This window comes from Amblyomma americanum, unplaced genomic scaffold, assembly GCF_052857255.1.
Source record: "Amblyomma americanum isolate KBUSLIRL-KWMA unplaced genomic scaffold, ASM5285725v1 scaffold_30, whole genome shotgun sequence".
In the NCBI taxonomy this organism is placed as follows: domain Eukaryota; kingdom Metazoa; phylum Arthropoda; class Arachnida; order Ixodida; family Ixodidae; genus Amblyomma; species Amblyomma americanum.
In genome coordinates, this window is record NW_027526502.1 from 457,828 (window position 1) to 569,411 (window position 111,584).

At 45.7% G+C, this 111,584-nt stretch overlaps 5 protein-coding genes and 1 pseudogene across 8 annotated transcripts; 3 read left to right on the forward strand and 3 right to left on the reverse strand.

Moving 5' to 3' along the window:
* The first annotated feature begins 4,963 nt into the window (after positions 1–4,963).
* LOC144112028 (protein phosphatase 1L) lies at positions 4,964–61,859 on the forward strand. 4 transcript variants are annotated; one of them, XM_077645105.1, is made up of 6 exons: positions 4,964–5,406; positions 8,814–8,939; positions 24,719–24,911; positions 25,661–25,791; positions 51,463–51,864; positions 52,263–57,228. In XM_077645105.1, the coding sequence occupies exons 1-5, from the start codon at positions 5,101–5,103 to the stop codon at positions 51,835–51,837; spliced, it is 1,131 nt and encodes a 376-aa protein (XP_077501231.1). In that variant the 5' UTR covers positions 4,964–5,100; the 3' UTR covers positions 51,838–51,864; positions 52,263–57,228. The 4 variants fall into 4 exon arrangements, with proteins under 4 accessions (XP_077501231.1, XP_077501232.1, XP_077501230.1 ...); XM_077645106.1 differs by having other exon boundaries at positions 53,854–53,987; XM_077645104.1 differs by having other exon boundaries at positions 51,463–61,859.
* Positions 57,293–57,808, reverse strand: LOC144112037 (uncharacterized; the record flags this gene model as incomplete). The annotated part of the gene is made up of 1 exon (XM_077645114.1): positions 57,293–57,808. A coding segment is annotated over one exon (516 nt), but the record flags the coding sequence as incomplete, so codon positions are not given.
* Positions 58,492–59,352, reverse strand: LOC144112030 (uncharacterized; annotated as a pseudogene).
* A 4,300-nt stretch (positions 61,860–66,159) lies between the features above and the next one.
* On the reverse strand, positions 66,160–67,326 carry LOC144112031 (elongation factor 1-beta-like). The gene is made up of 2 exons (XM_077645108.1): positions 66,906–67,326; positions 66,160–66,494 (listed from the first exon to the last, which is right to left on the reverse strand). Exons 1-2 carry the CDS (start codon positions 67,233–67,235, stop codon positions 66,189–66,191), a joined length of 636 nt encoding a protein of 211 aa, XP_077501234.1. The 5' UTR covers positions 67,236–67,326; the 3' UTR covers positions 66,160–66,188.
* Positions 67,327–83,632: 16,306 nt separating this feature from the next.
* On the forward strand, positions 83,633–90,501 carry LOC144112044 (uncharacterized). The gene is made up of 7 exons (XM_077645119.1): positions 83,633–84,067; positions 84,821–84,984; positions 86,412–86,498; positions 86,583–86,660; positions 86,747–86,824; positions 86,942–87,083; positions 87,206–90,501. The coding sequence occupies exons 1-6, from the start codon at positions 83,766–83,768 to the stop codon at positions 86,968–86,970; spliced, it is 738 nt and encodes a 245-aa protein (XP_077501245.1). The 5' UTR covers positions 83,633–83,765; the 3' UTR covers positions 86,971–87,083; positions 87,206–90,501.
* Positions 90,502–92,833: 2,332 nt separating this feature from the next.
* On the forward strand, positions 92,834–101,804 carry LOC144112043 (SRA stem-loop-interacting RNA-binding protein, mitochondrial-like). The gene is made up of 4 exons (XM_077645118.1): positions 92,834–93,037; positions 93,631–93,689; positions 94,980–95,087; positions 101,709–101,804. Exons 1-4 carry the CDS (start codon positions 92,977–92,979, stop codon positions 101,736–101,738), a joined length of 258 nt encoding a protein of 85 aa, XP_077501244.1. The 5' UTR covers positions 92,834–92,976; the 3' UTR covers positions 101,739–101,804.
* Positions 101,805–111,584: the final 9,780 nt, after the last annotated feature.

Sequence of the window (111,584 nt, forward strand, 5' to 3'; positions counted from 1 at the left end):
GTTTGTCGCCAGCGGCATCTTTTTCAAGCTTCGCTGCCCGCTTACACAAAGCTCTGAATTCATCCCCCACCCCTGTCTTGCCAGTTCGACGCACCACCTTGCCGAGCGGGGTGCAATTGAAGAACCAAGAACCCTTGATGGGCACAAAAGAAAAATACTAGAAAGAGGAGAAAGAAATAAAGAGAAAAAGAAAAACGCTTTGTCCCCTGCCGCCCAGCGAGCTTGCGCGGGAGGCCAGCCCGGGGGAAAAAAGGAATAACGAGGGGAGGGAGGGCATCCGGGCCCTAAAAGCAACAATAACAGACTTTGGCGGAGTCCCGGAGCAGATAAGAATCATAGATGCATGTACTGCCCGTGCCGCCGGCCAAAACGAGCAAACAAATAAACAATAAATTCAGACAGGGCAGGAGACGTTCCAGGAGCGTCTTCGGTACGAATAGTGAAGGTGGAATCAGCGGCGCAGTTAGCTTAACTACACACACGTGCACTGTGCATGAAACACACACACAAAAGAAAAAGAAAAAAGGCGGCAAAACATACGAGTTCGCGAAAGTGTCCTGTGGGGGGGGGGGGGGGGGGGGGGGTAAAGGTGAATGGCAGGAGCATTTAATCAAGGGTTCTTGGTTCTTCAATTGCACCCCGCTCGACAAGGTGGTACGTCGAACTGGGAAGACAGGGGTGGGGGATGAATTAAGAGCTTCGTGTAAGCGGACGGGCAGCGACGCTTGAAAAAGATGCCGCTGACGACAAACGACCGAGGTTTGACGCGCCGGCACTCCTAAGGTCAGCACTGGCTCTGAAAGGGGCGATGGAGGTCAATAAACCCGGACTTTCATTAATGCCGTGAGGAATTGTTACAAATTTGTAAATAAAGTACGACTCCCGTTGATCTCTTTGTTGTGGAACCCACCCTGTAGGACTGTGAACTTAATTTCATCAAATGGGTCGTTCTTCTCATTAATATATGTGTTTTGACAAGGGGATGATGGGTAGGAATAAGATATTTACTTATGCAAGAGTGACTAGCTATGCGCAAAAATTTCCGTGTTTCAATTTTCAAAACTGCGAACATTGACCGCAGCGTCCCGGACAAATAATTCCAACTCCCGACCGCGTTTTTAAATTCATTCTAAACGGGCTACGTGTTTACTGGTACCTGCAGTGGTCGGCTGCGCAACTATATATATAAGCTATCGCGTGCAGCTGTCATATTATAAAAGAAAATCCGCACAAAACAAAATTTACGCAGCAACGGGCTGTGGCGAATGATTGCGCGCAATATTTTTTCGCGGGTTAGTGAAACGAGCAGTTTTGTTTTAAATCACGAGAGTTGTATCAAAAGCCTTTATATGTCGTCATTAATTACGATAGGTACGACGACACAGTTAATAGGAGTTTATATAGACTGTCGTCCTTCAAAGACCCAATGCTTTTCTCCTCCAAAACGTCGTGCAGAAAAAAACCGGACCGCCAAATTTTGACACGGTTGTACGAAATTTCTGCACTAACGAATGCTGTGAGTGTAGTCTCCTGCATGTAGAGAATGTAGAATACAAGGAAAAATTATATTATGCATGCTCTAGGTCAGGTTCATAGTCCTACAGCACTCGATTGTAAATGCAGGCACTCGACGGAGCGCTGATAGACGGGCGTGGTCACCTGTAGGCGCATTTGCGTGGCTTTGCATGGATAGTACGTGTTTAACCTCTCAGGTCTGCAAAAGCTGTATCGGGTCCGCCAGGCAGTGGCGATTATAATAAATGCACAACGAAGCGCGCCGTTCGAGCGCACTAAAATAATACACCAGCAGTTCAAGGATATCATATATAATAAAAATATAGAAACGCGCATGCAGTGTGTGAAAGCGCGGCGCATCAGGTGCGCTTTTTGAACCCGCGCGCGCTGTCAAAACCGTGGGGAATACCGAGAAAAATCTAGAGAAAATATCTCTCTTCCCAACCGGACATGACGTCATTAAAAACCACGTAACCATGACGTCACGTGACGTTTTAGGCGTGACGTCACATTTTGTTTGACCAATCAGCGTTTCCAGCCCACCTGCCCGCAAACGCTTGTTAGAGAGTAGCCACAAGTGCTTAGTGCTAGGTCGTAGGATGTTTACAGAAAGGCGCAAAGTCCTTCAATGGATGGATGGATACGGCTGAACCCTTTAAATCGGGCGGTGGCTCAAGCCACCTAGCTATGTCTTGTGAAATTTTACTCCTGTCTTGCTTTTAGTCACCAATCGATGCAAAAAGTAGCCAGTGCCTCTGGTGGCGTGTTTTTGTTTTACTTGATTTACAGTGGTTTTATTTAGGGCAAACAAGCTGGTTTTGTTAATGTAATATAAAACACAAAAACTTGACGAAACGTATCTCCAGTTTTTAACCCCATTTGCAGTATATTTACTCTTTTTCCCATCATCAAGTTCGCAATATCCGCTGCTAAAAACCGCCATTGTATGGTGACACACCGTCAGCGCCACGAATTTGTTTTTGCGAGCTAATTAAAATATTAAAAGCCACAGTATTCGCGGTACGACCGATGCTAATAGCGTCAACGTTTATAGATATATTTGAGGTTCGAAAGTCTCCCGCCGGAGCCGGGAGCGACTTGCCTCTAGGGAGTGTGACGGCGCTGCAGTCGACGCGTGCGCGGTCGTGGGCTTCGTGCGGTGCGGGCGACAGCGCTCATCTCGTTGTATATGGTGGTATAATATTTACTCTACGTCCAGTCTATTTTTTTCTTGAGATGTCATGCCATTCATGGCTTTCAGTAACGGCTAGCCGTTCTCCTTCGCAGTTCGATATCTATCAACGAAAAGTTTGAAAGGTGTAATGGACGACACTACCGCTCATGCATATGCAGCCTCTTCCTTGTGACCAGGAAGTGTTATTCTTAATGAACTTCCGAGCGTTTAAGGGGTGCGGCACTATTTTATCCTCTCCGATTGTCTGATATTCAACAAATATAACTGCCTGCTTCATGCACGGTTGCACCAGCAGCTGAGGATATGTAAGAATGGCCGCAATTTATTGCTCACTAGGGAAAAACAGGAAAACCCCTGCGCTGTCAGGCTGCTCGAGAAAACGCACATTATATGTGATTAAGTTTCAAACAATCACTTAGCGTAAAAGCGTAGACATCAATGGTGGCGTCGTGGAGATACACAAGGGGCACTGAAGAAAAAATCCGTTTTTACGCGATTTCCGATCAAACCTGCCTATACACCTGTCGTTTGCCTTCAAAAAGCGACGATCGCCGAAGAGGGTGGACGGAGTTTATAGCAGCACACAACCAGTATCTTCTAGGTCATGTTATATGAAAGGTGAGTCTCATAATTATTTGGAGAGCACGTATCTCGCAGCTATTACCGAAAACGGTGCTTCCCACCCTACGACTTCCTCAGAATTAGAAGATCTCGCAAGGTCAAATTACTTTATTGCCGCATTTAAAACCGGAGCCTGATCTTCTGCAAGTGCATTTTCTTATGAAACAGAATGAAGAGGCTGTTTACCTTCAGGACAATTGAGCATCAGTTTTCAATAAGCTGCTTGGAACGCTAGATGAGCCCAATTTGTTCATTTTTATTCGGTAACATACATGCATTTTTTTGCGGAAGTAAGATGAAAAAAAAAAGATACGTGCAAAGAGAGCGTCTCGGTCGCCCGGGCCCAGAGCGAGGCTGGAGCAGCATAACACCGCCAGGAAAGTAAAAAGATCGCTCGTAGGAGTGTACCTCTAAATATGTCCGCAGTATAAACTGGCAATAAATTCAAGTCCTTGCTTTCATTTTTAATAGCTTATCTCGTGCTTTTAATATTCTCAATAGTTTTCTTGGTGTCACTCATATTTGGTGATTGCTTTCCCTCATACGCGATCCTTCATTAGAAATTTTCGCATTAAAACGATGGTGCGTTGCCCAGTGCTGCAGTTAGAGTATATCATGAGTCAGTACATTGAGGAATGTTGCATCTTGAGCAGCAACGTAAACCAGAAGAACGGGGCGCTGAGCGCACTTAAAATTATTGGACGTCGCCGGGACACGTGTGCATGGAGCTACGGTGGCCTGACACGACAGATGACGAGAAAGTGCATTTCAAATTATAGCGCAACACGCCTAAATTAGCGCCATATGCACACTAGTTCGAGTGCACTCTTGTCGCAGATGTCGGCGCGGTGAACGCCGCATGCAGACGCATCGCTTTGCTGCGTGCTAGCAGGAGCGGGCGCGCAACATAGTGCTACCAAAAAAAAAAAAAAAACAAGCCAACCCGACTCAAACTTTTATCCACGCGATAAAACAAGCGTGCTTTATTGAAATATTTCCTAGTTGTCGAAGAGAGTCGCTGAACAAACATTCTTCCAGCGAACTCGGAAACCCCTGCGCAAGCGAAACGTTAGGTGCTAGCAGACGACGCTTGCTCCGACAGCTCAACCGTCGACCGCAGCGCCGCGGTGGCTGGAACCGCGGCGGGCCGGCTCCTCCCCGTGGACGGGCGCGCCGAGGAGTTTCGAAGCTAAAGTTGAATAACCAACAGGAAAAACATTGCACTGAAAATGTGTTTCGGGGCCCCTTTAAAGATCCTGTATGTTCCCAGTGCCGATTTCTAATGTACTGATCCGGAGTTCCCGGGTTCGAACGCGACCGCGGCGGCTGCGTTTTTATGGAGGAAAAACGCTAAGGCGCCCGTGTGCTGTGCGATGTCAGTGCACGTTAAAGATCCCCAGGTGGTCGAAATTATTCCGGAGCCCTCCACTACGGAACCTATTATCCTTTCTTCTTTCACTCCCTCCTTTATCCTTTCCCTTACGGCGCGGTTCAGGTGTCCAACGATATATGAGACAGATACTGTGCCATTTCCTTTCCCCCCAAAACCAATTATTATTATTATTTATTTCTAATGGCTCCCGATGCGCCACCCAGCCCCCTAGTGGACAAACATTAAGGTCACCGATCCGATCCAACCCAATCCACTCTTTGCTCGGCCGCTCGCTTTCTCGCCGCTGTTGTCGCATCGGGCATCGTAATGTTTCCATAGAGGAGCCCTGTATCTACGCTGTGTCGACGGGCAGTCCCTTGGTGACAGCGTAGGTGCGATGGAAGACGAGCTTGAGGACGAGCTCGTGCAGGAGATCTTCTGGGCGCACGTGAGTCTGGTTTCTCGCGCGGCCCGCGCCGACCTGCGGCCCATGGCGGATGCTGCCGCCTTCTACCTGCGCCTGTACGTGCTGCGGCCGGGCACGCTGGCCGTGTTCGTAGCCCTGCTGGCGGCGGTGCTGCTCTGCCAATCGACGACAGAGGCCTGGCTGCGGCTGCTGCTGCGACGCTGCGAGTTGCGGGGCGATGCCGTCAAGCAGATGCTGCGCCGCGGCCCGCCCGAGCGCCGCTCCTGGGAGGCCAAGGTCGGTGCTCCTTTGGCGGGCTTCACAAACGCAGTGCTGTCAACCTCGCAGGTATAATGCATCTCAGTGCATGCCATGTCAGAGAGTGGCTCCAGGTGGAAAGTATTTCGGGGAGAAAATATGCGGCTCGTGTCACGACACTGTAAGGTCTGTCAAGTTGTTTTGAAGAGCCAGTATTGTGTTTTTTGCAAAGCACTTGCGGAATGATATGGCAGTTTATGTACTACAAGCACCTTAATGATGTTTAAGGAGATCCTATCGTGGGGTTTTCTTGTAACAGTCCCTTCAACGGGTCTGCGGTCACTAATTGCCCTAACAGATTTATATCTCGCTGCCTGTAGGTCCCTTTCCAGGCTGTCGAGCATTGCTTTAGTTTTCTTTATATTAGTTTTCAGTCCCACTGTTCTGCTTTCAGTGGTATGGTCCTGAATCGCACACCAATACCTCCGCTGAATTAGCAGAGCAATAGCATCATAAAATCAAAGATTACTAAGACGCTCTCTGTTAGCCCCAGCTCTTCCTAATCTAACCCTCTGAATGCCTTGTGTGAACATGCAGTCAATAGCAGTGGAGAGATTGTTGTGTACCACTTTTCTGTGGAGGGCAATTGATGATTTGCAGTTCCTGTAGATATGTTCTCACAACAAACATACCCCAACATGGGCTGCTTATGCAATGCCTGCCTGTTTGCGGATGTTTTGACAGAATAAAATGCTTTTTCGCAATCTTTTAAGGCTGTGTACGGGGGACGGTTTTATTGTGCACATTTTTCTTGGGCCAGATTGATGTGTAAAGATGGTCTATCGTTGAGTTTCCCTTCCAAAAACCAGTTTACTCCCGTGGTTGATTGAAGTCCAGTGTTGCTGCAGTTCCATTACCTTAGTAAAAGTACCTTGCGAATAACCTAATTGGGCGAATTTTTCAAGTCTTTAAAGAGACGAGCAGCTAAATTTTAAGCACCAATTTTTTTCGGAGCAATGGAAGGCTTACTACAGTACTCAATTCTACAACAGTTTTGTTCGAAAAACCATAGGGAATTTCCACTGATATTTTTCTGTCGGTGGATGCGCCAACTTTTATGTATCCCGATGCTAAAAACCACGATCAGCAAGTGCAGTGGCTATTGCGCATTGCCGAAACTGATAAACTAAAAATTAATATCCCCCTAGCCACTAGGCATTAACTGAACTGACTACTCAATTTCAAACATCCAATTTTTTTCAGCAAGTGGGGGGATGCACGGTGACGGCAAGGTTCCACCACAAGATAGCACTTCAGTTTGTTTTATGAGATTTTCAGTGCCAAATTTAAATTATAATTTCTCGTTTATTCAACATTGCAGTGCTCAGTTCTTACAATGTGAGGCAAGATCTTTTCATTTCAGCCATAATCTTGTGACTCGTTTTGTTCAGTTGTCAGTCTCTTTAATGAGGCAGTTTTAGTATAGAGTAGCATTCATTTAAGCTTCCACGCCCAAAGCTGTTGCATCACAGTAACATACAGCCTGTCAGAGGTAGGTTTAGTTGATCGTGGCTGCTGCTTCAAACCAAGAAATACAAAGCGCTGTGGGCCATCTAGTGAAAGAAGGTAAAAACACTTCATCATCAATGTGAACGGAGCATCGCTTTTCAGCGCGGAGTGCACTAGAGAGAACGTAAATCATGAAATATGACTTAACCTGAGGGAAGAAAAAAAAACACACACTTAACAGCAAATCAGTAATATTTTACTGAGACATGGTCACGTAGTGAAATACAGCAATAGTGGCAATGTTCCACCTCAAGGGAGTGGTTTACTTTTCGAGGCTAGGGCAAGTTGCTTGAGGACGAAGTGTTACCAGTAAAAATTTGACACCACGGAAGACTTTTGCTATTGCTGCATGTAGGACAGGTAAACGATAAACATATTCTAATCCAATGTAAGACTCTCAGTGCACGATGCCACCGCAGGAATCCACGAAGCACTTGGGTATCGGAATAGCCCGGACATGCTCAATTTTCAAAAAGTAGATACAGGTAAGAGACGGCTAGAGGACTGGCGGAGAAGGTCAGGAGAGTAGTTTAGTAGGGGGACGAAAATTTGCAGTTCATCCGAAGATATTGAGCACGCTAGAATTAATGGCTAGGTGACACTTGTCGCCACCACAGTGCAAAAGGGAGGCTAATAATTATCTGTCTGTCTGTCTGTCTGTCTGTCTGTCTGTCTGTCTGTCTGTCTGTCTGTCTGTCTGTGATTTTCATAGCCAAATAAAATTGGAAATTCTCGTTTCTTCAACTGTCTGCGATATTCAACACGAAATGAAGTTCGGAATTCTCGTTTCTTCGATGTTGCTGCGCTCAGTTCTGACGTACATGGCGAGATCTTTTCGATTCTGACATAATCTCATGGAAAATTTTGTCCAGTTGTCAGTCCCCTTAACATCCCCTATGTGGTTGATTAATGAGGTATTGGCATTTTCCTGTGCTTCTGGTATGCTTGCAGTCGTGGCACATTGCATATGCAGGCTAGTAGCTTTTTCTAGCTCAGTGTCTCCATCATTCTTGAACAGATCTGCAGTTACTCGGTCCCATCACATTTCCTTTCTAAGGCTTTCCCTACTTCCTCCTTTGTTTCCCGTGAAACATTTATTTTCTCAGTTTCATTGCTTCCTTGATTAGCATTCTGATTGTTTCGGCTGCTGTATAAATCCGTGTATCATTTCTCAGCTAAGTCCTATCTGTGTTGCTAATACCAGTTCTCTCCTCTTCTTTCGGTGCACACATTTGATTTTGTCCATGCATAATTTCTTTTTAGGCTTCTACTATTCCTCTCGATATCCTACTTCGTTGTGTCACTTGGCCTGCATTTATTGATGACTGTTCTGCCAGTTACATGGGTCTTCTATGCTTTGGCATTTCCCAGTGAGATCCTTTGTCACCTAGAAGGGTTTGCTAGCATCCTCACCTCCGGCTTTTACTGCGCACTCTGATTATATCGGTAAGGTTGTTATTCATTGCCTGTTCACTAAGGCTGTCTTCCTCGCTTAAAGTGAAACAGTTCTTGAGTGAGATCCTGAGCTCCTGTACTTTTGCCCTCCTACCACTAACCCAAGCATGTGCTTTTTCTCGACTAGTTTTCCCCATTCCCTAGTGAAGTCTTGGCTAGTTCTACACCTCACCACCTTATAATCTCTGCACCCCAGTTTGCCTATTACTTCCACATCCTGCACAACACTGGAATAAACAGTATAAACTCTGTTTCATTTTGACTCTACACAGCGAAGCATTTGGTCCCAGAAAACGAAAAAAATATGTTAAAAAATGCAGACCCAGATACCACGTCTCTCCTTTGTGGACAAATCTTAGTGTTGATCTTCTTGAGAGTGCTGTACGCTGCATGTTAAAAAAGAAAACCTCTTGTGCTCACAGGCAGAGCACGTGGGGGTGTTTGCACTCCAAGGGCGCCGGCCCCGCATGGAGGACCGCTTCAGCATCCTCAGTGATCACCCACACAACCTCCATCTGTATGGGGTCTTCGATGGCCATGGTGGCGAGGTGAGCCCCACAGTGCATGGCGAGGCATCTTTCATTCTTTAAGGGAATAAAACAGTGCAAAAGAAAAACATACAAGTGCAAGGTTGAAGAGTGAACAAGTGCTTACCTTGCGCTCATCCTCCTTTTTGTTTGCATCAATTTTGTCCGGAATGAACCAGAACCAAACTCACCCAAATGTCCATTCTGCTGCAGTGAGGCACCACTCGGTCTGATGGGGAGGTCAGGCCAACCATTCATCTCCAGAGCTTGCATGCCAGAGTTGTAAGAGGATGATATGCAGAGGAATACATAGATCTGCCCGTGTGAAGCATTTGAAATTTTTAGCATGATAGCATTAAGGGTCCGGTGTCACAGAAAATCTGGCGGTGACGTGAGCGAAAAATCTGGGTTGTTCAAAAAGTCAGCTATGGCACACGTGAAACGACAGATTTGAAATGTGGTTCAACATTAGAAAACAGCAGATTATAAGGTCACAACATGGCTCAAACATTAATAGGTCATGTAAGTATGTAAAGTAAACTAATTTGCTGAAAAGGAAATTGGAGTAGTTAGTCTGAAGTCAAGCCCCTGAACCTTAGGTTGTCAGTTGGAGACTGTACTCATAGGCCACACTGACACGTTTGTACAGCTTGGTTAAAGTAAGGCTTTATATGTATGTCGTGTGGCCTTTCACATAATATAGAAACATTGTCCTCCGTGTCTGTGAGCGCAAAGGGAACTGCTGCCGGGACCCATTAACACTGTCGTGTCATGCCCTTAAGTGTCCCCCAAAATTTTTGAGCCAGGTACGCGTTTAATGGCTGCATGTTGTGTTGACATGGTTCTGTGGAGGGATATTTCTCTGCACTGGGTGCATCCTTGGGAAGCCTTTTTTTTTTTTGTAGCGATAGCTACACTACGCTATCTCTTCGTCCCTTCAGCGTGGCACCACTCGAGCTCCATGGCGGCGCCGTTGGTCACGTGGTTGGTCACATGGTGCGGCCGTTGGTCACGTGGGTTGGTGGCGGTGTTACGCGTCACCTAAACTGAGCTGCAACAGCTGTGCGCATGCGCCGGGTTAAGTGGGACGAAGATGAAGAAGGAACGCTCAGCGAAATGGAGCGGCGAAAGACTGACTTTGCAATTCAACTGAGTGAATGAGTTCCACTCAGCCCGATGTAGCTATCGCGTCACTTGATGTTTAACCAGAGCTAAACCACAGCCATTTTTTTTTCTTATGACGATGATCCCTAAAGAGAAACTGAGAACAAATTGAAGGTCCTTTGTATCAACAAAGTTATGTGTTATAGCGACAAAGATGCTACTCTTACTGTAAACAAAGCGTCTATAAATCACTACAAAATGTCAAAAAATGAAATAACATGTATCTGCACCACTGCTCTTTCTTGCAAGAAAACTGTGATGTGGTGATAGCTTTTAGTGTGCAGATCCCTGCAGCTAGGCCACATTGCCTCTTGCTTCCAGATGGTGGTTATGGAGTCCTTTTCAGGCTTAATGTAATAAATTTGATTTGAGGATCTAGGACAATTTTTAGTCAGATTTTCTCAGCACTAGTGCACCTTTTGCTGCTGGATGAACATCAGCGTAGCCTTGAAGAGCCAAACAATTATTTTTACGGCGAATACACATTAGATGAAGTTGTGCTCAGTGTCAGTTAATCCTATAACGCCAAGGCACTGGAAATGTTGGAAAAAAGTTGTGAACTTCCATGATTTAGTCACTATAAGGTCCCTTCATTACAGAGGTGCAAATATTTATCAAGGAAAAGCTGATTACAACATAATTAATGTTAGGTGACCTTAATCATTTCTGAAGGCGGAAGGTCGATAAAACTGCGCGCAAGTACCCAGGTGCATTCAATAAATTTGGAGAAAAATTCAAAACTTCTCTGTCCCCTGCCAATGCAGCATTACGACCACAAATTTCTGGCTGTTCTGCCATTAGTTTTAGCTTTTACACGCATTTATCTTTCAGCTAACCTCCTGTATCTCTGGAAGCTAACACATTTGCCTTGCATTGATGAACATGTTGGAGAAGACCATTACTTCAAATATACTAGCAATTGACGTACTGTTATGAGCAGAAATTAAAATTGTTCACATTTTTATGCTCTGTATCAAATTCGATACACTGGGCATTGCGAGGTTAAGCTTGTTAGTGCCATCACTGTGCACTCGTTAGTGTTCTGCCGCCTGTCGTCACATGGTCCAAACAGGCACACTATATGGACAGGGATGGGTACGTCAGAGCAGTTGCACACATTGCGCCATTAAAGGGGCACTAAGGATAACGACTTACACTCATTGTGACCTCTAAGCATGCGAAAGCCAAGGTGATGTCACGTTCCTGTGACAGACTTACCTTTTTTTTCTTCACATAAGCCACGTCATGCTCATATCACATTCTCTGTAAAGAACACGCAGTGCGCACTGGCTCAAGAGCTTTTCATTCTATCTGAAACTCTGTGCTATTACCTTAATGTGCATTTGACAGCCGTAGTGTCTTTGGTCACACTGCAGTCTTCGTCCCCATGCGAGAGAGTGCTGTTGTCGCAGGTCGAATGGGGGACAGCCTTGAAGTCCACCTAGGGATTCTATTACAAGTTATCATTGGCAATCAAAGGACTGTAGACAGCTAACTTGAATTGCATGTTTTGTTCTTTCAAGTGATGCGTTAGCCTTTAGAATACATGGATCGTCCCATGATATTTGCCTACAACGACTAAATAATTTGATTGGATTTCTTCTTGACGCTTTTTCAGTTTCTTCACTTCACTTCACTTTATTATTACTTTAAATGCCCCCGGGATTGGGTGTATTACATAAGGGGGCTGCGACATGTAGTTAGCTGTAGTGTATTCTATAACGATGGCTGTGATACGTAGTTGACTTTAGATCACATGATGCATGAAAAAAATGGAAATATAACTGTTATGTTGTTTGTTGTCATTCCAGCTCTTGAAGCAGGCTAGTTTGAATGTTGTAGTGAACTAGAACTGCATATGAGCATTTACATTGCCATTTTCTTCATTCCTCACCTGACCTAAAGATCAAGTACATGTCATAGCCATCGTTCAGTTGATGAAACCAGAAAAGCATAAGAGAAGAAATTTAATTATAAATTATATTTAGTAGTCGTAGGCCAATATAGTGGGGTGATCCATGTAATTAATGTCCAACGCAATCTTTTGAAGAAAACATGCAAGGAAAATTTGATGTCTTTAGTCCTTAATCCTTAAACTCTTTCCTTACCATGAAAAAAAAAATTACCGATTTTGAGTGTTTTAAAATAAAAATTTCTTCAAAGAGTGCTAAATGCACTGTACATTATAATCATATTGATTATACTTCTGAACGAAAAATACGCCAGAGGTGAATGTGCAAAACTTCGAAAATTTGTTGGTTAAATGTGCTGGTAACGCAAAGAAAGAATACAAGCAAAACAAAAATAAGCCGCTACATTGAGCCGTAAATCGATTATATTAAAATTAAAATATACTAAACATTTCACATGTGCTTAGCTGCCGTTCTTGTGATTTTCAGCTGCGTGTATAATATGTACACTGCACTTTCTGTGGCCTTTCAAGTTATGGAATATGACTGCTGCACCGCTAGAGAAAGCAGTCGGGCGAGGACATGAAGTGGAGGTATACATACGGGATGTGCTGCACATTAAATGTGTTCAGAGCTCTGCTCTTGTTTTTTTATAGCAGAGCTTGCAGCTCCTCTTTTTCTCGAGATTTTTTTTTTTTTTTTTTGCGGTGGGTAGCGAATAAATTCTTTGGGTGAAAACGGGGGACGGGCTTTCCTTGACATCATCATAATAAAAAATGTACTGGCGCATTGGGTAAAACATCTTGGCGGTATGTTGCAAAGACCCTAATGTACCAAATAAAATCACTCTCATCATTTACAGATCAAGTGCACTGCATAAAATACAATATGAACGGTAAAACGAAATTTATCAGCATGCACAGATGTCCCAGGCCTCTGAGACGAAGTCTTGCAATCGAAACTGACCGCAGTGACCAATCATTATTTAACTGCCACAGGGAGCATCTTGCTCACCATCCAGTGGGCAGGTTGTGATGATGCCTCAAGGTGGCCCACATTCCTCCGAGTTTTCTCTCTGGGGACCACCTGCCAGAACCACGGCCGTGATTTTTCACTCACAACGCTGACACCGGATTTTTGGGGAATGGGGCCTTTAACGCTATTACATTAAAAGTCTGCAGAGACACTTAAGTCTGCTTACTTGTGCGAAGGCGAAAGCCCACCCACTCCGTAAATGCAGTCTCCACGTGCTGCAGCGTGATGTAACCCGATGCCATGCAGCTGGCAATTCTACCTCTGCATGGCTCTACATGGCCGCCGCTGCTGCACCCCTTCTGATCTGTGCACTAACTTTGCAAAGGCAGTCGACGCTGTAACGCGCTCCACCTTAAAGGGACACTGAGGAAAACCCTATCAATTTTTTTTTTTGTTAACAAAATCTGGTAGTTCGGCATTTCATGGCTTTGTTGCCGCTTTTCCGGGAGCGAAAGATACATTTATTTTAAAGAAATTTGGATTCGAAGTTGAAAAAGTTTTTCCTGCCGCTCCGATTCAAACTCAAGAACTCTTATGACGTCACGGAGAACTTTTATGACATCACAGCACGGAGTGACGTGAAGCGTGACGTAAACGGAGGCTCCGTGATTTCTGGCGGCTAGCAGTGCAGTCTAGCAGCTGCCGAAATGAAAGCCACCGCCGCTGCACGTTGAAGGGATCTATCGGGGGTCGCTACCGTCGCTTCGTTTACGTTTGCACCGGCGTCTTGCCAGCGTTATGATGGATCCCGTTCCCGAACCCGGCGACGTAGTTCTCGCAAAAACTCCGGCCTGCATTTCAGCAATCTCAGCCTCATAGAGTGTGCGATGCTTTTGAGAGAGCAAGGTTAGGTTAGGCGCCAGCGGGTCGTTTTTCCCTTCCTCAGTGAGCAGCCGTTGCAAGCAAAATATCATAACCCCAGTGCGGAGAGTCGCGAGGGGCCAGCACAAGGTCGGCGCCTTGAGCCCATCGGAGGCTGGCCGGGGCTTTGGGGCCGACGGATTGTAATTTCTTGAACGGCGCGGTTGCACGGCGCAGCAGGCGGCGTCGAGGTCTTCCACGGTTGCAAGGGCCAAGTTATTTATTGATTTTCCACAAAAAACGGATGGGTGCTCAAGGGCGGTCGCATTTAAAGTCGGCGGCTTGAAACTAAAGACGGCGCACGACGCTTCAACGGCTTCCGCTAGATCCAACGGGTCCACTGGATCGGGCTCTCTCACCCACTTGCATGTACCTTCAGATATGTACTGTGAATGGATTAATTTAGCCAAGCTCGAAAAGAACAGGTTTGCCCAACTGCCGAAGCTATTGAATTACGTCACAACGCGCACCTCGCCGCTGAGCCGAATCAGTCTGGCCGAGCCGGCGGTGGCTGGCGCACTCGGCGCGAAATAGAGACACGCTCCAAGTCTCCCCACCAGTGCGGTCAGAGTGCGCCGAAGCCGGCGAACGCGTCGGCGGTCAAGCACAGTTGGAATATAGAGGGTCGCGCTTTGGCTGGCGTGACGTCGCCGTGCAGCGCGCGCACGTTACGCCAGAGCTTAAACGCGCCTTAACAGAGCCTACGCAACCGCTAACCAACGTATTCGGTGGTGGCATCTATGGGAGCCACTGAAGCCCCCCGCCCACTCGCTGAATAAAAAGAAGAAACCATGCGCCGAGGTTCGGAATCGAACCAGGGCCTTTGGCTTTTGAGGCGAAGACGCTACCACTCCGCCACAACGGCTCAAGTTACAACCATCAATAAAGGCGCATCTAGTGAATGCACTCTTCTGATGCAGAAATCTCCGCGCTTTCGCTATGTATACCCTGGCCTAACAGAGCTAGGCCATCAGCAATTTTTCTGAACTGCCTTGTACCTTGTCTCCCATCCCTAATAAACGATTTCCGTTAAGTAGTTTGAAGTTGACTGGCACAGCCGGGAATGTTTCGCTGGGTGAGCGTGCGAATACACAAGTGCTGCCTTGTACGATCACCGACCATCGTGCCATCATAGTTTTTCATCGACCGTGGCGATCATCTGACAAGCCTTAACAGGCTCATTCAAAGGTTAACTAGCACTTGAAGCGGCACTTGGAGTTCCTCTGCTGTTCGGCGCTTGTAAATCGAGGCGCGTCAAAAACAAAGCCACGGGGCACGCAAAGCTCATAGACGCGAAGCGCCATAACAAATCTAAACTCTCCTGGCCGCCTGTGGCGCCATCAAGCATCGGTTTTCTTTGCTTCCAACATTCAGGTTGTCTTTTGTCTGCCTTCCTTGTGTGATAAAAGCGCACTATTGGTTTTAAAATAAAACTTACATCAAAACCGCGCAACCTACCTTGGTCAGCCTCACAGATTCGTGCCCCACGTAGGAAGGAAAATTCCTCCAAGGTGGCGTCTCTTGTCGTATGGCGTCACCACGCTTGTACTTGTGAGATCGGCGTGTGGTGGCGATACCTGCATTTTGGTTCTTGCTATTTTCTACCTTACAAGAGCTTTGTTTTCAGTAAGAGCGGCGTTTTTGTGATCAGGAGCTGGTATTCTATCGATACAAGCCAACTTCAATTTCTTCTCAGTGTCCCTTTAAGGGTATGATGCGATAGCAAATGCAGAATTGGTGTTTCTCTGCTTAAAGGTCAACTCCAGCGCTCTTTTTTTACCATTTTGAGGTAATGGCCACATCACATTCTTTAAAGCCCCTCTCTCCGCTACATAGAACAGTTTTTCAAGATTCCAAGTAGAAGTATTTTAAAACAGCAGAAACTAGGAAACCGAAACTGGTTTTTGGCAAAACTATGTCATCATAAGAATGGTGAGTTGGGCGAGTTGGTTGTAGTTCATTTTGGCGGTAAATTCAGCGCGGAGGGACGAAAGACACAGGAAGGGGGACAAAGCAAGCACTGTCTTGCAACTAAATTGTATTATGAAGGAATGCAAATATATACACACAGATAAACGGCATAGGTGCGAAAGGCACGCAGTGCACAGACAGCGTAGAGGGCATTGTCAACTCCAACGTGCAAAAAATACAAGTACATTTGCACCACAGATCAATACGCGACACATCATGAGGCATCTAAAAATCCTATCTCTTTTTCATACAACGTGACAAAAGGAGTGCCAATACAAACATCTTTCTTTTCCCGATAATATACCCCTCCATTATCTCTCCAGTGCGCTGATCACGATGCCGGTATATCTTTCACGATGGTGGTATCTTTGAAAAAAGCTTTGCACGTCTTTTTATTCTTCTTGGTGCACTCTGCACAGTGTTGAGCGATGCATGACTGAACGGTGTCTGAAGAAAGGTTACATTCCATGAGCAGAACGTTCATGCAGTGCCCCGTTTGGCCAGTATGCACTTGTTTGCATGAAAGCGGTACCTCATACATGACGTCGCAAACCGAGTCCAAAAATAGGGAGTAGTGGCGCACTGTGCACACGAACGGGCTGACGTTATGCCGCCGTTCTAGTCTACTTTTTGACATGGTACAAAGGCGTTGCACTTTAAACGGTGCTGTGCAGACGACATCCGCTCCAAACCTTCTTCCAACATTTCTGAGGTTGTGCGACATGCGATGGACATACGGAATTGCCGCGGTTTTCTTCTTTTCTCTTTGTTCTCCCTCCTCACCGTTCCTAGTGTTCCCGGAACGACCAGCCTTTACCTTGGAATGGAGCTTCTCACATGCTCTTGAAATGACCGAGTCTGGAAACCCTGCAACTGCAAGCCTTTGTACTTGAAAGAACACACCTTCCAGGATGCCATGCACACAGGACTTCCTAAGTGCGGAGCGTAAACACGAGAGACCGATACTAATTTTAACCAACTTGGAGTGTCCCGACGAAAAGTTCAAAATCGGCTTTTCGGACCTAGGTTTGTTCACCCAACACACCTGCCCCTCCTTGAACCGGAGCCTGAGGTCGCAAAATTGGAGCTCGTCGTTCACAGGGACTTCTAATGTGAACTTTAGGCCCATGGCATTCTCTTTAATATCCTTCAAGACATCGACAGTACGCCTCGCCTGTCTGTCCTTTTCAACCAGTACAAGGTAATCGTCCACATACCTCCAAATCTGTAATGCCAGACCATTAAGGTTACAGGATATGGCCTCACCCACTTTCCCAAGGAAAATGTTGCTGAGGACCAGAGCTACACGGGAGCCAATGCATACACCCTGTTTCTGTAGGAAGAATTTTTCTCGATCACAAACGTCGTATTTAGGTAGAAAGAAAGCAGCTCCAGAAAACTCTCACCCGAAATCCCACTTCTACCTATTAATTGCACTTTGTCATTCTGTTTTGTGATGCACACTTTCACTGCAACCATGAGTTTGTCATGGGGAAGGGTGTAGTATAAATCCTCAACATCGCTACTAAACCCAAAACACGTTCCTGGGTAGCTATCCAGAAAGTGCTGCACCGTAGTTCTAGTAGTGACAACTTAGTCTTTTTAACACCCGAGGCGAGCTTCGCAAGGTTCATCCTGGGTAACAGTTCCACTGCACTGCCCTTTACTTTATCACACTTGACTGTAACCTGCTTAAAATTCTTATCAACGGCGACCCGTGCCTTCTCCAAGTATGCATTCTCTGGCATAGGCTACTATTTTCTAGAAACTTTGCCGTAGCACGCAGGCTTTTAGAATTCCACGGCCTACCTACAGTTCTTGTCAACGCGTCGATGCACTCCACAACACAACGATGTCGGTCTTCCTTGGCTACGTAGCTAGTGATGCTCTTCACCAGGGTCAACTTCTTGGCCGGCTACGTGGGAGGCTTCAAGCAAAACTTTTTAACACTTCTTTTTGGGCGAGTTGGTGCATACTTGAATTGAAGAAAATAGCGCCAGAGCATGCAAACCACGAAAAGACAAGGATGAGACACAGACGAGAGTTGTGAGTTAGCGCTTTGTGTCTCGTCCTTGTCTTTTCGTGGTTTGCATGCTCTGGCGCTATTTTCTTCAATTCAAGCAAAACTTTGGGCCCAATTTCAGCACGCCAATATGCCGCTGTGGAATCTGGGCATCGCCTAGCACCAGAATGTCCAGACTGGATTTCACCTTCGTCTTCTTCTTGGTTAGGTGAGGACGCCCAAATAAACTCGGTAGTCTGGTCCGCTGTAACTGCCCACTCCCTGAAACGTGTGGCTTGACGACGCTTGTCTCTGTTCGTGTTGCAGGCAACACGGAGGCATCCTTGAGAAATCTTGCGTGACGCCACAACTCGGAACGAAGCATGCGGTGCATCCTCCTCGAGTGCCCTGCTGACGGAAGCAAAGGCCCACACAAAATTTGAAGTTCGGAGGGGCAGGTGGCGGTCTTGATATGCCAAGATGTCATGCGTGCCCTGCACACGCATAGCACGTACAGTGAGGCCAACATGGCCGGAGTACAGCGGACCAGACTACCGAGTTTATTTGGGCGTCAGTGCGTCCTCACCTACCCGAGAAGAAGACGAAGGTGAAATCTAGTCCGGACGTTCTGGTGCTAGGTGATGCCCAGGTTCCACAGCGGCATATTGACTTGCTGAAATTGGGCCCAAAGTTCTGCCTGGAGCCTCCGATGTCGCCGCCCGAGAAGTTGACCCTGGTGAAGAGCATCACTATCCGCGTAGCCAAGGAAGACTGACATTGTTGTGCTGTGGAGTGCATCATCGCGTTGACACAAGAACTGTAGGTACGACCTGTAGGTACGAACTGTAGGTAGAACTGCGTGCTACGACCGAGTATTAGTGCGGCTGTCGAACAACTTTGCGATAGCTAAAATTGCGCTCTTCAGATACTTTGGAATTTTCGCAGAGGCTGATTTCAAAACCCATTGACAGTGCTCAGCAAATCCACGAGAGTGTCGGAGACCGACTTTGGATCTCCATTCTGTTGCCAGATGACACGGCTGCTGCTCAGAAGTGCCGGGATGGGACAGTTTTAGTCCAAGAAAGAAACGCTACTTCGGCAGCGAGGACCGATGTTTTCAGTCAGAAAGCTAGCGAAGAGTCATCATAATCATCAGCCTTGCTACACCCACTACAGGGCAAAGGCCTCTCCCATGTCTCTCCAATTAACCCTGTCCTTTGCCAGCTGCATCCACCCTTTGCCTGCAAACTTCTTAATCTCATCCGCCCACCTAACTATCTGCCGGCCCCTGCTACGCTTACTTTCTCTTGGAATCCACTCCGTTACCCTTAAGGACCAGTGGTTATCTTGCCTTCACATTACATGCCCTGCCCAAGCCCATTTCTTCCTCTTGATTTCGACTAGGATGTCATTAACCCACGTTTGTTCCCTCACCCACTCTGCCCGCTTCCGGTCTCTTAACGTTACACGTATCATTTTTGTTTTCATGGCTCGCTGCACTTAACTTAAGCTGTCCTTAACTTAAGCTTAACTTAAAAGTGCAAATCTGCTAGCCATAAAGATAAAGGCTGGAGGCACTAATGCTAGGAATAAGGAAAGGTGCAAACCGGTGCTTTTAAGCCCAGAAGAGCATGCGCTTTCTGAGAAAAAGGTGGATTCCTGCAGCCGAGTGGTATCTAGGAAAAAAGCGCTCAAGGTTTCAATGACCAGGGAAAAGTTGTCCTTAGGTTATTTGAGGGAGGTCATCACGGGAATTTAGTGAAGGCCAAAATTAATGGGATCGAAGAGCAAACTGAGTTGCAACATCCCCGTTGAAAACAAAACCGAGCGACCTGCTTCGTTAGTGAGCACTGACAACGTGAACAAAGGCAGAGCGGGCAACTCTAGCCCTGATGCAGAGGCTGCTTTGAAAAGTGAGGCTGATGCTTTCTCTCAGGAAGTGAGCTCTTAGGACAGACAACGCAGTGATGGAATCAAAGGAGACCCTCCTTCGATGCCACTAGCGAACAATAATAGTGAAGTATTGGAGACAACACTTTGCTGCAAAGAGAGTGACTGCGAGTCACCTGAGTGCACCGCTGAAACCCCAGGCCAGAACGCAACGTTAGCCAAAGAGTGGTTCAGGTAAAGTTTCGGGGTTACGGTCCTAAGGTCGGATAGCAAGCCACAGGAGAGCAAGTTGTTAGGCTCAATAGAAAGAAAAGTAAAGTGCAGTTGGAACAGTTAGGTGCTACGACATGCAGTGACTTACTGAAAGTGTGAGCTGATGGTTCGAATGCAAGTGGGAAATGCGGCTCGGTGCTGAGTCAAAGAGCAGATGTGAAGGGTGAGGGCATAGCGAGAAAGGGAGGTGCCGCGCAGGACAGATCAGCCAGGGAAGTTTCCGGAAGGCGGCCGCGAGCAAGGAGAGCCAAGCCAAGCGGCAGTCTCCAGAGAAAGGACAAAGTACGGGCCCAGAACACTGTAAGGATGAAGCCCGGTCACGAGTGTAATTGTCCGAGACTGTCACCACTGCACTCCAGGTGCGATAGGCACTGCATGAAAACTAGGCTGACTAGACGGGTTCAGACTCACAATGGGCCACAGAAAAGCACGCACTGCTACCACCCGAAAGAATGCAGCAGAATGTGCTCCAGTCAGAAAAGGAAGCAAAGGGTATTCAGGAGTCGAGAGAGGAGTTTCTTTCATACTCGATTGTCCCCTCCCCCCTCGCATTCAAATTTTCTAGCGCTGCTCGAGTGTTGGGGACCGGCGGCTGGGGTGTGGGACTAATCATTGTCACATGACGTCTGAAGCTCGCAGGTGTCAATGCACACTTAAGCCCTTCAGCTTTGGACAGTTCATGGCTGCTGAAGCCACCCTCAGTCCGCGACCGTGCACGGCGCGGCTAAAGAACAGACAACCTCTTCCAAAAACTCCTGCACTCCTGGAACCTCGCTTTGCAACAAGATTCTATTGAGGTGTGTTTCAAAAAGGGGAGTCTCAATGGTAACGCCGATGCCTTTAGTCGGAGCTCTTAACTTGAGAATCAGCCTGAAAGCTGCTGCTTGCGGATGTTTTTCTTCCTAATCTACGATTTTGAACATATTGTTTTTGTGTAGTGTTTCGAAGTGAGACGAGTTTTCTAGCTCAATGTGTCAATTTGTGAGCGCTTTCTAAGTTCTGCTGGGCTGCTCTAAGGGACTAAATGGCTGTATAAGAGGGAAAGAGCCTGGCATGGCTTAATGGAGATTGTGTCACGCTTGCTGACTGAGCGGTTGAGCTTTCGGCGTACTTATAACGCTAGCAGAAAACGAGTTACTTCGAAGTCACTTTGCAGTGTCCTTTGCGGACTTGAACATGCGAAGGAAGCCTTCGCGGTGCACTGGGCTCAAGAAGCGCCGAGAAACAACCGACTTCAGTTAAGAGCATCCTCTAGCGGCATCCCTCCGGACAGTGGATGCAGTCCCCTGCCCATCAGGATCTCCTTCTGCCACCGAGGCAGTCTGTTGCGTTTCGCCTAAATCGTGTGAGAAAACTGGCGAGGATGCAGGGGACTTTCCCACAGGCTGCCGTTGTGTTCGTGAAGGCGACGCGGGGTCATCCCCCCCCCTATTCCCGGCTTATTCATGGCAGCGGCGATAGTGTCTGCACTGAAAACCGCCAGTGCACAGCTGCCATGGCCAGCCGTAATTGACCGTCCTGAAAGGATCCAGAGGTCAGCGGGGTCCAGCCATCATGTTTGACAGCAGCATTCGTCTTAAAGGAGAGGTCGCCAGCTAGCCATTTCCCTACCCCCTGTGGCCTCTTATGCATAACCCTGGCCATGCACTGATGAGGAACATGTGCGACAACCTGTGATCCGTGGGAGCGCCACTCGCAGACATTCCGGTGTCGGTACGACGTAGATGGCATCCTCCTCTCAAGCTGAACACGTGACAGGGGCGTGTTCCCTAAGGAGAGAGTGCATGATGAGTGCCGCAGTGAATGTTTCAGGACACTCCATCCTTGTCATACACGGCCTCAATTTAGGGATTTCAGGGAAGGTAACCAAGTGCGGCCAGGTAGCTTTTCTCATCGAGACTCTTTTACTGAGAAGCACTACCAGTTGTATGTGTACAAAATGTTAATAGTTGTATAAAGTTTTCCTTGCCTTCCCCCTAGCCCAGTCTCCAATCTTCCTCGTCCCCTCTCCAATCCGACCATGCTACCTGAGTCGCAACTCGCATTAGTGAAAGAGTTAAGGGGGCTAAATGTCTTGACAGGTTAACTTGTGATTTGAGTTTAAGTACAAAGTGTGCAAGCATTCCTCAGCAAATATTGGGCATGCGCCATTCTGTGTGACAGACAAGGAGTTGTCACTGAAAAGGCTCCAGCCCACAACACCTTAGTTTTAACTGCAGGTGCTGTGTGAGGTCATAAAATATTTCTCTCTCATTGTGCCGAATGCACTTCTTGTTAACTGCTTTCCACTTATCTTTGTTGTTTCTGATTTACCCACAGCACCTCTAGGCACTCACTCAAACCTGTCTATTTTGGGCAGCAGCTTTACAAGGTCCATGTGAAGCTCACCTTGCACGGAGCTCACTGAATCTTGGAAGAGCGTGCTTGACTTTGTATCTCTGAATTATATAGGTTGTCGCGCTTCATGCTGATCTTGCTGTGTCCACCGCGTGCACCACACACTTGAAATCCACTGTGTGAACCTTGGAAAGTGTGCATGTTGATGTTCTGAATCCTGCCACAGCTGCTGCCAGAGGTTGGCAGCACATGCGAACAAGCAGATGGTGGAGTAGCATAAGCCATAACTGTTTTAACCCCTAATAAGAGCCCTTGTTTGTCCAGTGCAAACACTGTAGTCCTGAGGGTTAATAGTTTTTAACAGAGGCACACATGTAGCTGGTGATCACCTATAGAAACAGCAGAGCCCACAAGGCTTGCTTGATGCTATCCAAAGGAAACTGCGTACTGCGTACTAGTGTAATTGTTACCGATTTAATCAGATAAAAGAACGCGTGGAAGCATTTGAACTCATTGAAAGCACTGTGCGTCACCAGTCTCATCAGATGGCTCGAGGACTATAGATAGTTCTAAGGCCCATTCAGCCCACCTGAGTGAACGGAGAGGAGCTTCTTCTCCTTCAGGTTGGCAAAATAGCTGGAATGATACCATGAAAGTAGTACGTTACTGGCTGCCCCAGTCTCTTGGTGCTTGTATGTTTTACAAATGATCTCGTCTCTGGTTCATCAAAAATATTGTTGTTCTCACCCAGTTTCAAGACAGTGGCTTGCAACTGTTCTGGAACTGGGGGAGGGTATAGAATGGGCGAGTCCCACAGGAGGAAGGGTTCAGAGTTGGTGTTTGTTCACAGACACACATTCATACGTACACACAAAAGACAAAGGAACAGTCACTGTTGTTTGACTTAGCTGAACTCTTCAGTCTCGAGAACTCCCATATGGCACGGTGAGTGGGTCAGTCAAACACGGCTAAGATAATCAGCGCCCGCATTATCGGTTGCTTTTAAGTAATCGGTGGTGTAAATGTACTCTTGCAAAAATAGACTCCAGCGCAAAACTCTGTTGTTTATATGTCTAGCAGATTGCACGTACTGAAGTGGCTGGTGGTCGCACTGAATGACAAACGGTTTCGCGTACATATAAATATGGAACTTCTGCACCGCCCACACTCAATCTCAATGATAGAATAACGTGTTTCTCTGGACAGTAGATTGTGACTAGCGTAGGCAACGGGGTGCAGGACGTTGTCGCTACTAGTCTGCAAGAGTACTGTGCCAAGGCTTGTTGTTGAGGCATCTGTACGAAGAATGAATATCTTCGATAGGTTCAGTGCTTGCAGTATGGGCGTATCACACAGTCGCCTCTTGAGAATGCTAAATGCGTTTTCGTGCACCGGTCCCCATGCGATAACATTAGGTTGTCTTTTCTTGGTGAGATCAGTCAAGGGCTTAGTAATTTCAGCGTAGTGCGGAACAAACTTCCGGTAATAGCCGGTTATTCCCAGGAAAGAATGCAGAGCTGTCTTGTTCGTTGGTTGGTTGGCGCCTAAAATTTTTTCTAGGGTCTTCAAGAGGGGTTCCACTTTCCCGTTTTCTATACGGTGGCCTAAAAAACAGGCGGTGCGCTCTATTTCGCACTTGCTCGGCTTAATGGTCAGTCTCTAACTGCTCTTGCCACGTGTCTGTGGCGATGACGACATCATCAAGCTCACACAATCCACTGTGGTGATCAAGTGACTTTGGCACTTGGCTACAGTATTGAATCCTGGCGGTGGCAGCCATATTTCTGTGGAGGTAAAATCGCCCTTTATTGTTCCTTAAGGGCCCCTAGTGGGGAGCATGTACTACATAAGGGTGGGGAGTATGTGAATCCTATAGCAATGAAAAGGGCAAGCACAAATTTTGAGAGGGCATTGCAAAAGAGTGAAGCGAACATATGTGTGTACACTGTGGCCATCCAGCAATACAAGTAAGAGCAAAAATGCCTTGCTGCCGTGCAATGGCGGTGCACGTTCAAAACCTCATATGGTCAAAACTAATCCGGAGACTGCCACTGCTGCATTCTTGAAAGCCCACGTGGAGTTTCTGGATGTTGCACATCACGTGTAGTGATCCTCAGGTGCTGTTGGAGGTGATGCAGCCTGTCTCTTGTTATCTCTCTCTGTGCCCCTGTCCCATGGCAGAACTGGCACAGCAGCCTCTGTGGTCTTATTTCCATGACCTTGCAGCAGTCCAGATTACTGCAGTACAAAGCATACTAGTGCTCAGCCAATGGCTCTCAGGCAAGGGAGTGTAGCCATTGGTACCACCAGGAGAGTGCGCCCACACTGAGGCTGCTGTGCATGTCATGTGGCTGCAGGTGGCTTCAGATTACGCTCAGCAGCACCTGTTTGCATCCCTGATGCCGAAGCTAGTGGCAGCGGCCAAGCGGCGGAGGCCAGACGAGCCAGTGGAGCAGCTGCTGGCCGAATTCACGCAGCTGCTCACGGACGCTATCCTGCAGCTGGACGCTGACCTGTTGGCCATCCTCAAGGAGCGCCATGACCTCTCCGGTAAGATGCTCTTTGCTCCGGCAGGCATGCTGAGGCTGGCCAAACACGGTGGTACAGTATGCATGACATTATGGAAGGATAAAACAAACAAAAAAGTGCACTTTTGCATTGTGATTGCTCAAAGCAGAGGTGGTCAGCCATCTTGTCCACCTCACTTGTGGCATTTGGTAAAACCCACTTGGAGAATTTCGCACAATGCCCAAGCTTAGAATCATCCGAATGTGATTGGTCCCCACGATAGACAATAGAGAACAAAGCAAAGAGGTCATCTTTGCACTGTTTTCTTGACTCTCTAGACTTGAACTTCGGATTATTTGGCCAGATATTGCAATTTCGCCATGGGCGGATTTATGAAAGTCTGTGGGCTATTGTATGGCTGCTGAATATTCAGAAATTCTCTAATATGAATGTGAACCGAAAACAAACATTTAATTCGTATCCACAGTTTCAAATATTCACACAACCCTACCGTTTCCTGTTTGTTTCAGCCAGTGCGTTTGAGAGTTTCACTCTAACAGGAATCGTCTTTTCTTGACCTGTACCTCTTAATTCCTCTTACAGAGTAATAATTTAATGGCAGTTGTGGTGGACCCATCCAACAGATCTTGGGTCACTTGACCGGGGTGCACAGTCTCCTTGATTGTAGTTGACAAGTCCACTGCCAGCTTGGTGGGTTGTCATGCAAGCCTTGGTCTGCTGCCTTTCATAGTGTGGATGATGGCGATTTGCATTCCTGTGGTGGGGTGCAGGGTCAACCCTGCTGGTGGCACTGGTGTATGGCAGCCGCCTGGTGGTGGCCAACGTTGGTGACTCGCGTGGTGTGCTGGCCGACCTCCGGGGACAGGCCCTGCCCCTTTCTTTTGATCACAAGCCCCAGCAGGTAGGCATCCTGCGCCTGACGAAGGCAGTCTGCTTTAGCTTGCCATGTCAGGCAGTGTTTCTGAAGACCTTCCTTGTAACTTTGATCGGCATGCACACATGTGAGAGCTCTAATGTTTGTGTTTTCTACCTTGTCTTTAAGTGATATCATTAGAGTTGTCGTCACACCAAAACAGAACACTGCTGATGTCTAGGACCAAATTTGCTGATTTGACCTTGTGACATCACAAGCTGCCCTGATGGGCCACCCTGATTAGTCAAGGCAGGTCGTGTGACCATATGATGTCATCACAGCCTGCCCACCACGGCAGGTGGCAATTAAATTGATTGGTCAAAAGACCTGAGCAGCCTAGTTTCCGGACAGCAACATAGATAACAAATTGAAATAAAAAAGCTGGAAAAAAATTTAATATAAGCAAATGTCCGCACTGTCAAACCATAGCAGACACGTGCTACTGCAGCTAGCAGTCCAAATATGACAGTTGATGGACCGACAGTTGAAAAGAAACTGACACATACTTGCAACAGAAGTTGCGACAAACGTGAAATCTGATGCTATCGCATTCCACTACTAAGGAGATGTAAGCATCCCCATAGTATTTTTTTCTTTTGCTCTCTGTTTCTTTATTAGTCTCAACCAGACAAGTGTTTATCCAGCTCTCTACTTCGTCCTCTCCCGAACACAATCCGTATGTTTCCCTCCCATACTCCTTTTCTTTTTGAGCAGTCCACACCGTGTGCCTTATCCCTTTTCTGGCTTGAAAGTGCCAGGTGCTGCTCAGTGCTTCTCTCTCTTGTCTGTCCCATCCTACATTAGCGTTTACCATCAAGCTCAGCTTCGCACCTGAGTGCATATAGGCTTTTTCAGAGCTGTTGCCGTGGGTGGTCCCAGGAACATTCCATGACTACAGCGCAACGAACAGGACATAGAAGAAGGACACAGACAGGGACACAACGCATCGCTGACTCACAACTGAAATCTTTATTAGCTGCCAGCCGGAATAAGTACCCGAATGGCAGCCAGAAATGGAAAGCAATGCACACAAGTCACAAATATAAAAAAAACTCAAAACAAAGCACACGCGTGTCAACATTCGCAGTCGAGGTATCGCTTTTTTTTTTTTCTGACAGCGATAGATACGGAGGGTGCGCTTATACATTCTTCTGGGAGCCTTGCTATCATGTGTGCTTCTATAATTTCTCTTGTCATCGAGTCACGGTTCCTACCTATCACAATGCAATCCTTGTACAATGGCTTGCAGGCATCGATGTCGTCATCGTCATCATCATCATCACTTTTGCATGACACATGACACTGATGTGTTGTTCGTTCATTCAGACCAGCGCACTAGAGAAGTAGCTGAAGCTTTCATATTATCAGAAAAAGTAAAGGGTGTGTGAGTACGCATCTATCGCATTATCTCTTCAGGAAATCAATATGCTACAAAGTGGGTAGCGGTTCTGCGGATGCACACATGGTTTTAAAGTAGTTTTACCGTTTACCACCACTAGGAGTTCGTTGACATTGCGCATGTGTGCTGCTTTTTTGTGTGTGTATATATGACGTGTTTCTTCCCAATAAAAAGTTGTACCATATTTACGCAATTGTAAGTTGATCCCCCTAAATCACATTGCCAAAAAATAAAAAAAAAACTTCCGAGGTCGTTTAAGCTTGACCTTGAATAGTTGAATAGCATTATCCAGCGGCCGCCCTTTATCGCCAGCCACTATCGGCTGCTGAGCACGGGCATGCATGTGGGCAATCCAAAACGAAAATGCATTAGTCACTGGGCTACTCGTCCTCACTAGCACTGCTGTCGTGATCGCTGCTGTGGTCCCACAGTGCGTCATTCTAACGTCGTCGTCCAGCGAAATCCCGCACTTCGAAAACAGCCATATCACGACATCGCATGGAACAGCTGAAATGTTTCCTCGCTGCAGCTGCCACACCTGTATCACCCGTTGCGAACATCAAGCTTGTGACCCAGCGCGCAGCTGTTCGTTTCTTCGGCACAAGAAATGGCAGCCATCTTGGATGTAGTCGTGAACGAGCGCAGCCAGCACCAAGAGCAATGCGACGGAGCCACGCAGCAAAAATGCAACCATGCTGTAGCATGCCTGATATCTCGTTTGTCTCGCCTTTACTTATAGTGCGACATTTTCGTTTCGATTGTAAGTTGACCCCTCCCTCCACTTCGGAATTTCGAATTTAAAAGATAGGTCGACTTACAATCGTGTAACTACGGTAAGTTCAGCACTGGTTTGTATGTCTCGTCTTCTTGGTCTGTGTGTGTTTGCGCTGTTGAGCCACCATTATGCATTAACACCAACTAGCCCAATCTGCAGTTCTTCTACAATGATGTCTCATCTGCATTGAATATTTGTGACGGCAAAAGCTGTCACCAATCTCTGGCCACTCTTTGAACAGCCACTTCTTTGTCAGCGCTGCTGGTCACCTCGCTTTCACCCAAGAGGGCCTTTCCGACGATGCTGTAACGACTCTTAAAAACGCTGCTGCCAACCAGTGCCACCAGTGAAGCTCTCTTCTCTGAAGGCTACAGCAAGCCATTTCGCTTTCTCCATGAGCATTGGGCCGTCAGCAGGGATGTTTCTGGCACGTGTCTCTAAAAACCAGGCGTATAAAGCTTTATCGACCTTGTCGTAGGTCGGAGCACACATACAACACGCCCCGGGGGGACTGGATTGCGCTGCCTTCAGCTTCACGTTGGCTTTGTTCTTCAGGATTGTACTCAGCGTGTTGCGAGGAATTCCGAACGCGCTGGCGACCAACGACTTTTTCTCGTCATCCTCCACCCGTTGAATGATGTCCACCTTTGTTGTCAAATCCAAATTCTTGCATTTTTTCGCATTCCTGGCTCTCAAACACGAGACCAAAGCAAAAACACACGGCACTGCACAAGTCGCAAGCAAACTCTCATTGGCCTCGCGAACAAAGCGAAAAGAATGACCACCGGACTGTGCCACGCCAGTCACATGCCCAAGCAGCACCAACAGCAGTGACAGTCAAAATGGCCAAAACGTTGGTGACAGCTAGCTGACGTCGCTTTTTTTGGCTACGCCAGCAGAGTCTGCCAACCTGCATGCAGAAATCGGGCGACTGCGGGCCTGCAGCCAGCACGATTTCCCTCTTCCCAGCCCCTTAAATCCCCCTATGGCCATTCCCATTTCCGTTCACACCCCACAAAGTTCTCATCATGAGACACCTACTTGTACAGCTCCGCACGAAGGTGTCCAAGGCCAGCGCCGTGCACAAGATGAGATTTAGGGAAGATCGTGAACTCTATTAGGAGAAGCCCACTTCCAGGGTGGGGCATATTGGGAGAAGCGCGCTTACGGGGGTGCGGCGTGGCATGGAGTTCAATGTCTTAAATATGGGATGCACGGTAGTTCGATAAACGCAAACAGATTTGCTATACTTTTGCATAGGATTGCCAAGGGGATTTTGCAACTGTTCGACATAGGCAATAATTCATTATATATCCAGGCTCGATATATCTGGGATCGACTGTACATCAATTTGTAGCATATTGGTTATACTTTATATAAAATATAGATATACATAACCTTAGCAAATACAAGTGGCAGAAATACCTTATTCTTGAAGACATATGAGTTTAATTATGTTTCTCCGACACAAACTGCTTTTGTATTGCGGATGTATTGTATCTTTTTATCATCGTCTATTTTCCTGCTTCTATTATGTGAACTTGTGTACACCCGATTATATTGGACCCTTTTGAGCTGTTGACACGATTTTTTTTTTTTCCTGCTAGATATGTTTCTTTCATTTTCTGTGCGTTGAATTGTTATCTTCATATGTATAAATAGTCTGCGACGAGTTAACACAGATACATGTTCATTTCTCACATCAAAACTATTTCAGATATAGCACCTGTCTTACTGCACATTCCATTGCATACTTTTTTTTTCGCTGGTTCTAAGTCCTGCATATATATATATATATATATATATTTGTGTGTGTGTGTGTGTGTGTGTGTGTGTGTGTGTGTGTGTGTGTGTATATGTAATAACGTGACAGTCTGTTGGCCTTGTCAATTAGGGGTGGGAGCCTCGTCAAGCTACTGAGTTTGTGGCTTTTTGCTCCTACCCTAGCATTTTTTTCTCTTCTTCAGGACAAAAAATGCTGAATAAAGTTGATTGATTGATTGATTGACTTCTGAACGAAAAATACGCCAGAGGTGAATGTGCAAAACTTCGAAAATTTGTTGGTTAAATGTGCTGGTAACGCAAAAAAGAATACAAGCAAAACAAAAATAAGCCGCTACACTGAGCTGCAAGTTGATTACATTAAAATTAAAATATACTAAGCATTGCACATGTGCTTAGCCGCCATGTGATTTTCAGCTGCGTATATAATATGTACGCTGCACTTTCCATGGCCTTTCAAGTTATGGAATATGACTGCTGCGCCACTAGAAAAAGCGGTCGTACAAGGACATGAAGTGGAGGTATACGTACGGGATGTGCTGCACATTAAATGTGTTCAGAGCTCTGCTGTTTTTTTTTTTATAGCAGAGCTTGCAGCTCCTCCTTTTCTCGGGTTTTTTTTTTCTTTTTTCCGGTGGGTAGCGAATAAATTTTGTGGGTGAAAAGGGGGATGGGGCTTCCTTGACATCATCATCATAATAAAAATGTGCTGGTGCATTGGGCAAAACATCTTGGCAGTATATTACAAAGACCTTAAAGCAACAAATAAAACCACTCTCATCATTTACAGATCAAGTGCACCGCATAAAATACAATGTGAACAGTAAAACGAAGTGTGTCAGCATGCAGCGATGTCCCGGGTCTCTGAGACGAAGTCTTGCAATCGAAACTGAAATCCGACCATTCCATGTAGTTGTCTTAGGCCCGTTTCACATGCTGCGTATTTTGCCGCACCGACACTGCGAATTCGGTGCCGCCGCTGACACCGCAATGCGATTGCCGCTCAGTCCTTTCACATGCAACACAGAACCTGCGAATTCGTTCGGTTGTGACAACAGGGTTGCTAGATGGGTGCTTATCCAACCTGTGAATAAATGCGGGAGTAATGTAACATGGAATGTGTTTATGTTGTTGTAGTCATGCGCACTTTTAGATACAAGGTAACATTTCGTATCTTTTTATCAAACAGTTACGAATTATTCGAAGAGTACACGATGGCCAAAGCTAAGCCTGGCCAAAGCCAAGCCTGACAGAGAGCCAAGCAGTGGATGCTCCCTATTGGTCAGTCGCAAAGCTTACACACCGATGCTGCGAATGAATTTCAACCGGGCGGAAATCGTTCGCAAGCCGTCCGCGGCAAGAGCGGAGCATGTGGAATGGGCCTTACTCACCTCTGCTGCTGTGAAAAAAAATTGAGCATATGAATCGACAAAAGTGGTCAGTGTAGCCTCTCGTCATTGAGGAGCGCAAGGCAAAGCAGACACATGATCGCCAACCGCCAGACTGTATCCGGTCAGTTTCATTTTTCACGTCACCTCCTTTCTTCAGAACATGAAAAAACAAAAATGAAACCAGAGAGATGGTATTATAGAAGCAAACTAGATGGCACAGCTTGTCTGGGAACGCCAGTCTGATATTTTGGCGGCATGTTCAAAACGTCATTCATATATGACCGATGGCCTGTGGCACAGTAGCGAAAAAGTTAAATGACACCGAGGCTGCGGAAGACAGACGACTTCATTTCACGCAAAGCATTCATTTTCATCTGGACTCAAACTCCCCCCTCGCATCATATTCATAGCTGTATTATATTTCTGCAAATACTGTACTTCCACAAGACTTAGACATTTTTAGACAAAATTGAAAGCATGATAACATAAAATATGATTACGGAAAGTAAATTATCAGCACATAACGGAATGATTAGAGCAGGATGGAAATTATTTATACTCCGTTTCACACATCAGGTGCAATGCTGTCAAAGCTAGTGCTCTTGTTTGCGCAGCCTGCATCTGCTACCAAAAAGTAATGCGTTCCTTGTGGTGAGCGAACATAGTAAATGCTTTGCCTGCAGGCTTATTACACAACATATTTGTCATGAGCTTGATTATATGCACTGTTATTGCTGACGACAAGCTGTCGCTTTCTCATGCCTTAGACCACTCGGCCACAGAACAAGCACGGGGTAACACACCTCCCTTTATTTTCCCGTGCGGACTACTTCCGTACCTTTCACAGCGCTGCACCGGATGTATGAACCTGAGTATAGAAGTGTCTCCTTTTTTGAACCAACGCTCTTTGTTTAGTAAGCAGCCGAAATACGAGACAGCATCTATCCTCTGAGCCATGCTGCTGCCAATAACTCACACAGTACTAAAGACACTGATATAATAAAGATCTTTAGCAAATTCACTATAGAGGGTTTCTACTATATGTTTAAAACTACCTTAGTGCTCTCAACTGTAGCTTTAATAAAACTTATGCATATCAGTCAATGTCATGGTCATTAGTGCCATTGCATGCCGCCTAGTGATGCGGCAGTCATCGTGTGCCTGATGAGTGCTGCATAGAGTTAGTGTACTGACTATATTTCAGATGCTTGATATCAGGGTTTGGATGTGTCTACCATGGGAAAGCGAGATTACCTTATCGAAAAAATTTAGGTTTTAAATTGTTCCGCTCTGTCTTTCAGTGCCACAGCCGGGCATTCGTCAAATAAATTTTAGTTGATGAAAGTTTGTCGATTGGTTTGATTTTATGGGGTTTAACATCCCAAAGCAACTCAGGCTATGTGGGATGCCGTAGTGGAGGGCTCAGAATTTCGAAAGCCTGGGGGTCTTAAACATGTACTGACTTAGGAGCAATGCAAAGGGGGAAAGCAGCTGGTGTGGAGCAGGTAACAGTAGTTCAAGGAGAGAGGGGAGATTATGCTAGAAAAACTAGCCTTCCTGTATACGCAATGCCTTATGACCTCAACCATACCAGAAGCTTGGAAGAATGCCAACATTATCTTAATTCATAAGAAGGGAGACGCCAAGGACTTGAAAAATTAGACCAATCAACTTACTGTCTGTTGCCTACAAGATATTTACTAAGGTAATTGCTAATATAATCACATCAACCTTAGACTTCAATCAACCAAATGATCAGGCAGGCTTTCGTAAAAGATACTCGACAATAGTCCATATTCACACTATCAATCACATGATAGAAAAATGTGCAGAATATAACCAACCGCTATATATGTAGCATTCGTTGTTCACGAGAAAGCATTTGACTTAGTGGAAACCTCAGCGGTCATGCAGGCATTGCAGAATCAGGGTGTAGAAGAATCTTATTTGAAAACACTAAAAGATATCTGTAACTGCTGCACAGCTACCATAGTCCTCCGTAAAGTCAGCAATAAAATTTCAATAAGGAAGGGCGTCAGGCAGGGATACATGATCTCGCCAATGCTATTCACAGCCTGTTTACAGGAGGTGTTCCCAGGCCGGAATTGGGAATAAGAGTTAATGGAGAATATCAAAGTAATTTGTGATTCGCTAATGATATTGCCTTGCTAAATCACTCGGGGGATGAACTGCAAAGCATGATCAATGAGTTAGACAGGCTGAACAGAACGGTGGGTCTAAAAATGAATATGCAGAAAACCAAAGTAATTTTTAACAGTTTCACGAGATGCTGGAAGTGGTAAGGGAATATGTCTACTTGGGCACGTAGTGGCCGCTGATCCGGATCATGAGAGGGAAATAACTAGAAGAATAAGAATGGGGTGGAGCGCATATGGCAGGTTCTCTCAGATGATGAGTGGCAGTTTACCCTCAAGAGAAAAGTGTACAACTGCTGTATCTTACCGGTACTCGCCTATGGGGCAGAAACGTGGAGGCTAACGAAAAGGGTTCATCTTAAGTTAAGGACTTCACAGCGAGCTATGGAAAGAAACCGGAAGCGGGCAGAGTGTGAGGGAAAAAACGCAGGTTAATGACATCCTTGTCGAAATCAAGAGGAAGAAATGGGCTTGGTCAGGGCATGTGATACGAAGGCACGATAACTGCTGATCCTTAATGGTAACGGAGTGGATTCCAAGAGAAGGTAAGCGTTGCAGGGGGCAGCAGAAAGTTAGGTGTGCGGATGAGATTAAGAAATTTGCGTGCATAGGGTGGATACAGCTGGCACAGGACAGGGTTAATTGGAGAGACATGGGAGAGGCCTTTGCCCTGCAGTGAGCGTAGTCAGACTTATGATGACTCATAGTGACCCCACCGTTGCGACAAACTGTGCCGAACCAGATAAGCTGTGCCATCCCGATAAAAATCGGGAAAATTGCGCCATGCTACTCCAAACCCATTGTTTTTGAACAAGACGGCGCCATGCGCCGGCTGTACAGGCAGACATAACCTTAGCTGTTCCCATCGCTTCAACAGGTTAAGGTCATTGAAGCAAAACTTAAACTTTACTGTCATGCGGCATTCTTTCCTATGCCCGAAGTTTGCAGTAAATAGACAATGTGGACTTGCGTGATGTGCTTTGTATGCCATATGCATACGCGAGCTGTCTTCGGACTGGCGAAGTTTTAGCATGCATTTTTGAGGCGCTGCGCACCCCTCTCGCTTACAAAACACGAGCACCACACATGTCGTGATGGAGGCCAATCAATGTGCTCGGGCTTTGTTTTACCATCTGGCCACCCATTTAGGCATGCACATGCGTGGATATTGCTATTCCTGGTGTTCCTGTATGTGCTTCCGATATGCACAAACACTATTGCTGACGAGTGACAGCTTATTTATTTTATTTATTTATTTAACAATACTGTTAGCCCTCAAGCGAGGGTCCTTACAGGGAGGGTATGAAAACTTCGTAGAAAATAGAATTATTCACAATCGCTAAATACATCAGCAGAAGACAGTACATTCGTTCAAGCATCAAATAGCACTTTCAAGCAGATGGTCATCCAGAGATCGCTCAAATTCATGCAGATCATTCTGTTCTACAACACTCATTGGCAAGTCATTCCACATTTCAATTACATGGGGGAAGAAGGAATTTCTGAAAGCTTCACTATGGGCGTAGTACGGCTGAATTATCAGACTATGATTTGTTCTAGAACTCCGTTTGCCTGGCACTTGTATGTATGTATCCTTTGGAATGTTTACCTGTCCTTGGAGCATCTGGAATAGTAGCTTTAGGCGATTTTTTTCTCTACGTATTTCTAATGAATCCAGGTTACAGGAAGAAAGCATATCTGTAACTGAGTCTGTCCTTCGATATCGGCAGCAAATAAAGCGTACTGCGTACCTCTGAACTCTTTCTAATTGTTTCTTTAAATAATTCTGTTTAGGACTCCATACTACTGACGCATACTCAAGGATTGGCCTCACAAAAGCTTTATATGCAATTAGTCTTACATCTCGTGTAGCATTCTCCAATTTTTTTCTCGAAAAACATAACCTCTGGTGTGCTTTAGAGCACACCTCTTCTATATGTGTGCCCCAATTTAAATTTTGTGTTATTGTCATTCCTAGATACTTAAACTGAGTTACGTTTACCAAACACTTGTCACCAATGAAATATGGGAACGAAAGAACAGATTTCTTCGTTGTAATGTGCATGTACGTTGATTTCGAATAATTTATTTCCTTGTTCCATTTTTTGCACCATTCGCTTAATGCCTGTAAAGAGTTGTTAATTCTAAGCTGGTCTTCCGCGTTTCTAACCGTGGAATAAATTAAACAGTCATCTGCGAATAGCTTCAGTCGTACATTTGGTTCCATGACAGCAGAGATATCATTAATATACACCAAAAATAACAACGGTCCCAGAACAGAACCCTGTGGAACTCCTGAAAGAACTGCTAGTGAGGCGGACACATGTCCATCCATTTTGACCACCTGGTTACGATTTCCTAAGTACGCTTTAATCCATTTTACAATATTCATATTAATTCCAGCTCTTTCCAGTTTAAAAACTAATTTATTGTGTGGCACCTTATCAAAAGCTTTGGCAAAATCTACAGCGATTATGTCAATTTGCTGCTTCGCATCAATCGTCATTGCCAAATCGTGAATTGTCTCTACAAGTTGTGTAGTGGTGGAAAGGCCTGCTCGGAATCCGTGTTGGTGAGGGTAAAGTAAACAGCTTGTTTCTAGGTAATGAAAGATATGCTTCGCTATAATATGTTCCATAAGTTTACAAGAAATCGATGTAAGAGATATTGGGCGGTAGTTATTTACAAGAGTTCGGTTGCCTCCTTTAAACACCGGAATTACTAGTGCATTGCGCCAATCTTATGGTACACAATGGGCGTGCAAGGATTTTTGAAAAATAAGTTTAAGGTATCGTGAGGCCCACTCGGCATATCTTCGGAGAAACTGGGTTGGTATGTTGTCTGGTCCATTGGCCTTTTTAACATCCAAATTGAGGAGCTGCTGAAATACGCCCTCCTGCGAAATTATGACGTCATTCATTCGGCTAGGCAACAAGCGTTCTGAACTAAGGTCTATGTCATCTTTGGTTGCGGTGAATACGGACTGGAAAAAGTGATTAAAATGATCTACTATTGCTCCTTTTTTATCAGGACCTGGTTTTCGTGCTTAATCTCCTGTATTCTCTCCTTCCTATCACTAAAGTATCGCCAGAACTTTTGCGGTGACGTTTTGAGGAAGCGGCTAAGCATTTCATCGAAAAACTTTTTTTTAGCTTCTTTCAGCGCCTGTTTCAGCTCAGCACGAAGTCGCAGAACATGAATACGTTTATTTTTCTTTTTACGTAGTCTTTTTATTTTACGTTTCATATGAATTATGTCCCTGGTGATCCAGGGGCTTCGGTGCTTCGTCTTTTTAACACGAGTTGGGATATACCTGTCAACGCAGTGTTGTATAATTTTCTTAAATTGCTGCCACAACTCTTCTGCTGTTTTGGAATCATAGTCAATTTCAAAATCATCATAGGCAGATTCCAGGTAGTCAAGAATGGAGGTGTCGTCCGCACGCTCATAATCCTTAACGCGCACAGGGATATAAGGCTTTGAACACTCGCTGATTCTAAGCGGTAAGGAAACAATAATCATCTTGTGGTCAGAGACACCATCTTCAACGTTAACGTTGTGTTCTTTTATATTATTTGACAGGAACACCAAGTCCAACAATGACTGCGAATCGGGCGTTATTCTTGTATCCTCTTGCACAATTTGTTTTAGGTTATACACGAACATAATTTCTAATAGTTTCTCTCCGTTAGACGAATCAGGACCAACAGAACATAGGCGTTGCCAATTTATGTGTGGTAGGTTAAAATCGCCAGTCATTATTAGTCTCGTGTTCTTTTTCACATTCGCACATAAAAAAGTGTTTACTTCATCAAAGAACTCGGGTGAAGCAGAGGGCGCGCGGTACACAGCTCCAATCATGTAAGCAACGTTGTAAAACTTTATCTTGCACCAAACTGTTTCAGCAACATTACAATCCATCACTACTGCAGATAAAGAGTTTTTTACTATGATACAAACGCCCCCACCACGTGTGTCCCGGTCTTTTCTAAACATTATATAGTCCGGAGGAACAATGCAGTCAGAAGAAATATTGTTATTCAACCAGGTTTCTGTTATTATTACAACATGCGGACTTTGTGAAAGCAGCAAGTATTCTAACTCTGTAGTCTTATTTACAATGCTACGCGCATTCAGACTTAAAAGGCGTAGCTATATCTGCGATGACGTGTCCGACGTCTTGACGTGATGACGTGTCCGACGATGACGTGTCCGACTCTTGATTGAGGAATCAAGGTCATCTGGGCTGCCTGGCTCATCTGACTGGTGCTGCTTGAAATTATCAGCCTTATCTCCGCGGCCTGTAGACAGCAGACAGCGTTCGTTTCGGCTGTGATCCCAGATATAGGTTTGGTTGTTTACGCGAAGTTTATCATGGATAAGGAAGACCTTTGCCTTCATAGCCCTGTCTGCTGCCGCACTGTTCCATAGTTTTCGGCGTACTTCTACAGTTTCTTTGGCATAGTCAGGGCTAATACGCCAAGAAGTCCCTTTCAGCTTTGTGCCTTTCTTCAGGAGACTCTCCTTTTCTCTGGAATCGTAGAATTTAAGAATAATTGGCCTACATTTCTGTGGTTGGGCTTTACCAAGGCGATGAATTCGCTTCACTGTGTCAACCTGCACGCCCATAGTTTTCCGAAATATATTTGATTCTGTTTCCATTTCAGTGTCTGTCTCAGTTTCAGTGTCTGTCTCAGTTGTGGGGAGAGTCTACGCTGCCGTTGCATGTGGTATGCCAGCGACTCATAAAGAGCGTTTCCTGCTGAACAGTCGAATTTTTGTACCTGGTCAATGGCATTTACTCTTGTAAACTTCCTTTGTGAAAATTTCACAGGCAGCATGGCCGACGGCAAAAACTGTGAAGTGCAATCCACCCATTCAGTTTAGGCTAAGAGCCATGCAGTTGCCCATGTTTAGCGGCAAGCTTTTTTAGCTGGGGGGGCAAGAAGCATTGACAACGCATTACAGTGAAAGCTCGTTAATTCAGAAATGTGCACAATTTTAACTGCTGGTGTGGTCTCTGCCAACGCTTATGTAAGTCTACGACGTCCAACGCTTGCTCATTCGGGCGCTACAGGTCTCGCACCAGTTAATTCAAACGAAGGCCACATCCAAGTATGACCAGCACAGCAAGCAATTGTCAAAATAGCCCTACTAAAACCTGAATTGCATGCTGCGGTGTTCCGCACACCTTTGAACGGGCCCGTTTCAAAAGGTAGTCTGACCACTTAATTTCAATATGGTACCATTGTTTCAGGTTCGCTTTTCAGAGCTTTGTGCCAGCCCACGGCGAATTCGACGGCTATCGGCCGCGCATCAGCCAACCAACAGAGCACAGCTGCGCGCCGTTTCAGATGCTGATTGGTGCCGCAGTCCATTCCCCTTGCTTCCAGCACATGATTCTTCCATTACAGAGAGGGTGCCTAAACTGTGCACTTACTCACTCGTGACCAGAGCATGATGCGGCCGTTAGTGAGGGGGCTCTATTGTTACTGTTTTGGAGCTTACCCTTACCATTTTGGAGCTATTCTGTTTTGACCCTTCTGGCAGTGGGCACTCATTAAAGCATTAACGGAAATGTGAAAAATAGTCACTGTCGTGCTGTGCCCATCTCAGCAGCAGGCTACCATGTAGCCTTTTAACCAAAAAAATTTTCCGCAATGAAAGCGGTTCTTGTCAGTTTTGTCATAATCATTCATTAATTCAAGCTTCGGATAATAGACAATATGCGAATTGCGGAGTGCCATCTCTTGCTGCTCAGAGAACTAGGCCCTCCATGTTGGTTCAGTAGAGAAAACGGAAATGCTGCCCAGAATTTGGGTAAAACTGCTGCGCTTCATTTGAAACATGAAATGCCGATGCACTGTGCGAAGACACTACAATGCATGTGGGAACCAGGTACGTTTCAGCTTCTCGCTTCTTATTTTTTTTTTTTTACTCTGTGCCAACCCTGTGCCAGTAACACCAAGTGCCACGCGAGGTATCGCATGTCAGCATCCAACCACTGCAGAGCTTTCACTTTCTGCACAGATTTTCACAAATATTATAGGTGATTTGCATTTAAATTAAGGTACAGATCAGAGTCTTTGTTGTCTGTGATCAAAATTAGAAGTGTGCAGCGTGCATGGCTTCCCATGCAACATATGATCGCCCTCCAAAAAAGGTATGGACCGATGTGACTACAAAATTCTTTCAAAGAACAAAAGTTTTCGTAAAGTACCATGTGGTGCATAGTGAAACAAAAAACTAGTCCGAACCATTTCGCCGCTCATTGTCTCTAAAAGTGTAACAGATGCCCTAGGACTGGGATACAAGGTTACAAAGTCCAATGGCATTGCATCACCACGGTCCCGAGCACCCGCGCGTAGCCATGCGTGGCATTGCCGTGTCCGGGGAAAAGGGGATCCTGGTGGTTGAGCCGATGCAGACTGTTTGGACCTTTAAGGCCCATCGGCGGAGGCAACACACCACTTTGGCCCCAGCTTCCTGTAGACGGCACCTCCGGCCGGACCCGACCGGGGGAAATCGACAGTTGCCTTTTCCTATCCTCCCTTCTATATTTCACTTTCCTACCTTCTTTCTCACAGCTCTCCTGTCTCCTTTCTTCCTGGCAGCGAGGGTTAACCTTGTGTGACCAACCACCCTTAGTTGCGTCATATTGGGTTATAGTTGGGGTGTACAGCTGGCATGGGCAGGACTTGCGCGCAAGTTCCTGTCCCGTCCCCTTGTTGGGCTCCATGCTGGGCGGCTGGCACCGTGGCTGAAAAACACACAATCTTCATGGCTTCCCATGCAACATATGATCGCCCTCCAAAAAAGGTATGGACCGATGTGAGTACAAAATTCTTTCAAAGAACAAAAGTTTTCGTAATGTACCATGTACATAATGAAGCAAAAAAACCAGCCCGAACCATTTCACCGTTCATTGTCTCTAAAAGTCTAACAGATGCCCTAGTACTTGGATACAAGGTTACAAAGTTCAACGGCAACCTACTCATTGCGGTCAGGGATAATATTCAGTGCTCAAAACTTGAAAACATATTGACCTTCGGAGACATTCCTTTCTCCATCAGCGCCCATAGATCACTAAGTAGGGTGAAAGGTGTAATCTCGGAGCATGATTTCCTGACTTTAACAGAGGAACAAATGTTGGAAGGCCTGAAAGACCAGAACGTGACTGACGTCGAGTGTATCAACATCCGTAAGGATGATAAAGAAACGCAAACAAAACACGTATTCCTGACTTTGGCCTCTAGCCAACTCCAAGAAACCATGCAAGTAGGATACACGAAAATAACTGTCCAACCATACATACCAAATGCCAGAAGGTGCTTCAAGTGTCAAAGATTCAGCCATGGCTCCCAGAGCTGTCGCGGCCGTCAAACCTGTGCCAAATGTGCATCAAATGACCATGAATCCGTGCAATGTAACGTTGCACCAAAGTACACTAACTGTGAAGGGGACCACCCTGCATACTCGAGATCGTGTCCATCCTGGAAGAAGGAAAAAGAGATAACTATTAAAACCAAGGAAAACTTTTCAGGAAGCAAGAAAACGATGCACACAAACAAGGAATGTTCCTTTTCACAGGAAAAATAAATTTCGCCGATGTGGTTCAACGGGGCGGAGCACCTCACTGGCCTATGGCTCCTGCCCAGGCCACACACCGTGAGCCTGAAGCAGGGCCATCTGTGCCCCCGGCAGATGCAGCAAAGGCTGCCCTGCCACCTCTGACAAAGGGCTCCTGGGTCGGCAGCCCGCAAGGCTTCCCCCATTCGGGAGAGGCCTACAACTCGTGCCCCCGCAGCTACTCTGCGGTCCTCCAGCGCCTCAGGGAGGCGATGGACACAACGCCAACGTAGCTCTCTTGAGTGAAAAAGAAAAACCCCAGTGACGGGACCAAGAACTCCGGAGGTTTAGGTTATTAACCATACCCCCCAAAACTCATTAATCATGACTTTTTTAATTCATTGGAATGGTCATGGATTTTTAAGTACACCGATGTAAAAGATATCTTAAATTCACTTTCTCCGGTCATCCTCTGTCTACAAGAGACGAACTTACGTCCTCAACAACAAAATATTTTTAAAATGTATAGTCTTTCGGCGTGACTGAGAGCAAGCGAGTAGGCTGTCTGGACTGGCTGCTATTGTGGTACAGAGCAGTTTTGCAACCCACAAAATAAGTCTTAATACGAAATTTGAAGCTGTAGCAGTCGCCCTACTTCATTTTAAAACAATAATATGCTCAGTATACCTTCAACCACATCTATCCGTAACACTACATGGCTTAGAAGCACATTTTAAACAGCTGCCGGAGCCATGTCTTGTAGTGGGGGATTTTAATGCACACTCCTCTTTTTGTGGTAGTGAAGAAATGGACACTAGCCAGGTGGTCGAAATTATTCCGGAGCCCCCCACTACGGCACCTCTTTCTTCCTTTCTTCTGGGATGTTATATATAACCCGTACGGAAGTGATCATTTGCCTGTTAGTATCAGCCTATCATCGTCACCATCAATTATCCTCGCGAAGCCTCGCCGTTGGAAGTTGCATTTAGCCGACTGGGCACTTTTTGAAGAAAAAGCGAGTCTTGGGAAAATTTTTTCAGATGATCGCGGTATAGATGAACTAAATGAAATGCTCATAACCTGTATAATTATTGCTGCACAGCTGTCTATTCCTCAATCCTCTGGTCTGGTGTGACAAAATCATAAATTTTGGTACACGCAGGAATGTCGTGAAGCGAAAAAGAAACAAAACAAAGCCTGGGGCATTTTCCGTAGGTACCCAACACATGAAAACCTTATCATTTTAAAAAAGGCGAGAGCACAAGCACGGTATGTTCGGCGTAATGTCGAGACAACATCATGGAAAGCGTATGTGTCTCAAACAGCTCAACCGTATCGAAGAAAATGTGGGAGCAAGTTATAAAACTAAATGGTAGCTACTTGCCCTTCACAGTTCCTTTTTTGACAACACCTGGTACATAAACAAATTTAGTGGAACAGGCAAACTTAATGCGGTTTCAAGTTCTTTACACTACAGCCAGTCATTTTTAAAATACAAAACCACAGCCGAAAAACAGGCTCCCAACAAGTGGGGGTGTGAAGTTAAAATACAGTAGTTTAATTACTCTCCAAGAAATACAGTACTGTCTGCCGGCAACGAAAACTGCTCCAGGACCCGACCAGGCACAGTTATAAAATGCTTGCACATCTTTTCCAGCCTACCATAGCGGCACTCTTGAATTTCTTTTACAAAATATTTATAGAAGGAAAAATGCCTAAGAAGTGGAGAAGAGCCGCCATAGTGCCATTTCTGAAACCTGGAAAACCACCAACTTCCCCTAGCAGCTATAGGCCAATAGCCCTTACAAGCTGTCGCACCAAATCTTTTGTAAGTGTTCTAAATATAAGATTAACTTTCCTCCTTGAAGCTCACAAGCTTCTTGACATCCATCAATGCGGTTTTAAAAATTCATGCTCAACAACTGACCATATATTTGCCTCGAAAACAATCGGAGAAGCTTTTACACATAAACAACACTGCCTAGCTGTCTTTTTTGATCTGGAGAAAGCATACGACACAACGTGAGATATGCAATTCTTCGCGACCTGGCAGAACTTAGCATCCGCGACAGGATGTTAAACTGCTTAAATGATTTCCTCTCGAACCGCTTATTTCAAGTACGCCTGGTATCAACCATTTCCAGGAACTTCGTTCAAGAGAACGGGGTTCCTCAGGGGTGTATTTTGAGCACAACACTGTTTATTGTAAAGATGAATTTTATAAACAAAATCCCAAAGTCCATTATTTATTCAGTCTATGTCGACAGCCTTCAAATAACTTGTACTATCGCGCTCAATATGACTTGCAACCCGCTAGAGTTTGACCGCAGCATATTTGGAAGCATGGTGGGGCCGACAAGCGGCGTGCCTGAAAGCTAAGTGGAAAGGATTCTGCTGTTCCAGCTGCCAGGCACATCCCCCGCGTCGTCTGCACGCCGAAATCTGAGCTCATTAATTCTCACAGGTGCCGGCGCATCTAGCCGTGTACAGGAATGAAACAAAATCAACTGTGACATGCTCCTTGCATTCGTCAGGCAAGCGGCGGCGATGCAATAACGCCATGGTACTGCCAAGACCAGACGGCACAGGGGAGAAGACTGAGTGGTGGAACACCAATATTCTTTTCCCTTTCGTTTTCAAGCGCGTCGTTTGTTGGCTCCACTGTGCTTCCGGGGAGCGCTCTAGCTACGCTGCTTGAGGTTGCAAGTCATATTGAATGCGATAGTACATCCTCAAATGCAGCAACATGTGAGAGACTAACACAGTTGACAATAAACAAACTACGAACATTTGCAGACAAAAATGGATTCCAATTCTCCACACAGAAAACAGTGGGCGTGTTGTTCTCACTAAAGCAAGGTCTGCAATCCAACCCGAGCTTGCATCTAAACAAAATTGAACTGCCTATAAAAAAAATGAAGTAAAATTTCTGGGCATTACTTTTGACAAAAAACTGACATTTCTATCTCACATAATGCTCTAAAAAAGAAAGCCTCCCGATCCTTGAACACACTTAAAGTACTTTCCTGAAAACACTGGGGTTCTGATAGGACATGCCTTTTATAATTTATCGGTCTGTTGTTCGCTCTTCCTTGGATTATGGGTGTATAGTTTATAGGTCAGCGAGACCATCTCATCTTAAATGACTGGACCCAATACATAATTTAGGTTTGCGTCTTTCCACTGGTGAATACAGGACGCCACCCATAAATAGTCTGTATGTAGAAACTAACGAAGTATCACTTACAAACAGAAGAGCGGTGCTCACGTGTTCATACATTCTAAAAATCCGTTCTCTGCCTAAACACATCTGTCGCCCAATAGTCACAAAGACGAGATCCACTGCCTCCATGGTACCATCATAAAAAACAAACTACATCATAAAAAACAAACTACATATTGTCACGGACTCGAAGACGACAAAGTGGGCAGTGGCGCAGCACAGAGTGCTTGCGCTAGGCCCACCCCCACTAAATCATCCCATCGCCATCTGTTATGTAGCCCTGTCTTCACCTTCTTGCCGTCGAGTAACATTTGGTGTGAGGTGCGGAGTTCATCCCCATCCTGGTCCTGGAGCTTCGGCATCCTGCGTATGCCGTGGTAGTCGGTCGTGTGTTCCTGTCCGCACCACCCGGCTGTGCCCCAGTGCGCCAGACCAGAACTGACCGTGCCGTTCACCCCAGCCCCGTGCCCTGGCCCGGCCAGAATACACAATTTGACGACGACGCCGCTACTCAAACCTATGACCCCACCGACCCTAGAAGCCACCAACATATTCGAACACAGCCCCTGCCCATGCCATTTGGTGTGTTAATGGGCCTCGGCCGTCGGCTCAAGGTGACCTAGCTGCGGCCCGGAAGCTTCCTGGACCAGCGCTCATCTGATCATGATCTGCTCATCTCTTTCATCAAGACGGCAAGCCCTGCATCTTCTTCTCTTCTGTGTTCATCCCTCCTGTCACGCTCATCGTCACGCCCTGCGTTTCATCTTCACTGCCGGTCTTTCAGTTTGCGCGATCGGGACGATCGCTCGGTGGCCCCAGGTAGTGCCACAGACTCGAAGACGACAAAGTGGGCAGTGGCGCAGCACGGAGCGCTTGCGCTAGGCCCACCCCCATTAAATCATCCCATCGCCATCTGTTATGTAGCCCTGTCTTCACCGCTTGCCGTCACGTAACAATATTATGCAAGATCTTCTTGCACTCGAAAAATACAGTACTTTCCGAGTTTTTTATACAGATGGCTCAAAAACAGATTTTTTACGTTGAAAGCACAGTAGTACAACAGAATTACAATAAAATCGTAAGGCTTCCACAGTGTTCATCAATTTTCACTTCTGAATGCTACACCGTCGCTGTAGCCATCGAACAAATACTAAACGAGAACCTCACAAACAGTATTATTTACACAGACTCCCTAAGTCTTAATGCTCTTCACCCTGGAAATGCAATCACTCCTGTACTTGGTGACATCATACATAGCATTGTAACAGCCACAGCTCAAGAACAAAACATAAAACTGTGCTGGGTCCCAAGTCATGTCGGCATAAAAGGCAACGAAAGAGCAGATTTGTGCACTGCTCAAGCGTGTAGCAAGCTAATTAAAAGTATAAATATGCCCTATAAAGATTGTGTGAAATTACTACAATGTAATGCAAGGACAAAATGGCAATCCGTTTGGAACAACAAAGTAAATAACAAGCTACACTTAATAAAATTGGTTCTAGGTGAATAGAAGTCTTGTGCACCAGAAACGTTTTGAGGAAGTCATTATCTGCCGTGTCCGTATAGGCCACCCACACATTACATACAACTTTCTGCTAACGAAAAAAGACAAACCAGTTTGTACATGTGGAGATGAACTTACAGTTAATCACATTTTATTTTCATGCTCGCAACTGGAAAAGCTAAGGAAAAAAATTGCTGGTGGTTTAGCTCTGGTTAACTCTGGTCGAAAGCGAAAAGCTGCATCACCCTGGCTACATTTGTGGTCGAGCGACTAGTGGTTTCTATAGATAGCCATACTGACACACACACAGTAGTAGGCATTTTTTTTTATTTGTTAAACATCTTGCTTTCTTTGAAACGACTTTAAAGGCGCTCACACAAGACAGTATATATTTAATATAGCTTCGGTGATATTTACAGCTGTATTATTGCTTGTATGCGGAGATATGGAACCAAATCTGGTTCCAAACGACGCAAACCCTGCAGATAATTTCAGAAAGCCTAATTTAAAAAAAAAAATTGTATGTGAGGCAGGACAGAGGTCACTTCATTTCCTTAAAACCAACTTTATTTCATTTTCCTTAGTGGTTCCTGTGTCCGCAGAGATATGTGAGACAGGCGTAATTTGCTTTTCTTAAAACCAATTTTCATCTCATTTTCCTTCTCTTATGGGTGCCGTTCATGTGTCCACAGCAGTGCACGGGCATTTTAGGCAGAACCCACTTTCATGACCTGCGATACCGGTAGACGCTTTGGTCAAAGGGCAAAGGTGGAAGGCCAAAGTCGAGATGGTTGGTGTAACAGCCGCTGGTGTCGCTGCTGTAGCTGACGTCATGTGTCAAACCTGACTACCACCAGTTATGCTCATGGTTTGACCTCTACCTACATTCAAGGTGAAACTGGCAGCAACCGTGACCTCTAGCTACATTCATGGTCAAACTTGCGGCCCCGGTGACGACTCGAAAAGCTGGCATAGTGAAGCTTTTCTCAGTTTTATAACCATGCATCCCTTTTCACCCAGCACTGCTCTTAAGTGAAAATGCAATTGTGGATATGTCTTGTGTTTTTAGATTTTTAACAGAAGCAGATTTTCTTCAAAATATGTAAATCGTGACCCAGTGCTACGCCTGATGCACCTCAGCCACTTTCTCATTCTTGAGAAAAAGGCCGAGGTTTTTATTTGAACTGGTTGGGAGCCTCCAGTTCCTTGCCCAGCCAAGGACGGCTGATGAGGTTACCCAACCTCCTTTGAAACTTTTAATGTTAGCTATTTATAAATCTTGTTTTTGCTCTCAATACTAGATATATGAAAATAACTTTTTAAGCTTTCTACACCGCCTTATTTTTTTCACATATTTGTAAAAATCTGCAAAAAACAATTTCATATACCTTGAGCTTGGCGCATGATAGCCTTAGTTTATGCGCCATTAAACCCAACACAACAGCTACAACAATCAGAATTAGGAGCTGATTTCGTACACTTGCCTATTAATTCTCTGATAACGCGTAGTCGCTCGGATGTGAACGTAGTGACATATACTTGAACAACGTAATAGAGGAAGCAAACTTTTTTCAGCCGGCCTATGCCTGTGTTGCTCAAGCGTCTATTCCAGTCGCAAAAAAAGTGCGTTCATTTATTTGCCGGCAAATCGTGGCCATGGACACTCTGTGCAATCCATCTACAAATTTGATCGCTCATGCCGTGGCGAACTAAGTGCACTCAAAGAACCACACCATTTACTGCTTAGTTTTCTATGTGTTCCTGTGTCCAGTCATTTTTAGCTAGAAAGCTATCTTGGCCGTGGAATTGTTGCAAGGTCCCACGCATTGTTTTCCTCTTATGTCATGCGATCGTGCCAGCATATTATGTACGTTCAATGCATCTTGGTAATGTAATACACACTATGTATAAAACAGGTTCTGAAGTTTGTTTGTTTTTTTCAGGATTTCCATAATCGATATGCGCCGTGACAAAGTCTGTTGAAAAAATGGATAATGTTGCTATTTTATCCTGAAGGAGGGATGCATTTCAAAGTTACAAAGTATGACAGTATGCTGAAAATGCTTCAGGCTGTTTGATTTTATTATCATCATGGCAAACTGCAACAGCTTGCTCCGTAACAAAGCCATTTGTCCAGCTTTGGGAGAAACCCAATGATGTGTTGAAAGCCACCAAAGCATGCGAATTTCACATTGGCACATATAGCTTGACCGGCATAGCAGTACATACAACTGCTGCTATAGGCTTTCTGTAATCCATGAGCGCTCTTCATGGCAGCAGGGAAAGATCCGTGCTGCTGTCAATAGTGTTGTTTAAAGAGGAATTCAGGATCTCTTATTCTGTTCATACAGCTTTTCTCCTGGCTTCCCTCGCAACGGTGTTGCAAAATGAAAATACAATTCAGTTTAATATCGAAAGTACGAAGTGTGAACAAAAAATCTGCGTCTGATTACAATGTTTTGAATTATATATGCTTACTTTCCTCTTGTTAATATCGACTGCTCACATCGCAATATTCTCTTGTACAGCGTCTTGCGCAAGACATGCGCATCGTTGAAGGTGTGGCAAAAAGCAACTAGCATCAGTGCCGGGCTCTGAAACGGTGATGTTAAAAACTGCAGATGTGCATTGCACATTGCAGTAAAGGAATGGCATTGCGTAGCTGGTTGAGGGTCTTGAGTGATTATAATGCAGTGCACGCAGCTGCTAGCATCAGCATGCATGAAAGTTTGCGCTGCCTGATAAGTTGGTCTGTACATCTGTGCACTCGGCACAAAATAACCACTCTCTACCGTACCAGATGAATTTGAGTCCGCTTGAAAATAAAATAGCAGTGCTAATGCACGATGCTTGAGCCAGTGCTTAAATGCGCGCATTAAAATGACATTTGCATAGGGTCAGCAACAAACTTCGAGCAAAGCTAAGGATGTGGTAGGAGCATGCTGGTGCTTACTGAAATGACCTGCATTTCATAAAAGATTAGCAGTGCAAGCAGTGTAGCAGCTGAAGCTTGTCTTTTGAAATTCTACTAGCAAGATTCATAACAGCTACACCGGTATCAAGAAAGTACGCATAGCAAACAATGCACCAGCTCGACGAGCTCGGCCGAACCAAGATGGAAACCGGAAGCCGTGGGCACAGTGTTGCCAGGCTGCTGAGCACTTTCATGTATTGTCTATTGGAGCAGTTTTTCTGGTTCTTTGAAGTTCTAATTAATCAGCTTTTACTGTAGTGTCGATCTACTCTGCATCCATCCTGCAAGATTCACGTGTAACTCAGATAGCCTCGCAGTGAGCTCGAAGTCCCTGCGAGGCAGTGCAATGCTGGGCTCACGTGGAGTATTCTTTTCTGCCTTCTGTCGTATACGTGTAATGCCCATTGTTCTCGCATAGTGCGCTGAATATTTTTGACACTCATGTACATTTACGATAAATATCACGGCCACGTAGCGCACTCCCTCCTGCACACTTCTGGCGCTTGTGTCTTTGTTGCAACCGAGCACCACGTCCAGGGATTTTTCAGTCTATCCGACTCAGTACCATAGCCACAATGCGCATTGTAACTGCCACATCGATCTCATTCTTGCTAGGCCATTGTTAGTTCTAAATGGGCACAGTTGCATGGTGCTGCTGCATTTGCACTTTGCCATTTGTCTCAGTTGTGCAACATAGTGGCCCTGGCACTCTGCCATTTGTTTAAAAAATGGAGCTGTATACATCATTCTGGGTTAGTGCAGGCGTTGTGTACACTACAGGCCTGGCTCACAAGGATGAAGAGGTTAGTGCGTCTAATTGCTCCTGTGTGAGTCAAGCACAGTGTGCAACAAAGCGTGACTGAACTGGCTGACTGGGTGACATATTTCACAGAGGTGCCTCCTTTTGAATCATACAGCATAAAAGGTAGAATTCAAAACCTGTTAGGTGGGACTCTGCCATCAATAACAGCCTTAATGGTGTAGCATATCATGACATCACACTCAAACTTCTCTAGCGTTGTTTGCCAGATGAAAAGATTTGGAAACTAAAAGCTACATTCTCCAGGGTGGTGCCTCCAAAGCAGTGTTTTCTCCAGGGTGGTGCCTCCAAAGCAGTGTTGTAGTGCTCCAAAGTGCACCACATTCTAAATTTTGGTGATCTAGAGACTGCTTCTAAATCGATGTTCCTCACACAGGTGCAACCTGTATATATGTATTCTTGTGTAAATAGTGTATTTGTATATGTTACCTCTCCCCCTATCCTTTTTTACTGCTCCTCACCTCTTTTATTTCATTTCTTCATTCTGCCTGCTATCCTTTTCCGTTGCCCTTGCTCAGTTGCCTCCGTAGTGATGGCAGATGCCGGGGCTAGCAAAAATCTTTTCCTTCCGTTTGATTTTCAAAAGGAAGAGAATTATTTTTATATTCAATATAAGAAGAATATCTTGTTATTTTTGAATAAACGCTGCTGCCGCAGCCACCGCCGCTCCTCCTCCTCCTCCTCCTCCAAAGTGCTCCAAGTTGGAAATTTTAGTGCTCCAAAAATTGCCCGAAATTGCATTTTGTATGAGTTATGAGTAGCATCACTGTGCCCACCATGTGTTCCAACTGCTCAATGTCTATTGAACAGCCATTGGCTAGCAGGTCATTTTTTTGTGTATTCATTAGCCAGTTGTAAAGAAACAAGGAAACGAAGAAGCAGAAACATCAGTTCCCCGGAAAGAAGCGCCTAGCTTGAGTAAAGTGCCACAAAGCAGAAACAGACGGCAACAGAAACCTGGGCGCTCTTGGAGACACCCGAACGGCGGCGCCCCGAAGAGAGCGGACAAAAGACCGCCATCAGCCCGGCGCCTTTAATTGGCAGCGACATAGGGGAGAGTCGCGCAGTCGGCGACAGACGGCGCTTCAGCTCTACATGCCCGCAAGCGGTCTCCTTCCCGAATGAACTCCAGATGTCAAACACGGCAAGTGTGGCGGTGGGGACGCGACCACCAAACTATGTGCACGTGCGAGTGAGAGAGAAAGAGTGCCTCGTGGACATTGAGGGTGAAAAAGCGTGTGGACAGGGCCAGTGCAAAAAGAAGAGTCGTCGGAAGACGACGTGTGTAATGCCTCTTGAATATAGCCAATTTTTTTGTTATCGTTAAACAGTTTTGTCCCAGTGTGATTTTTCCGCTGTTATTCGAACCCCAAAAGTTTTAAAGTTCAGAGTTGTAGCATTATCGCTAGATTTAAAAGAAGCTACTATATATACATTACACCAGTTACCATATGGCACACTTCATATAAGCACGTGACGGTTAATTGATGGTGAAAGAAACCCCGTCTTCTAATTGACACTTGCATGGGTCGTTGCCTCTGCACAGGGCCTTCTGGTGAGCATAAGCTTGGAGAGAATACAGCAATTTTGTTTTTCCTCAATTCATTTTTTGTTCCCTCATTTTTGTCTCGGATACCTGAGCTTTGTGTGCGCTTCTAGCTATTGGCAGCTGCGTGTGTGCATCGTGGTAATTTCACATGCGGGGTTACCAATCCAAAACGCTTGCCATTTTGTGCCTTTGTCAAACTTTTGTTGTAAACTTCAGTGCATCCGTTGGCTATGGTAGTTCGAGGTATGTGATTGAGCAGCCACTCCCAAACTTAACCCTGTCCTGTGCCAACTGCGGCCACCTGTTCTCCACAAACCTCCTAATTATATTCCACCTCCCCCCCCCCCAACTCTCTGCTGCCATCTGTTCAAGGCTCGTTTATTACATGTTTATGGTACAAATTTAAAGAAAAACACTGGAATACAGAGCACTGGAATTCGCTTTGTTCTGTAATGGGTGTAGTTAGGCCGATGGTGGTGGCGACAAACACAGTGAATTTTGTTGTCCGCTGATGCAGTTGAAAGAGCACAAGCGCATCCGTGAGGCTGGTGGCTTCATCACCTTCAACGGCGTGTGGCGTGTGGCGGGTGTGCTGGCGACGTCTCGTGCCCTGGGCGACTACCCCCTCAAGGAGCGCCACCTGCTAGTGGCCCAGCCTGATGTACTGACCTTCGACCTGTCAGAGGGAGCCGCGTGTGCGGTGCTTGCCTCGGATGGCCTCTGGGATGCGCTCAGCAATGAGCAGGCAGCAGCACTGGCACTGGCACATCTAGACGAGCCGCTCCATGGTGCCCGGGAACTGGCACTGAGAGCATACAGCGCGGGCTCTCTTGACAACATCACGGCGCTTGTCGTGGACTTGCGCAATGCCAGTGCGAAGGTGAACGGGTGATGGCAAGGCTGTGAACAAGGTTGACTGGTGAGCTGCCGTTTCGAAAGCGTGGAGCCTTGTAAGAGGAGAGTGACAAAGCTTTGGCATTGCACTTGCATTATGAAGCGCAAATGCCATTGATCTATTTTCTAGTATGGGCTCTCTGTCAAAGCTGACTGCGGGCTGTGTAGTGGACTTCTTTTGCATCTGCAGGGGCCCAAACAGATAAAGAAGAGGTGCTCTGGTCCACGCCTTCCTCTACCTTATCAAAGCAGCTTTACACAAAACAGGATCAGCTCACATCACCTGCACGAGTAGCCGATGCTTTTTAACTAAAAGTTACGTTTTTGAGTAGGCTACTGGTAGTTGCGTTTCTTGTTGCATGTCCTGTTCCAATCTATGTCAGTCTCATGCTGCAAGTGGCACACTTTTGGAACAATGCTCAGGTGAAGATACTCCACCGTGTGCCGCTCAAGCACCCGTGCTCAGCGAGAGCTTATCCGGCCGTCTGGGCACCCTTTGCTAACGCCTCGATCCTGCGGCAGCCAAGAGGTGTGAACCCACTCCACTGCCTGGCGACCACGTTGTTTGTTGGAAAGTTGGGCATTCAGACGTGAACTGCCTCTTTTGTTTGCACCATGTCATGCTGCTTGCATTGATGGTCCTGCTTTTATGCGGAGAACAGTGCACGAGTGCAGTGACCGCCCACACCCTTGTTTGCTTGCTATTGTTTATGGTTTGTTCTCTGATTCACTGGCCCATTTCTATCTGCGACTGAACATCCCTGCAGTAGCTGTTGCAGGGATGATGAAGGCTCCACCTCAGTTTGCCAGTATTGTGCACGGCTCACAGTTTGAAGCCAGGTTGTCCGGGAACTTGAGGCATTTTAGTATAGACCATCAGCAGTGCAGACAAGTTAATCATATGCTGATTCCACAAGAAAGTTTTATGCATGCTGCAAGAGATCAAATGCCGAAGTCAAGCAGGAAAAATAAGTGCTCGTGTATTATGGCAGCTTGTTTAGTAATGTTGTTATTTTCCTCATTTGGACAGAGTTTCTTTGTGGCATCCAGCCTGCCCTTTCTGTAAAGTGGCCTTGTATTCGTTCTGTATTCCCGGTCGTGGCCTCCAGGCTCATCCTTGATTGAATAGTCTTGCTAGCCCTGGTTGCTGACATATCTGTGCATCTTAGCATTAAGTGAATCATTTTATTGCATCAGTTGTGTTCCTCATAGGTTGGCCATTGGCCAGTTACTGTTTCCTGTTATTCTCACCACTAAAGGATGTGGTGTCATTGAGGGATGCACTTCTCGGTTAATCATCATTTTAAATGTGACCGGCAAAGAATCTTTTTTTTTATTGTAGATGAAGCCTGCAGGGGTTTGTCACAAACCAACTTCTTTGTGTAGGTAATTAGGCAGTCAAGTGAGGAGAGGAGGAATTAGTATAATGGGAGTCATGTCTAACTAAGAAGCGAGTCTTGCTGTGTGCTCAAAACACGCTTTCCATTGAATGCCATTACTTCCTAACTTCAGGTTGCAGCTGCTCGTAAGAAAACTTTAATGATTGCTTTCGGCATAGTTGTTGTTTTATTGACATAAGTCCACAGCGGATTGCAGTGATGATTAGTGCCTCCTTGCCGTTCAGCCCTGGGAGCCCATCTTGTCATGGAGGTAGTAGAGGTCAGTGCAGCAAGGCTATGAAGGGAATGCTTCTCGTCCACTGGTTGCCTGAAATCAGTTGCACTACAGCCATTGTTTGCTCCCTCTCTGAAGTCAGGGCACAGGCCATGCTAACACTGTTCACGCGGCAGCTTTCGTTCTTGTAGCTGTAGTCGTAACATTCAACAGAACATTGTCTGGTGAGGATGAAGCATTCTGTCAAGGCAAAGATCGCATCGCTGACCGAATCAAAGGCAGACAGAATTGGCTTGGTCAGTGATATGGTCTTTGCCTTTTTACAGTTCTGTTAGCTGCGTTTAGCTTTCTTTTTTCTTGTGCACACTGGGTGAATTTGAGGTTATCCCTGTCTTTGCAGTGCAATGGAAGTGCATGAGTCACCTTACTGACTGCTGCCACTAGAGCCCTAGACTTTTGCAAGATCCTTTGAAGGACCTTAAATGCTGATTTGGGCGAGGAGGTTGTGGCTCTTGGAAAGTGAGCAGAAGTGGCTTCACTGGCACCTGGCTCACCAAATACTGCACATGTCGTGTATGAAGTGCACACCAAACTAGTTTGACTTCAAAAACTTTAAAAAAAAAATTAAAACTGCTTTCTGTTCCTTAATTTCATATCTCTCGCTGTTTGGCGGGATGTCCCGCAATACCGTCTCTGGAGTAGTGTGCTCAACAGGGACTTTATTTTTAGCTCATTGTTTCTTAGAGTGGCCGTGTTCTGGCATTTGTTTTAACATGCATAAGATTTGCAGTTCGAAACTTTACCAGCGCTGCGACGGGGAACACGGAACAAGAAGAGACGGAAGGACAAGCGTTATTAAGAACTGAAAGTTTATTGAAACGTACATGGGTAATATGCTCTCATATGACAACCAGAAATGCGCTACCCCTTTCCACAAAAAACACAAAAGATACTGCTATGAATCCAAATTTGAAACTTCACAATCATGGATGGTTACTGACGGTGTGCTTACACACGTGTCGCTATTTTTGTGGATACAGTGTGCTTCACTCAATTCCAACATGAAGCAACTAGCTCAAATTTTCGTGTTAACTGCAAGGTTTGCTGTTGGTTTCAGGCTTAGATACTAGAGCTTGCAAAATGTTGTTACAGCTGGTCATTATCTTTTGATCACTGGCATTTTGCATTTAAACATGTTGAGAGAAGTGCCCTTGGAGATTTTTGCTGGACTGGATTGCCCTCTGTAATGGCTGGCTCCTTCAGTCATGAAATGCATTTTTTAAAAGGAACTGGCATGTCTAACCTCTTGCAGCTTGCTGTTTTTTGTTTTGAACAAGTTTACAGATGTATGTGCAATGAACAACATTATGTGCAAGCAGGCAGAAACACTAAATGTTTCTCCCAGAAGCACAGTGCATTGAACATTGTAGCCTGCATTTCAGTACTGGTCACACAGGCCAAGTGATCATATGAATATATTTTCACACCACTGTTTAAAGGCATATTTAAATCTGTCTTTTCTTCCTTTGCCTCCAGAAAGAGTTGCCGTTACTGTACTTGCTTTTGTGTCCGTCAAAGCATTTTGCTGCTCTCTGAAAACTTTGAGCCACAAATCAACACACACGCCGTAATCATATGCGAAATCAAAACCAGTCTAGGAATAGCCCCAGCGTCGTTACAAAGGCCAGAGGGGGACTAAGCATTGGCAGTTAGTTAAGCCTTTTTGCAGTTAGGGATGTTAGCCTTAAATACCAGGAACAGATCTTGCAGCCTCCAGCTTGACAGCCTAGGCAGTGCTACAAGATCAGCAGGGGCCCGCCCAAGTAGTACTGGAATATTATAGTGTTATTTCTTTGCGCAAAATTGGTTGTGAGTGTGGAAAGAAATCCTGAAACGGTGCTCAAATTAGATGCTTTAAGTAAGCTCATGTTGGTCAGGAACATTTCCTTAGTGTTATTATTGTTTCATAAATGTTACTGAAACATACTTGCAGTGCTAATAAGTTTTGTACTGACTTCCATTCCATTATAGCTGGTCACCGTTTTAATAGTGAGCATGAATTGTTAGTGGCAGTTGCATCTATGCGTGTTAGGCTGAAACCAGCGGAGAACTGCTGTCTCATGGTGGCCGCACTACTGTAATTAAACGGTTGTAATGCACCCGCTATTGTTTACACATCCAGTTGTCATGCTGGTTGAAATGGAAAACAAAAATATAAAAGGCAAAACACAGAAAATGTGAAAAGCACAGTGAAATAGTTGAGCCTAACATCTCTAACTGCAAAAAGTCTTAACCAGCTGCCAATGCAAAAGGGCTTGTTTGGTCATCGTCTGGTCATTGTAATCATGCTGGGTCTGATGCTAGACTGGTTTTGGTTACATATACGATTGTGACATGCGTGTCGTTTTGTGGCTCAAATTTTGTGAAAAAAGGTCAGAATTGCGTAAGTGTGATATGTTGTCTCAACTGTCCTTGTGAAGTGTAGCAAGCCTGATGGTGCTGAAACGCTGTGCATTTGCTACTGATAATAACTGCTCTGCTCCACTCCAATGCCCGTGGTGCTGTGCACCAGGGTGCACTTGGTTGTTACAAAGCACAAAGGTCTGCGTTCGTTGGTCTCTCGAGTGCATGTGCTGTGGTCTTTGCCGACCTCAGGTGGAGCATTGTGTTGCGGTTATTTCAGTGCCTGCTTCGCAGCTGAGGCTTGAAAATGTAGTCATAATTTATTTGTCTGTTGTATTGAAGCCAGCGTGCTGGTGCTCACGTGTTGGACTGTTCATGCGTAGCGATGGCTCTGAATTCGCACAGTGCAGTTGGATGTTATTTACGACAGGCATGCATTTTTTACTTGTGGCAAGTCGACGTGCACTGGCTGCATCTGTTGGTGCCTTTGTGTGAGCTTGCTCTCATTTGAACAGTGTGATGGCACTGGCCTCGTTATTTTGTCAATGTCTCTATTCACCCGTGTGCTTATTTATTGATGTGTAGAAAGGCCTTTTGTTGTTGCTCTTTCTAGTCCCCCTTTTTATTAACTCTTAGATTTTAGACTTATTCGTGGCCTCCGCGATCGAAGCGCGCTTTTGCTCCGGCCATCCCATTCGCACGGAGAGAGCGTAATTCGAGAGAGCGGTGCGACTGCTCCTCTCGCCGCACGGTGGCGCGCTTAACCCATGCTCGCTAGAGAGCCGGAGGCGCGCGGCATATAGGCTCCCTAATGCTCGCTTTCCCTGCGTGTACCACGAAAACGCAGTTGTCGCAGGCCTGTGTGCGATGCGCGCTTGAAAATTGCCGCACAGCAGCGCCGGCAAAGGACGTGGTAGCTTGCTGGTGTAATATCTTCCTAAATTCGGAAGCAGATCGCCATTAGAGTGTTCGTTGTGCAACACGCACGTATTTTTTATTTTTGCATTTGTATATGGCACAAAACATGAAGTACTTTACATCTGAGCACAGCGGTCTATTTTAATTTTGCTATTCCGGTAAAAATTAGTTTAGAGCCTTAAATTATAGAGAGAAATGAGAGTTCTGTCGGTTTTCCTGTGCAGCAATGATATTTGATTTAAACTTTAATGCATCCAATAAACGTTTGCTTTCGGCGCTTGTAGATATCACCCGATACATTTTCCCTGCCGAATGTTGGGCAGGGCCGTGCACAACAGCCTGGAATGCATGATTTTTCGGCGCATACGGATTGAACCAAGGCAAATTTAGACTTCTTTTTTCCGCGCGCTGTAAGCAATAATGAGGACAAATAAATTATTTGGAGATACATAGGATATACAATACTTTATTTACAAAGATTAAAGGAGATCTATAATGTTTCTCACATAGTGTTAACTCTAAACACGGAGCACTTTCCTGTGGAGCGGCTTGCTGGCGAGCTTTTTGCGGTAGGCTGCCCTGTCTGTGACAGTAGCGCCTACGTTAGATAAGAGTGGCCTCACGAACTTATCGAACACCACAGATACTGTGCTTGCGGCGTGGTCCTCCCTCGCTCCGCAAACAAAAAGAGGGCATTGCTGAATTCTCGGAAGTAATAGCTCAGCCAGCTGCTGCCGCACGTTGCTTTTTTTTATATGCGGCAAGGCAATATCAACAGCCTTCTTAATGGCCACAAGAACGCTCACGAGCTCTGATCTTGGGTAGGTTAACCCCCCCCTTGACTGTAGGCTAATGAGCCCCATCAGCAACGGACTCCCATCCGACTGGTGGAGGGCAGGGCAGAAGCTGCACGTTCTGCGTTCTTCAACAGCCCTCGCCACGAACCCTGCTAGGTAAGCGATGCTGGCATTTGTGATGCTTGATGGCGGCCGCTGCACTGAAATAGAAAATGCCCATATTAGTATCCCGAATTTTCAAATCATAGGCATTGTTGCCACTCAGTTATTATAGCCTTAACATAAAGCAAAGTGGTCGCTTTTTGGTTGCACTTCATGGGTGGAGTAGGTGAACGAGTGGGCACTTACGAGGCATCGCTTTCAAGGATGTGAAGAGCTCATCGATTTCCTTTACAAAATCTTCAGTTCCCGTGCACCTGAAACATATGTATACAATTCTTATGAGACAGATATATGTGCTAGACAGATGACTACTGGCAAACTAGGAGCTAATGAAGCATAAGCTCTTGGAAATCATTTCATGCAACCTATACCTGGTTGAGGCAACTTGCACTGTTTCGGTCGAAACATGTGTGGTTGCCTGCACTGTTGCTTCAGCTGGAGCATCTTGTTCAGAGGACGCCGCAATCAGGGGGGCACCATGTATACTGCAATATGTGTAAAATAGTTACCACACCTAGTAAGCAGGAGCCAAATAAACACAAAAAAGCTTGTAACATTGCCCATGAGCACAGCAGGTTTTGCATGCTCATGTTGTCTGAACTGTAAAAACTTCCAGCCAGCGCGCAGGCTACAACACTTGCATTGTGAAATCGTAGTCGTGCAAGGGACTAAAGAGGGATAAGCTCTCTATTTTTCAACAAGAGAGAGTGACTGTTCACAACTATGAGAACTTGTTCAAGAGCTTGAAGAACATATGCCTACCTCAAAACAGTCTGTCCGTTTTCAATGTTTGAAGCTTGTGATGGGCAAAGGCTGCTAGTCCGCGAGATCCTCTCCAGGCCAAAAGTCACGGCTCTAGCATCCAGACAGTCGTTACCGCCAGACATTTGGCGCAAAGAACTGAAGAGGAGCTCAACGGGGTCGCTTGAGAGGTTCCTTGTTAAAACATAAAAGAAGCCGTTCTCGAGGAGGTACTTAATGCATAATACAGTGGATTTGCTTGTTAGCAAAAGAGCTTCATAAGTTTCAGCACTAAGAAACTTTTTCCCGCTACTTTTACAGGCGTTGCAGATAGTTTCGAGGTAGTTGGGAAACTCCTCCTCCAGCCACTGTAGGCGTTCGTCAGTAGCGCAAAAGAAGTGCATTTGGTCAGGCTTCCTCTTATGCACATGGGCTGTTCGGTTTGCCACATTGTGGATAGAAAACCACTTCTGTATCATCTTCATGAAGAATACTGTTGCGTCTGCATTTCTGAACTGTTCCGCCTGAGGGTGGTAACCGGGATAGTCTTTCAAAAAGGAAAGCGCCTAGATGACTTCATCAGAAAATAGTTGCACGGCTCTTCCCACATGCATTTTCTCGAAATTCGTAGGCTTTATATGCTTCTGTGTCAGAAATCGAACTGGTTTTACGATTTCGTGTTTTTGAAGAACATAGAGCTGCTTCACAAATTGCCCAGTAATTGGCTGGCTTCCATCCGTCATGTCCCCCTCCAGCAAAAGGCTTCACACGTTTTTTATAATATGACACTGGTCAAAGGACAAGAAAAGGCGTCTTTCTGGATCGCATGGATGACTGACCACTGGCTTGAGGGAGCCGTTGCCCAGGTGGCGCATCATTGTAACGTTAATCTTGTGGTTATCGGTTACAATTCGGGTGACGTAGAGCCCACACTTCTCAACTTCAGCAATCACTTCTTGTGTCAGGTGATACAAGAGCTTTCCACTCAATCGGTTAGTGAAGAAAAAGCCTCAAGGAATTTTGTACGACGTGGATAGGCCTGTTGCAACAAAACACAGCACTTTGTTCGCAAGCACGATGTTGTTTACATTCTCTTCTGTCCCAACATCTTTCACAGTCTGCTGACCAAAAAAGCAGTCCATCTTGCGATCGTAAATGTATTTAGAACTTATAGCCATTTCATCTACAATAATTGAGCAAAATCGCGCTTGCTCATTCAGTTGCCCCACCTCTTCCTTTAGGCGTTCTTTCATCACTGGCGTGATTCCACTTTCACTGTTGGATTTGCCAACATAGCGAAGGAGAGTATTTTTTGAAGGCAGTTTCAATAGGCCTCTGTTACGTATGTAGCGGTATCCCTTCGGGGACAAGTAGTACAAAACTACACATTCACGGACAAAGTCTGGTGACCACACGGGCCGTTGCCTTGACGCGTTGCCGATCTGTTCTATTAGGCAGTCTTCTAAGCAAAACTGAGATGTGCCCACCTTGTCCAAGCACTTTCTCGGAGCCGTGTGCAGAGTGTGGTTTTCAAAACCATTGAGCCTTTTTTTTAGGCGCCTGTTTTCTTGTTGCAGTCTCCTCATAGCATCTGCTTTCCTAAATAACTGCACTCTCATTCGGTTGATATTCCGTGAATCTGACTGCTTGCGCGGAAGGAGGTCATCGGTGGTTTGCGTTGCGCAATCAGCTGTCCCTCTAGACTGCGGCACTTCACCGACTGCATCTTGTGCACTTCTTTCCTCATATTGTGCACCTTTAGGATTTGCTTCTTCATCTCCTTCCAAAGGTGTGTGAGTCAGGCTATCTTGATAAACTAGAGGAAACGAGCAGGCAGAAGCCGACGAATCGCCTCTGTTTTTTTCGCGAGCACAGGCTGTATTAGCAGCTTCATCATGGCCGGTCGATAAATTAGCTGTCCTTTTCAGATCTGGAGGAGTATCCTGCGGCAGTCGCTCCAACTTGCGTCTTTTTCTTGGCTGTTGTGGCTGCATGTAGCTCGGGTAACCGGCGAACACGCTGGGAGCAGCGTCCCGTTTCAGGCGCCGCACCTTTGCGGACCCCGAAGAATAATCCGATTCTAAAAAGTGAAGGCTGCAGACGACACTGCTTGCGGACTTGTCATTTGGCACAAAATCTTTTCTTGATATGGCCTTCAGCCATGCTTGACAACGTTCCTCATTCGCAGGGAATTCATGAAAACTTAGTCCCCCTTTCTTTTTCCGGCTGGAGCGGCATAAAGGCACACAGCAGTACATTTGTCTGAAAAATAATGAAACAGCATTGCAGTGCAAAGCTATAATGGCAGATAACTGTGCAGTTTTCATCACACAACAAATAATGCAATAGCAGGATCATATTAGCTACGGGAAACCACGTTCACATATGCAACATACCAAAGCAAAGCTTGGGAGTAATTCTTGCTTCGAGAGCAAAATAGCTGAGCTCAGAACTACTGACTAGTGTAGTGGCGTATAAGTAATACGCGAGCGCTTATCTTGATTCATTATGTTGTTCGAGCCAGCGAGAGCTTCGCAGTCATATAGCGCGGCAACTTTTGTAACACGTGCACACACTCATAAAGAAAAAACTCAGCGCGATGGCATGCAATTTAGACGACATGCTGCACGGTGAAAGCCTGCGTTGCACCCATCAACTCTTATATTACCACAAAAGCTGCATGCAGAAGCAATTCGCAACTGTTTAACAACGTACCTCAACTTCTTGGTCGCTTCAGGAAAGAGTCAGAAAAAAACATTCAGCGTCGAAGCACACCAACAAAGCTGGTGCAGCGGCTGAAAGTGCAGGCAGTGCCGGCCGGGCGAGCGCCTCTCGATGCTTGGGCTAAGACCGCCACCTCGCGGCGTTTTAGGGAACTAGCAGTATTACACTCTTCTGCTGGGCGAGGCGCCGAATGGGACGGCCGGAGCAAAGGCGCGCGCCGCCGCCGTAGCAGATCGCGGCGGCCACGACTTATTTATTATCTGCCTGCAAAGGCAATTCTCAGTGTTCTATTTCTCAAGTAACTAAAGGTCTGTGTTCTGCCTGGGTTTTGGCAGGTACATAGTGAAAGCAGAACATCATGTTACTGTTGTGTGTATGAGAAACTGTGCAAAGTGCTGTGGTGTCATTCTGTGCTGTTCTGCACTAGTGGTGCGGCCTTTGTGCGGTGCCATTGCCATGAGAGATCTATTGTGGCTAAGCAGCATGAGTGCAGGACCCAGAATGTGAGCCAGTGTGCAGATGAGCGCATCCAATGAAAGAGGACTACATGGTTGGCCACTGTGATTGGTGTGGCTGTCGGCCAACAGCTGCTCTGACGGTCATATCTAAAGCCCCTCATTTTCTGCGTTGTAAACAAAGAATCTGCAAAATTCCACCAGAAGCCTCCATCCCATTGACTTATTGTCACACTGGTTTACAGTCACGTGTGTTGCCAAGCGTCAACTTCAACGGAAGGGTTGATGCTCTGTGTTCCAACTTGACATGCAGTAACAAGGATTTGAGAAACTCTTTCTCATCCTGCCGTTTTCTGTATCTGCCTATGGACAACAACAACAGGGCCTGATATTTTGGAAATGTCTGTGCATCGGACATATCCACTTTGGTTCTCTCTGATCGGCTGGTGCCCTAAATGCACCCTAAATGCAGAGATGATGGCTATGTAATGACAGTCGACCCGTCTCTCCTCCTGACATGACCTTGTCTAAAACAGCACTTGCTACTGCTTCGATAATTGTGGTGCAAAACGATTTTGCAGTACTCGTGCTATATATAGCTACGATTACTACCGTTGTGTTTGATGCAACACATCGCTTGTGTTTCATTTAAAGGACTGGGGGCTTTCGCGCAGCTAACTTAGTTTGACGGCAGTAAAAGCATTTTCAGTTTTTTGGAGAAACGTAATGCACCGCACACCTGTTTGGACATGGGCACACTTATTGGACGCTTCTGAAGTATAAGCTCAGCTTAGACTGTCGGTGCAGCATAGCGAGTGCAGTGTTTGGCAGGTGAGAGCCGTGCTCAAAAATTCCAGGAAAGGACCCTTCATTGTGGAAGGGCAGGAAGTGAGAGGCACAGTCCTCCACATTCACCACCTCAGTGCACATGGTGCAGCTGGGCCCAAATGCTTGCAGTGCTGTCCAAGACACTCACCACTGTCCATCAGCGGGTATATATGCAGACAGCCTCTCCGGAGGGGAATTTTCGTGGCGTCACTCACCTCCAAACACCACGCTCGGCTGCTGGCAGGAGCTGGTTCATCCTCCTCTGCCTCGGGAATTTTCACCTGTCGGGTGACCTCGAAAGGCCTGTTTTTCCACTTGATGCAATGCCAAAAGAGGGGCATCTGCTTCTGCATATGCCTGTGGAGTACACAGGGGTGCTGTCACATCTCCCATGAGATTTTTTTTATTTAATGTTGCATTTGATGAGCAGTACATTAGCAACTAAGTGTATCAAAGCAAAGGTGGGTCAGAAGGCTCACTTAATTTGGAAACCGCGTCCCTGGAGCTTTCGGTTCTTTTAAAAAATTTGAGGGGACACTTTTAATGCCCATATATGCGGAATTGGATTTTACATTCATAGATCCCTGGGAGTACTACTCCTGCTGCTGCAGTGTTAGGCGATGCTCTGCAAAGGAAGGTGCTGCCATTGGTGGGGCTTGTGAGACCCAGGTTACTTTTCCTGAGGAGCATCTCATGACCAATCATTCATTAAACTGCCATGGTGTGCAGTTTGCTCACAATCCAGTGGGCAGGTTGCCACCTGCCGCCTCGGAGATGGTTCTCTGGGGATTTTTCATGTATTTTTAGGCCACGGCCAACAATGCCGGCTTTTCTGCGACATGGGCTCCTTAACGCCCTCGCATTAAAACCTCACTGCACTTCTCTAGACGTGATTGTTGAAGGTGCACTAAAGAAGAATCCTAAAAAGTTTTTTTACCGTGGGAACTCAATCTACACTCTCCCGAGCATTCTTAGAAACTTTGAATTGTTGTCCTGTGCGGCCGAACTCCCTTTTAAATCGAATTAGACGTCCCGGCTCCCCACCATTTTTTTTTCTCTCCTACAAGAAGAGGAGTCAGCCAAAGCATGGAGTTCCTTTCAGCCAGTCATGTGGTGGCTTCGCTTTCGCTTTCATTTAGTTTTTTAGGTTTCCGTGAATAAATACTTTCACTCGCAGACTACATAGCCTCAAATTAGGCAGAGATGGCAGAGCGGCAAGCCACCACGCGGCTGGCTGAAAGGCACCCCACGCGTTGGCCGACTCCTCCTTTTTTCGGAGGCGAGTTCAAAAAAAATGCGGAAGCCGGTACGTTTAATTCAATTAGTAGGAAAATCAGCTGCACAGGACAATAACTCCAAGTTTTCAAGAATGCTCGGAGCGTGCAGATTGAGTTCCCGCGGTAAAAACACAAGCTCAGAATCCTCTATAGCGACCACTGTTGTAGTCTCTGTCAAATACAATGCTTCTGCAAGATGAGCTCGCATGTCCTGCCTTGTTGCAGCCATCCCTGCAAACGTCTGAACTAGGCGGCCCTTTCATTTCATTTGTTGTCATTATTCTGGCTTGCACATCAACCTTCTTTGTAAACTGGAAAACCCTGGCTATAAGCCAGTCAGGTGGTAAATATTCAGACACCAAGGACTCCTGAAAAAAATTTATCAGAAAATTAGCGACGCACTTTACATTAGGTGGACTCAAAACAATGAACCATGGACCAGTTGGCCCACGAGGCTCAAAAACTTTTGGCTATCATTTTGGTGAACATATCACGGCAAAAGGTTGTACACGTGCCTAACCCGTTCTGTGCCACATGCTAAGGTGAATGTTGGAGCAGTAGCGATTAAAGGATTAGACTTCAGCACGGCCTTTCACCGTGCTACATTCACCAACATGGCAAACAAAGATCCAGGGTCTCGTGCCAGGAAAGAAAAAAAAAAAGCTCTGGCATTTCTTTCTAGCACGATGCTCTCCGTGGGCCATGTGTAGGCCTCCTAACTGATCAGAAGTGGAACATTATGCAACGCCTGGTTCACGAGCCGAGAAACTGGTTTGTGGTCCGTTGTCTGTAAAAAAAAGCATTAGGACTTTCACAGCGCTCTGTTTCGTCTCGGGTAACATTTTGAACACACCATAGTACGATACTAAATCAGCTGTGGCAGGCAAGCCACATATAAAGTCTAGATTGTAGTGTTCAAAACTGAATAAAAATTTGAAGTGTGTAATAATTGCTTGTGGACAAGCAATATAATGTGTCAACGACAATCTGATCAGTAGCTTTGTGCATGCTTCAAAGGTAGTTGCTGAGTTTGCTAGGTTTGTTTTGAATGAAGCAAGGATGCATTTGAAAAACATTTGGTATCTGGAGTGCATCTGTCTAATTATCTGACTCACTCACTCCACCTAGGTTTTAGCCAGCCCTAGCCATTTTCCTTCCACTGATAATGTGTTTGATGCTTCTGTCGGATGTCTCGTCCACTTCATCCTTCAAGTTTTTGTTGTTGTTAGTGGCTATTTGTTAGTAAAATAACAATGGAAGGAAAAGATGTTGCTAGCCACGGCATCTGCCATCAAAGGACCTGAGCTGTGACTAGCGGGAATAAAAAGACCGAGAGAACAGGGAAAGGGAAAGCAATGGGGAGCGATAGTAAGAAAGGATAGGGGGTAATATACACTATGTATGAATAAAAGTTTTTCTTCAGTAACATTTTTTGTTCTCCTGGTTGCTGCAGAGTTGCTCAAACTGAAAAATTGAAAATTGGTTTTTGAGGAAAGGAAATGGTGCAATAATTGTCTCCATCTTTGTCGCAGACACCTGAACCAGGCTGTGAGGGAAGGGAGGGTGGTTGGAGTGAAAGAAGAGAGAAAGGTGCCGTAGTGGAGGACTCCGGGACCACCTGGGGATTTTAATGCGCACTGACATCCCACACTACACAGGGCGCCTCCATCGTTTTTCGTTTCACCTCCATCAAAGCTCGGCCGCTATGGCCGGGTTCAAACCGGGAATTCCGGCTCAGTAGCCAAGTGCCCTAACCACTGAGCCACCGCGGCGGGTACTCGCACTGTGGTTCATATGTTCTCTGGTTTCTTTAAAGCCTTCGGTGGGTAGTGTCGGCAGAACTGTAGGCAAACAACTGACATAGCGCTCGCCATTGGAAGCCCAAGAATCCTGTTAAAGCGCACCGCTAGTCTGAGGCAGTGAAAGCATGCTGGGCACAAGATGCCCTCCAGAGCTCAAGTAATGTACATGCAATTTGCGACCACATCCGAGTGGCAGCGTTCAACTTAACCTAAGATTGAGAATAGCTAGCTCAGGTTTTACAGGACAGCAGCTTGAGCTTGTTGGTTCTCCTTTCAGAAGTTAACAGCGTAGAACGTTGGTGGGGTAAATAGGCACACACACAAGAACTCCTAAGATAACACTGCACCTGTTGCATCTTGGTCTCCTGTTGCCTTCTACATTCTGGGCTGTTAAGTTCAGCTTATATTGATTCCCGGAATGCCTCTGCTTTTAAAATTCAACACCCTTCCGTCAGTAAAACAACCTTGGCATCTGCAAATTTTCAGTTCTGCCCCCAACCAGGCATGTTCTTCTGTGCACTTGTATTGCCTACCCTTTCCTGCATCAAAAATATGTGATAAGGAGCATGGTACTAGGGCGCGATGTCCACACTGCTGACTGGGGAAAAAAAAAAAATTTATTTGAGATTTAGATCTTCTGGAAGGCGGCAATGTCGACAGACTGTACGTGGTCCTTGAAGTTCTCGATCTCCTCGATGAGCCAGTCAATGCTGACCTTTTCGTCCTCGACAACGCAGACAATCTGCAGCTTGTGGATGCCGTACGCCAGAGGCACCAGCTTGGATGTGCCCCAGACGTGGCCATCGCAGGTCACTGTGCGCACCAGTCGCTCAAGCTCCTTCATGTCCGTCTCGTCGTCCCAGGGCTTCACATCCAGCACTACGCTAGACTTGGCGATGACGCCAGGTTTCTTCGCCTTCTTTTCGGCGTACGCCTGCACGGCAAAGAGTAACATATCAGCACAAGCATTCCTGAATATTGGAGCAAGTTGCTTCATAGGTAATAAGGAAGTGCGCATTCACACCAGCAGCAGGGCTCGGCTCGCCACAAAAGAATTACTGCAGCTTATTTTGCAGTAGCCGGCTCAGAGTAGGGTCATCAAACGCTCGTAAACAGTGAACCTTGCGCGCTTTTACCGCGGCTTCACAGCTAATACTGGACATAAAGGACACCGCCATACTGTCAAAGGTGATCTGCTGATGCCAACTCGTGTGGCTTTCTCGGAAGAACCGACTGCGTGAATTTGATTTCATCGCTTCCCATTCGACATCTATGGCCAGCAGACTGTCTGCACCTAGCTTTTTGAACCGACGGCATATGAGTGGCTCGCGCATCGCTGACGCACCTTGACTCGCTCCTGGCGAGCCTTCTCGGCCTCTTCGTCGACCTCGTCGTCAGAGCCGAACAGGTCCACGTCGTCGTCGTCGGCGGTGGCCTTAGCGGGCTCGCCCTTCTGGCCCGGGAAAGCGGACCGCTCGGATGCCGAGTAGGAGCCGATGTGCCGGTACCAGCGGGCAGCGTGCGGGAACTTTTCCGCCGAGGGGGCGCCGCTCAACGCGCTGTACGTGGTCGCGTCGGCCTGCGACGGCTGGTAGCCCTCGACGTAACTGCGGAGCACTAGGTGCTCGTTCAGCTTGCTCACACCGGTGTCGGTTTTCAGGTCGCCGAATGCCATGATGAACGCGTCTTCCTGCTGGTCAGCCTAATCACCGACACGTTGTCCGCCTCAGCACGCCGAGGTAAAGAGAGATGCCCCGCTCCGAGCACAAGCTTGTTGCAACGTATTGCAGGGAAGAAAAAAAAAACAGTTGTAGGCGGCGCTGCATTCCTTATAATCCACTACGGTGGTGCCACTGGCAAGAGGGTGGGTAGTAGGTTAGGTCGACAGGCAACAGCTTTTTTGGGGGGACCCAGAGCTCGAAGCAACCCGTGCAGAGAAGGAAGAATTAAGATCAAAGGGACAATGGAACCATAGGGGAAGAAAGAGACGCAAGCGCCAGGGCCAAGTTAATTCAGATATAGGTTTCATTAACATGCAAGGTGGCAGGAATAGACTGAAATGGGAGGAAATAGAAGAACAGTTAAGGCAGGAGGAATTAATGGTATATGGTTTAGTGGAAACGCATCTTAGAGACATGGAGCAACCACCCTGTTACCCAGACTACGCATGGGAATATTGCAATAGAACAGAGGGCAGCAGAAAGGGAGGTGGAATTGGGGCATTCATTCATAAAAGTATGAATTTTCAAAGGGTTAGACTGGGATGCAGGGAACATTTATGGCTAAAAGGAACAGTGGCAGGCAAGCAAACACTCCTTGGCTTTGTATACCTGTGGACAGGGGTTAATGCCAAAGAGGAAAACAGGAAAATGTTAGAATGTATTGCAAGCGACATTGATGAGCTAGGAGGACAGGGCGAGATATATAATTATATTAGGCGACATGAATGCACACATAGAAGACCTAAATGGGTACATGGATTCGACGGGAAGCATGCTGCAGGACATGTGTGACAGGCATGATTTAGTTGTTTGCAACAGCACCGAGAAGTGTGGAGGGCTCATAACATGGGAGGCGGGGAGTTTGCACTCGACGATAGATTATGCACTAATGTCACATAGGATGTATAATAGATTAGGAGTAATGAACATAGTCGAAGATAGTTCCAGAAGTCTAGGTAGTGACCACAAGCGTATCAAGTTGAGCTTCAGAAGAAAAAGCAATGTAGGAATGAATTGAGATGAACAATCAGGGGGGAATTTTTACTCAGAAAAGCAATTGGAAGCAGCAGCCAAACAAATCGAGAAAGTAATTTTTGAGGATAGTGAAACAGAATGGACTTATACCAAATTAACTCGATTACTGGAGCTAGAGCTAGCTAAGGTGCGAGTAAAGCTAAAAGGGAAAAGATACAAACCCAAGAGTTGGTGGGATGAGGAGGTCAAGAGGGCAATAGAAAAGCGCCAGGAAGCGTCCAGGGAACACAGATATTCCAAGAAGAGGGGGGAACCAAAACCCGAAGTAGACAGAAAATGGGATACCTTCATAAAGTGTAGAAGGGACGCATCCTATTTGATTAATGAGAAAATTAGAAGAAAGGGTGCCCAATGGATGTCAAAAGTAAATAAAAAGGATAGAAAAGCAGCCCAAAAATTCTGGAAAAATCTAAATGCAATGAGTAATAAGACTAGGCTAGAACAAAGGTTTATTGTTACAGATCAGGGTATTCGACTAGAAGGGGATGAAGCAATAAAACACATAGGAACAAGGATGACGGAAAAATTTACAGCAAAGCACGTGGTACATAATTTATCGAAGGAGGATAGACCGGTTACAGCAATAGCTTCACTTGAGCAAGGAGAGTGGGAAAGGACAGAGAAGAAGGTTCCTAGTGGCACATCAACAGGACCAGATGGTATCCCGATTATGTTGATAAAGAAGCTAGGACCAAAATCCAAGAAAACATTAATACAGGTAGTGAACAAAACGATAGTGGATGAGAAAGTCCGCGATGAATGGCGATTAACTAGAATGAACATGATATATAAGGGAAAGGGGGACAAAGTAGACGTAAGTAACTATCGTCCCATAACAGTGACATCTGTGGTTTACAGGGTGGTGTTGCAGATTATAAAGGATAGACTGCAGGCTTGGGTGGAGAACGAGGTGGTGCTAGGGGAACTACAAAATTGGTTCCGGAAACAAAGGAGGTTGGAGGACAATCTATTTTCATTGACGCCAGTGTATAGAGATTGCTGAAAAGGCACACCGGCCCCTGTGGCTAGCATTTCTGGATATTAGTGGAGCCTATGACAATGTTATTCAGGAGTATTTGTGGGACATACTGGGCGCATTGGATGTGGAAGATGGAGTAATTAACCTTTTAAAAGATATATATGAAAGTACCAGAGTGCTCATAAAATGTGGAAAAATGTATCAGGGCCTGTAGAGATACAGCGGGGGCTTAGGCAAGGATGTCCTCTATCACCTTTGTTGTTCATGTTGTACCTGCAAGGGTTGGAGACCAAGCTAGAGGGGAGCGGACTAGGTTTCAACCTATCTTTTTTCAAGCAAGGGGAATGGATTAAACAGACATTACCGGGACTAATATACGCGGACGATATAGTGATAATGGCTGACAACAAGGAAGACCTACAAAAGTTGTTAGACATATGCAGTACAGAGGGAGATAGATTAGGCTTCAAGTATATAGTAAGGAAAAATCTGCAGTCATGATATTTAATGAAGAGGGCGGCGAGCATAGAATAAAGGAGTTCGTGCTAAAAGTAGTGAATGAGTACAAGTATCTTGGGGTGTGGATAAATAACAGTGCTGAGTCTCTGACAGAGCATGAAAAATATGTAATGAATAAAGCTAGTAGGAATGCAGCTGTCATGAAAAATAGGGCGCTGTGGAATTACAATACGTATGAGGTGGTAAGAGGGATCTGGAAAGGGGTGATGGTCCCTAGCCTGACCTTCGGTAATGCGGTCCTGTGTATGAGGCCAGATGTTCAAGCAAGGCTGGAAATTAAACAACGGGGAGTATGGAGGTTAGCTTTGGGAGCACATGGCAATACACCAAATCAGGGGGTACAGGGTGATATGGGATGGGCGTCTTTCGAGAGCAGAGAGGCTAGCAGTAAGATAGCATTTGAGGAACGATTGAGAAAGATGGAGGAAAAGCAGTGGGCTAGGAAAGTTTTCAGAGACCTGTATATAAAGAATGTTGACACGAAATGGAGAAAGCGAACTAGAAAATTGACAAGCAATATCTGGACAGCAGTAAGGGGGCAAATCAGCAATTATCGGTTAAGAGAAAGGTTAAAGAAACAGAGAGAGCTCTGTGGAAAACACGGATGCTGACGAAATCGGCACTGGGAACATGCCGGACCTTTAAACAGGAAATTGCCAAAGAAAATATCTATGATAATTGTAGGGGAAGTTCTTTGTTATTTGAGGCCAGTACTGGAGTTTTGCGGACTAAGACGTACAGAGTCAGGTATACCATGAGATAGACACTTTGTGCATTGCGTGCGGAGAGGAGGAGGAAACGCTGAACACTTGATACTTTTCTGTAAAGGGCTTCACCCTACAGTGGAAAGCAGCGGTGCTGACTTACCCAAGGCATTGGGGTTTAGGAAAGTGGATTTTAAGAGGTTAGAAGTAACCAAGCGAAGGTTATCTGATTGGTGGCTAAAAGCAAGACAGGAGTAAAATTTCACAAGACATGGCTAGGTGGCTTGAGCCACCGCCCGATTTAAAGGGTTCAGCCGTATCCATCCATACAGGGACGCGTTTTTATATGCCGGGTTTTTAAAAATTCCTGTGCGCAAAACACTGGCCTAATCGAGAGCAAACACTGCTCACAAGGTAGAATATTATTGCCTAAGTTGTTCGAAATCTAAATAAACATCGGTACTTGCCTTCATTTGGTGGAATTAGTGATACATATAATTGGTTTTGGTGGAAAGGAAATGGCGCAGTATCTGTCTCATATATCGTTGGACAACCACGCCGTAAGAGAAGGGATAAAGGAGGGATTGAAAGAAGAAAGGAAGAAGAGGCGCCGTAGTGGAGGTCTCCGGAATAGTTTCGACCACCTGGGGATCTTTAACGTGCACTGACATCGCACAGCACACGGGCGCCTTAGCGGTTTGCTCCATAAAAACGCAGCCGCCGCGGTCGGGTTCGAACGCGGGAACTCCGGATCAGTAGTCGAGCGCCCTAACCACTGAGCCACCGCGGCGGGTCCTTGGAATTAGTGAGAAAGTGTTCTCGGCTACGAGTAGTTTTTGCGGACGCGAACCAAGCAGTTTTTCTCACAGGCTGCGCTATCTGCCGGATGGCGAGGCAAACGGCGCGCTTCTCGCATTTTTTTTAATTGGTTTTTTGGGGAAAGGAAATGGCGCAGTATCTGTCTCATATATCGTTGGGCACCTGAATCGCGCCGTAAGGGAAGGGATAAGAGAGGGAGTGAAAGAAGAAAGGAAGAATTAGGTGCCGTAGTGGAGGGCTCCGGTTTAATTTCGACCACCTGGGGATCTTTAACGTGCACTGACATCGCACAGCACACGGGCGCCTTAGCGTTTTTCCTCCATAAAAACGCAGCCGCCGCGGTCGGGTTCGAACCCGGGAACTCCGGATCAGTAGTCGAGCGCCCTAACCGGAACGTCGTTTTTTAAAATCCGGCACATAAAAACGTAAGTCCCTGTAAAATGAGCCCTTTTTCACGCTAGTTTATTTGGTAATACACGCATCGGAAAGGTTCACCTCGATTAGAGTGAACTAGAAGATAGAGTGTGTCAAACGCCTATACCGCCGGTGTCAACGTCCTTAGACAGTTTCAGTTTCGCAGCTTGCTAGCGTGCCTATCGCGGACGTCGCTGGAACTAACGGCGCTGCAGTCGCGCTTTTCTACACATCTCGCGCGTCGTCCTCTACACCCTCGTAAAGACGGGCGGCGCCGCGCCCATACCTGCAGGTAAATTAATTTTTTTCCGGCGTGAGCAATCAAGAATGTGGCATAACTGCTGTTGGTACGTGGCGAAAACCTGTCCCGCTTGGAGGGCACAAATTTCTTTTTACTTGTTTTTTTGTTTATGTACTAGGTTTTCCATATATTACAATCCAAGTTTGACTCGAGAGAGCACAATTAACAGCGTGAAAACAATTGTCTTTCTTATGCAGTGTTTCTTTTATCGCTAGATGGTGCATATTACATAAGCATTAACAAGAAAAAAATTACAAAATAAATTTTTGGTGCGCACATATATGACTAACAGAGGTTAGGGAGTAAATGCAAGGAAACGGGCTTTGCTTCCGTGACGGCAGGAGTGGGCTATTTCATACAGGGAATCTGATCATACTAAACTTGCTTAGAAATTTGTGCTGTACAAATTAGACTGACCCTGCACCGTCGCGCCAACTTCTTCCCCTCACCCATCCGTACCCCCAGCCCGAGCAATCAACAGCCGAACAGCCACTTCGCGACGACAGAGATCGGTCTCCCCCCTTTTCATGCGCCACGCTGAGCGATGACACATCCGACTCACAAAGACGACGTTGATGGGGACTCCCGGAAAACTTCCATTCGCATACGTTACTGAACTTCGCCAGTCTTTAACAAAGGAAAAGCGAAGTCAGCTCCCTGCTTCTGCGGCTACTGCAAATTGGTACCTGCGCCAGAGTCTTTTTATTGTTAAAATTGCCGCTCTATGAAAACCAAAATGAGGGCTAGCGCTCTGATTCATGCCTGTTCCAGAGATTTTGGGATGTCTTCAACGTGTAGTTTCACACCTTTCACACCGGGACGTCATGGGAACGCGGAGGTCGTAAGTTAGGTTACAGCAAAATAAATGTAAACAAGGCCGGAATTCAGGTGGGGGAGGGGCCAAGCGCCTCATAAGAATACTTGGGGGGGGGGGGGGGGTGCCCCTCCCCCCTTGCTCTTTTTGTTCCGGCGTCCCGAGCCTAATGTAGAAGAAATACGTTCAATCAAAATTGCCGATTGGGCGGGTTCGTAGGGCATGATTCGAAATGACCAGCATGGTCGTTACCTTCGTCTATTAATTCACGTAAACTTTTACGCAAGCCTGCTCAAGAGTTGGAATCTCAAAAAAATGAATAAGCAGCGATTATATCGCAGTTTTTGCATGGCTCACGTTACCTCAAATTGTCTGCTTGGTCGGCTGTTGAAACGAAACAGAAACAGTATGAAAGAAAAAAAAACATGCAGATTATATTGAGCTGGCGCAAGTGAATGTCATGTCATGGCTCGTGTATACTAGTGTCTTGAAGTCGAGAGTTCGACGAAAACTCGTCTGGTCGGGGACAAACATGTTGACGAAGAAGAAGGAGCGCCGACCAAAGAAAACAAACAAAAACATAAACAAGGCTCCCGTACGGGAGCCGAAACGTCTGTTTATGTTTTTTGTTTTCTTTGGTCGGCGCTCCTTCTTCTTCATACTAGTGTCTTGCGCACCATTCCGAATAAAAAAAAACATTCAACCCAAAAAATTGGTTTCTCTACTTCAGTTGACGAATTATTAATGGAAGTGTGTTACTTCATGGATACCTGGCCATGGCCATATCTGTGCTTGAGGAGATGGCTCCGCACACATTTGACGACGCGAGGAATGTCACACATAAAATGAAAGCACTTCCCCTCAGGTAGACAAGAATGTTGAATCTTGTGACAAGGGGATGCAATGTTGCCACTGATTCCCATGTGCTGCCACATTGAATGATTATTTCCAGCACCATATATCGCTGACCACCGATATGACAGTCGCTCCGTACTTGTGCAGTTAGATAACTGCCTCCAACACAAGTTGCGCCAAAATGTTTCCAGGTGCAGCTCCTTTCGTGACAAAGGCCCAGTTTTCAAGCACAGGCACAAACATAAGAACAGGAGCATGGTCCGCAAGCTCCGTGCTTCCTTCTGGAATGTCACCGTAATCGACAAAGCCGTCAATCTTATATGTCGACTTGCTGAAGTTGTACGCCTGGCCCAGTTTTGTTTCATTTAATATATATCAGAGTGCCAAATCCCTGGCCACCCATTCTTCCACCTAACTCCTTTGTATTGCTTCCAATCAAATGGAGTTGAACCCAAACTTGAAATGTAGGCCTTTAAGGACTTGAGTTAGACGACTCATAGAGGCATCATATGTCATAATTAAGCCTGTATAAGCTCGTGGGCTGGCTATCCTCAGCATGAAACAGTTTAACAACCACTCAGCATTGTAGCGCGCATATGCCACATGCTGACTTTGATTTTTAGCTGCTTTAAAGCGCATTGTAGATAAGCCTTCTGCGTTTTGTTTTTAATCTTGTAATTTGCATATTACTTGTTACTGGGTTGTGAGCGATAAAGCGGTGGCACATCGCAAATGAGGGTTATAAATGTTCCCCTTTTCTTTCAATAAACAGTTGGTAGTGTGAGCATGTGTCGTCTTCATTGCGCCGCAGTTTTTTTTCAGTCATGCACCAACTCGCCCCACAGGCCGTCATACTAAAGTGACAGCGCACGTCTGCGTGAGGCACACTGTGCAGCTCGCAGACGTCAAGCTGTACGAAACAATTCACAGCACTGTTTGAAGGGCGTGTTTATCTGACTCATCTGCTAAAAGCACACATTGGGGCTTGGAGAGTAATACCCCTGTCACACGGCCAGTTTCAATCACCCTCGAGTCGAGGGTCTTCGAGATTCTCAATCGCCATCGAACTCGCCGCTGCTACACGGCAAATCTCAATGGCCATTGAAATGGTTCTCGTGTCTCACTCTACGCTTGTGCGGCGCCACAATCGCTACTTCATATTTTACAAAAATAACAAACATATTTGATAAATGTATACGAAATGCTTAAATACACGCATACGCGCATGTCGTTTAAAATCCTTTTAATTGGGCGCACGCGACGGACAGATGCAGACACTGCTGTAGCCATTCTAATACAAGACGAGCCAAAACCATGCCAGTCCAACTGCGTCGGAGCGCTGCTTCGTCAGGCTTAAGACCGAGGAAATCGCCATGATATCTGAAAAACAAGAGCTATTTTTCTCTTGAAACTTTATGCGAGAGTAAGAATGGGCAAATCGAAGGCGAATACAACAGCTTAGAACACGATATTGCTTTGAGGGATTAGCGACGAAGCTGTTATCGCTGTGAAGCGGACGGGCAGGATGCCGCCATGTTGTCAACGTTAAGTACGCAAGCAACGCAAAGACTGCAACGCAAAATTAATGCGCTTAATGCACTTAAAACCACTCTAATATATTTTTAAAATAATTTTACAAGCTGCTTACATTAAATTTTATGCGAATAATGTTTGTTCATGTTTCTGCACCGTGAATGTGTCGTGTACGGAAGTGCGCTTGGCGCCGCTCGGAGCAACGCTAGCAACCTTGGGCAGCGCTCGAAGGCCCTCGAAATCTCGATGGAGTTCTGCGCTACTCCGTTGACTCGATAGGCTATTGACTCGATCGCCATTGAAACTGCCCGTGTGGCAGCGCTCGATCGCCTTTGAGTCGATAGACTATCGGTTCGAGGGCCCTCGAAATGCCCGTGTGACAGGGGTATAAAGCCGCGTTCAGACTACAGTCGCAACCGCCGTAAACGTCGTACACATCGCATTCTGCGCAACTGCTGTAACTTCCTTTTACGCAACTAAAAACCGCCGATGTTCACACGAGCCCTTCGGTTAAGATACGTTTGTTACGACCGGCCAATCACCGCTCTCGGAAAACTGCTCCCCGCATTTTTCAACATGGCGCCGGTTAGCAGGCGGGTGTTAGCGGAGGTCGAGGCACTTCACGCTCAAAATGAGCTCATCGTCGTGTATGCCCTTGACCAACGCCGACGGCGGCGTCGTAGAAGAATGTGGGTGCGGAAAATCTTCCTTGACAGAGCCGTAGACGGAGACTTCCACAATCTTTTTGCGAACCTGAGGACTGGCGACACTGCGCTGTTCTACAACTTCGTGCGGATGTCACCGCAGCAGTTCGACTTCCTCGAAAGCCTTGTGAGACCACTTATTGAAGTGCAACAAACGCCACTGCGAGAATCTTTATCATCTGCTGAGCGTTTGGCTATAACGCTAAGGTAAGCATTATCTGGGCGTTTCTGCGTTCTTTTCTCTGCTTCAGATGGTAGACGCGGATGCAAGCGAGCTGCGCGGAGAACTGTTGACGAAATCTGTTTTTTTTTGTTTTTGCAGAGAGAAAGCTGCGGTGTCATGTATAATAAGAGGATTTATCTTCTAGTCACAGCGATGGGCATATATTGGTGGCACGGATATTCCGGCCGTTATATTTTCACGGCAGGAGAAAGGCGGCGCTGCACAAACTTGTTTCGGTTGGCTTTTTTTTTTTGCTACCACGGCTTGTTTGCACGAAAACAAACTGCGATTTAAAATCAAAACAAGTTCTTCATTCAGCAGGTATTGAACCCTAGCCTTTCGCGTGTGAAGAGAGTTGACTAACCACTACGCTACTGAGCGCGTGAATTTTGCCGCCCTTCAAAACGCATCTAGAGAAGGATAACGTTCGCAGTGACCCTAGCGAAAATTACCCCTTTTTTGCCTCAATTTTGATACACAGGCGTTTGACACAATTATAGTGCCTAGAATATACTTAACTATAGTGTTCTAGAAGGGGGTAGTGGGTTCAGCAGCCGGCGCGCCCCATGCATTGCGGCGAGGCCGTGAGTGTGGACGGGAGCCGGATGTTAGCGGCGGCGCTGTAGTCGCGTGGGCTGGCTGTTGGTGGTGCCCACGTGCTGCCTCTCGCACGTTTGTTCACGCATGGTTTGCGGCTTTGGCTGTTCTCCGTTTTTTCAGCGCATCATTTTAGTTTGCTTCGCCGACTGCCTTCTTCATTCGTGAAACGTAGGAATGCTGAATCGTCAACAGCAACGACACTGCTTTGCTCCCGGGTGCCAAACCGGCTACAAGTGGACTAGAGGAAAGCAGCCGTCGTTGTTTACCGTGCCGAAAGATGAGGAAAGACGCCGAATTTTCCAGTACATCATGACATCCAGATTGAGCCAGGATCCAATGGAAAATTTGTTTGGCATAATCAGGCAATCCTGCGGGTCCAACGACCACCCAACCCCCACACAGTTTCTAATTGTCGTCAACAGCTCGTCGTTTTACAATCTTGCCAAGACAGTGCGCTCAGGAACTGCTGACCTTAATAGAGGTAGTGGAGAAATAAGTTATCTCCAGTGTGCGTGCGATGCTCCTGCTAAAGAAGACAGGGTTGCTGCAATCGACCAGCTCATCGAGAAAGGCAACCTAGCTTCATCCGAGCGCATGCTTCAGAGTATTTCTGCTGAGCACAGACAGTATGTAGAGCAGAAGAGCGACGACCGGCTTATACATTATATGGCAGGGTATGTTGCCCGAAAGTTTCTTAAACGTTTTGAATGCAAGCACTGCAAAGCCTTTCTGTTGGAAAGCTCCAATAAGGAAGGCAGAAATTCTGAGTTCACAGTGATATGTGACAAGGGAGAGTTGTTGTATCCTTCGCAAGAACTTTTCCGGGCAGTGAAGAAGTTAGAGAACATATTCCCTGTTTTCTTCAGTCGCAATAACTCTGCAGTGACAGCATAGTAGATTTAATGCTGCTTGTGAAGGCAAATTTTCGTTATGCCTTAGGTTGCAGCCAGCAGGCAGATGCGCTCACAACAGGTTTGACGAAGTTCTATGTCTGAAAAGGCTGCACTTTTATGTAAAAGGGCTGAACCAATCGCAACAGGAACGGCGGAAAAAGAAATTGTTCACGAAGATAAGCGTTGTCTATAGTGCCTCTCTCGTAGCAGCCGTAGGCAGTGCCTTAGTCCTGTGTGCCTCTGTCTTGTGTTCGTCTTGGTCGCACTACAGTTCTTTTCTTACAGTATGCACCATCTAGCCCAACAAAAAGTTCTTCTAAACCATCTTTCTTGCAGTGCCTTGAAAAAGAGGTGGCTGCCCGTTTATTGTACCAATAAACTTGTTTGCTACCATTATTAGTTCCCCTACTTTCTTTTTTACATGTTTATTACGAAATTTCGCGCATTGCAGGAACCGCCGTGACCGCCTACTAATGGCATCACCGTAGCAGGAATTATCTCTCTAGATTTCAGTGAATGTGTATTTAGGAAAATAAAAGCTGAACTTGATGAAATAAAGCCTCGTCGATTTGGGACCTCTCTGTTCAGGATGCGTAAGTACGCGTGCCGCAATTGTTTAGCTAACTTTAACAGTGAATGTGATTGCGTCTGGACGTGCATCGAAAATTTTTATGGAAAATTAAGAGATTTGCTCAACCACAATTTTACTTCTGCCCTGTTTTTGAGGTCTGCGTTCAGAAATGCAACCGGATCGTCGTACGGCGGCTCTGTCTCTGCACTCGTCGGGTCGGTTTTATCTTCGCACAAACTTATGGCATGTCCGCCTTTCCATCTTTTCCGGGCTCTTTGCCTTGAGAGTTAGGTTTTAAGAAAGATGCATTGGAGCTGCAGACGTCCGATTTTCGGTGTTACACCAGATGCACACAGCTTTCTCGGCGCTGCGAATGCAGCGCGTGTCGCGGGTTCTTTACAGCCAGTGCTCCGGTGGCGCCATCTCACGCTGTCGAAGTGAGATGCCGCACCCGCCGGCTCTCCCTGAACCCACTACACCCTTCTAGACGACTTTGGCGCAAACATAGTGCGCAAAGGCCATAGTAGCGAAAACGCAACAGCACAGGACTCCAATAAAAGGTTTTTGTTTTCCGAAATGCAGTGGAAAAAGCTTTTAAAATGGTGAATGAAAATTTAAAAATGCGCCTGTTAATCACAAAATATTGGCTTTTGTTGTCTGTAATAGTTGGCCAATAGGAGTGCCAGCCATCGCTTATTTTGGGCAAACTTTACATTTACATGCTTTTCTGCTCGTTTGTTGTAATTTATAGACATGAGATTGAATGTTAGCCCATTCTTGATTATTAAACAATTAACGTACATTCCAGACATAAGCGAAGGGCACGAGTTTTCGAAAGGCACTAGGCGAATATTGCCCACGCACTAACTAGTAAATTGCGCGGATCTTGCAAATGTTAACGATGCCCTGCGTCGTTTGAAGTTCCCCGGAATCTCCGACCTGGGTCACAGCAGACACTGCCTAGAGCTTCAACGTCCTGCCGACTTAGAATGTGACAAGATTACCTTTGCAAGATAATTATCTGCGCCACTGAGCATTTAATAATGCATTTATTTTTTCAACGTACCAGTGGCTTGAAGACTAAGCAAAAAGGTCTAAATTTTCTGCTGCCCATCGTTTCTTGTAGATTCCGAATTGTTCTTCTATAACAACTGTATTCATAATATCATCCATAATATCGCTATTATAATGTTTGGCTACAAATCTGAAAAAAAACGCTAAGGCGCCCGTGTGCTGTGCGATGTCAGTGCACGTTAAAGATCCCCAGGTGGTCGAAATTATTCCGGAGCCCTCCACTACGGCACCTCTTTCTTCCTTTCTTTAACTCCCTCCTTTATCCCTTCCCTTACGCCGCTGTTCAGGTGTCCAACGATATATGAGACAGATACTGCGCCATTTCCTTTCCCCCAAAACCAATTATTTATATACAGTATTGTGCGTTTTTATCGCTGACACTTTCAAAAATTTCCCCGCCTCAACAGCTGGCTCATTTGCGGTGAAACTGCACACAGAGCTTGCGTATTATGGTAACTTTTGTATCGTAGCAAGTTTGACAACGGTACTTACTTAGTTCAGGCGCACATGATGCGAAAACGTAAACGTCTACGAGAGATCGGCGAGCCAAAACCCGCAGACAACGCTTTTTCGCTAAAAGGGCGGCGGTGGCGCCATCTGTTTTCGACAGTGGAAAGCGTTACAACTAGGCCGCCGAGACGAGCGTTGCAAACAATGTTCTTTGAAAGGTAGAGCCTCTTTAAATCAGCTGTTCTGATATTTTTGCCGCTCAGTTAGCCGAAAATGTTGTAAGCGCTTCAGTTGAAGCAGACGAAACGGCCGGAACGGCATATTCAAAGGACCCGCGCTCCTTGCAACGCTCGCCTCGGCGGCCTAGTCGTGACGCTTTCCGCTGCGGAAAACAGATGGCGCCACTGCCGGCTTTCAGCGAAAAAGCGTCGTCTGCGGGTTTTGGCTCGCCGATCTCTCGTAGACGCTTACGTTTTCGCATCATGTGCGCCTGAACTAAGTAAGTCCCGTTGTCAAACTTGCTACGATACAAAAGTTACCATAATACGCAAGCTCTGTGTGCAGTTTCACCGCAAATGAGCCAGCGGTTGAGGCGGAGAAATTTTTGAATGTGTCAGCGATAAAAACGCACAACACTGTATCTACAAATCTGGCGCCAAGGTTTTTTGACATAGCGACTTTTGGCTACTTGTGTTTTTAGATTGGCTCCTTTTAATACGAGTCCAAAGGCAACCCTGGCCGTAAGTAACATTGCCTAGAATATAGTTGCTAGTGTGCCGAGGGCGCGCGCTGGCGTGGCCGCTGCGGTGATGCCTTCCTGCGGCCACCGCGTGGTGGCGCCAAGGAGTGTGAAGGGCTCATAACATGGGAGGCGGGGAGTCTGCACTCGACGATAGATTATGCACTAATGTCACAGAGGATGTATAACAGATTAGGGGTAATGAGCATAGATGAAGATGGTTCCAGAAGTCTAGGTAGTGACCACAAGCGTATCAAGTTGAGCTTCAGAAGAAAAAGCAATGTAGGACTGAATCAAGATAAACAATCAGGGGAAAATTTTTACTCAGAAAAGCAATTGGAAGTAGCAGCCAAACAAATCGAGAAAGTAATTTTTGAGGATAGTGAAACAGAATGGACTTATACCAAATTAAGTCGATTACTGGAGCTAGAGCTAGCTAAGGTGGGAGTAAAGCTAAAAGGGAAAAGATGCAAACCCAAGAGTTGGTGGGATGAGGAGGTCAAGAGGGCAATAGAAAAGCGCAAGGAAGCATCCAGGGAACACAGATATTCCAAGAAGAGGGGGGAACCAAAACCCGAAGTAGACAGAAAATGGGATACCTTCATAAAGTGTAGAAGGGACGCATCCTATTTGATTAATGAGAAAATTAGAAGAAAGGGTGCCCAATGGATGTCAAAAGTAAATAAAAAGGATAGAAAAGCAGCCCAAAAATTCTGGAAACATCTAAATGCAATGAGTAATAAAACTAGGCTAGAACAAAGGTTTATTGTTACAGATGAGGGTATTCGACTAGAAGGGGATGAAGCAATAAAACACATAGGAACAAGGATGACGGAAAAATTTTCAGCAAAGCACGTGGTACATAATTTATCGAAGGAGGATAGACCGGTTACAGCAATAGCTTCACCTGAGCAAGGAGAGTGGGAAAGGGCAGAGAAGAAGGTTCCTAGTGGCACATCAACAGGACCAGATGGTATCCCGATTATGTTGATAAAGAAGTTAGGACCAAAATCCAAGGAAACATTAATACAGGTAGTGAACAAAATGATAGTGGATGAGAAAGTCCCCGATGAATGGCGATTAAGTAGAATGAACATGATATATAAGGGAAAGGGGGACAAAGCAGACGTAAGTAACTATCGCCCCATAACAGTGACGTCTGTGGTTTACAGGGTGGTGATGCAAATTATAAAGGATAGACTGCAGGCTTGGGTGGAGAACGAGGGGGTGCTAGGGGAACTACAGAATGGGTTCCGGAAACAAAGGAGGTTGGAGGACAATCTATTTTCATTGACACAGTGTATAGAAATTGCGGAAAAGGAACATAGGCCCTTATTGCTAGCATTTCTGGATATTAGGGGAGCCTATGACAACGTTACTCAGGAGCATTTGTGGGACATATTGGGCACATTGGATGGGGAAAATGGAGTAATTAATCTTTTAAAAGATATATATAGAGGTAACAGAGTGCTCATAAAATGGGAAAAAAATGTCTCAGGGCCTGTAGAGATACAGCGGGGGCTTAGACAAGGATGTCCTCTGTCCCCTTTGTTGTTCATGTTGTACCTGCAAGGTTTGGAGGCCAAGCTAGAGGGGAGCGGACTAGGTTTCAACCTATCTTTTTTCAAGCAAGGGGAATTGATTAAACAGACATTACCGGGACTAATATATGCGGACGATATAGTGATAATGGCTGACAACAAGGAAGACCTGCAGAAGTTGTTAGACATATGCAGTACAGAGGGAGATAGATTAGGCTTCAAGTATAGTAAGGAAAAATCTGCAGTCATGACATTTAATGAAGAGGGCGGCGAGCATAGAATACAGGAGTTCGTGCTAAAGGTAGTGAATGAGTACAAGTATCTTGGGGTGTGGATAAATAACAGTGTTGAGTATCTGACAGAGCATGAAAAATATGTAATGAATAAAGCTAGTAGGAATGCAGCTGTCATGAAAAATAGGGCACTGTGGAATTACAATAGGTATGAGGTGGTAAGAGGGATCTGGAAAGGGGTGATGGTCCCTAGCCTGACCTTCGGGAATGCGGTCCTGTGTATGAGGCCAGATGTTCAAGCAAGGCTGGAAATTAGGCAACGGGGAGTAGGGAGGTTAGCTTTGGGAGCACATGGCAATACACCAAATCAGGGGGTACAGGGTGATATGGGATGGGCGTCTTTCGAGAGCAGAGAGGCTAGCAGTAAGATAGCATTTGAGGAACGATTGAGAAGGATGGAGGAAAAGCGGTGGGCTAGGAAAGTTTTCAGATACCTGTATATAAAGAATGTTGACACGAAATGGAGAAAGCGAACTAGAAAATTGACAAGCAAATATCTGGACAGCAGTAAGGGGGCAAATCAGCAATTATCGGTTAAGAAAAAGGTTAAAGGAACAGAGAGAGCTCTGTGGAAAACAGGGATGCTGACGAAATCGGCACTGGGAACATACCGGACCTTTAAAGAGGAAATTGTCAAAGAAAATATCTATGATAATTGTAGGGGAAGTTCTTTGTTGTTTGAGGCCAGGACTGGAGTTTTGCGGACTAAGAAGTATAGAGTCAGGTACCAGGAGATAGACACTTTGTGCATTGCGTGCGGAGAGGAGGAGGAAACGGCTGAACACTTGATACTTTTCTGTAAAGGGCTTCACCCTACAGTGGAAGGCAGCGGGGCTGACTTACCCAAGGCATTGGGGTTTAGGGATAGTGAAGGGAAAGTGGATTTTAAGAGGTTAGAAGTAACCAAGCGAAGGTTATCTGATTGGTGGCTAAAAGCAAGACAGGAGTAAAATTTCACAAGACATGGCTAGGTGGCTTGAGCCACCGCCCGATGTAAACGGTTCAGCCGTATCCATCCATCCATCCATCCATCCATCCAGTGGTGGCGAAGGCTGGGCCGAAAAGTGGTTTAGCGCGACTGCAGCACAACCAGAGGATGGGGGGGCAAAACACTCATATAAATAAATAATAAAACTACAAAACTGGAATGTAATCTGCCAATAGAAAAAAAAATATATTAGCACCTTGTTTTATGAAAGAGGTAAGTCATTTTAATAAAACCTGGCAAATTTTGTATTTTTGCAACACTCTTGACCTGCCCCCTATTCATGAGTGTGCGGTGCATTACAGCGCGTCTTTGCAGGCCTTGTTTCGATACCCGGCTAACCCGGCCACACGGGAGCTTACGAAGCGATTTCTTATCGCCAGCTGTCTGCGATGGCGCGCCTGGTAAAGCGTATAAATTTAGCTCGCCGGTCTCAAAATGCTCCTTTTGCGAAGTTTTCGTCGTCCTTGCACGTCGCTTCTTTGTCACCGTTCGGTAAGATTTGCACCCCGCTGCACCGCTGCGGCAGTTTTCTCGGTTTTGTCGTTTCCTTCGGCGTGCGGCCAGTGCGCAGTCTTTTTCCGTCTTTGCACGCTTCGCGTTCTTCTTTTGAAGCGCTTAGCGCTTCATTTCAAGATGAGCTTGCGGCATGTGAAGAAACGATGCTCCGTGGTACACTGCAACAGCGTGGATAGTACCACTGGTGTCAAGCTACACCGATTCCCGCTGGACTTTCACAGGTGAGCTCTTGACAGTGTCGTCGTCTCTAGGTATGCACGATAGCTTCGATATGGTTTCGCCGGGCTGTTCGCTCGTGTTTCATAGCTATAACCCGTTCGTGCGTACTTGGCTTCATGTTTTCGGGGATATTTATGTACTACACTGCAGGGCACACACTTTCAGTGCTGAGGTGTGCGAAAGAGGCCCACATTTTTCTAATTTATAGTGAGTTTCATGCAGCTGACTATCACCAACGTGAACTTCACACCGGGCTCTCAGGAGCAACCACGTGCACGCTACTGACCGGGAGGCCCATTTAGAACAAAGTTTGCTACCTGACAGCTCCGAGTACGACATTGTTTAGTTTTGCAAAACCATGAAGCCAATTTGAGGATCCCCTCGCAGCTGGGAGTATCGAAACTCAGCCTCGTGTATGTGCGCGGCTTTGAGGAGGCTTTAACTGGATTCGCTCAGCAGGAGTTATTGCCTGCCTTGGTATTGCTGTCCTACATATACATGACTGTCAGGGTAATTTTAAACGCACTTCACTCTCGTCACTCGTTGAGCTTAGAAAAGCAGCTAGCCGCGTGGCATGAGGATGAGCGTTACCGCACTCTGGGGCGCAGAGAGCTTGGCGCGAGCATAGTTCAGTTGTAATGCAAGTATAATTTACTGCAGTTAGCAGTGACAGGAATAATGACGCATTGGCGTTTCGAGTATGCGTATTCCTTTTGGCGCAGTTGTATCTAACGTGCATGTTGCATCACGTCCAGGTGCCGAGCGTGGGTGCAGTTCTGCCGCAACGTCAGCCTGGAGAAGAAGGCGCCGTCGCAGCTACGAGAACTCAGGATTTGCTCGAGGCACTTCGAACCATCTGTGTATCTGACGTCAGGAAGGCTGCGACACGATGCTTTGCCTACTCGAGCAAGCATTGCCGGTAATTTTTGTTATCAAACATTTAAGGCATTCGCCGCCCTTGAAATGTCAGGTTTTGTGAAAAAATGAAATTTTTCCTTTTTGTCGTAACCGTAAACAGTCTAGCGTCTTTTGCAAAACGAATTATGTATCTGTGTTGTGGCTTTAAAAATTACAGTAAATTTTTACCTGCACCCTGCTAAGCGAAAACGAAAATGGAAGTATCGCTTTCACGTGAGCACATATAATTATAAACATATCGTATATATATATATATATATATATATATATATATATAATATTCGTTTTACGTCTCTTGTATGCACTGTACACTGTATGTGAGGTTCGTGACAAATGTCCAACATAGCATAGAATTAGGTTTGTGCTTGTGGTAAGCTAATGGCACAAGCTTAGTAGGCGAAGGGTGCTCAAGCGAATTTCTAGGCACGGGTGCGGAAAAAGTACACTGACGGTGTGAATACTCTTGCCTGATATTTCCGGTAAAAAAAAGGATAATGGAAGTGGGATATTCGATAGTCTGTTATGGCAAAGGGCTCCAAAGGATCTTAACGTGAGTCTGTCAGTCTTCCGGTTCAGGCTGTTTGATGCCGCTAGCCACTTCAGCAACGGAAACCAGGCGACTCTACATGTTTTGCAGCAAGTGGGAGTTGAATCTTTCATATTCACCGTGAAACCTTGTCTCATGAACGGTCCCTGTCGTGTCCAGAGGGCATTCTCGTCCTTCCTTTGATAGCTCAAAAGAAGTGAGGGGGAAAAAAGGGTGAGCCTTCCTAAATGTTTGAATTTTAGTACTCCAGAACTTTGCTTTCTTGTATGCAGAGCTTCTTCTTTCATCTTCAGTCTTATCAGGATGCAATCTTATGGTGAAAAGCATTCTTGGTGAAAAGCTTCTCGAGATATTGTGTGCTCATGTGTTATGTATCAAAGCATGCACTGAACGATTGTAGAAATGCACTAATAATTGTTTGTGTTGTTGCCTTTTACCTCAATATTCATGCTAGCGAAAGCCAATGTTTGTACAGGTTTTTATTTTTTGCGATAATTTCTTACGAATTCATTCTTGTTGCATCTCATTGCGTAGGCCATAGGCTGACCTGCATAAATCTGTAAACAATATGGAGCACATTACTTGATTTGCGAGCTATCGTTGTTTGTGTGATAGGCGAATTTCGCACTCTTCAAAGTAAAACATAGCATATGAAAATTGCAAATGATTTACTGGTGCTCCACAGCTGCTGATGACATCAAACTAATGTGCCTAACGATTAAGGGTGGTAAACAGAATTTTATTTCATTGGATAAGCATTTTTTCTTTCTAGAGTGATGACAGTGTGAACCGCATGCTGTGGAAGCAATAGTTCTTTGGAAATTATTTACTATAAAGGTACTGAATTCTCTTTTCTCTCCACAATAATGTTGCCATTTCAGACACCTCAAGCGAATGCAGCAGCGACATGAACTGTTCACAATCTCTGAGCGAAACTTCGGCATCAGTGCGCCGGGCTGGAGAACCAGGTGAGCAGGGTTGTATGCATAACTGACATAAATCTTTTGAAAATGGTGACGACTGAAAGCTCATTGGACTGCTTCCTATGATAGCTGCTGTCTCCGGTGAACCTGTTTCCAAGGGGTACGTCCAGAGTCGGTCGTCCCAGTCGCTGCTACTCTTCCAAGAAGGTGATTGTTATTTCGTATCTGCTCGAACAGCCTGAGGAGGTATGGCTCAGAAATATGCTACAATTCCTTGTCTGTGCGCTGTGCAGATGCAGATGGTGCCCGCCCTACTGGTTCTACGCTGAACCAAGCTTGTTCCCACGCCAGTGGCTTCATAATGGTTCAGTGTAAGTGTTAATTCCGCCTGTGGCGCTTAGTTATTACTTGTGCATTTTTGGGTTGCTGGCTTCCCTGTCAGAACTGTGCTGTCTCTATATTTTGTTCTTTATATTCTGTGGGCGCAGCTGACCACACATGCAGGACCAAGCACTGAAGCAAGCGCTTCATCTCTGGAACCTGGCACGGCAGGGGGGGCCGCAACACTGTCGGCGAGTGCTGATCTGTCACCAGGAGCTCCGTTCAGCAGTTAGCCGCTTTCTTATGAAGGTTAGCAATTTTACAACGCTTTCGCAATATTGCGCACTTTTTGGTGCTACAGGACTACATGCAGCTATGACTAAACCCGACGTAGCAACTTCTTGCTCTTCCGTCGACTCTGTACGTTGCAGGATCTTTCACCAGCCCCATCAATGAAAGGCGGCCACTGCAGAAACTTCGAGCCAAGCTCAGGCAGCTGCGTAACCGCAACAAGAGGCTGCAAGGACTGCTGCTTCAGCGCCGTCGCATGAAGACCACTGCCGAATTGGTAGATAGTCTGCGTGAGCATTTAACACCAGCTGTTGCTGCTTTTGTTGAAGCTCAGTTAAAGATGCACAATGTCAGCAGGTTTGGCCGTCGATGGTGCAGCCAAAACAAAACCTTTGCTTTAGGTTTATACTTCCACAGCCCAAAAGGTTACAGATATTGCAGGAAACTCCTGAAACTTCCATCTGTTAGGTCACTGCAGCTGTGGCTTGCACGCGTACCATTGAGGGTTGGATTTTATCCTGAAGTTTTTGATTTGATCGAGAAACGGGCAGCGTCTTTTCCACGGCAAGACAGGGCTTGCACCATAATTTTTGATGAAATGCATGTTTCAAAGGAGCTGTCGTACAATCCAGTGCCGGACAGATTTGAAGGCCTTGAAGAGTACAGTGCAGCACAAGGTCCAAATCTTGCAAACAAGGCGCTTGTGTTCATGGCCAATGGAATATGTACGCCGTGGAAGCAGCCTCTTGGCTACTTCTTTGCAGATAAGGCAGCGCCTGCAACTGTTCTGTATGACATCCTCTTCAAATGCCACAAAATGTTGGTTGGAGCTGGATTGCAGCCTGTGGCTGTGGTTTGTGATCAGGGGAACCAAAATGTTTCTGTTTTCGAAACTTGTGACCCCTGAAAAGCCGTACTTAAGTGTGAATGGTGAACCGCTTTTCTTTATTTTTGATCCACCGCATTTGCTCAAGTGCTTGCGCAATATGCTCTTCAAGTATGACTTCAGGGTAGGCAGTGACACAATTAAAAGCTCGTACATACGACAGGCTTATGAGAAGGATCGAGAAATGCAAATTCGGTCCATCCCAAAGTTGAGTGCCCGGCACTTTAATTTAACTTTTGCTTCGAAGATGTCTGTGAAACTCGCAGCACAGGTATTCAGCAATCATTGCGCTGCTGCATTGTGCACATTGGTAACATTCCAACAGTTGCCATCAGAGGCTATCCACACAGCCAGATTTGTTGAGAGGATCGATAGACTCTTTGACAGTCTAAATACTTCACAGAAGCGGGGAAAGTCTCCGTATGCATCTGCGATTTGTGCAGGATCTGTGCATGAAGAGTTTTTGGAAGAGTGTATTGCAGTTTTCGAAAACATCGAAGTTCAAGGCTGTGCGCGGCAGCCTCTTTGCATCCGTGGCTTCTGCCATACTATGAGGGCTGTGCTGCTGTTATGGAACCACCTGGCCTCTCGCTATGGTTTGACATACCTCCTTACCAGGCAACTGAACCAGGATGCACTTGAAAACACCTTTGCTATTGTTAGGTCGAAATCTGGATCGAACAGCAACTCGTCTTGCCGGCACTTTCAAGCAGCATTTAGGCATCTTTTAGTTAGCAACCTTTTCAAACTGTCGGAAAGCAGCAACTGTGCTGAAGACATGTCTAGCCTTCTAGCCACTCTCCCAGTTTGTTTATCTAAGTCTGCTCCTTCTCTCTGTACAGCTGCCACATCTTTGCCAGTTGCAGTAGAAGTTTTGCCATATGATTATCAGTCTCCAATACTAGAGAACAACATTGTCTATTTTGCTGGCTGGCTTGCCTACAAGTTTATGAATGATCACAGGTGTGTTACAGGGCCACATACGTGCGAGGTGAGGCTAGAAAATGCCGCCTTTGCCGATCAGAGCCAAGTTCTCTTGTACTTAAGTGTCAAAAATCCTGGAGAAGGTGACTTTGGGAGCCTGTCAGTTCCTACACCCTCATTTGTAGCTTTCATCAATGCTTGCGAGCAGGTTTTTGTCGCATCTAGTTCCAATATTGTGGGAAAAGAACAAGTAGGGCATGATCTGTGCATGTTGCTTCATGCCAAGGTAGGAAAATCGCTGACTGTGTGTGGTGATGACGTTTATGATGGTTTGTTTGCCCTGTTCGTCAGGGTGAGGCTGCATTGGCTTGCACGCAGAAAAATCTTGAACTGCACAGTCAAACTACTAAACGGAAAGCCACGAAGCAAGCACTGAGGCTAAGCAAATGAAAAGGATGCAATTCCCGACCTGTTGGCTGAATATTTTGTGAAGTTGCAGGCTATTATGCAGCCTGTGCAACAAATCAGCTTAGTCTGGTTTAACGGTTGCAAAGGGTTTTTTTCTGGTTCACAGCCTGGTTTTATTCTTTTATTTTTTACTTGTGTATTTTGATTTGCTAGGATGTGACGTGGTTGCTCACAGGGGCAATGGTTTAACAATGTAGCATCTTTCATCGTTCATTCCACTATGTCACTCTTTTAGGGTATTTTTATGCCATGTACAGCCTGTTCAAGTGTCACTTATGTACTTGTGCAATATTGTCAGATAAAACGCCATACCGATAAAGCGAATGCCTCTGAAAGGAGACTTTCTAGGCAATGGATTAACCTAGTTTCCGTGGCGCTGGGATTAATTTTTCCACCTGCTCGCCCCCCCCCCCCCTGCAGTTCCGTGCTGGCAGGTATAATGAAATCAACCATTGTCATCATAACTACCACTTGGCACCACTGGCTACCAGGCCACCTTTTAGCAGGCTAGTTGCATCTCAGAGTTTTTAGTAGGATCTTTGTCAGCGCAACGAACAGAACAGCGCTGGACTTTTATCTGGCTATATTGTTGCGTACAGTACACTGATTACATGCTTTACGGCCCCGCGAATGTCCTTGCACTTCACTGTACGCTGTACTTCATGTGTACTTTTGTTGACGTAAAATTACTTCAAATTGATCCGGCTAACGACTAGAAGTACTCTGGAGATGGTACGCCGGCTCAATGTATGGTATTTGCTCCTACGTTGAGCACGTTTGAGGGTGCTAAAGCTGGCTTTAACATTGCCTTGCAGATGTAAACGCACCTGCTATATTCTTTCAGCTGAAGAAATTAAATGTGAAGAATAATCCCATTGTGCTCTATGGTCTGTGTTGATGCGCCTACTTATGTCATGTTATGTTTGCTTCAATTGAAGCTGTCGTACCATTGTTTTCTATACTTTTCAATTTCCTGACAACGTTCGTGGCACTTCAGGGCTTTTTCCTATCTGCACTGTGACTATTGAGATGATTAGCCAACTTAAACAATACTGCTTGTGCTGCCTGTATGTATTTTTTGTTTGTGTGCCAAGGGTGTGCTTTGTGACTGTATTTGTTTGGTTGCTGCAATAAACAATGAATATGAAACTATGAAAACCATACTTGCCGTACACTCTATTGCGAACTGTGCACTTGAGCCAGTGTTTTGTGCATCATACCTTGCTGTACTCAAAAGCTTTCAAAAGTACTAGCACCAGTATTTGCACTACGAATCGTGCATGCTTCGCCAGTGTCTGGAAGTGTTGCTGCCTTTCTATGCTGCCCCTCCTTTACCAGTCACTTTCATTGCGTTCCCAATTGCACATTAACAAGGCCATAACTAGCAGGAACTCGAGCACATTTGACTGGCAAAGGTTGGGGCGCGCTGAAAGGCAGCAACCTTCGAGAGATACGGGCTCGAAAACGCGGTTTCTACAGAAAGACCGCTTTATAATTCGCGCCAAAAGCATACGTATGCGTGACGTCATTCTACGTCACGTTTGCGTAGTTTGCCCCCCAAAATCCAGGGGGCGCTGGAGTGCCCATGAGCCGCCATTTTTTTGACCAATGGGCGTCTATGGAGCCTTCGCTACCAGTATACATCTACCTTGGTGGCGCTGCCAGTCGCTAAGGTGCCACCACGCCGCGTTCGCTGCCGAGGCTGCGTAGGTACGCTGCTGACGAGCCTGGCGTTGCATATGTCTCCTCGCCCACCGTCGCCTCTCCTCCTCTCCACTCCTCTCCTTCGTTTCACTCACCCCTTGGCCAGACAGCACCTCTCCTCCTCTACATCGTTTCGGGGGGACAGCGGGTGTTGCGCTGTCCCCCCGAAACGATGTAGAGGAGGAGAGGTGCTGTCTGCCCAAGGGGTGAGTGAAACGAAGGAGAGGAGTGGAGAGGAGGAGAGGCGACGGTGGGCGAGGAGACATATGCAACGCCAGGCTCGCCTCGGCCGGCGCTCCGGACTCATTGTTGCTCATGGAAACTTCCGATCGAGATTTTATTCGACTAGGGGCCAGTCGATTGCGATCCACGCATCACGATCGTGGGTGAAGGACATCGTATACACCTTCATGCTGAGTGCGCGCTCGGCTAGCTCTGTCCAGGTGAAAGACCGAGTCGTGGCCCCTATTAATTCTCAATGGCGAGCAGAACATCTAACCCGGAATGGCGTCGCATATAGGTAAAAGAAAAGCAGGCCACTCTCGCTCTTTCCCACCACGGGTTCCGCCTTCAAAGATCGCATGCGACGATCAACACAAGCAGTTGGAATGGGTCTCACTATTGATGTGTTTTATTTGCAAATCACAGCTTGCTTGGTCAACTTATGCAGGTGTGTATGAGCTTGCGCTTCCATTTGTAACAAAATAAAACAGTGATTGTACCATATTGATCCTTATTTACAACTCTGGAATACAGTAAAAACAGAGCTTGTTGTAAGCGCGTGCTTGCTTTGTTATTTGCCGAGAAAATACACGACCACAGGCTGCGTTCCGGCATCAAGCTTCCAAATGTTATACCATTCTTTCTACATACAAAGTGGCAAAGTTGTTTTTCTCCGCTCCATAACGTGCGTAGGCTACAGAGCCAGCAGGTACGAGCTTCAGATATTTTGGTCCAGGTTGCAGGGATACAAATTGAGTCCAACGGATGCCGATCTTCAACAGCAATACAGCCCATCTGCTGCTGCGGGCATGAGTTCTCGATCGACTCCTCTGTTGCTGCCGGCTCGTCGGAAACATCGTCGAGCGTGCTTGACGGTCCATGGCCACGGTGTAGTAAGAATACATTATATTCTTACACCGTGTCCATGGCTGACGCCTGCACCGGCACTGCGCGTTTGCCATTTAGCGGCAGGTTGGTCACACAGGTTCCTCACTTTTCTTTTCGATGTCTTCTTAGGCAGAAGGTATTTCGGATAGTTGTCGAATACTGCTGGCATGACATCGGGCATGAGATGCATGTGGTCTATCTCTAGCGAGCTCGTTGACGACACCGTTCACCGTCTCTCGATGTGGCAGTCTTCAAAATGTTTCACGCAGACAACACACGCTGAAGTCAACTTGCGGTCCTGTCTTTGATCAGCCGTTCCTACTCCGCAAGCCGTGTTGGGTCCGAGGACACACGGAACATGGAAGCCTTGCCCGGATTCGACCGGTAGCCACTCCTACAGAGCGGCACGAAACATGTTTTTTCTCGGCCTCGATGCTTCGACTTTACCATCATAGTCGCTGTGGTTTTCCCTCACGTGGAACAGCACGGACAAAACAACAGAAAAAAGCTTAGATGCAACCAAAATGCTGTAATCCACACCGCGCGCGACCAATGCAACTGCAGCGACTGCGGCATGTCCGGCAGCAACGGCACCGACGGCACCTTTACGACGAGCAGCGCCCCTTGCGGCCAAAGTTGGAAGGCATCGCGCGCGCTGCGCGCGCTGCCACCCACTCCCATTGGGAGAGCGCTCCGCCAGCTCCGCTCGACATACTACCACTGCTACGGCTACCGTACTACGGCAGTAGGTCGACGGTTGAAGGGTGTTGAAGGCTGCAGCGAGCGCTGGGGACGCTGTAAGAAAACGTTGTGAAGACCATGGCGTCACGAAGTGCTCTGCGAGTGTTTGTTGCCAACCTACCATGGACTGTAGGCAGGAGTAAGTACTCACAGCACGTGTATAACCTTCATGTCCTTCGATTGAAACCCGGCGCTTCGCTCTGAGCACATTGTGTGCAAGCACGTGCAGTCAACTTTGCCGGGCTGTGGCAGTGCCATGGGTATTTTGGAACGAAACTAAATGTAGGATTCCGTTTTTCTGGTGACATGACTTCGCGGAGCGCTCTGCGAGTATTTGTCGCGAACCTACCCTAAGTATTCCGGAAACCTATCCTAGCGCTCACGTCCTTCGACTGAAAACACGGCGCGTGTTTTGTGCGAGCACGTGCAGTCAACGTTTCCCGGCCGTGGCATAGCGAACTTCACACCCGGCTCCTTTTTTTCTTCGACGTCAACTTTGAGGTAGCGAAAAAAAAAAAAACGTATACTTACAGACGACAATGCCGCCTGCAGAAGTTGTCCGGCTGCTAGACGTCTCGGAGTGGTCGCCAGTAATTGGGCTTTCTTTTTGCCGGCGATTTATTGCACCGTCTTGTTGCCTCCAGCGCTAGCGGAGGCGCAGTGGAGCGCTTCGTGCCGCGTCACTGCCGTTGACGCTCTTGTCTTGTTCCTCCCCACTGCCAACGTTTGCAGAGGAGCTGCGCGAGCACTTCTCCCAGTACGGATACGTGGCCTCGTCGAACGTGGTCTTCGTAAGTACAACTGCATCCTTCGCTTGCGGCAGATTCGGCGCGTGCACAGCGCGCTTGGCTGTGCTTTGCTCGAGCTGCAAAACCATTCCAACTACATCTTGTCAGATGCTGGGTGCTGCAGTCTGGCCAGAGGTTGCCTGCTCAGTCGTATTGTATCACAGAGCAGGTAGTGAATGCTACCGGGGTAGTAAAAAGTACCGTTCCTACGTATTTACTCCAAAACAAACTGCAGAACCGCGCAGCATAGAGGAAAGGTACTGCAGTCTACTCCACTGCAGCATGTGAAATGACAACACAAACTCGTATGAACATTGAATATATTAATGCATATATGTATTGCTTAACCAAAATGTAGAAAGCATAACTGATTTGGCCACAATTGAAAGTGCATGTAATTGCAATTGTTTGGCACAGCAACCTAGACTGCAGGACACAGAAGCAAGTCTCTCTTATTTATAACAAGGGCAGCACTTGTGTCAGACCTTTTCCCTGAGCCATTATGGTAAATAAAAACTCCGTATTCCATGTTTGTCGGGAGTCAACCATTATGGGAGTCAGGGCAAGGTGCAAACTAAGCTACCAGTGCAGAAAATGAAAAGAAGGAACAGCAGCACCGTCAATAAACTTGCCTTCCAGTAGTCTGAGCCTTCACAAAGTATGGCAGTTATTGCCATCGTTACTGTGAAGAGGTTTCACATGCCTCTTCTGTTTAAAAAAAAATCATGCTAAACATACTCATTAAGGCTGTTAGGTAGATATGCATGGAGCCCTGTCAAGTCAACTCATCGTAAAGAGAACTTTTCCTCAGTTGCGGGGCAAGTCGTGCCTCCTGAACATCTGTGACCACTCTTGGCGGCATTTAAGCAAGCTGTCTGAACATACAGAGTTTGATGTTGCCAAAAAGTGCATCAGATAATTTGTGTTGTGATGTCAACTTGTGGCTTTCTTTTTTGCCTTTTGCTGTAACTTCGTTCTACTGTTCTCTTGTTGCTTTTAAATTTCTTCAGCCCCCCTCCCCCTTCTTTCACCCTTATTCTTCATTGCGTTACTCGCATGCCTGTGAAGTAACACAATGGAATCTCAAGTTGAACTTACTTGATTTTAACTTGCGTATTTGAAAGGATGCTTTGGTCCTGTCAGCATCACATGTTTTGAAAGGAGGGCTCCGTATATTTCAAACTACATGTAATGTAAACAAATTTCGGTCCCATTCAGCTGTGTGTGACTGTGGAAGTCCCTGGTGTATAGTGCACCACCTGGTAATGGTTCAGCATCCCCATTCTTGTGCAGGACAAGAAGACGGGCATGTCCAAGGGCTTTGGCTTTGTCACATTTGGCACCCGGGATGGTTTTGTCAGTGCCACCAAGCACCAGCAGCATGTTCTTGAAGGCTCATCGGTGAGACCTTCTTTCAGTTCAATTCAATTCCATTTATTTCCCAGAAAATTCTGACTGGCTGCCTGGACTAAAAGCTGTAGGTATACAGCTTGACAAGGCCCAGGCAGCCATTACAAGGCACAGGGGCAGACTCTGTTCAAAATTTTTACATGCACAAAAAAAAAAAGAGCAGATTCAGTTGAAAATCTTTACATACACAAAATAAAAAAGAGAACACATAGTCAGGTTACAGTTTTCACAAGAACAGGACAGCCGAAAAGCACAAAATCATCATTAATGAAAATACGGAAGTGCAAAAAACGTATTTGCAAAACATACAAGGGAACAGCTGTACTATTGCGCTCAGTATGAGCTACACCGCGCGAGCGCGTGGCTGGGCGCTCGGCACGGCGCCGATTGGGCCGTGCTTCCTAACTATCTGGAGAGGGTGTAGCTGTTCCAGCAAGTGCGCTGTAACCCCTTGGCCCCATTTATCTGAAGGGCACATAATTTTTTCTTGTTCACTTTGTTTTCACTGGGGCAGAAACTGCAAGATTATGCTGCACCTTTTCCACCCATGAGGCACTGACTGCCAAAAGACGGTTATCACAGACTGAGTACTTCCATCATCCGCGAATGACTGTGCATTTAGACATGATATCAGCACTGACAGAGCGCGTTAGCGTCCAGCGTAAAGGCAGAAGCACCCGCGACGTGGACAACGCAGTGTTTTCAACAGAGCGTTTGCATGGTCCGGGTACTAATGCGCCAAAGCGTTGCCATTGCTACCACCGCTGTTCTCCGTTGTAGCAACATTTCACATTTGGCCATAGCAGCCTACTTTGTTCACTTGCGGCAACTCCTGTCACCACGCATCGGGTCGCCTTCACAAATTTCCCTCGTGTAATTGCTCCAGAACACACCGCGCCTTCTTAAGGTGCGTTAAATGTTATCGAAATTTTACATTGCTCTATAACTAAGGCCCGAAACCCCGATTTTGTTGATCATTACAGGTATTACAAGAATACATTAGTCCCCAGTCAGGTCATGCAAAGTAGCACCAGAAAAGATGTCTCCAAGATACGTGATCACAAGGTCTTGTGCAGGGCATTTTTTACTATGGTACTTAATTGGCATTCCGAAGGGTCGTGTGCTCACTGAGAGATATATTCAGTCTGAATGAAAAAGTTTTGGATGGCATTAGGACAGCTTGCTTGCCGTGAATGCGAAAGCCCGAGATGAATTAAGCAGTCGATTATTGTGGAATAAGAGGTTTATCAGGAGGTTAAATTGGATCAGTAGTAATCACGTGTATATACTGCCTTGTACCTTATGACCAATAACTGTTGACATCACGGCAATTTTCGGGGAGCAGTTTTCCTGGACGACCACGCTGATGCTGACAACTTTGGTTGACAATTAGGGAAATAAGGCTTTCTCATTAAAATAGATTTTTGGTATTTGAGTGAACTCCGAAGCTGCGTCACTTTTTGTTTCTTTTATTTTTGTGCGACAGAATTTAAGCTACAGTCAGAGATGGCGTAGATAAAGAAGTTGACAACTGTAATATTTGTTCATTGAAATAGAAAGCAAACTACCATAAAGTAGAAATTCTCCCTACAGTAAATATATTATACAATACGAATACTGCATACCATTCCTTTAATATCACAATAGAATTATGAAGAAACGCTCGAGTTGTGCTCCAAAATAAAAGCTAACAAATTGTAAAGAAATATTTGATTAGAAGCAAGTGGACGAGAACTGCAACGCACACGTAAAGCGATGTAGCAAATTCAATACAGCGAGCTATTGGCGCCGAGATCTGCACTTTGAAGATGAAATCAGAAACTACAAAACCACGAACACCCAGAAAGGAAAAAAAAAGCGGTTGCCACTATATAGTATCGGGTCATCGTCCCTTGAACAGTGACCACTTCCTGCATCCTCGACAGAAGCGACGCGTACAGATTCTCCATAAAATCTGCTTCATTTTTGATGCGCATCCATTCCTCTTCTACCGTGTTCCATAGCACATCAGCGGATGATCGGTGCAGTCCTCTTTTGCAGAGCCCGACTTTCATCCTTCCCCATACATTTTCAATGATGTTGAGGTAGGCTCCTATGGGCACCCACTGTAGATATCGCACTCCTCGCTCGTTAGGGAGTTCCACAACAATTTTTGCGGTGTGCACAGGTGAGAGATCATGCTGGAAGAGGAAATCTTTTTCAGGAAAAGGGCCATCCAATGCGTAAGGAATTATGACATAATCAAACATGTCACAATAGCTTGCCGATGTCAGGTGTCCGTCAATACGATAGAGGACATCAAGTCCATCTCGGGACACAGCTCCCCGCACATTGACCGTATTGCGGCACTTGATGCCACTTCCTGGAGGTAACGGGGTTCATGGCGGGTATAGACAGGGCGCCAAACTCTTTGTTTTTGGTCCCAGCATGTTGTGAACGTTGACTCTTCGGAAAATATTACCGTTTTCCAGTCGTCAGCGGTCCAGTCGATGTTGATCACTTGCGAATTTTAAGTCGTGCCGTCTTGTTCGCATCTGTCGGGAGCGGCTTCTGAGTCGCCGGATGGCTCTTCAGACCTCCTTCCACCAGCCTGCGTTTGACTGTAGACACACTCGCCGACACACCAGCATCAGCACCTATCTCCTTGGCGGTGCTGAAGGGGCTCGCCCGCACGGCCTCAAGAATGCTCTTGTCCTGAGCTGCAGTCGTTGCTTGAGGGTGCCGTTTATGTGGAGCGTCGCTGATGCGGCCTTCCTCCCCATAAGCCTGGATGATGCAGTTCACAGTCTTATTCGACCTTCCGCTATTTGATGTTGGGTATACGTTTTAAGGAGAGTTCAACTATCCGCAATCACTCACTGTTGGGCTCCTAGGACATCTTCCGAGCTGACAAACATATTTGTTTATTCGCAGCTCTACAAACAGCCACTTTCCAGCATATTAGTCTGCGGCACTTCCGTCCACATTTCCCTGTTCAGTAATTTGATGAAACGAAAAGCAGCATGTATGCCAGATAAGAGCGATTGGGCGGACCGAGAGGGCCCAGATCACGAAGTTTGGGCGTCGACGGACGGCTACAGTTATCATTTTCGAAACTGATGTCAAACCAAGAATAAACCAGGGTGAAGGGAGAAGTGAGCAAGTGGAGCTGATGCGAGATGGCTGGAACAGCTGCACCCTCTCTAGATAGTTCGAAAAAACTGCGCGATCGGCGCCACTGTACAATGTGCCGAGCGCTCGGCCATGCGCTCGTGTAGTGCAGCTCATACTGAGCGCGATAGTACATGGGCGCGAATGAGAAGTCTGGAATTATTTATGAAGAAATAATTCACGCAATGCTTTTCTATGAGGGTTATTTATATCTTTATATCTATTTAAAATTATTGGAAGGTTGTGCTTTAATGCTTGGAACTTATAGTCAGTGTGAAAAGAGGGAACTAACCAAGTGTCTGTGTTGCGAGTATTAACTGTGCGATCGTTCCGTTTCAGTAGTGCAGTGTCTTCTATCATAGACCTAAAGGATAACGACAGATTAAATGAAAGCAATATACGGATTTCATACATACTTTGAATTCTTAACACACTAAACGCTTCAAAAGCTTGTGTGTGGCTTAGGTAATCAAAATTGGCAATGTGACGTATAGCTTTCTTTTGAAGAAGGTAAATTTTTTCTAGGTTAGTTTTAGTTGTTGTCAACCAGACTAATGAGCAATAACTTATTTGCAACACAAATAGTGCATTATATATTTGAGGCTTTATTTTAGCTGGAAGGAACGCGCAGCAAAGAGCAATTGCACCTGTCACCAACGAGAAATTTTTCGTTAACTTCTTGACATGAGAATTCCATGTAAGGTGTAAATAAAATGTTAGTCCTAGTATGATGTGTTCATGAACAATTTTAATTTGTTCACCACCACAAGTGATGTTTTTTTCTAGACTAAAATTTTTGTTTCTTGCACAAAATAACATAACCTTCGTTTTTGCAGGATTAATTTTTAGTAGATTAACTTCAGACCATTCATGGAGCCGATTAAGCAGTTGATTACATTTGGTGACTAGTTCATTCACATCAGGACCAGAGAACGAAGTCGTGCAGTCGTCAGCATAAATAATGAATTTTAAACCTTTGTCAGTGTTCACAATGCTGTATATATAGGCACGCCTCTCCTTTGTCGACTTAATCGCAGATGTTGAACGGGCGTCAGTGAGATTGCTAGCACAAGGGGTCCCAGTTTTTACAGTGGGGCACCGCAGTGCGGAGAATGTGCTTGCTGCTCTTAATACCAGAGGTTACGAAGCCCACAGGGGCCACTTTTGACGGTCTATGCTACTGTGCTGTGGCATGTGCTTTCTATTCTTTGTCACTTGCTGGTAGAAAAAGGGTAGCCATCGTGAACTGCGTGGCATCAGTTTTGAGAGCTGTGAAGCAAAAGAATGTGCCTGACACAGTATGAGACCACAATTAGGCACCGTGAGCTGTGGACGTTCCATTACCAGAGGACATTGCGTTTACACTGAGCTTCCTGTGCTCCTCATGCGCTGTTTCATTATCATCATGTCCATGGCTACGTACTTGCCATTGGTATATATCTATCAGAATTTAGAAGTTAATTCGTAATATAGCTAATTACAATGGTTTTCAAAATTATAGGCATCTGCCATCGCAAATGGAAAGATTTTCATTGTACTCCTACAAACCTATTTGAGGAATTGTGTGTGTATATGTGGGGTCTACTTTGAAGAGTGCACTTTTGAACCATATCCTTGATTTCATTGAAGGGGCTTGTCTATATCACTACTGGGACTATCCTGCCAAATTTCATTATTCTAGAGTGAGTGTGAAGAACGTCCTGCTACTTATATGAGAAGGATGACCTTACTTGCTTAAGAAAACTATCGCTCAAAAATGAGATAATTTTTCCAATTTTCTGTGTTATGTGGACTTAGGAATGTGCAGAGAACACAACTGTGGGATTTTTTTGCTATTTTCTTTTTGCAAGAATGCCACCATTAAAGAATGACACTGGTCTTTCACTTCCACCATTTTTCTAATACCTAGCTAATTTTTTAGTGTGCAAAAAAAAGGTAAAAACAGGCAAACTAGGCAAACAGTTGTGCGCATCACAAAATGTCGTTCCAGGAAGCCTGTTGCAGTACTAATATTATTGAGTAATATTGGAACGATAGGTTTCCTAAGCTGGCAGTTTACTCAAAGAAACAGGAAATGAGAAAAGTGAACTCTCAAGATTGAAATAGCCCGACTTTATTTTTCAGCGCTCCGATGTTCAAGAAAGCCCCCCAGCATAATAATGCAATTTGACAGAGATGGTCCCAGCAGTGATATACTATTATAAATGATAGTTGGATAGAAGAAGTTTGATCTTACGTTCTGTCCACATTTAGGACTGCCGAACAGGATTTCTTCGTAACAAAAAGTAGACCATTTTAAAAGCTTTTCAATTATTCGCTTAAGAATTTTGATGCCTCTGGCTTGTTTTATAGAGTCCAAAATTAAAAATCTGATTTTGTTCACTGTGGTAACTGGCCAGCGGAGTAATACAGGGTGCCGCGGACCATGCCTGGTGTTACCAACTGCTGTCTTTTTAACTTATATCCCGCTATAGCCCTGCAGGTTTCAATCAAATCGATCAAGTGGTTTAAAAGCTCACTCTTTAGGGTAGTTCCCCCCTTAATATATTCACCCAGTGTAAATGAGCGCATGCAAAAAGCAAACCAAAAAAGGACGCAGTGAGTGTACTGTTTAATTTGAGCAGATTACTTCACTCCAGCGAAACTTGTAGCTGCCATGGAATCAGACTTGCGTTATATTTGTAGCCGCATTGTATTTGTGCTTATGCAAACAAAATTGAAAACATAACATGAAATTTGATAACTGAAAATAAATAATCACAAAGGGACAATAAGAGCAGGATGGAAGGTATATATGTTCGTTTGTTTATAAACCAACACTGTAGTAAGTAGCCAATTACCAGAGAGCATCCTCACAGCCATGCAGTCACCAACAACAGATAGTAAAGATCCTGATATGCAGACCGTTGCTACGCTAAACGCGCACTACGCGAAAGCTGCTTGTTATGGAGGTCTCCAATGCTGCAGATTACGCAGATTTTTAATTCTGAACAAATCGGGGAAACTACATCATCTAAACTTGGTAAGTTGGTATTGAAAAGGCAAGACTGTCGTAGGCCATCTCTGCGTCAGGTTCCAGCGTGAATCGGACATTTAACCGAGAGAAGAATTTTATAGTGCTTGTTTAGCGTTGCAACAGCCTGTAGTAAAGATTTTTGCTGGTCCAAGTCACTTTATTATAGAGGGGTACTGCAATACTGTGCCACAGTAATTGTTCCAAAAATAGTTCTACACTGTTCATATATTTGATGGCTTGTTGTGTTCCTACAGCGCTGATTGGATGAGGGAGAGCTATAGCTTCCGTAGCGGTGCAGACAACTTGTGAGATGGAGTAAAGGTGTATTCCTGTGGGTAATTTTATCTCTGGTTCTTGTCCTGCCTGTGACAGCGTTTTTGCATTTGCCTCACCTTCACAGTTGCCTTGAGTGGAGTCTGACGTGTCATTTTCTTTTTCTCTTTCAGCTAGTGGTTCACCCTGCATCAAATTCATAGACAGCGCTTTGGAAGGCATTATTGTAGATACATTCAGTTAAGTAAATTAAAGCTGTTCTCACTGTATACCTGTCGCATGCTTGACATATAACTGCCAATGCCATTGTGCAGCTGATTGCGATATGGCTATACCTAGTCTCCATAATGTGTTTTGTTCATTGGCAGCACAGTGTTTTAAATTTTTGATGAGGATACAGCACGACAGACGGGCAACAAGACTCGCTGCGTGCTTTGGCTCTCAATTTTGCTACTGTTATGCATTAAGGTATCAAGCCACTTGAAAACTTACTTTTGAACATTTTTTAAAATTTTATTTCATCAAAATACACGTCACTTCTGAATGATTGGCAAAGAAATTATGCTTCTAACTTAAACTGTTCCAAAGGTACAGCCAAATTTGTAACCCCTTGTGCATTTTGCTAAACCGTAACTACGAGTTTGTTTCCACATACCGTAAAATAATTGCCTCATTTTGCGGTCTTTCTTTTTTTTGCATCTTAATTTTTCAGTTTACAATCAATAATTGTTTCAGAGCATGTGTGGCTATTTTTGTTTTCATTTAATAACAAAAGCACTCACAAGATGGACACATCACATTTTGACCACATGGGTTGTCTACACTCCCGCATTAATTGAAGAACCTGCACACTGCCTGTTCAGTGCATCGTGTGCTTTACCCACGTGGGGAAGTTTAGAGTGCAGAGGTGATGAAAGCGAAAGTTTTCCAGAAACAGACACACGATATATGCAAGTGGGCGGTGAACCCGAAGCCGCCAACATGAGTGCTTCAGTAACTGCCTTGAAAAATGTGGAGGACTACAGTGACTGAAAATATGGTTCTACACTGGAAGGAAACAGGATCATTGATCTTGACGTTCTGTCAAATGTTTTTACATCACTGGCATGTCTCGAGTGATTGACAACATCCTTGAAACTTTAGGAACGCTCCTGCGCAGTTGTGTTAGGTAAAAAAATGTCAGGGATGTTGTGGAAAACAATATCTGACTTGTATATGCAAGCACCAGCTAGAAAGTGGGCATGCAGGTGCAAAAACATATTGCAAAGTTATGAATAGCCCTCCACCCCCATGGGGTTCCGTTTACAATCAAATATCTGTGAAGCTTTCTGACGCTGCATCAAAATAAATGATTGATGCAACAGCTAAAGTGTAGCAGGCTGTCAACAGTGATCAGTGAGGAGTGTCAGGGGTGGGCACATGGCACAAAAACATGGCCACTCTTCACTGAATGGCTGCGTTTCTTTGATATCTGTGTGTACAGGAAAAATAATTGATGTGGAAGCTTTGTCCAGCATGTGCAAGAGGGATGCTGGACGTCTTGAAACGCATTGGGATCAACAGGTGAACAAGAGCGCACCAGGAAATCCTCCCATCAGCCTACCGGTGCCACAAGGAACACAAGGGGAAAAAAAAAGTGAGCAGCAGCTCAAGCGAAAGGAAGTAGACAAGACTAAGGAGAACCTCAGCTACAAATGTGGTGGATTAAGTCATGGATTCATTGGTATTGCTGTATTACATATGTAGCTATATCCTATCTTTTCTGTTTTTCTCAAAACTCTCTTTTCTGCCATTTCGTCTCGCGCAAACATTCATAACTTTTTTCTCTGAATAGATTTTTAACCGAAACTTTGAACACTTACTCTTCGTATATCAGTCTGTGCAATGAACTACGAAAAAGAAGTGTGCGATAAGTTCTGCTACTGTTGCACTTGTTTTAAAAAATTCCTTATTGAAGACCGTTGTTTTTGGTAATTCTGTAATTAAAAACTAAAATTATTTTAGTTCATTGCACAGCTGACGGCTTTATGTACATAACTGCAAAAGCAATTTTCCTTATGGCGAGGTATATACAAGTTATGACTGCTGGCATGGGATGCATAATTTTTAAGAAAAAATTTAAAAAAAATTTCCTGTATTTCAACACTGGTTGGAATAGGAATAGGCATTCTGTAATACAGGTCACTAATTTCCTCTTCATATTCAATATTAAAAGTTTTTCTGGAAAGTGGCCTCATACCTTAAAAACGTTTTTAGCCCCCATTTTAGGAATACTCGGGCGAACATCATTTGAAAATCACTGTGAATCTGAGGCTGAAGATGAACCTTTGTGAGTTTTTTTGTCCAAATGGTACCCAGCAGCAAAAGAACTTTTCTGGCAATTTAGCCACACAATGAGGTGCACTGATCTGCTGACAGTTTTTTGTCACTGAAGTGAGTGATGCCAGTCTGAAATATTATGAACAGCCAGTCTAAACAAAAACTCGGTTGGAGAAGCCAGGGCACTCAAGTGTGATGCCCGTTTGTTGGATCAGTGTGAATCGAAGTAGTAAGCTTTGGATGGCAAGGAATTCGGAATGAAAATCGACTATGAATGAAATAGTGGGGACATGAATGGGCCTAAAAAAATGGCTAGGAGTATGCTTATAACAAAATATGACAAAATAGAAATAACAGGTGGCATGTGTAAAAAAAAAAGTGGAAAGTCCAGCTCCCTCCCCCTTTTTAGAGTGCTGGCACTAGATGCCTTGCTAGCAAAAAAAGCCGTCCTGTCTGCAGTTGAAGCCTGAGGATGGCAGGCTGCCTGCAGCCTGGTGGGCAAGTGGACAAGAGGACAGCCAGTTCCGTGACAGCTGCGGCTAAGTATCACTTCAACCTGCTACCAAGTGGAAAGGAGGAAACGGTTTCGTAGCAGCTGCAACTAAGTGTCCCAGCAGCGGCATCAAAGTGGAAAGAAAGAAATCGTCACACGAGTTGCTCCCAAGGTCAAACAACATTACATGGTAGCTACAGCTCAATGGAGAGGAAAAAACGCATCACACTAAGAGGATACGAGTGTCACGCCAGTTCTAGTCTTGTCTTCAGATTGCAGCAGCCAGTGGAAAACCACATAGTGTGGTATGTAGCTGAGGTAGTGTGCCAACAAAGGTACAGTTGTGCGAGTGCACCTATGTCGCATTTAGTTTTAACTTCATCATTTTTTAGAGCAGCAACATTAAGACCCCCACTCATTGGTTTCACATCTGTCTGGCGACGGGGGTTGCTCGGGAAAAGCAGCCTGGGTCTCGTCTAAGTCCCACCAGTGGCAGCACCTGCCATCGTGGGGCATGCCTAGTGCACCGCTTAACTGCCACACCACTGCACCAGGAGTGGTACAAGGACTCCCAGCGATCTGTCAATCTAAAACAGAGAATGACCCATTTCTTATATATGGGCACTAATTAACCCACTAAAGCTATCGAGTCATACCTTTAAAACTAAGCTAGCACCGAGGCTCCCACTCACCGATTTCACCAGTCTTTGTATTAAGCCTGCTTGACCTTGAAAACCGAGCCTTGAACGAAAACCAAACAGAAAACCTAAGTGCTAGCGCACTTAATATGTATTTGGCCTAACCACACTAAATCGTCCATAAATTTTTTGTTTGTTTTGTTTATGTACAGCAAGCAATGTACTTATTCATTCGCTACTTGATGTGCATTGCAGTAGTGTGTGTTACAAGGCTTTTGGTGCAGTATGTCTGCTATAGCCATTGTGCACTGCGTGGAAGTCCAATACATTCAGAATTGGTCTCAGGATTACAAGAATAGCATCTTTGGAATGTTTAGCTTTTGCAGTGTTCCTTGATTATCTGTCCAAGTTTGTCAGTGCAGTTTCTTTTAATGTTTGTATGTTGTGCTACAGACATGCAACAGTTAGCAGCATAAACTGCCTCTTAAGAGGAAAAACATTACTCAGGACAGTGTAGATGGCAGTCTAAAGCATCTTTGTAGGTGGACCAAGATATCTTGTTTCTGCGAGCTCACCGTTCCTGCTTCCAGACAATGTGATTGGTAAAAGGCGATGCAGCGATGGCGTAGAGGTAGAGCATCCGCCTCGAGCGCAAGAGGAACGGGGTTTGAATCCTGGTGCAGCGCAATTCTCCACTGGGTAAAAAAAAAAAAAATCCGCGTGTCGATGGAATTGCATAACCAGGCCTGGAGTGCGGCCTGATCTCGGTGACCAGAACCGACAACGCACTCTCTCACCAGAGCAGGATTTGGCCACCCTGGTATAGTACTTGGCCACAACCTTCTATGATCAAACCAATTAACCCTCGGCCCTTAGTCCCCAGTGGCTGTGGAGCAACTGACCACGGCGGCGGTCAGACCTGCGACGCAGCAAAGGGTGCTAAGAATCTCTGGCTCCGGACAGGCCGCCATTGGAATCTGAACCTGGTAACGTTTAACGCCAGAACTTTATCTAGTGAGGCTAGCCTAGAAGTGCTGTTCGAGGAACTAGCGGGAATTAAATGGGATGTGATAGGGCTTAGCGAAGTTAGGAGGACAGGTGAGGCGTATACAGTACTGAAGGACGGACACATACTGTGCTATCGCGGATTAGAGGATAGACGAGAACTAGGCGTGGGATTCCTCATTAATAAAGATATAGCTGGCAACGTAGAGGAGCTCTGTAGTATCAACGAGAGGGTAGCAGCTATAGTAATTAGGCTGAATAGGGGGTACAAGCTGAAAGTGGTGCAGGCCTATGCACCCACATCCAGCCATGATGACAAAACCGTTGAAAGCTTCTATGAGGATGTAGAATCTGCAATGAATAAAGTAAAATCGCAGTACACTGTACTGATAGGCGACTTCAATGCAAAGGTGGGCAAGAAGCAGGCTGACGACCACGCGGTAGGTGACTATGGGATAGGCTCTAGAAATAGCAGGGGAGAGTTATTAGTCGAATTCGCGGATAGAAATAATTTACGGATCATGAATACCTTCTTCCGCAAACGAGAAAACAGGAAGTGGACCTGGAAGAGCCCTAATGGTGAAACTAAAAATGAAATCGACTTCATACTATGCGCTAAACCTGGCATCATTCAGGATGTGGCCATCCTCGGAAAGGTGCGTTGTAGCGACCACAGAATGCTAAGGTCTAGAATTAGCTTAGACTTGAAGAGGGAACGGAAGAAGCTAATGAAGAAAAAGACCATTAACGAGTTAGCCGTAAGAGGGAAAGCACAGGAGTTTAGGATAGCGCTGCAAAACAGATATTTGGCTTTAACTGAGGAAGACGATCTTGATGTTCATACAATGCACGATAATCTGACATCAATAATTACGGAGTGCGCAGTAGAAGTAGGCGGTAGGACAGTTCGGCAGGATACCGGGAAGCCATCTCAGGTGACGAAAGATCTGATTAAGAAACGCCAAAGCATGAGGGCGTCTAACCCTACCGACAGAATAGAACTAACAGAGCTATCAAAGTTAATAAATAAGCGCAAGGTAGCCGACATAAGGAAGTTTAATATGGAGAGAATCGAGCATGCTCTAAAGAATGGAGATAGCCTAAAAGCAGTGAAGAGGAAACTAGGCATAGGTAAAAACCAGATGTACGCATTAAGAGAGGAGCAGGGCAATGTCATTAGCAATATGGATAAGATAGTTAACATAGCCGAAGAGTTCTACACAGACCTGTACAGTAGCCAATGTAATCAGAGCGTTAATGAGAGACAGCAGTGCACAGCAATGCGTCATCCCGCCAGTAACGAAAGATGAAGTAAAGAAAGCCTTAGAAGCAATGAAAAGAAGAAAAGCAGCTGGGGAGGATCAGGTAACAGCAGATCTGTTGAAGGATGGAGGGGACATCGTGCTAGAAAAACTAGCCACCCTGTATACGCAATGCCTTATGACCTCGACTGTACCAGAAACTTGGAAGAATGCAAACATTATCTTAATTCATAAGAAGAGAGACGCCAAGGACTTGAAAAATTACAGGCCGATCAGCTTACTATCCGTTGCCTACAAAGTATTTACCAAGGTAATCGCTAATAGAGTCAGGGCAACGTTAGACTTTAGTCAACCAAATGATCAGGCAGGCTTTTGTAAAGGATATTCCACAATAGATCATATTCACACTATCAATCAGGTGATAGAGAAATGCGCAGAATATAACCAACCTCCATATATAGCTTTCATTGATTACGAGAAAGCATTCGACTCAGTGGAAACCTCAGCAGTCATACAGGCATTGCGTAATCAGGGGGTAGAAGAGCCTTATGGCAAAATACTGGAAGATATATATATAGCAACTGCACAGCTACTATAGTCCTCTATAAAGTCAGCAATAAGATTCCAATAAGGAAGGGCGTCAGGCAAGGAGACACGATCTCGCCAATGCTGTTCACCGCATGTTTACAGGAGGTATTTCGAGGCCTGAATTGGGAACAGTTGGGAATAAGAATAAATGGAGAATACCTAAAGAATCTGCGATTAGCTGATGACATTGCCTTGCTGAGTCACTCAGGAGGTGGACTGCAAATCATGATCAATGAGTTAGACAGGCAGAGCAGATCGATGGGTCTAAAAATTAACATGCAGAAAACCAAGATAATGTTCAACAGCCTAGCAAGGGAACAACAGTTCACAATTGGCAGCGAGAGCCTAGAAGTTGTGACGGAATACGTCTACTTAGGGCAGGTAGTGACAGCTGATACGGATCATGAGAGGGAGATAACGAAGGATAAGAATGGGGTGGAGCGCATATGGCAAATTCTCGCAGATCATGAGTGGCAGTTTACCAATTTCCCTCAAGAGGAAAGTATACAACAGCTTTATCTTACCAGTACTCACCTACGGGGCACAAACGTGGAGGCTAACGAAAAGAGTTCAGCTTAAGTTAGGACAACGCAGCGAGCTATGGAAAGAAAAATGATAGGTGTAACGTTGAGAGACCGGAAGCGGGCAGAGTGGGTGAGGGAACAAACACGGGTTAATGACATCCTAGTCGAAATCAAGAGAAAGAAATGGGCTTTGGCAGGGCACGTAATGCGAAGGCAAGATAACCGCTGGTCCTTAATGGTAACGGAGTGGATTCCAAGAGAAAGTAAGCGTAGCAGGGGGCGGCAGAAGGTTAGGTGGGCGGATGAGATTAAGAAGTTTGCAGGCAAAGGGTGTATGCAGCTGGCAAAGAATAGGGTTAATTGGAGAGACATGGGAGAGGCCTTTGCCCTGCAGTGGGTGTAGTAAGGCTGATGATGATGACTTCGACTAAACTGGCCTAGCCCCTGTGATTGGTCATCTGCTTCTCTACATTCTGTGCTTTTGTCGCTGCCATACAAGATGGAAAGTCTCCCGTCATCATTATGAAGCGTAAAGGGGCCATGACAGCCTATTTTCACTCATACCCTGCTAATCGCATCAGAGTTCTCAACACGTTAAATTAAAGTTGATTGTGTGCAGTAAATATTTTAAAAACGAGTTTCTTCCGTTTCTTCTGCGAACTGCTTGCAGGTCTGGCGACCTCTGATTGCCGACGTCACAGGGGCATACCCGCCCCGCGTCGTCTGCTGCGTGCTGTGTAGGTGCTTGCATGCACACCGTGGACGGCGGTCGCTCGAAAAGTTTTCTTTTTTTAGCTTATCGAAATAAATTGCATTTTCCATGTTTTCTTATTGAATGCCTTCAGCTTAGTACGCGAGCTGAGTGATCCTGAAAACGGACTTGCTCGTGGCACCCGTTTTGTGATTGTTGAGTAAACAGAAATCGATGGACCCCTGCTTTATTATTTACGCTCAGAAACATGTTATTTTTATGTTATGAGTGTGGTCTCTTTTGAGCAGTCAAGTGCTCCCGTATGTGAAAAGCGGCACGTGCCGTGCATGCCTTCGGCGATGAGCGCCGTGAAAGCCGCGGTGTTTTGTGGCTGGCTACCAATTTCTGGTCTGCTATTCACCGGCTCGATAATTAAACTAAATTTATCACAAGGTGGCACTAGAGTAACCCTGAAGCACAAAATGAGGAGGGAAAAGTGCTGAATGAGACGACTTCCCCACTGCATGTGTGCCTTTCTAAGTCGAACATACATTCCCTTCGGCTCGTATAGAGCCCCTTTGCAGGAACAAAGCCGCTTGCAAAACCCTACGCGACTCGAATGCTTTCACTGCCTGCACCGATGAATAGTCGCCGCCGTCTAAATGAGTGCTTGAAATAGTACATCATTTAGCGTCTACTGTGCATGCGCATTGTGGCCCAGGAATGCGACAATTACGACAAATGCAGCCCCGCGTTGGGGTTGTTTACATAGCGCTGAGAGCAAACCACTGCTCGTTTGCGTGGCATGCATAAAACACAAGGTGGGCTCTCCTTATCTTAAATATTACGTAGTATTGCTCATAAATTGTAGTTTTTTTACTCATTTACACACTATAACTCTGCAATAAGCGCCACTGATGCTATATCGCCCGCTTGGGAAACGCTTCGCGTAGGACCGCGGCGCTTGCCTAAGCTATAATACGTTCGGACATTGCTTGAATTAATGAAAACAACCAGATTTGTTGTTCAAAGTCGACGCCAACGGCTGCTGCCGGCTGCCTTCAGCACATGCATGCTGTGAAGACCGGGCCACCTCGCCCCTGCGATGTAGGCAGTCGTCGCTTTGAGGGCACTGTAGCCAAAACTACGCTCGACAGCTATTTTCAGGCACTAAAACTTGCGAATTCGCTCTCCGCAATCGCGCACACGAATCCTGCGTACTCGCTAGGCCTCGTCACGAAAGGGGCCGGCGGTCCACCGTCGACCGAAATTCAAGAATCTGGCAAGAGTTCCCCGCTGATTAGTAAGAAAGTGTGCAGATATGAAATGCAGCCGCTCGTTTCGCTTTTTTTGATACAGATAAGGCACACAAGCGCAGTTTTTCAGGCCGTCTATTCACCGGGCGTGAAGCTTTCGTTCTTGTATTAGTTACTGAAGCACAACACCGCAATATGAAGAACGACCATGTCATGGCCCCTTTAAGGAGGCACACTGATTTCATATCGCGAATTTCTAGAAAAAAAATGAATTTTAGAAATCACCTTATTTTGTGTCTAAGGTTTTTCTAATTATATCCCAAGAGATTTTCCCCAAAAAGAACCCAGAAGTGACCAATTTTCTCTTTTTTGTGACCTTAGGTAGCAAAAACTGGTGGAGATCCCAGTGAAAATGCCAGTACACTTAAGTGTTCTTGACCTGACTGCCCTGCTGGCAGAAAGCATAGCATGACAATGGCTTCATGGATTTTCATGCTGTTTGTTCCATTGCGTTCCTTGATAAACTTTTTTTGCGGTGATGTTTCTATATTTTGTAATTTGATGGGACAATAATGAGTGCATTATGCAAACTTGAATATAATGTATGGGGAAAAAACGATAAAAATATTGGAGAATGTCCCTGCATGAAACATCCCGTTGGCTACAATTTAAGAGCGACACTGGGCTTTATAAATAAATACAAATTTTCACTTATGCCTTCAGTAGTTTTGAGATAAATTATGTCATTGCTATAGCAAACTTGCCTGGCATGACAAAGCATGGCAGGAGCCTAGGGTGTTAATTGGTTTTTTGGGGAAAGGAAATGGCGCAGTATCTGTCTCATATATCGTTGGACACCTGAACCGCTGTAAGGGAAGGGATAAAGGAGTGAAAGAAGAAAGGTGCCGTAGTGGAGGGCTCTGGGATAATTTCGACCACCTGGGGATCTTTAACGTGCACTGACATCCCACAGCACAGTGCATGTTAAAGATCCCCAAGTGGTGACCCGGAGCCCTCCACTACGGCACCTTTCTTCCTTCACTCCCTTTTTTATCCCTTCCCTTACGGGTGTCCAATGATATACGAGACAGTTACTGCGCCATTTCTTTTCCCCAAAAAAACCAATTAAAATCCTAGGCTTCTGCCATGTTTTGTTGTCACGTCAGGCAAGTTTGCTATAACAATGACATAACAATTTATCTCAAGACTACTGAAGGCATAAGTGAAAATTTGCGTTTATTTTTAAGTGTACTTCCCAATAAGCATACCAATT

Excerpts from the sequence above, each read along its gene's own strand:
- LOC144112044 (XM_077645119.1), top strand. The coding sequence starts at position 83,766 with ATGCTCCTTTTGCGAAGTTTTCGTCGTCCTTGCACGTCGCTTCTTTGT. Across the intron at positions 84,985-86,411 it reads TACTCGAGCAAGCATTGCCG|ACACCTCAAGCGAATGCAGC; the intron begins GTAATTTTTGTT and ends TTGCCATTTCAG. Across the intron at positions 86,499-86,582 it reads GCGCCGGGCTGGAGAACCAG|CTGCTGTCTCCGGTGAACCT; the intron begins GTGAGCAGGGTT and ends TTCCTATGATAG.
- LOC144112043 (XM_077645118.1), top strand. The coding sequence starts at position 92,977 with ATGGCGTCACGAAGTGCTCTGCGAGTGTTTGTTGCCAACCTACCATGG. Across the intron at positions 93,690-94,979 it reads CCTCGTCGAACGTGGTCTTC|GACAAGAAGACGGGCATGTC; the intron begins GTAAGTACAACT and ends ATTCTTGTGCAG. Across the intron at positions 95,088-101,708 it reads ATGTTCTTGAAGGCTCATCG|CTAGTGGTTCACCCTGCATC; the intron begins GTGAGACCTTCT and ends TTTCTCTTTCAG.
- LOC144112031 (XM_077645108.1), bottom strand. The coding sequence starts at position 67,235 with ATGGCATTCGGCGACCTGAAAACCGACACCGGTGTGAGCAAGCTGAAC. Across the intron at positions 66,495-66,905 it reads CTCGCCAGGAGCGAGTCAAG|GCGTACGCCGAAAAGAAGGC; the intron begins GTGCGTCAGCGA and ends TTTGCCGTGCAG.
- LOC144112028 (XM_077645104.1), top strand. The coding sequence starts at position 5,101 with ATGGAAGACGAGCTTGAGGACGAGCTCGTGCAGGAGATCTTCTGGGCG. Across the intron at positions 8,940-24,718 it reads TCGATGGCCATGGTGGCGAG|GTGGCTTCAGATTACGCTCA; the intron begins GTGAGCCCCACA and ends ATGTGGCTGCAG. Across the intron at positions 25,792-51,462 it reads TTGATCACAAGCCCCAGCAG|TTGAAAGAGCACAAGCGCAT; the intron begins GTAGGCATCCTG and ends CCGCTGATGCAG.